Source organism: Melospiza melodia, chromosome 22 (assembly GCF_035770615.1).
Source record: "Melospiza melodia melodia isolate bMelMel2 chromosome 22, bMelMel2.pri, whole genome shotgun sequence".
Lineage (NCBI taxonomy): Eukaryota > Metazoa > Chordata > Aves > Passeriformes > Passerellidae > Melospiza > Melospiza melodia.
Window position 1 is genome coordinate 1,982,159 of NC_086215.1, and position 142,305 is coordinate 2,124,463.

Consider the following 142,305-nt stretch of genomic DNA (forward strand, 5'->3'; position numbering starts at 1 on the left):
GTTTACATTTTCCATTTCAGGGGAGACTCCTGCCTTCCTTAGCAGATACCTGTCTTTCCAAACCAAGACAGATTTTGGTGCCCAGTGTGCGGCTCAAGGGCATTGAGAGAAAAAGGGAATAACAGTTCTTGAGTAATTCTGATTTTTGTGTGCTGATATAGAAACTTCATTAAGTGTCACCATGTGGTCTAGCTTACCCTGGTTTGGGTGGCACGTGTTAATGGCTGTATTTCTCCCATTTGCAGGCCCTTACCTAAACATGGGTCCTATAACTAAGGTTACCATGGCTCTTATCCAGTTTCTTTCATGGCTTAATAAGGTGAGGAATGAATGGATCTTTAACTTCCTCTGGAAGGCAGGCACGTGAATTCAGAGCTATCACACACTGACTGTATGTTTTTGGGGTTACTTTAATAATGGTACTTACTGTGAGTCTTGCGCTGCTTCTAGCCATTTTGGGGCCGGGAAGTGTTTTGAGGGAGGTTGCAGGGAAATTGGGAAGGATAAGGTAAAGGCGCCAAGGTGTGGAGGGCTGAGGTGAAGTGGCAGGGATTTCGGGTGAGACATAAACTTTAAGGAATTTTAAGATTTTAGAGAAGCTAAGATTTTAGTTAGAGGTAAGCTTTATTGGAGTTAATTAAAATAAATGGGTAGGCCTTGATGAAGTTAAGAGTTAGTAGTTTAATAATTTATTGCTTGTTAACACTGTGTTTGGTTAACTTTTTTTATAAACTTTTGTTTATAATGAAGAATATAGAAACTGATAAATAGCTTTTAGGAACATAAGACAATTGTAGGCCTCCTCTGTTCTGAAACCAATTCTGAAGACAGGGTGTAGAAGTCCTATCAAGGGTTCATTTGTCATATTTGCATTGAAAAGGTAGAAAGGTCAGAATGAGGAAGACTTCATTTACTTCCTCATTTTGGGACCCCTCCCCGTGAAAGGGACCACCGACCCATTTCAAGGAACAAACTATGCATGCTTAATAGGTTTTGAACTAATTACCATACGAAGTGGGGAATGGGATGTACCAAAATTATTAATATATATTTCTATTTTGGGTATTCAATACTTGTATAGATAAAATGACTCTGTAATCACCTGTAAATCACAGTGTGTATTTGGGAGCTATCCTGCATGCTGCCCAGGGTCGCAATAAACACACACTTTCTAACTTTAAACTGTTAGAGAGTTTTTGTCTGTCACAGTTGGATATTGGTACTAGATCAATATCCATATTTTTTTAATAAATCATGGGAGGGTGAGGGCACCTCATGGAGGGAGGGAGGGAGGGAGGGAGGGAGTGATCTGGTAATTCCCAGCATCTGAAGCCTGAAATCTGATGTTTGTTGGCATCGCCAGTGACCATATCTGGCAATTTCCTGGTCCTGACACAGTCCAGGTGCAGCAATTTGCCAGCACAGAAAGCCAAAATCTGACAATTTCCCGGTGCCAGCACAGGCACCACCTAGTTCTGGTAATCTGCCAGTGCCTGTGAAATAAACAGGGCAGGAGACTTTTTCTCCTTTCAATGCCTTTATTAAAAGTGATCAGCTCGAGATGGGGCAGCTCGACAGATCTGCAATCTCCGTCGTCTCTCCCAGGGTGACGAGGAGGAGGAGGAGGAGGAGGAGGATATGCGCAGCTTTGTCCACTAGGGTCAGAGCTAGAGGTCCAGTCTTTGTGGGAGCCTTTTCGGTGGTGACCCACATGTTGATTTTCACAACTTCGCCCCCTCCGGGTCCCGGATTTTCTCGCTCAAGGTGAGGGGCTACGAAGGTCTCCAGCATCTCTGCACGGCCAGCACTCCGCTCCTCAATCTAGACATCACTCCAATTTCCTAATTCTATATCGGCTCGTTGTTTTGGGGGTCTTTTAGGTGTGTTTGGAAAAGTAGCTTCTCATGGCATGCTGGTCCTAGAGTTATTCTGCATGCCCTCCTCCCACGTCTCATCTTTTCACTGTCTGGGGAGAAGTACAACTTAGCCCCAGGCAGGGCTCTACCAATACAAAAGGAGCAATTAGTTACAACGACCTGTGATTACGATAATACAAACAGGCAGAATTCTACCTTCTCAGCAACTACTCCGACTGGTTTTGTAACCTTTTTTTCTAAAAAAAAAATTGACAGATTTTGTGTTTATAACAGTAGGATTCCAGATTTGTGCCAGGACTCCAGATCTGGCAAATTGCCAGTACCTGTACTGCCCAGACCTGGCATTTGCCAGTGCCAGTATGGCCCAGATGTGGCAATTTCCTGCCCCTGGAGCACTTGAGGGCTCTGGCTGAGCACCAAAGGTGCTCCTGTCTCAGACCCTGAGGCAGGAGCTTTCCTTCGCTGCAGCCAAGCCTCAGCATGCAAAGACCTTCCCTGTGCTGTGCCCTATGTCAGGAGGGATTGGGGCACAGGACCTGACTCTCAGTGTCTTCTCTCAGGCAGCTTTAGGAGACGGAACATGGAGAAGCCAGAGCTGACTCTCAGCTTTGCACAGTCCCCCGGAAGAATCCTGTGTGGGAAGCAGTCTGGGAGAAGGGTTTATGTGCCAGGGGCAGGCAGTTCAGAGCCCTTTTCTCCCCTGGGGGTTGAGGCTCTGGCCCTTGCCCTTTCCAAGGCCCCTCGAGCTGCCTGCCAAGGGGCCTTTTTCACTGGGATGAGAAGAGTTCTGCTGCAAGGCTGTCCTCAAGTGGCTTCTGCTGCAGATGTGCCGGAGGAATGCTCATAGCTTGCCGTCTCAGGTCCTGTGTGTGTGCAGGTGGAAGTAGGGAAGGACGGAGCAGCTCTGCTGGGCGCAGTTATCTTTTTCGTGGTGGTTTTTTTTTTTCTTTTTAATGAACTTTCCCTGTCAGCTCTGAGCAGAGCTCTGTAACTGTGTCTGACACTTGTCTGTGGCACTGTGCAGGTGGCCAGGGGGACCTTCCCTGAGCTGTGTGCAGAGGAATCCACATCACCCCACGCCAGGGTGGGCAGTGGCCACTCAGTTCCATTGACTGGCCGTGGCTCTGGATGCTTCTCTTGGAGCACCTCCAGGGACAGAAGGTTGGGGCTGCGATGGCGGTGTCACGGTGAGGGGAACATTGGGGCTGCCACAGCTGCGGTGTCACAGAGAGGGGAATCTTGTTGCTGCAACCTCTGTGTTGTCACAGAGAGGGGGACATTGGGGCTGCCACTTCTGGCGTGTCACAGATAGGGAAGGTTTGGACTGCCACAACTATGGTGTTGTAGGAATGTGCCCCCTGTTGATGGAGTGACCTGTCTCCTTAAAAAGGAAAAAAGCCCAGAAGTCTCTCCTCAACTGGGTAAAAAGACACCTCACAGGACCTTGGGGACTTCACCTCAGACTTAAGGATAGCCAAATGGACAGAAGCCAAAAGGTCCTGCCTAAGCAATCCACTAGAAATAGAAGAGAACAAAGGAACTAATCACTTTTGTGGGGTGTTGTATTTTTACCAGGAGCAAGAGCCTCTTGCACCTGGCTCGGGTTTTCTCTGCAAAGAGCTTTGTTTTTTGCCTTTTAATAAAACTTCTGTTTCCAACACTACCACAGAAGCCATCCTGCTGATTTTATGCCATCTAAGGTGGCTGAGCTATCTCAGATGTGATATAGGTCTCCAAGAGCTCAAAGGACTTGGCTCAAGGAGGCCGCAATATCATCCATCATAGACAGTGGAAGGCTGGGGCTGCCACAGCTGTGGTGTCACACTAGGACATTGGGGTTGCCACCTTTTATAAATGATCAATCAAAAGCAAAATTATCAAAAACACGAAAAGATTTATTTATTTTTTTCCGTGACCAAACTACGGTCCTCAAAACCACCACAGCCAAAGAGACAGCATCGAGCCCGGGATCGGCGCTGGGTGAACCTGGATCCGATCTCTGTTGCATTGAATTCCCCCGCCCCGTTCACAAGAGCCGCTTCTAGCGGAGATGTTTTATACAGTTTATTGTGCCCGAGGCAAAGGAGTTCAAGTTTCTTTTGTAACTGCATATTCATAATTGGTTCTTTCACTGTGCAGAGCTGGACAATCCCGTTTCCTGGTTTATAGCCAGCGTTGATCGAATCCTGGGAAGTCGTGTATTCACATATGTCTTTCTGGCAACTTCTGCTATCTTGATTGATGTTATCTGCAGGCCCATGATCGCTCTTTGGCGTTTTCCGATGACTCGGGATAACAGTGATCATCGCGCTGTGTGCGTCTATTCATGAGCTAAATGCCGATAGTTAACTGGCTGCCTTCAGGAATTTCGGACATCCATCTCTCCTCTCCGTCTGCCTGTGGTCAGAGACTCATATGGATTTCACAATCTTTATAAAATACATTCCTTTATAGCATGAATTATTTCTAACATATATTACACCACCGCTGTTGTGTCATAGACAGTGGGACATTGGGGTTGCCACAGCTGTGGTGTCACAGAGAGGGAAATACTGGGGCTGCCCCGCTCCTGCCCTGCGCCCATGAGCTTTAGCAGTGCCTCGTGGGGACACAAAGGCTGAGCCAAAGCGTGAGAATTGAAGAAGCGGCTGAGCTGGGAGGGAGAGCCACAGGAATCACCGAGTTATTCCAGGCCCTGCACAGACAGAGCCCCTGGCCCTACACAGACAGCCCACCATGGCAGTCTGGGCATCTATGGGATGCCTCCCCGGAGGAGGAGGAGGGAAGGAAGGATGGAAGCACCATCCCGTTCCCGGTACACTCCGCACTCTCGCCGTGCCTGCGCACACGCGCACGCTCGTGGGAGTGGCAGGGGCTGTGTGCACGGTGGGGCAGGAGCGCCCGAGCAGCCGGGGTGAGACAGGTGGGAGAGATGCAGGGCTGCGGCGTGTCCCGCAGCCTCCCTGAGGCTCCCCCAGCTCCTCTTCAGTTAGCCAGGAGCTTTGCCATAACACTGGAATAAAAGCTCACATTCCTGGGAGAGATAAAAATAGATGGAAAAAATGCAACGCGTGGTCCTGAAAAGAGAATGGAATGATTAAAACCATTTTAAATGGGTAAGTGGAAATGGCCTCACGTGATCCCATGGGATGTTTAACCTGAATACCGGGAAATCTTTTAGGAGAATGTTGTCCATCCCTGGCATGGGCTTCCCAAGGCAGTGGCGGAGTCCCTATGCCTGGAGGGATTTAAAGCTGTGTGGATGTGGCATTTGGGGACATGGGACAGTGCTGGCCTCAGCAGCGCTGGGAGGATGGCTGGGCACTGTGATCCCAGAGAGCTTCACTAACCTGAACGATTCCACAAGTCCAAAAATACTCTGTATGTCGTCAGCACAGACACACCTGTGCCTGTTGCAAACATAATTTCACTTCCTCTCCTTTGGTTGCTTGCCAAATATTGTCTGGTGACAGGAAATATGGCAGCACTCCTTGCTGCAGGAAAAGCCAGCAGGATTAGATCAGATTCCCTTCAGAAAGGGCTAATAGGATTGTTATGCTAAGGCCTGAGCAGCAGGCCTAAGCCAGAGTTGACTTACAAGATCCTGGGCACTATTGAAACATGGGGTCAGAAATTAGAGGATGTATATTAATCACAGGAATTAGAAGGTATTGATTGAGAATAGGCACATAAATGATGGGCATTGCTTAACATTTGCTGCATCCTTAGTTGCATGAGAAAGGAAAGGGATACAGGAAAGGAATACATGCAAAACAGCAAGAAAGAATGCAAGCATGCCTAATGCCTAATAAGAGGAAGGCTGTTTATCAAAAAGGATGCAGTATGCAAGTGTGAAAAATGCCAATGCACTTGTTTTTAGAATTTTAAAAGTTTAATAGTAATAAAATGGTCATAAAAATAGTGATATAATTAGAGTAATAAAAATTCGGACAATTAGGATTTAGGACAATACAAGACAATAAAAACAAAGAGTTACAGACAGTCCAGGCACCTCTTTCTGGGCAAAATAAGCCCAAAAAAGGAAACATGTTAACAGAGGATTAATCGATAAAAGCAAAAGCCTGTTGTATATTCATACACTTCATACATGATGCATAAATTCTATTCAAACAAAGGATTCTATCTGGTCAATGTCAGCTTTTTCCTCTGAATCCTAACGGCATCGTCAGGGCTAAGTGAGGCAGGAAGACGTTAGTTAGAGAGCAATAAAGTCTTTTTCTCTGAAAGATTTAGGTGTCCTGGGCTGTTATCTCAGGGCAAGTCCTCTGTTTAAAAAAGTGTCTTACATAGCATAGTTTCTATTTTAACATTATGTTACAACCTAAAACTATATTTAACACACTACTTAAGGAAATTAATACAGCATAACTTTCTAACATAACACATGTAATATTCATTTTAATATTTGTGAAAAGCCAATCACAAAATACACATTTTTCACACAAGAATACTGAGATAACGAGTCTCCTTGGGCCTCTGAAACCAGATGAATCTAGACTCCTGGCTTGGACAGTGGCCAAAAGATCAGTAAGCATGCACAAGGCAGTAGGGTCAAAAAGTCAACCCTGAGGAAGACAACTTTACTTCATCCCCTATGACCCCTGAGACAACCACCAGAGACAACTGTGCAGGCGCAAAGGACTGATAAGGTGATTAGCATACAAAGCAGAGAGGGAGGGGAGCAAGAAATTATCTATTCTGAAACTTGATGTATATGTAACATTATAGGGGATATAAGGAAACATGAGTGTATGGGGGGGGGTACGCATATCTTTGTGGCGATATCCCTGTGCATCTGGCCAAATACAAGCATACCTACTTTAAAACTCATTTTGTCTTTGAGTTTCAGAGTCTCTCTCCACATGTCACTATGTATACCAGCAGTATTATTTAGCTAAAAATAAATGACCAAGACACTTGTGCCAGCTGTTTAACACCAAACTGGCTCCTTTATAAACTTTCACATAACCACGTGTAGTTATCTGCAAGAAATAAAGAAATGTATCATTTTAAGAAACTTTCCCAATTTACATGAGTAGAGGCTTGTTTGAATGATATTTTAGGGGAAAACTTTCTAGCCCAAAGCATGGGCCCTGGCCAAGTGCTGGCCCTAGCTGGTCGGGAAGTGTGCCATCAGACCCAGGCATTCCTGAGCTAAAAATACAATCAGGTCACTTTGACTTGCTAATTTGGACCTATAAAAACTGGACTCCCTTTAGGGGCAAATTCGGAGATCTCAGCTATGGGTGGACACACCACATAGGATTTTCCCAATTGCCAGGAAGGGTTTTCCAGGTCCTCTCTGTGAAACTCAGCTAGGCTCCCCAGTGATTGCAGACTCTGGGTGATGTAAAGTATTTAGGCAATTGGGGATGTATCTTTGTAAATCACTATTCTCTCTCTTTCTTGTATAGTAAGGATTAGGTGTGTCACCTTGCTAATTTTTGTTTGTCATTAAACCCAAGTGCATAGTAAGCTGATTGTTTGATTAAATGTATCATTTTACTGTTGTGGTGCCTTATTATTCCTAATAAAATAAGACCATTCTTTCTGTTGGTATCTGTGTCCTTTAAGTCACCCCTGTCAGTTGGCAGAATGCAGGATCCAGCTAGTACTGTCCCCAGCTGCCTGGGAAACTCCCATTACCTCTGAGTAGCAAAAAGAGAGGAGAATCACCTTGTGCCAAGGGACAATGACACGAGAGCTGTGGGGAGAGAGTGGCAGAGATGGGAAAGGAACAGCAACATCAGAGGTTTCCAAAAGGAATACCTGCCAAATCAATCTCCAGGACCTCCAGAAAACATCTTCCAACTGATCTGTGAGTTAATATATTCCTTCCACTCACAGACCTTTCAGCAACAGCAAGGAGCTGCTCCGTATGGAAGGTCCCCTCTCTGTGGATGTACACAGCTTTACGCTCACCACCATTGCAGTCAAAGGGGAACAAAGGAAAGGAATGAAAATGTACCACAGTATCCATAATATAACAGGTATTCCCACATGCCCTCACTGAATTCATACAGTAAATAGCATCCCAGGTTATTGAGACAAAAAGTCCCATTTAGCTGGGCAAATAAAGAGGAAAGACTCCTGGTCCCAATCTCTGACACGTTTTTGTAGTACCTGTCACCCTGGAGTGTCAGGAAAAGGGGGAATGGCTTCCTGCTGACAGAGGGCAGGGATAGATAGGATATTGGGAAGAAATTCTTCCCTGTGAGGGTGCTGCGGCTGTTGCACAGGTTGCCCAGAGAAGCTGTGGCTGCCCCATTCCTGGAAACATTCAAGGCCAGGCTGGATGGGGCTTGGAGCAACCTAGGATAGCGGAAGGTGTCCCTGCCCATGGAACTGGATGGCCTTAAAGCTCCCTTCCCACCCAAACCATTCCAGGATTCCATGATTCTACACAAGATGACAAGTGCTCAAATTTGAGCTGGTAATTTTAGGTAGTCAACTAAATGATCAAATGAAGTCCAGTCTAATATTTTATGGAACAGCAACGTCTAGAAAGTAACAAGCACTTAGAAAGTCAAGGAAAGTGCCCAAATTAGCAAATATCCCAAGGCTGTGGTGTCTGAATATTGGATTTCAATGAGGTGAACCAGTCACCTGACAGATGACTGCCATGCTGTGGCACAGCTGTATCTTCCCTGGATGGAATTCCCCAAATAACCTTGTTATGGATCCTACTTCTATTCTTTCTGAAGGGAAAATGACAGTAACAATCAATAATAAAAATTAAAAGGTCACATGTTATGAACAGACCACATATAAAATACTACATTTATAGAGACTCAGTTAAACAACTTGGGTAAAATATTAGAAACTAATTAGGAAAACTGATTGTCATTCTGAGGTTTTTCATGTTGTGGATAATAAGTTCAGGTGTGTTTTTAAAGATGCTGAAGAGCTGGATATTACTTGTTTTCATATTTGGATTACCAGAGGACTAGGGAGATCATGACACCTGGTTGTTTTCCCTAAACACATCACAGACTTAAATAAACCAGAAACATCCATAAATGGACAGCTCTGGTTCTTGCATCATGACCATAAAAACTATTTATGCAGCTTTAAAAATAAAAGTAATTCTGTAAGAACAGTCCTAGAGATCTTTTATTCAACCAGAACTTGTCTTATGTGGTTTTGTGCAAGGATCGCATTCATGGGAAAACCCCACCCCAATAACTGAGGTTAAGCAGGTACAAAAAATAATAAAATGATGACCCTCAAGCAGTTTATATGACTCTTTGGAGCCAGCAGTGATCTGGATGACCTCCAACCTTCACTGCAGCAATGCTGTAGCTGTGGTGAAATCCATGGGAACCAGTTTGGATCCCTCAGCCTAAGGGACAGCCCAACTGAGCAGTGCCAGAAGAGTTCATGCTGCTTGTTAACCTCCCAGTAATTAATATTTCCTGCCTTGTGGAGAAGCATCTGTATCATTCCATGCACATTTTACTTTATAGACCTTACACTAGTTGGTACCCCAGAAAAAAACTTACATTCTGATCCAAGAAAAAGCTCCAACACCCCTTTTGTGTGTTTTATGGAAACACTCTGACCTTGTTCCCCACCTTTTCAGTTCTGTCCTCTCCTGGTGCATTTTGCCCCTTTCCTGTCACAAGTCATGTCACACCTTTAATCACCTTCACTGTACTTTGGAAATCTTCCCAATTCACTAACATTCTTTAACCCAGTGGAAATAAACTTGTGGAATATTTCGGGTTAAAATTTCAGAACAGAATCCTTTTCAGGATTTTGTCAGCTTTGGTTTCACTTATGTCTTTAATATTCAGCAGCTCCTTCTCTGGTGCATAAGCTACCATCACCACCACGTGAAATCCAGCTTTTTACAGCTTTGTCACATCATTGGCATTTATTATACATTGCTGGGAAGGAGGGGGGAAAAAAGACATGTGTTGATGGTTTTGTATTGTTTTGGGTTTTTTTTTTTTTTTTTGACAGAACACAAGAATGTAGCAACAGTTTTCAAATACACCTTGTTTGAAACGAAAAAGGTTGGATATTAGAAGGGAATGCTTTCCCTTGAGCATGGAGGGGCCCTGGCACAGGGTGCCCAGAGAAGCTGTGGCTGCTCCATCCCTTGGCAGTGTAAAAGGCCAGGTTGGAGGGGGCTTGGAGCAACCCGGTCTAGTGAAATATGTCTCTGGCCATGGCAGCTGGGTGGAAGAGGATGAGCTTTGAAGGTTCTTTCCAAGCCAAACCATTCAGGGACTCCATGGTTCCAACCAGAGGAGCCAGCAGCACCTCTACACACGCAGCGGTCTGGAATCGCCCTACATTCTTCGCACAGAGTCCCCTCACTTTGCCCAATTCCAGCCCTTTGTTTAATGCCCGTCGCTGCCCTGCCCTCCCCGCTCCTCGGGCTCCTGCAGCCGCTCCGCAGGCGGGGGCGCGGGGCGGAGCAGCCCCATTCGCCCACACCCAGCACTAAGGACGAGCCGGGGGAGCCTCGAGGAGGGACACCCCGCGGCCCTGGGCCTGTCCAGCCCATCTCAGCCCGGCCCCGCTCGGGCCGCTCGGACGGTCCGGCTGCCGCCTCTCGTGACCCCACCAGGGGGCGCTCCGCTCCCGCCTTCGCTCGGGAGCGCGCACGTGTGCGCGGGCAGGGCGGGAGTGCGGGGAGCGCCGGGAATAGGATGGGAACGGCCTCCGGGGGCTCGGCCCTCAAGCTGCCCGGGCCTTGGTTTTAATTCTCTTCTCCTTCTCCTCTCCTTCTCGTCTCCTCCTCTTTTCCTTCTGCTCTCCTCCTCTCCTCTGCTCTCCCCTCCTCTTCCCCTCCCCCTCCCCCCTCCCCTCCTCTAACCCTCCCCTCTCGCTTTCCCCAGTGCAGCGCTGCAGCTGGGATTCCAGCTACCGTACCAACTGTGAGAAGCAGTGAGGAAACTCGGACCTTACAGATAAATCAGCGACACTCACTCGGCCCTCGCGGCGCCGGGACGGAGCTGACCCCGCCGCCCGTACCCCCAGGTCGGCTCCTCTTTTCCTCTCTGCTGGGATGAACTCCCTAGGGAATGCCATTTCCAGCAGCCTGGTCTGCTGGAAAAAGGAGGAGAGGAGGAGGAAATGTGCTGCCAGAGCTTTGTCCCATCAGGTTGTGTTTCCCCCTGGAGACAGAGATCTGAGTCTCTGGGCCGAGGTGAAATTGCTGAGTGCTTGGATGAGTGTGAAATACAAAGCTGTGTTTCCTATCAGGTACATACAGGCAACGTGTGTATTTGTGATTGTGACATGTGTGGAAACCGACCATGGGACAGTCATAAAGACAAATTCTAATAAACAACTGAGGAATTAAAGCATGGAAGAAGACCTTTGAACCTATCCTTTGTGTGCAATTGACCTTTATAAGTCTTAAGTTGATTTATGAGCATTTGAATTAAAGCGTTAAGGATGTTGCTTTTTGACAGGAACTTTCTGCTTGTAGTTAAGCCTTAAAGAGTTTTGCAATATTAACCTTTTGAAGTATAATTTTAGAATATTGCTTTTTGCAAAAGGATCTTTGAAACTATAGCTTTAGAATATATAAAAAGGAAACATGCTTATCTCACACCTTAAAGAAACAGTGAAAAGCAGCTTGAGAAAGGAAGATGAACATCAACTCAAGGATTAATAGTTTCGACCAAGAGAAGCTGGACATCACTGTTATAAGATTTATAATCCTTGCAATCAAAAGGTGGACCCACATCTGGAGAGCTGGATACTTCTTCCTTCTTTTGGAAACCAGACCACCACCATCTGGGGATACTCCTTTCTGGGAAACATCCTGAGAAAAACTAAATCACAATAGTATATAGAATTGTGATGTAAAAATTGGGAATAGAAACTGCTGATGAGTAAAAATTGGGAATAGAAACTGCTGAGAAAGCTTATGAGTGTCCCTATAAATACCTGTAAGCCTCAACTATCGGTGTGCAGTTGGAGGGAAAACTTCCCCCACTGGACCCAGCGCTGTGTTGCTCATACTTTACCATATTAATTAATAAATTGATTGCTACTTGTATATTGGCCTAGTCAAGCTTCTCATTTATAACATAAGCAAACCAGGGAACAGGGAACTCCAAATCGCAGGTGCTGGTGGAACCATTGCCTTAGCTTTGCTTAGTTTGTGTATGTGAGAAGTGGGATTTGGGCTGGAGAGGTGCTGTTGTGAACAAAGAATAGAGTAAATCCACTTCGGGGATACACAGTGAAGGACTGGGTTGCAGGGAAGGAGAGTGTTTATAAACTTTAGCAATATTCCCCTGAAACTGGGGCTGCAGCAGGGTTTGGTCTGGGCCTTTGAGGATGAGCCATAAACCACCAAGCCCCGGAACTCTGTGGATGCTTGAAACACTTCCACAGAAAGGCAAAGCAGTAATGATGCCAGAGGAAATTATCAATCAGAGAGTGTATTGAAGCAGAGCACATCTTTTGGCTCTTTTTCTGGTCTGTAATCTCCCCTCTAACTTAAGAGTTTTGTGTGCTCCTGTGGGTGATTGGTTTGCATGCATAAAGCCAATTTATTAATTCCAAAAGCTCAGTATATATACTTTTGCAGCTATAGCTAAAAATAGCAGTAATCACAACATTTATGTTTCTTAGTAACATTACTTAATCATAGCTTTGCACAGACTCATACAGGGACGTACAGTCTTTCATGATTTCTCTCAAACAAAACATACCAAGCACACCATTATCTTCTGCTTTCCCCTTCGGGGTTCTGTTGCAGACATCTTTTTATGAAAAATCCTTTCCTTACGATTTTTCCTCCTGAGAAGCTGAAAGGCCTCAGGAACAAAATGTAAACAATGGTTATTTGCTGCTGTGGAATGCAACAGGTGGATCTTTGATTGGCCCATCTTGGATGATTCTAATTAATGGCAAATCACAGCCCAGTCAGCTTGGACTGAGAGTCTGAGACAGCTGCCTTTGTTATCATTCTTTTCTATTCTTAGCTAGCCTTCTGATGAAACCTTTTCTTCTATTCTTTTAGTATAGTTTTAATGTCATATATATCATAAAATAATAAATCAAGCCTTCTGTAAGAGATCTCAGTCTCTTCCCTCATCTGAAAACCCCTGTGAACACCGTCAGGAGTTCTGCTTTGCGTTGCCAAGACTTGTGGCCTACCAGAGTGTCTTGGTTTGGAGTGAATTTGGGAGGAAACTTCCAAAGGGCTTCTTCTAGAAAATAGATTTAAGCGGCCCCTTTCTTAATTGGTTTTGTAAAATACTTTTTGAAGAAAAGTGGAAAAAATTGTTTAAACAGGCAAAGCATTCACTAGCACAAAAAATTAACAACTTTATTAAACAATAAAACCTCTTGCTGTTCTAAAAGAGATGACAAACTCAGAAAGTCTCTTTTATGGGCTGTAGTTTGGCTTATTCAGTCTCTTATTAGTCTTTTTGGTGCTGGAAATGTTGCATTCACATTGCTGTACAATTATATTTCCTGAGTCCCATACCTTCTCTCGATGGTCTTCTCACAGCAGATCTCCACAGCAGTGGTGTTGTTGCTTCTCGGTCAGGGCTCCTCTCCCCGGCTCTCCCTGACCACCCCGCCCCCTTTTATCTCAGCTACCTCCATGGGCTACAGCTGCTGCCCAATCAAGGACATCACAGCTGCAGCCCATTTACAATAACCAGAATCAGGGCAGGGTCACTAATACAGTAGAGAGATCTTTAACTGCCATACATATATTTACAATACATAAGTTAACTCAGGCCCCCACAGGAAATGCCGTGGCTCAGACCTGGCCCAGTGGGCCACAGGTGTGAGCTGCCAGTGCTCTTCTGGTTGTTTAGTCCAGAGCAGGTTTAAACAGTTCTAAGACAAAGAGAAACCACAGTCCTGGTGTCCTGGGTTGACTATATGATGTTTTGATCCCTAATTGCCTTGTTCTGTTTATGATGAATAATAACTTTTGCACCTTTAAGACTTGTTGCAGAGAGTGAATGAGGGAGAGAAGAAGTATGCAGATTGTTTTCAGACACTGAACTCACTCCTCCACATTCCTACTCCTGAACTGTTGTCTGCAGATGGACAGACAGCAGGACAGAGCTCTCCTTTGCTTTTAGTTAGTTTAGCTAGCTGAGGCAAAGTTCCCTGGACTGTGTTTTTTTTTCTTTTTTCCCTTTTTTTTTGGACTTCCTGAAACCTGCTCTGGACTGAACACCCAGGGGAGCACCAGCAGCTGCAGCTGTGGCCACTGGGCTGGGCCTGGCCTGCGACAATTCCAGCACCGGAGGGACTGATCAGAGACAGAGTGAGCTCAGCTGCAACCCGGGGAGGGACTTTTCTCAGTTTGTCATCTCTTTTGGAGCAGCAAGGGGTTTCATTGTTTAATATTGTTCAGTTTTTATTGTTTAATAATCAGGTTTTTTCCACTTTTCTCCAAGGACATTGTGGGAATCCATAAAAATCAGAAGGTTTTAGGAAGGTGGTAAAAAAGACAGGCCTCAGACAGCAGATTTGTGAACAGCGCTAAGGCAGCAGAAAAGTTTTCTAAGCTGTAGCGAAGACATGGGAAATAGAACAATAAGAGCTATGTAGATGGGCCTTCTAAGTTTGCCTCTGCCAAAAATTTGGAGTCTTCTCCCGCCCATACTGACAGAGCTCCTGGGAAAGTTCATTGCTACAGCAACACCTCTGCCAAGAATTTGAGGTTTGGCAGCACTCCCGGAAGAGCTTCTGTCACTGAAAATTTTAACCCTTCTTCACCAAAGACAATAGCTATGACAAGAAATATTAAAATGCAGCATGAATCAGAAAAAGTGTTGATGAAAGACAGAAATCAAACGCAATCTAAATCAGATATGGAACCTCCTTTCTTACTGCCTAACTGGTCTAATATTAAATTGGTCTACATAAACTGGTCTAATATTAATCAAAAATTAGAAAAATATATGGATTCAAAGAAGCAACTCCTTGCACTACCTGTATGTATGGTCGTAATGATGCCAATCCAAGATATGAGAGTCTCTCTTACCATGATATCAAAGAACTACGTCATGCTTTAAAAGAAAGTGGGTTCTCTTCTCTCTATTTTAATACTGTATTGAAAAGTGTTTTTAATTCTTATGACTTAGTCCCTGCTGATTGTCGAAATGTGGCTTCCTTGATTTTAACCAATTCACAATATCTTTTATGGGAATCACAATGGAAAAAACCGTGTTGCTTTGCTTGTTGTAAACTAGGTCACATTGAAAAAGGGATTGCCATGTGAAAACATTCCAACCAAAACAGCCAAAGTTGTCATGATGTATATGATTTGCTAATGTGTTTTTGTACAAGCTTTGTCCTCAGTTCACAGAAGTTTCCAAGATCCAAGATTCTACACTACATGGATGATTTGCTTATTGCAGCTTCATTGCAGACAGAGAAGGAGCGAACCCATGCTAGTGCTGTGACTGAAATCCAAAATGCAGGACTTGACATTTCTACAACAAAAATCCAAGGCTGCAACATCTACTCTCCAAAGAAGACAAGCTCACTGCTGTGTTCTGAAAAAGCCTTTCTTTTTTGCAATTTTAGGAGAAAAGATGCAACTTTGTGGTCTCATTTTTCAGTGGGACCCTTCTGAGCCAGACCCTTTGCTGATAATAGAATGGATTTTTCTTCCATACAGGTTTCCAAAGACTATTTTCACAGTTTTAGAAATGATTGCACAAATTGTAATTAAGGCCAGAACCAGATTGTTAACTTTAACAGGCCAAGAATTTGCAGTTATCTATTTACCATTGAAAAAATATTATCTTAATTGGGCAATGCAAAAATCTGATGATTTACAATATGAATTATTTGGCTTCCCAGGTGTTTGCTCTCTTCAGTACCCAGCTCATTGGGTAATGAATCACCCAGTTCATTATCCACCTCACAAAACACCCAGGCGTTTGCTCTGTTCCTTACCCAGCTGTTCATTACCCAGCTCTCAAATTATTGCAGGCAAAATTGAGTTTTAGAGAGAAACCTAAATTAAGTGAAGAACCTTTAAATGCAGTAACTCTCTTCACTGATGGCTCTGGAAAAAGTCACAAATCAGTCGTAACTTGGTTGAACCAAAAAACTAATTCTTGGGAATCAGACATTCAAATGGTAGAAGGGTCTCCTCAAATTGTTGAGCTTGCTGCTGTGGTTTGGGCTTTTCAGCTTTTTCCTCAACCTTTTAATTTAATCACAGATTCTGCTTATGTTGCTAATGTGGTTAAGAGATTGGAAGGGTCAATTTTAATAGATGTTAATAATGATACTTTATATAGTTGGCTTTCATGTCTTTTTACAACTTTGCAATATAGAACTAATCCATATTTTGTTTCTCATATCAGGGCTCATTCTTCCCTTCCTGGATTTTTAGTGGAAGGAAACGCGAGAGCGGACAAACTGACAATGGTTATTTCAAACACTTTGCCAAACATTTTGGAACAAGCAAAACTGAGTCACGCCTTTTTCACCAAAACGCACAAGCACTTGTGCAAATGTTTCAGATTTCCAAAAGTCAAGCTAAAGCTATCATCAGTACTTGCCCTGACTGTCAGCTTGTGGAGCCTCCTGTTTGTACAGGAGCGGTCAACCCACGAGGTTTGCAAAGCCTGCAGTTATGGCAAACAGACATCATTAAATACCCTTCCTTTGGTAAATTCAAAAATACTTATCTTTCAGTGGGCACGTTCTCTGGTGCAATTTTTGCTTCTCTTCACACAGGTGAAACCAGCAATCACGCCTGTTATCATTTCCTGCAAGCTTTTGCTTCATTGGGTGTACCCCAAGAAGTAAAAACCGACAATGGTCCTGCATACATATCTCAAAAATTGGCCACATTTCTAAAAGAATGAGGTGTTTGTCACATCTTTGGTATTCCCCACTCTCCCACAAGCCAAGCAATTATTGAAAGGGCACATCAAATATTAAAATGCATTTTAGATCAACAGAGAGGGGGAGAGGAGGTCACACCACAGATGAGGCTGAACAAAGCTTTGTATGTTTTTAATTTTTTAAACAGTTCGGGAGCAGAACCTGATCCACCAATCTTTAGGCATTTTCCAAATAACACACAGACAAAACCGAGAGAAAATCCTCCTGTCTTAATTGGAAACCCTGAATCTGGACAAATTGAAGGTCCTTTCCAATTAATAACCTGGGGCAAAGGGTATGCTTCTGTCTCTACAGGTGCTGGAATTAAGTGAGTCCCTGCCAAAAACGTCAAACCATATCGCACCCCAGAACGTGTTGACGAGCCCAGAACTGAGGAAGCAAGTACGCAGACGTGAGCCAAGCAGAAGGATCCCGGGTCACGCCTGACGTTCCTTGTGCATTGGTGGAACCTGCAAACTTTGATTTTGTGTTAATGTTATTTATAAGTGTGTCAATTGTATGTCAAAAGTTTGTTTTGTAGAGCTGACTTTCGGCAAAAGTTTAAGTTTTTGATTTTGTTAAAAGCAAAGTTTTAAAATTTATATGTACGTAAGGATCATGCCAAAATTTAGCTCATGAAAAAGATGGAGCAAATGCAAGCTGTATGTTGGTGTTGGTGGATTTTAATTGTTTTTTGTCGTGCAGATTTGCCTGTGGAACAACCAAAAACAAATGTTTGGGTGACCTTAGCCAAGGCAGCCGGCTCGGATACTATATGTTTGTCTAATTCGGAACCAGAAAAACCTTTCTCAACCTGTCTGGTTGGTGTGCCAGTAAAAGATTTGCCTTTGGTCAAAAAACCACCCAATGCTAAACCAGGTGAAATCGACAATGGAAACAACCCCACATTGAATTGGAACAATTAGTCAAAAAACCTTCCCAGGGCAGCATCTGAACCCCAAGAATTGGAAATCCTTGGTTCTTTAACAATGGATTTTTGCTTTACCTTCATAGCTAGTGCTTGGCGAAAAGGTGATCCTCCAAAGTACAATGTTACTCCCCATTATTTTGCATACAGAAATTTAAGTTTTTGGTGTAATTTTTCAGACAGTTGGGATGTGCTTTCTGAGGCTGACCAATATCCACAGCAATTGCCTAAGGGATATTGGTTCATTTGTCAAGACAGGGCTTGGCAAGGAATTCCGGCACACCTTGAAGGTGGCCCTTGTAGCATTGGGATGCTCACTGTAATCGCTCCCTCAGCTAAAGCGGTCATAAAAAAGAAATAAAGGAGAACAAAAGCTGTTCCTCATTATGAGGAGAACTGTCAGAGTGATTTTATGCCTTGGAATGCTGCCAGAAGGGTTTCAGCAGGTATATTTTTACCCCAATTGGCTTCAGCAGTGGCATTGAAACAATTAGTTTGGGTTGGATGTTGGCTGAGCAAACTAATGCCACATCCTCTGCAATTAGTGATATGTTAACCGATGTTGATAGTGTTAGACATGCTACCCTTCAAAATAAAGCAGCAATTGATTTTCTTTTACTGGCACAAGGACATGGTTGTGAGGAATTTGAAGGATTGTGTTGTATGAACCTGTCCAATCATTCTGAATCCATTCACAAAAGCATACAAAACCTGAAAGATTTGACAGCCCAAATTAAAGAGGATGGTGGATCCTGGTTGGATGATCTGTTCCAAGAATGGAGCTTTGCACCTTGGCTAATGCAACTTTGCAAGATAGGTCTCTGTGTATTGGGTATTTTGGTAATGATATTGATAGTAATTCCCTGCATACTTCAGTGTGTGCGGCGAATGATGAACAAAACGGTCAGAGAAGTTTTTGTCATACAAGAGAGAGAATTAGGAAGTAGAAGCACAGAGAGTGTTCTAAATCTCACGGAAATGACGGATGAAGGTATAGAAAGGGAGGAAGGTTTTGAGTTAAGACCCTGGAATCAGCAAGAGTTTTTTGAACAATCACTTGTAACTATTGTCAGACGTGATTCTTATCTTTTTCACTGACTGGGCCTTCACAGCATTAAGTTGCTGTGCTGTAACATAGTTATGCTTAGTATTAGCAAGAACAGGCCTCAAGCAGATAGTAATCGACAATACTACAATAGGGCTATGAAACACAAGCAATAAACGACACGGTTATGAAGGTTTCTTTTGGGGTCAACAGAGAGGGGGAATTGTGGGGAAAAAAAAATCAGAAAATTTTAGGAAGGTGGTAAAAAAGACAGGCCTCAGACAGCAGATTTGTGAACAGTGCTAAGGCAGCAGAAAAGTTTTCTAAGCTGTAGCGAAGACATGGGAAATAGAACAATAAGAGCTGTGTAGATGGGCCTTCTAAGTTGCAACAAGTTTATTTAGTGTATATTTTAGAAGGTTAATTATGAATAGAGCTCTGTGCTTTGTCTTTTATAAACGAGCTTTGTCTTTTATAAACGTGTTGGAGAATAGGCCGCTATTGTTCTAACCAGAATTACGTGTGCTTTAGATTATTGCATAGAAATGCTGTCAATATGCTTTTGTTTTATGTGATTGGCTGAGACTGAGATTGAGACTGTCGTATGGTATGTTGAAACACTTAAGTTTCTTTGGCTTTCTGCTGAACCAGCGAGCTGGTCGCGTCTTTCTCTCCATTGTCATAACAATGTAATGGGACTGATGCTGGAAAAATAAAAGCTCAAGACCCTGATTCCAGTTGCCCCGTCCTGTTCATGTCTGTATAAACCGCCAGCGAACAGAGGCATTTTCTCCCGGACTGGTTGGGGGGAGGGGCCGATTGAATCTGCTCTCCTAGAGGAGCCCCTTTGGGGATTCTTTCCCAAATTTGCTCTGAACCAGGACACCTGGGTACTTTTCTCCCTTAGCTAGCTAGGAACTAACTAAAAGCAACAAAGGAGAGCTCTGTCCTGCTGTCTGTCTGTCTGCAGACAATGCAGTCCAGGACCCAGAATGTGGATGAATGAGTGCAGTTTCTGAAAACAAACTGTGTGCTTCTTCTCTCCCCGTCCCTTTGCTCTCAGAACCAGTGGTTCTTAAAGATGCAAAACTTATTTTTGGGCTAAAGAGACGAATGGGGATACAAGCATTATAAAGTCACCCTAGGACACAGGGTTAACACGTCTGTGTCAGTTACAAGCTTAGCAGTACTTTCAGTCCTGCTTTCTAGCTGTATTGCCATATGCCTCCATTAAGGCAGCAGTGTGTTTCAGTTTGAAATTTGGGGTGGTTTTGCTTCTTTAGGGTTTGGGATTTTTTCCCAAGTGAATCAGGCCTCCCCTAAATACTCTGTGTTGTTCTACATGGCTGCTTTGTTTATGGGTCAGAGAGAAAGAAGGGAAATGACTTTTTATTATCATCATCAAATTTTTCCAGACTGTAGTGGGATGTTGTCTTGCCTCTCCCCAGAGCACTGCAGGCACATGGGAATAGCTCAGTTCTGGCCCAATTCTCTGAGAAATAACACCATTTAGGAGGTTTAAGTGCTGACAATAACTCTCTCGTCTCCTGGTTTCAAAAGTTCAGTCCTACAGTCCCAGACTGATGAGGGAGAAAAGGAACTTGTGCTGTTAATGGAAAAGCTTCTGTCATTCCTTGTGCAGTCTTTTGGTCCTGTGGTCTGTGTGACTGTCTGGCATCTTTCTAACAAGACTTGTTAGAGATTTAGATTTAGGAATTTAATTTGGGTCTGTTCACTACAAAATCTTGCCAAGCCTGAAGGCCGGGGTGATGACTGCTCTCAACAAAGGTACTTTATTAATCATCTGTCAGATTTCCCTCAGCACTGTGCAGGGAAAGGTAAGGGTTTGGATAAGGAATTCTGCAAGCAGGGCCTGTGTGACCCTTGGCTTCCTCTGTGTGTGTGTCAGTAAGCCAGGGCTGGGACAAGGAAGGACTCGTGCTGGAGCTGTTGCCCTTTGGAGTAATTTTGAAGGTCTGATCCTGGAATGTTGTGGAGGCTGTTTCCAGAGACACATTTGTAGCTAGAGCTCACTCCAAGTGCAGCAGTCCAGGGGAGGGTTCTGACCTCTCCAGACTTCTGCTCAGCCAGGCTGTGACTATTGCTGGCTCATATTGGGACTGAGGCAGGTTTTCCAGGGAACTGGAAATCAATAAGGACTGGTGCTCTGGAAAGCAGGGGCCTGCAGGGATTGTTTCTTGTGAAGCTGAGATTAAATTTCTAAAAGTAACACAAAATTCAAATTCCTGTAGTTTTTGTGGAGGACAGGAGAACCAGATCAGAACTACCTTTTGTGGTAAGATGGTCTGTGGAGCTGCATCCCTACATTTGGAGCAATCTGCGTGATTAAAATGAAGTCACAGCTCCAGAGGCTAGTTGTTTCTGTTCACTCCGGTCCCCAGTTGTCCCCAGCATGCTGGCAATCCAGACTAGTTTCAGACTGTCTGTGCCCTGGTCAATGCAGTCCCCAGTGCCTGAGACACAGAGAGATCTGGCCAAGTGGCCAATGCCACCTAAAGAGAAATGAGGTTTGCCAGACTTGCTGTGGACAGGAACTACTATGTGCTTGCTCAAGTTTTAAAATTTTGAGTAAATTTTGGATGCATAATCACTTAATTCTGCCTCCAGGGAGAGGGATTTTCCTCACCTCCGTTTACAGATTGTTCTATAGAAAAGCATGAAGGAAAACAGGAAGAGCAACACCCTGTGCTAAATGAGATTACTTTTTTCTTGCGGCCATTTATTTTGTGTTAAACCTGCCTTTCCCAGTGTGCTTTGGTGTTTTAGCTATTTGGGAATCATTTCAGATGACTCTTTGCATGAAAACAAGAAGGTGGAGATGAGTGACCAACACCCTGGGAAGGGCTGTGTGAGTGTGCCTGGATCAGGAGTAAATGGTTAGGGCCTATCCTCTCCTGTTTGGATCCAGATGTGGCAACACCACAACATTGCAGTGCAGGATTAGTGCCATGGGGAAGGGCTGCACAGCTGCCCTGAGCCCCAGCCTCTGCGTCAGCAGAGGTGGGTGGGTAAAACTGCAGCCTCCTTTGCTTCCTTCTGTCTGAACAGACAGGTTTTGTTTGCAGGGTAAGGTGTCCATCCTTCCTCTTCTCCCCAGTATTTTCTTAATAAGGTGGTACCTGGCTGGCAAGATCTCACATTCTCCCCTCCCTATGCCATCTGTATGAAGTTTCCCATCTTTGGTCTGCCATGCCATATATCACAGCCTCTCCTCCCTCTTGAGCAAGCAGAGGGAAGCAAAAGAAATTTTATAGCTTTCCATCTTCCTCACCTGTCATCAACACTGGTAACCCTCACTGTGGGGAAGTTTCTAGCAGAAAACATTTCTCCATGTTCTCTTCTGAAGGAGAAAGACCAAAAACAAGATGGTGTTTGATGTGATGCTTGTCAGGTCCCCCAGGTCAGAGGCAGTTCATTAGTATTTGAATGGTTACTCTTAACGAAATTGAGTAACCTTCCTGGCAGTCTTGGAAGAACAGATTCAATAGCAAGGTATGAATTAAGAGCAGATGGTGACTCAGTACTGGGAAAAAAAGGAAACATTTAAAAGCTGCTGAAGGAAATATTATTGCTTCAATAAAATGTGTAGCATGCCAGGCTGCAATACCTCGAACAGGTTTGCCAAGGCTGTATGTGTGGGACAGGTTTGCCCAGGGAGATCAAATGCTGCATCCCAGCAGCAGATGATGCTAACACCAGTTCAACAGGAGGGACTGCACACACTGTGACTGACTCTCTCAATTTGAAAGAGATCACATACAGAGGTCTTTTTCTTGCTAGAAGAGTCTAATTATAAAAATGTACTGACTCTTGGCTTTGTAGCAGATATGATGAATAATTTTGTTCATCAGATTTTTAAAATTTGTGTTGTTAACTCACTCCTACCCTCCAGAGAGAAAGGATTTTAAAAGCTCATTTTTTCAGGGAATTGACAACAGTACATTTTTTTCTTGTGAGTTTTTAAATGACACCTGGATTTAAGCAATTACTCAGAATTAAACTTCAAAAAATAGATCTATCTGAAAGTTCAGATAAGGCAGCAGAAAAAGAGGCAGGATGGAGATTAATAGAGATTTCTTTCAAGTCTATCCATTACAATTTTCTTTTTGTTCCACCAGGAAAAATAACATTCAGTTATTTCCCTGCTGTAGTGTTCTCTTACCTACCCAGATTTCCTACATTGGCTTATTAGTGGATGTACCTCATTATGTAGATGACCTTCCTGACACCCTGAGAAGGGATCTGTGGAACCCATGCCTACTAAGAGCTGTATGCAGACAAAGGCTGCATATAAAATATCCTCATTTGCTGAAGCCAAATCAAGTAATTCCAACTGAGGCATTCAGAACCAGTATCTCTGACTGGTACTCACTGAGTCTCCCTGAGCCTCAGATTGAAATATAGCCTACTGGTCTCACAGAGTTCTCATGAAGGTTAATTATTTAATCTGTCTGAAGCTCGCGGTTTGTAATTAAGTCTTCAATTGAAAAGAAAGAAATCAATAATGCTGGATGCAGGGACTAATTTGCAGCAGGAATGTTCTAGTACTCCACACTAAACATAGGAGGTAAGACCAAATACTAAGGTCTGAGAGCTCTTTGTTTCGCACCCTCAGAGAGGCAAGGAAAAATATCAGATGAAATTAGAAGTAATACACTGTATAACCACCTGAGGGTCAAAGTAAGGCACTCCTGGAGCAGCTACTTACACGTAATATACACTTTTATCAGACTATCCTATGTGACTGATTCTAAGATCTTCCTTTTTTATTTTCACAAAAATATTTTAACCTTTCAGTCACAAAATTAAGGCAGATAGCTTGCAAACAATATCAGTTTGGATAATTATTTGAAATGGCACTGGTACAGCCCTAGTCCTGCAAATGCCTGTTGAAATACCAACAGAGGATTTGCTCTCTTTTTCTTTCTCTCCAACAGCATTTTCCATGCAAAGTGAATGCTATGGTCGTATTTCTGTGTTGTTCAAGAGTTGCTATTTTAGTCTTTTAAAGGAAACAAAGCTGGGCACCAGCCTGCTTTCAGTGTTTCTGCTCTAGCCCTTGTCATTTTTCCTGTTTCCCCAGCCCTCAAGAATTAAAACTGGTTTGTGCAAATAGGAGATAGCCCCGAACAGCTTGCAGGGAAATCTTGTACCCTTGTGTGTTCCAAGGGCCAATGCTCTATCACCACATGCTCCAAATAATGAACTACCTTATCAAGCGCTCTAAGCCAAATAAGTAGTAACCAGGAAAACAGGTAGAGGGCTTGAGAAGGTTGCTGTAGGAATGATGGAGGAGTTTGGGTATAAGGAGAATTAGAAACATTGCAAGGAATGTTGGAAACAGAATGCAAGGAAATGGGAATGGCGGTAGGAAATTTTAGGGGCTTTAAGAAGAAGATTTTGGTAGCTGGGGAAAATATTCTGAGGAGAAATGGGAGAGATGCCAGTAAAAACTAAAAGCTGCTGCTTGCAAGTTTCCATTCAGGTACTGCAGGGAGGTTCTAGATGTTCTCATTTCATAGCATTAGGAAACTATACAAAGCCAAGACAAGCAAGAACATAGTTCCTGTATTGCTGCACTGCCCGGCAGCCTAATGTGGACACACATGTATCCGATGGTCTCTATGAGACAAGCTGAGTAAGGAATTTAAATCCTGTAAAATAGAGAGAGCTGGTATCTCCAAAAGCCATATTTACTCAGATAGTTACAATTACCATTTCTACAGAATGCTGAGTTACTACTTTGGGCTGCATTTGAACTGGGATAAGGCAGATAGCCTTCCTTTGGACCCGTTAGAGTGCACATGGCTTGTGGGGTTAATTTTTGTAGCAGACAATCGCTATTTTGGTTTTAGGTCCCTGGCAATCTTTCAGAAAATACCCATGGACAAAGTTTTCTCCAGCAAGAGAAGTAACTTAATTTTTTGTCCTACTTTTAAAAGAAAAAGCCAGGTGCTCCAAATGGAAAGCATATGGCCCCTAGCTAGGTAGCAGTATGTAGTTTGTTGCACAGGAGCATAGTCTGGACTTTTGAGCCTGGAGCAAATAAAAGTTACATCTTACTGAAGCTCCCAAACTCTGACAACAGATGTTTCACTGGTGTTCCTCTGCCTAGCTGCAGCTTCCAGACAACCGTTCTGTGGTGAGTCTTCTGTGGTGAGTCGTGTTGTACCATATTACTAAGGGATGCTGCCATACTCTTGTTTAGACTGTCTAGGTAGGATTAATTTCTCTCGTCGTTGTTGTTGTTGTTATTCTCGTTGCTGTAGACTACGTCCTTTGGCCATTTCTGAGTTCTATAGTAGAACCAGAGAGCTGGAGACTGTCTGTTTAGCTTTGTGTTTCCATCACCAGTCCCCAGAGTGAGGACTTCAGCAGGGTGGTTGCTAAACAACAGCTTCCATAACAGAAAGTAGAGGAAAACCAAAACCTTACTCCAAAACATTACTGCATTCAGCAAACTTTGTCTTCAGTGTACTTCTCTCCAAAATCTAGAAGAGGTATGTCTTGCAGTTATCCTGGAACGGAATGATTGTGGAAGTTACACTAATGTAAACCAATTAAATTAATTATAGTGAGCAGGTCTAGAAAAAGATTAATTTTCTATTTCCTGGCAAGTCACTCATTCCTGAAAGGATAAGTATGCATTTCTCCAGAGCAGCAGTGAGCCATGCTGTAATATAAAGTAGCCTTTACTTTTCTAGAGCATGAAGGAGACATTTGAACACTATGTAACATTTTCTACAGTCTCTTGTATTTAATTTTGGAATAATTTTGGATTTTGTCTTAGAATTACTGTAACTGAAATGCATAGAAAGCCTCACCAATGAGCTCAGAACATTCTTGTAGTGGATGAGGCCTGGGTAGGAAGAACAGAAGTAGACTTGCTTTGTTGGTCCTGTTAGAGGCTAGCCCAAGCATGCAGCATGGTATTAAGGATATTATTTGAACCTGTTTTATTTTAAGAAATGTTCACAGCTATTACTAACAAATACTGAGATGAGGTGTTCCCTGCTGAATGAAACTGTCTTCGTATTGGCCACTTTTTCCATGAATATGACAACAGCGCATACACAAACAAAGGTGGCTGCTGTCCTCACTTTTGCAAACAGCCAAGGTGTGTAAATGGCATTCTTCTGGGAACCTTCAGACAGGAGCAGTTTGTTCCAGAGTAACAGCTCCTGGCCATCACACAGGCATGAATTTTACAAAGCTGAAAATGCTGTGTTTAGCAGGATGGCCTCCTGAGGTTTCAAGAGAAGCAAACTCTCAGTTTAAGGCTTCCCATGCTCATCTGTGGTGGCAAATTGAATCCTTTCATTTCAGAAATTACCACTTCAGTGGATGATTTTGTTATAGCACTTTTACTGTTAGGATTGCAAGGCCCTGAAACCCCAACAACATAACCACCAGCTTCCCAGAAAGAAGGCAGGATTTTTATTTTTTTTTTCAGTAACAGCTTTTTTTCAATGCTTTTTTATGTCTGTAAAATATGTTTGAAATATTTTTCCTTGAACTGTACTTATACTGTGCCACATAATATTACTTCTTTATACACAATCTGTCTTCTCAAATAAGCAGAAATCTAACAGCATCTAGGTTGGCAGTGATGATGTGAAGCTTATGGGTAGAACTGGGCACTGAGAAAGGTATTAAAGCTGAAACAGAAATGTTCATTATGCATTTATGTAACTACTAGGTCTGTGCAGGTTTTGTTGCTCTTTCAGAGACATTGCAATCAATTGAATGGTCTGTCTTTGTGCTTTCTGTCAAGAAATCAAGGTGGACTTGTAATTGAGAATACAGACTGTTAAAACAATGAAGGTAGGAGATTATGGTTTTTTTGCAGTTGTTTTTGATAGGCTTTCTCTGTACAAAAAATAAATAAGAAGGTGCTCTCCTCCTTCTAGAAGAAATTCAGAAAGTGTCTCTGGAGATCTGAAGTCCATATCTTAGCTGACAAAGTAGGTATCATTGTCTCTGAGCTGCCTGAGCTAAATCAAGAGTGAGGCATGATAGCAGTGGGATAGCAAGGGATCAGGCAAGGATCATCAAAAAAGGGACTTGGGAGTAGATTAAAACCCCACATCCTAAGATTAAAGCAGAGGCTGAATGGACCCAGTTTGTTGCCCTGCAAGGCCTTTGGGTGAATTGGGGTTACACTGAAGTTGAGGGAAATGCTGGTTTAGAAAAGACATGATTACGTGCACATGGCTTGCTATTAAAGTTGCATGTTAGAGCTCTGGAACCTTATGCATGAGAGGGAGAAACCCAGCATATGGGAATCATAGGTGAGTGAGTTTGTGGTTTTGAAAAGGTGTGTATGTCTTGGTTCATAGCATGCCAGTGCTAAAGAGCTATCATAAGGCCACATATTACATATCACAATGCAGCTGGAAGTTGCTTTTCTGATGGGTGGGTAGGTTTAGAAAAGAAGCTGAGAGTTACCTTATTTTGAGCTATCTTCTCTACCTTGAAGCATCTGGAAAACTAAATTTCAATAATTTGTATTTTGAAATTTATGTGTTCAGGAGTTTCCTACAAAATAGCAGCACTGAGGGGAAAAAATTAAAATGTTTTGGAAATAGAACATCATATTTTCAAAATCACGTTTCTTCTTTGGTAGTGTTGTAAAATGTGGAATATATCAAGATTATCTGAAGTCAGGATGTTCTTTGATCTAAGATCTTTGTATGCTTTCAAGCCTAATCAGCCCTCTGCAACCTTCATTGGGTACTGGCATGAGGAAAGGCAATTAAGGACATATTGATCTCTGCGCCAATTTCAAAATCTACCCCCAGGAGTCTGACCTACTTTGGACTAAGCTTGTTCATTGGCAGTCTCCTCCCTGCTCCCAAAAGTAGCCGCGTCAACAAGGACACTGCTGCTTTCCCAGATGAAAGTGGGGAGATATTGATGTCCCCCAGGTTGGATGGAGCTCACAGCTGGTTACACTTAGGGGGATGCATCAGTGCTGGGCAGATACATCACAGCTGTTTTCATAACATACGTTCTCAGCCCAACCCAGACCTGCAACCTGCTAATAGAGTACCTGGAAAAAGCAGGGCAAACATTTTTAATCTATTTTTAGATCTGTCAAGACAGATCTAGCCTGGAGTCCTAGAGAGACTGTAATTATGGGGTAATATGTAAGGTCTTTGCTTTTTGGAGTAATTTACAAAAGGGAAACAGATGAAGGCAGCAGCTTTTGCCTCCAAGTTGAAACAAGGTATTGCAGATGTTTCCACAAAGAGAGGAGAGGCACTGGGCAGGAGAAGGCTTCTCAGTGCAGGGGGCTGGCTCTACATCACTTCCACCTGCCCCGTACTCCAGACACCAATCCACTGCAGATGGACAGCACAGGCTGTACAGATGAGAAAAGAGAGGTGTACAGCTCCCATTCACCCTAGACTGTCCTGCATGGATCTCTCTCTCCCTAGCACCTGCCAATCCTTTTTCTATTTCCTTCTGGGAGGCTTTCTCCTGAAGGAAGAAAGGATCTGATCTCATTTTGCCCCAAGAACTGCAACACACCAGCTGCCACAATTGAGATGCTCTTTCTCAGGTAAAGCAAAACCCAAACTTGAATGCAGACCATTTTGCCCCAATTCCTCTGATTTTCTTGCAGTTTTTCCAGATGGGAGAACGACTGTCAGAATTGTTTCTTAGGAATTAAAATGACTGCAACATCTACTGGATTATTATTTTATATTATTACATATATGAATAAGAATATGCATATGAGTGTATATCTGGGCTATATGGGGGATGCTGAATTTAAATGGCAATCAAATACTTACTTCTCCCTCACCTTCTTCCATTTGCCTAGCATCAAACTGTCATGTATCATTGGAAGTTGGGCTGTTAGAAGCACCTTATGACAGAAGTGCTTGAGGGGGAGCTGTGTTCTGCCTCTGATATCCTGGGAAAAATCTCCAATAAATCAGTCTCCTCTGAACTGGGATGTAACAATAAGGAGGAAAAACTTAAGTTCTGCCCTCTACTAAAATTCATAAACTTTACAGGCTCTGGGTCTGAAAATAATATGATGAAGCAGACTGGATCTAGTAACACTGCCAGAAATGAGCAAAGCACAGGGTGAAAGAAACCAGAAATCCTGCTCACTAATACAATGGACAGGTGGGGGGGGGGGGGGGGGGCGGGGGGGAATCAAACATGCTCTGTCTACCTACCCTTGCCTGAGTTTGAACTCTGTCATTCATGAATCATGTACAAATGGAAGCTTGAAGGGCAAGAAGTGGTGCTGGGCTGACAGACAGGAAGAGTACTGGAATGTGATCCAGGCTGTGTAGCCTCTCTCTGCCACTGGCCTCAGCTGACTTTGGGCTTTTGATTCCCAGTGCCTCAGTTTTCCCATCTACACAGTAAATTCTGCTCTTCATAGAGGGCTACTAGCAGGGAGGATGAGGGGAGCTGTCTACACTTAGGTAAATATGGTTTTGCTGGTTCATTTTATCTAAAATAGAAATACAATATGATAAGGGAAAGGCATCCGAAATTTACTGAGGACGGAGGTGAGGCAGGCCGGGGCAGTGAGGCAAGAACTTTTCCATCCCAACCCCAGACTTTTGGAAAGTAGCTTATCTGCGAAATAACTTGAGACTCAGCCAGGCCCCAGACCTGAGAGCAGCCAGTGGGCAAGTACAGAGGTGGAGCCTGCACTGAGGCTGTTTGTTAGATATAAAATGCTTGGATGGGTCAGTGCTGACCACAGCACCCGGGAAGTGGCTGAGGGGAGCTGTGCAGAGCAGCACTGGCCATGGGGACAGTGGCCCCAGTCCTTTTGGTACTGCTCAGCCTAAGAGTGACTATTTGTGATGCTGAGGACACCTGCTCAGGTGAGTAAACCACAAACCTTACTGCTGTCTCACTGAGACAGCCTGTTTCATCTCTCCTGATAAGAGAAAGAGGTTGGGAAGGGAGAGGGGAGGGGGGAGAAGTAGCATATGTTTTTTTTCCTTCTATGCTTTTTTAAATTCGGCTGCCAGTGGGAGGAGAGTAAGGGGAGACTGAAGTCTCAGCAGCAGCTGTTTAAGAAAGCTACTGGCTCCAATTAGTGATGTAACATCGTTCCCTGACCAGTGGGGTGTCTAGGAACAGACAGTCTTCAGTGAAGTTTTCCTCCCCAGTTTGGATTTTTTTCAGTAGGTCCTCCGTGCAGTTACCAAAGGATACAGAACAAGACAAAGGATCCATCTGGGGATGCTGCGCAGCACAGCGTTCTCACTGTATTCCCCAAGAAGGCCTGGGGCAATTTCAAACAGGCCTGCCATCAGGAAATTCAGAAGAACTCTTACCCTTACTGCCCACAGATCCACCAGTGACACTTAGTCTGCTATGAATACCCCATTGGGGCACCTCTCAGTTTATGTTTTATTAACTACAGTATATTTGTCATGCATGCAATGTCATATTTATCAGCCTCCTCTCCTACTGAACTCCCCTGAAGCCAGAGAGATGCAGAGTCTGGCTCCTCTAATATGTGAGATCCTCACTGCCATCTGTCAATCCATTCAACACCCTGATACTTCCATACTCAGTGCTTTTGATTATACTGTTCCTCAACTTCAATTGATTTGGATTCCTCTCCAAGACATTTCAGAGCCTTAATAATCTTCACAAAGACTGTCTTCATTTCTCAGAGGTGAGAATAGTGGGACTGCGTGACGCTGACCGACTTGCCATTCTTCAAGGATGTCCAGGGATCCCAGGTGTCTCTGGCCCAAAAGGAGAAGCAGGTCTCCCAGGAACAAAAGGTGAGGCCCCCAAAACCAGTGATGAGCACTGTGAGATGAGATGGTTTTGTTCCTTTGCATAGGAGAAGCAAGCTGAGGCTGGAGCAGTAGCTGGCCTGGCACTGGCTGCTGTGAGGAACTGGAGAACTGGAGACAAAAACACCCCAATTAAACACATGCTGGTACACATGGAGTGACCTGTTTCTTCCTTAAGTCCTGTCACAAATCTGATGTGATCTTGGGGTGTGAAGCGTCTTATTAGTTTCTTCTACAGAAAATCATCCATTTATTTTTTGGGTCTGTATTCAAGAGTCTGGGTGGGAGGGAGGCTGAAATCTCCTGCCTGTTTTTTTGGGGAACAGTGTGGGAAATGTACTGGCAACCTCTATTCCAGGGAGCAAGGGAGATGGGGCTCCTTCAGAGCTTTCATAGCCAACTCACAGAGAAGGTCAATCATGTCAGCTGAGTGAGATGACCTACCATAGCAAAATCCATAGACTGGCTCCACGATGTATCAAAGCTCATAAGAATTCATATGTGAATTGCAAATTTAGACTTTGAATGGCAGTACCAGTATAGTAAGGCTTCAATAGAAAAACAGGAGTAAGGTAAAAGAGTAAAACCAGGTTACAAGACTGAATCTGATTACCTCAGCTCCCCCATTTCTGTGAAAGGCAAGGCCCAGTTGCCCAGGCTTCTGTGACTCCCCGCTCTGGTCAGTTTGTAACATGCACATAAAAAATGAGTCTCTTTGCAGGAGAAACGGGAGACCAGGGATTCCCTGGGAAAGCAGGACCACCTGGTGCAAAAGGTAATGTACAACATATGCAGCTCTAATCTGTAAATGCCCCCAAGCTCAGGACATATATTAGGAGATTGGGTCTACAGAGATGAACTGCAGGACTGGCCATAGGCTAAGAAACGGTGCTGAAGTAGCTTAGGAAAAGCCTGATTTGGGGTATGGCTCTTGCATGGAGTGAACACCAGAAACAGTGTCCTTGAGTGTCCCGGACCACAACACAGAAGACACCACTCTTCTCAGAATTTCTCATTGACCCTAAAATCAGACCTCTCCCCATTCCCCATTCCTACCCTAACCTGCCCCCAGCACAGCAAGCCTGCCCAAATGCCTCCCAGCCCTGAGGAGCTTTGGAGCTCTCCATGGAGCTTCAGCCCAGAGGCCTGATGCAGAGGCACTATGCCGAGTGCTTGTTCTGCCAATTGACATGGGCAATTTAAAGAACATACCAGTGGAAAGAATGGTCTTATTTTACTATGAATATAGAGGTAACACAAAAGTTAAATAATACATTCAATAAAACTATATGCTTGGCTTTGGCAACAAGCAAAAAATTAGCAAGGTAATGCACCTAATCATTACTATACAAGAGGCAGGATAGTGATTTAGAAGGATACATCACTAATTGCCTAAATACTTTAACATCATCCAGTCGCTGGGGAGCCCTGTTTCACAGGAAGGGCAACCCTTCCTGGCAACTGGGGAAATCCTACATGCTGTAGGAGATCCCATAGGTGAGGTCTCTGGATTTCCCCTGAAAGGGAGTCCAGTGTTTACAGGCCTAAATGAGCAAGCCAAAGTGACTTGATTTTATTTTTAGCTCAGGAATGCCCGAATCTGATGGCATGCTTTCCACTTAGCCAGGGCCCGTGCTCAGCCAGAGCCCAGGTCTTGGCTGGGAGGGTTTTCCCCTAAAATACCTTACAAACAAGCCTCTCAGTTGGAAAATTTTCTTAAAATGATACATTTCTTGCAGATAGCTACAGAAGGTTATAAACAGTTAGCATAAGCATCTTTGTCATCTATTTTTAGGTAAATAATACTGATGGTGTTAGTCACACAATATTCACGATTCATCTTGTAAGTCTACTCTGGCTCAGCCCTGCTCAGGCCTAGGCATATCATTGCTTTCAGCAGCCTTCAGCCTTCCACTCGGTGTGCAGTGCCCACTTGACCACAAGAACGAGATCAAACAATGGCACAGGATGAGGTTTCCTTTGTAATGGGATGAACCCCTGAAGAGGACAATTATTGAGAAACTGGCTTTCACTGCCCAGGCCTGCTTAGGACCTTCAGCAGGAATGTGCTGCAAATACTGGAAAAGTGTCTCTACTAAAGGATCTAGCACAAGGGAACTTGTGTAGGGACTGAGCAGCACTGACTAACTAAAGGGAAGACGTCCCTTTTTACATGCTGAATATGAAGCTATTTCCTGGCCAAAAGCACCCAAGACTTGAACTGAAATGCCAGCAGGAGATGGACAAAACCACTGAAAACCCTGACAAACCCTATTGATCAAAATCTTTTAAGTGCCTGACTGTAAAGAGAAAGCCCCCACAAAAAAATCACTGAAATGGAACTGTGAAGCCCCATACATTCCAAGAGATGGAGAAGCAGCTCTCTCTCCTCTATATCCTGCTCTTCTTGCTGTTCCTGGGAGATACTGCTGATCAAGAGAACAGCCAGGCTGAGGCAGCAGCACCACCTGGGACACTCCTCCAAGCACTGTAGCTTTGCACCTCTTGACAGCCTCTCTCGTACATTTGAGACATATTGAGGGGCTGGAGCAGCCATTTGTAGAGGCACAGTAATTCATTAGCATTGGATAGTCTGTGATGAGCATTTTCCTCTCATATTTTGTAGGAGCAGCTGGAGAGCCTGGCTTCCCAGGACTGAAAGGTAAATCACGCTGTGCTGAATTTATCATGTGAGCTACTTTGTAAACTTCTACCCTGTGCTGTTCTCCTACATCAGATGAGAGCAGTTACAGAGACTGGATGGGGCTGTTTGCTGACAGTTATACCTCATCGTAGGCTCTGCCCTGGTGCAGGTGCTGTGGGTAGTCCTGCTCCCAAACCAGATGTTCAGTAACAGGTGCTGTTCTTAACTCAGGCAGCTGGTGCTGCCACCTGGCACCATCAGCTGCAGAAGCCACAGGGCTGAGGGACCAGCCAGATTTGCGCAGAGCTCTTAATATTCTCATGCTATGGCAAAATGCAGAGGCTCAAAAGAAATTCAGTTGCTGCTAGTGCCAGAGGAACATGTCTCTACCAGCACTAGCAATAAGGTATTAGGGAAACATGGGTTTTTTCCCTTATGCCATCATCCTGCATGTGATGGCCACAGGCACCCACCACTGAGCACAAATCTGCACTGTGGCCTCCCCCTCTGGAATTTGGCTGGCAATCACGGGGTCCAACACCACTGGTCTGGCAGATGGTTCTAGTGCTCCAGTTGTCACTGCTGCTCCCAAACCACTGGCTGAAGCCCTGTACCAGCAGCAGCCATTCCCCTGATGGGACTTACAACTTGCCTTTCCAAGGTGCATTGCTTCCTCCTTCCCACATTCACCCACTCCTATCCCACATGTCCTAGCCCAGTGGGATTCACTGGCACAAACTGCTGGTAGACAGCTCCATGGGCTGCACAGCAGCAAGCAGAGCAGAGCAGCTGGGTCCAACAGGGACACGTCCTGTGTCAGTCTCACCATTTGGACCTCTAAGCCCTAAAACAGATGCCAGCAGGAACTACATCATGCCGGGTCCAACAGGCCAAGAGAGGCAAGGCTGCCACTCCTTGTGCATAAATTGATATTGGCTTCCCACGTGCCTCTCTGTGCTTTACTAGGTCTGTGCAGATAGGCTGGTGGGTCTCCTCTGGTGGGCCTGGCAGCAGCCAGGACAGCTTATACTGAGCAACCCTTCCTGCCTGCTTTCTCTATGCCTTTCATTTGCTTGGTGCAGATGAGCCAATCACTTCCTGTAACATAACAGCTTTCCAGTGCAGCAGGATTTGTCTTGGCAAATCTCAAGTACTGGGGAAGGGGAATGCTGGGTGTGGAAGGTGGAGAGCAATTGATGGTGTTGTTTATCCAACAGGAACAAAAGGAGAGCCTGGATTTCCAGAAATATGGGGTAAGTTTCATCCTAGGTCTTCACGACACCGGTCAGCTCTGCAGAGTGGATGGTGGTGGACTACCTGCACCAGAAGTCAGGACAGGATAGGAATAGAAATGAGTTCAGAGTGACATTGAAGAATGGAATAAGGAAATATCACTGTTATCTTTGCGTCTCACAGACACATGCAGCTTCTGTGGGTCTACTCTGTACTCCAGCCATGCTGGGAAAGTCAGGTCCTCTGAGCACTACTTAAATGTCCTGTCCTCCATGTGTCCTGGAGGAGGTCGATTTTTTAGAGACTTGGTGTCCTGATTTCTAAGATGAAACCACTGCAAACACCTGTATGGACATGTGGCTACTTCAAAGGCAATTATACTCCTGCACTTGCAGTGACACCTTTGGTACTTGCGGAGTTCATACGTGTGATAGTGCTCAGACTAACTTATTCACTGGAAGAAAAAAAGAAAAATAAAAGAAACAATTTTCAGTTGCCCCATCTGGCTCTGTCTCCATGAACTAAAGTTCAAGGACAGCTACAACCCGCTCTGGCTACAGCTGGGTGCTCTAGGGCCACAATAAAGGCTCAGACAGATCAGAGCTGCTGTAACACCTGACAGATTGGGATGCCACTGAACTGGTTCCTTGCTGCCCCAGACATTTCTCTGGGCATGTAAAAGATTTGACTAATAGGAAGGAAAAGGCCAAGTCCAGGACCATCTCCCTCCTAAGAGAGCAGGGTACCCTGCCTGGTACAGCTGTGTACACATGTATCACACACAGCACACTGGGACACATGCACCACCAGCACCACCATCTCTGGTCATCCTCCCAGGCTTTCCCTAAAACAACTACTCACGCAGCTGTAGGTTGGGATGTCTGACAGGGACAATTCAGTCTCCTGTGAATCTGAACTTCTGTCAGCAGGTATGGTTTTGGGGAGGGAAAAAAGTATACATAAGATGCATATACATGCGCACACACACACACACACACATATATATAAAGGTACATATTCAAAAGCACTTTGTTTCTTGGGGAGACCTCAGTGTGGCCTTCTAATACTTAGGGGGTGCTTATAAAAAAGCTGGAGAGTGATTTTTTTGCAAGGACAGTGATAGGACACTGTCACTGTGTGATTTACAGAACGATTTAGAGCCAAAAGAGGAGAGATTTAGATTAGATATTAGGAGATGATTCTTTACTCAGAAGGTGGTAAGACCTTAGCACAGGTTGGCCAGAGAAGCTGCAGCTGCCCATCCCTGGAAGTGTCCAAGGCCAGGTTTGGATGAGATTTGGAGCAACCTAGTGGAAGATGTCCCCGCCCATGGTAGGGGGGGGCAATGAGATGAGCTTTAATGTTCCTTCCAACCCATTCTGGAAGTGATTCTATGATTCAATCCATAAAGGATGAGCTGAACACTGTTCACTGCCTCACAGGTAACACTGTCCTGTGTGACTAATTTATTTGCTGTCCACTGCCCACCCACTCTCTGTGCCCTGCATACATTCTGGAGCTGGGACAAATTTCTGGATCATGAGTTTGTCATCTTTTTCAGTGCAGCTCCATCATACAGATCATTGCAGATGAGAGGAGTCTCAGCACCTTAGACCATCTTTTTTTGAAGGTGCCCATCTCCCTGGCAACATATGGGCCCAGAAGCCATGGCAGAGTTTGGCTCCCAGCAGCTCTGCATTAAGGTCCTGCAGAGAGCCAGATAGGTGGTGAAGGGCTCAAAGGCTCAAGGCTGGTGTGCTCCTGTGAACCGTAAATACATTATAACTCTTTGGACTTGATCTGTTTGATTTGCACAGAACCGGAGAACTGCCAAGAACTGTTGGCCAAAGGGAAGATTTTCAGTGGCTGGTACACAATCTACCCCCAAGACTGCAATGCCACCACCGTCTTCTGTGACATGGACACGGATGGTGGGGGATGGATTGTGAGTAGGATGAGGAGAGGGAGGTTTACATGTTCCTATATTGATTCTTGTTAAGGCTGCAAAGGATGGCTCAAAAATAGAAACACAGCTGAAGTTCACACCTGCAAGCCAGAGTGAATCCCTCTGGACACAGGGGATTCCCCCAAGACTTGTCTCTGGAAGCAGGCTGAGTGCCACTAACCCACTCTCTGATTAAATCAGCAAATCATTTCCTTTTCATTTCCAAGGGCATATGGAAGAGACCATTGAGCAAGGGATTCTTGTGGGGTTTGCTCCCCAGACACCTACAAGAGTGTCCTGATGCAGGGGAAGCATTCACCATGGTGGGTGTGTCCCCCAGGCACTGTGGATGCTTTTGAGTGAGGGATGGGCTGGTGGGGCTGAGGGTCTCTTTCAGGTTTTTCAGAGGCGCTGGGATGGATCAGTGAACTTCTTGCGAGATTGGGATTCATACAAACGAGGCTTTGGCAACCAGCTGACGGAGTTCTGGATGGGGAATGACAACATCCACTTCCTCACCTCTCTGGGTAAGGTCTGCCTCTGTCCCAGGCTGGGGCCATGAGAGTCCAACCCCTATACCAAACTGGGTCATTGCCGACCTCTGAGTTTCTCATATTCATCTGAGGTCCCCATTGTTAATCCCAAGCAGGATGCAGGCTCTTGCAGCCTACTGCACACTGGAAACTGCACTCTAAAAAAAAAGCAAAACTAGAAATCAGGGAAGAGAATGAACTAGCTGCATGATCTACCCTGGAGACAGGCCAACACATCTTCCTACTAGGACTGTTTGTGATGGCATCATCTGGTCCATACACAACCTCGGAGTTACAGCTGTGTGCAGGACCCCTGCCCATGACCACCCAATATCATATCTGAAAAGGTGCTTCCCTAGAAAACCATCAAAGGTATAGGAGGCTCTGCAGGAATTTTAAGGAAATCAAAATGTCTCAGGTAGTGGCAGCTCCTCTCAAGTTAGCTCATAGCACCTTAAACCCTCCACTCTGAAATCCAGTTGTATACTCACCATCTGCCCTGCACCACTGCTGTCCATCTTCTCTTCTAGGACCCTGTGAACTCCGTGTTGACCTCAGAGACTTTGAGAACAACTACTATTTTGTCAAGTATGCTTCATTCAGAGTTTTAGGAGAGTCAGAGAAATACAGACTGATTCTAGGAGACTTCCTTGGTGGAAACGCTGGTAAGTTTGAGGCAGCTCACTGGGAAAGTCTGTTTCCTAGAGCATTTCAGAAGTGTTCAGCTTCTATGCAGAGATGTATTATGCACACTCCTTGTATCAGCTACATTTTGGGTCAGTTTTTTAAAACTGGCCATGGTACCTCAGGTACTGAGTGACCTCTAGGTACAGGGATGGAGGGGGACATGCATCACCCGAAGAAATGAGACTCAGAGCATTACCTTCAAGCCCAGCCCTATGGTTTAACTGCAAATGAGCCTGGTCCTGGGCAGCACCCCATCCAATTGACCTTTCCAAGAGCTCTGCATCAGCCAGGTCAAGGTCTGCTTTTGGTTACATTGGCAGGAGACATTTGCCCAGGTGGTCTAACATTTCCAGGGCTGGGGTGCTGTTCAATACCTGCAGCATCAGCACTCCATCCTCTTAATACCCGATTTTTATTATTTTTTTTTAAGTAAACAAATCTTCAAAATTCAATATCCATCATTCAGGAGTGAGTGAAACCAACACCTGAGAGAGCGGTGCTCTAGGTTTATGTGGCTGTGCACACTGCAACCCTGTCTGGTAATTCAGACCTGTGTATCTGCAGAGAACCTGAGCATTCCAAGAGAAGTGACATCTGTGTACCTGTGAAAAGAATCTGGCCCACTTGATTCACAGGCATAGATAAATTCTACCTTCATAGATGTGTTTTAGCAGAGCTAAGGATACTTTTGTCCAAGAAAAGGAGGAAAGAGAGCAAGAGAGCAGCAAGATTTATACAACCTGCCTTGCACCTGGCAAGGGCCACTGGTGCCCAGCAGGGGTGCACAGACACATCAGTGTCCTGTTTGTGATCCCTACTGCAGTAACCATGAACGTGTGTTCTCTGCAGGGGACTCCTTATCGTACCACAAGGACATGCCATTTTCAACAACAGATCACGACAATGACATGAGTTCCTTTAACTGTGCCACAGAATATAAGGGAGCGTGGTGGTACAATGACTGCCATTACTCCAACCTGAACGGGATGTACTGGATGGGTGCACATGGGAGCTATGCTGATGGCATCAACTGGAAGACAGGCAAAGAATACCACTACTCCTATAAGCAAACAGAAATGAAGTTCAGGCCAGTTTAACATGGTAACAGGGTGCCTGACTAGGTCCAAGAGGTGCCACTCACCCACCAACAGAAGACACAAAACAATGTTGCTTGGGGACAAAAATGGACCAGAAAGAGTATTACAGGTTGTCCCTTCTGCCTAGAGCAGGATTTTTGAAGCCAGAAGCGGTACTGGTTTGAGCTTCTGTAAGCACCAGATCCTGACCCTCTCTCATCCTGAGTACCTTCAGCAGCCCCACTGATGCAGACTGAGCCCAAGTACCTTCTTCTGAAAAGTGTGTTATCTTGATTTAAAGACCAGGTGATGAGTGGAGCCAGTGCACCTCAGTAAAGCTCTCTGATATTACTACCCTAAATGGTAATTACTGCTAATCTCCAGTATAATCCATGTATATGAAGACTCCAATTTGCATGCAGCCTCTTTCTATTGGACCCAAGAGCCATCCAAAAGGCACTGAATTCCTGACCTGTCCCACTCTCCCCGCAGGCTGTGATGGAGCCACAACATAGAACAGCATGGAAAAGACTGAGCTTCCAGCACAGTGTGTAGGAATCCACGAAATCAGAGGGTTTTGGGAAAGCTGCAAAAGGCAGGCCTCAGAGACAGCAGAACTGTGATTAGAGCTAAGCAGTAGCCATGAGATAGGTCAGCAGAAAAATTATTTAAAAAGTAGAAAAGCAAGGACAAATAGAACAATGGTCTGTGTATTAACGCTTGTCTAGAATAACTCCCTAAGCTACAGAAAAGTTTATCTAGCAAGATATTAGGAAGTTTGAAGCTTAATAATGGAGCTCTGTGCATTGTGTTTTAATGCTTACAAGTAGGTATTGTATTCAAAATAAGCAAGCATTGTTTTAACCAAAGGTACGTGTACTTATAGGTTGGATAGAACTACTGTCAATGAGCTTTTGCTTTGTGTGATTGGTCAAAAAACTTCTAAAGTTGTAACACTAAGTTCTTGGTCTGCTGCTTGGGATGTGAGCTGCTGGCATCTTCCTACTGTCATAACCATGTAATGAGATTGATGCTGAAAAATAAAACAGCTCAAGGCATGGTCCACAGCAGTCCCGTCCCGTTTGTGATTTGTACACATACCCCTGGCCAGCGATACAGTGCTGTCAGCACTACCAGTTTCCCATTTCTTTCCCAACATGTTCCGGGACCTCAGGTGGGACCCCAGCTCCTGGAACCAGAGCAGAGTTGCTCAGCACTTCCCACCAGGACACAGCTGCAGCTGGGCCCAGAGCAAGCTTTAGCCATTCTTCCAGGGCATGTTTCTAGATCTCATTAGTTGCTGTGGACCAAGAGCTGTATGCAAAACAGTCTGTTCAACATCATGTGTCGTACCAAGACACTATAGCAGTGTCAAGCCTTGCACGTGTTCATCATGTACAGTGCCAGTACCTTCCACTTCATCTTGTTTCCAGCAGCGTTTGAGAGTGGCCTGTCTGCTGGTGGGTGGACACAGTTCACCTGGTTCATGTATTATATTTGACTATCAGCAGAACTGGGTCTCTTCTTCTTGCACTTATGCTGCTGGACTCCTCGCCACAGCTGACAGAGGAGAGCCAAGCGCTAACTCTTCACTGCAGGGATAAACAGAGACAGCAGAAATAGAATATTTCTTTGTGTTATGTTTCTAATGATCCCAGGTTTATTTCACTGTATATTGCACAGATATGTAGGAAGGGCAGCTCCAGCCCTACAAGACAGAATCCAAACCTTGTGGGTGAGAAAAGTGAGAAGGTCACTCAGCCTGCCACAGCAGGTCAACAGTGCGCTAAGAAATAAACCTGAGGGTTTGCATCTCCCCATGCACTCCTGTCTCAGTTTACTTCTTTTCAGTCGCACAAGAAAGAGTGTGTCTGAGCAGAGAAGTGCACACTGAAAGCCCCATAGTTACCTCTCCCTCTCCAGGAGCTCTGTCTTGTTTTTCTGCTACTCCCAATAAGATTCACATGCCCTCACCAGTACCAAGGTCCAAGAATATTCCGCTGTATCTCGCCCATCTGCTGCTGATGCTGTCTTCCAGGAGTAGCTTCTCAGAGGTGCAAGGTACTACCAGAGACTACTCTGCAGAGATGTATAAGCAGGTGCTGATATACTCCGCTATACACTAGCTAAAAGTGCTAAATACCCTTTCTCTGCTCGCCTCTAGCTTCTCCTCTTACTACACAGAAACCTTCAATGTTTAAATATTGCTTGTAAAGGACACTGATGAGACTTTAAACAGACTACTTACTACACAGAAATAAAAGAACTACTAGTAGATAAAATAGAGTGCACGATAAAGGTAACTGTATTACATCTAGTGAAGAAATAGTACACATTAAGATTCAGTGTCATTTACCACTAAATGGATGGAGTGTTGAGGGTTTCTTGCAGGACAAAGGATATATATGCACAATCCAGTCTTCGTAGAAACTGAGTAAGGTCACAATGCCCTTGAAGAACACAAAAGAAGAACGCACTCAGCGGCAGACAGTTCAGGATGTAAAGGCAGACAAGAAAATCGCAGCGAGACTCATGAAGATGAAACACTAACTGAAATTAACTGAAAGCTTAAAACACATGCACAGAAGGATTTAACCAATCATGTATTAGCTTGAGGCGTGAAAAATAGAACACAGTATAAATATAGCTTGCTTTTTGCAATAAATCGGCTTCACATGATCACATTGATCACGGTGTGATGTCCCTTTCCTGATCCTCCGCAATCATGGAGTACACATCAAATTCTTCCTCTCAATTCCCAGGAAAGTAACCATGGAATTTGTGTCCAAACTCCAGAGAAGTTCCTGCATATTTCCAGAAACTTCCAAGAAGTTTCTACCTCCACGAAAATTTGTGTAGCTTTTATAGTTGTAAAAGTAGTGTCTTCAGTCAAGAATTTCTAGCTTATCTCCCCACGTTTGTTCTCACATCCAGTTGTTTATTGGGAGTTTTGCTTCTGGTGCCAGAGAGAGAAATAACACTTCTCGGTGCAGTGTAGCCCTAGCTTCCTGCTGAGCAGTGCAGTCACATCACTCCTCAGTGAACTGCCACATCACTGTTACAGAGCCTTCAAACCTGACTTCCTGAAGAATCTTTTTGGGAGGCTGGTGCTGTAACACCACTTTGTGCAGTTTTTGACAAGCCTGCACATGGATTTATGTTACCGCTTGGTCACGTGGCTGGCACAAACCTGCATGATGCCTCCCAAACACAAGGCTCAGCGCTGTGCCACTACCAGCTCCCCGCACTCCACAGGAACATGGTTTCTCTGTCCCTCCAGTGCCATCATGCTGAGCTCTGGCTCAAGGCAGCAGCTAGCATGGCCCCAGAAACATCCACCCAGCACTTTACAGGAACAGCAACACCAAAAGACAAGGTCAAACTTTTCTCCTGATGTCCACCATGCCAAACCAAAGTTTCTCTCAGTCAGACATTGCAGCCTTTCTCATCATAATCTCACTGAAAGTGAAAGAAGTTGATAATAGGTAACTCATGTAAGCATGAGTTAACTATTAAGAGTTAGCAAATATTAAGCACAAGCCTAAGAAGCAGGACACACCTTAGCCTTGTCAAGATAAGACACAGAATGCACCTTGTCAAGGTAAGAGGAACAAAACCTATTAACAGCAGAAAACACTGAACCAGCCAGCAAAGGACGTGCATGCTTCAGAAAGAAAGCTTAAAAGTGCAAAGTGAGGAAGACTACCAGCCTTCATCAGAACAACCACTGAGGAAGACTCGGAGCCTTCTTCAGCGTGACCAACAGAGTACACTGTGCTTGCACGTCACATATGCTAATGATATTAATGATTTCCGAGAATAATTTGTATCACCACTCCAATCCCAAGGAATGTAATGAATATGCATGAAATTTAGCCATATATTGTGCTGTGTGAAAGTGCTGGGTGTGTTAGGAGGAGCACTCCCCCACGTACCCAGTGCCAAATAAAGCAAATACCCACCTCACTGAGTCAGTGTCTGAGGGGACTCAGCTCAGCATTGGAGTGAATCAAAACAAGAGAACTGTCCCATAGTGTTCTCCTGGGCTACACGAATTCTGCAACCCTGAAGAAATCCAGCTGTTGCTTGAAGGCATGGCCTCACCTTCCTCTGCTTCATCGGCCCCTGCCTTCTCTCCTGGGCTGGCACAGGCCTCTGCACGGACTCCCTTGTGAGCCAGACCCGAAGACCAATCCCTCATTAAATTAATTCAACGGAAGAAATGCATAGCTCCTTCTCAGCTGGCTCAGCTTCCTGGGCCTGCTTTTTACGCAACGGCACGAACCTGTGCCTGGGAGGGACTACAACAAACACCTGATGGGGGAGGAGAGGCCCCCTTCTCCTAGTTCTGACCTGAGCGTACACGGGATGGAGTGGCCAGGTAACCTTTACCAGAAGTACAAATTACAGAACTAACTTTCCATATCTGCCGCCTTTTTAGTCTCTGCAGTACACAGTGGCGCGGGCTCCTCCACCCCCAGGAGAGTAAGGAGGAGGAGGCGGCCCAGCCCGGCCCGGCCCGGCCCGCTGAGTAGTGAAGCCGCCGAGTCGAGCCGCCATAACAGGCCCGTGGCGCTCGCGTGGTCACGTGAAGGGACGCTGAGTCACCGCATGATCCCGAAGCGGTGGGTCACGTGACCGGTGCCTGAGCGGCTGCCATGGAATCGGTGCTGCTGCTCTCGGTCCTGCTGCTCTCGGTCCTGCTGCTGCTGCTCCCGCCGCTGCCGTCCGCCCGCGCCGCTCCCGGTGGGTGTTTCGAGCCGGACCCTTCTGCCTGTCACCCCTGCTCCTCGGGCCGGACCCGGCTGCCGGACTTCCACCTTCCCCAGCCAGAGCCCCGGCCCTCCCGTGAACAGGACCCTCTACTAGCTTTCCCAGGCCCTGGGCAGGACTCCGAACTAGTCTCGCTGGGCCGGAGCCCTCAGGCAGCCTGGAGAGCACCGAGAGGGTGCTCCGAGCTCCCCGGGTCCCAGTTCCCAGGCTGGGTTGTGCCGTACCGGGTGACCTCGCCTGTTGTCGGTTTCCCCTGTGCTCATGATGCCCCCTCCAGCTGCCCGGGTCGTGCGGCCCGGCCTGGAGGAGCGGCTCTTTCCGCAGGTGCGGGACCACTTCAGCTTCGAGACCTGCGGCAACGAGACCTTTCCGCAGCGGTACCTGGTGTCGGGTAGGTCCCGTGTGTGCTGTGGCTTCGGGGTGGATTCCTTTCTGCTAAAGTTTTGACTGCCTCTGTTCCGATGCAAAGCAGGAGCTAGAACACTGGGCAGCCAAGAGTCAGTGTTAACCACGGGCCAACCCTGTACGAGCCAGGCATTCCCCAGCATTGTCTATATCCTCCTTTTCTTTTTAATTCACTTTTTACAAAGGCATGTACCTATAGAACAAGGGGGCCTGGCTTTAAATTGAGAGTAGGCCTAGACTGCACATTCGAAAGGAATTCTTCCCTGTGAGGGTGGGGGAGGCCCTGGCACAGATTATGTAGAGGAGCTGTGGCTACCCCATCCCTAGAAGTGTCCAAGGCCAGGTTGGACAGGGTGTGGAGCACCCTGGGGTAGTGGAAGATGTCCCTGCCCCTGGCAGTGGGGTGGAACTGGATGAGCTTTAAGGTCCTTTCCAGCACAAACTGGTCTGGAATTTACTCCTTGCCTTCTGTTCTGGCTGCGTGGTGCAAAAGGGATTGTGGGGACTGACATCTCTGGAGCAAGAGTAGACTAGAAGCAGGAACTGTGTTAAGCTTGCACCAGAGCTGGCTCTGTGTGTGTGTCTTCAGTTGACGCCAGCATCTCTTACAAGTGCATGTAATCGAGTGTTCTGAATGTGTCAGGAAAAACAAATAGTGACTGAAATGTTGCACTCTGTACTGATCATTTTTAGGAGTAAAGGAGTAAAATGCAAATCACTAACCGAACTCTCTTGGGTTAGTGGTTTGCACTATTTAAACTTGTGCAACTGTAGATAGCTTAATCCATGTGAAACAATGAGCACTGCCAACAAGGAGCCAGCCGTGTCTCATTTTTGGGTCGCTGATAGTAAAAGAGAAAAGGCCTTTTTAAACAGCATGTGACTAAAAATACAGCAATTTTCATAACCAGTGTCCCATGTTTTTCAACCCTGCCTGTGCAGAGGAATTGGGGAGCAAATTGCAGGGAGAGAAGAAGGGCGGACTTGGGAATAGCAGCAGACGTGAGCACTGTCCAGCTTAGTGCCCACTTGCTGCTGTCTCCCAGCTGCATTGGGTCTTCAGATGCTCCAGCTTGCCTTCACATTGCCTGCTGCTCTGCAGCTTGTCCAGCACCTGTGCCAAGTTGTGTGTTTCACCAGGCATGAATTCATGGATCAGTTCAACCCAAAGATATGGATACACCACTGCATTTTGAGAGCATACCCAAGGCTGCGATATCACTAATTGGGTGGCCCTTTTTGAACAGAATGTTGGAATTACATGGTTTAAAGCATTGTGCAACTTCTATTTGTTTTCTTTTAAAGTGTTATGTTTTATCTATGAGTCCTGGCAGAGCTGAATAGGATTTGTGAGGAGTAAAATATTATCAGTGCAGTTCTGCTGGTTTATAGAGAGTTTATTACTCAAAATTCCCATGATTCCATTTCCCTGTACTGTTTTTTTGTACAATATGAGACTTTTCAGATTATCAGCAAGAAAACAAAAACTAATTTCACAACAGGGAATCTGATACTCTTGAGTTTAGCTAGCAATTCCCCAGGATTTCAGTCAAAAAATAGGTACCTTTCTAAGAAGCCCATCTGGTTTGGTTTAGGCTCCTGTGATGGTTGTTTACTCCAGGAGCCATGAAGCACATGAGAAGAGCCAGAGGAAAGAGAACACAGAGCACTCCAGTTACCTACCCAGCATCCAAAGCAAATGCATCACAGTCAGTTGGCCTCTTTGTTAATGAAGAGGAGCAGTTTCACTAATGAGAGGTTTCAAATCCCGTTTCAAGCCAAATGTGGCTTTGTCAGTTCTGTGCTGAGAATGCCAAGAATTAAATTTGGGCCTCTCTGTTCATGAAAACAGCCTCATGTGACAGCAACATCCATGGGACAACTGTTGTGCAGGGTCTCTTTCAATGATGTGTTGAAATCAACACTTAACTGATGGTCTGAGGTTTGTCATTGAAGAATACTATTTATTATCCCTCCTAATTCCTGTGCAGTTTATCACTAAGCTAAAATCAAATGTTTGTTAAAGTCAGCAAGCATTAGAGCAACTGTTTGTTAGATAAGCCAGTGTTAGCATCACAGCTCAGCTTGTCCTGCCAGACTCAATTTGCATTCAGTTATAAAGTGATCTGAGGATGAAGCACATTATTTTCATATATCATCATATATATACGCACACACATATGCATGTGTGTTACATATATAACATATATCAGCATATCCTGGGCTCCTCTCCACAGTGTGGGCAGCAGGTGTGTGGGGGGATTCTGTCCCTCTGCTCAGGTAGAGGGAGGCAATTCTACCGGGACCCCGCTAGTAGAACTGCCTCCAGGCCCAGGGACCTCAGCACAAGAAGGATGTGGAGCTGCTGGGGTGAGTCCAGAGGAAGCCCCAGTGATGATCAGAGAGCTTATGTAGCAGAGCATCTCACCCTCTCCCAAGAGCTTATCTGTCATTTGTTAGCCAGTCAGATAATTCAAACAGGACAAGCTGTGTTATTGTGTTTTGGGCCCATAGGTTCGCACTGGTCTGGTATTTCCCAACTGCCAATAGATACCTTACTGTTGACATGGGATCTGACAAGATAAGCTGGATTTTGACTGACGGATAGCTGTTCACTTTATAACTATAGAAGTCACCCCAAACTTTCACAAAACAGAAATCTGCTAAAATATATATATTTTCTGGAAATGTGTGGAGTTTCCCTGTCGCAGAATGAGGCCTTTGTCGGGGATGAGCCATTTGTCGGTGAGGGGAGACTCGGACACTCAATATGAGTGATAGCAGGTTCCATTTATTTAAGAGAGCATCAGACACTTATACAGCAAGTAATAAGCTTATGAATATTCTGTAAGCCAAGCGATCTATTGGTTAAACTATACCATCAACTTCTTCCTCATTCCTTTGGGCCTACATTCCCTATTTCCCATGTCTGCCTGTCCGCTTGTTATCATACCCAACTAGGCCCAAGGACACACTATCTTGCATTATCTTGCAGGTGCAGGACTTGGAATTAGCCACGGCCTTGTACTTTTCCAGTCTCTAGTCAGCTAAATTCCCAACATTTCCCCTGTTTTCTTTTGGAAGAAGCAAAGTTCTATGGGCTAACTGTGTCACACTCTTTGCAACACAAGAATAGGCAATTCTAACAACTATTACATTACAAGCAGTATTCTCAACTAGCAAGGTTTCTCTCTTACAAGGGATCTAAGCCAGGGAGATAAACTGAAAAGGCTATCGCTATTTATAGGATATGCTATACGACAGATACAAAAAGGATTCTGTGTGCTACAAGGCTCAAACAAAACTCAGGTGTGCCAGTACAACCTACAAAAATAAGCTAAAGGAGCAACATGTGCGCAGGTTTCATCTGTGTTGATTGTCTGGTAAGTTTGCTTTCCATCTTCAAACAGCAGATATACTTCAAACAGGAATGGCTCTACTCACAAATGCTTCTGATTGTCTCTTTTAACTAAAGTTTCTGTGATGTTCACGACAACACCTTGCACACAAGTCATAAAATAAACGCCTATCATAAAAGCATAAATCTATCTAACTTCACTTAAACTTAATAGCACTTAAACTTAACAGAAATTAAACTGAACAGCACTTAAACCTGTCGCAGACATTTTTTCATAGAAATCCTTTCTTTGGGATTTGTTCATCTTCTGAGAAGCTGAGGCCCCAGAAGAAGAATGTAAACAATTGTTATCGGCTGGTGTGGAATGTAACAGGTGCAGTGGTGATTGGGCTTCTGTGAGTGTTTGGATTTGCTGACCACTTAACAGGATAGTTTGTCCTTGCTTTCTGCTGGACACAGAACTTTGTTATTCATTCTTTTCTATGCTATTCTTAGCTTAGCAGCCTCTGCAACTTCTCTCCTTATTCTTTTTTGTATAGTTATAATGTATTATATATCATATATCAATAAATCCAGCCTTCTGATCATCAACTAAGATTCTTGTTCAAGATCAGCATTCTCGGCGGGTTGGGGGGTTGTTTTTTGGGGATTGTCCCATGGAGGCTGCCATCTCTGCCACCTCTCTTGCACCCTAGTGGCGGGGGGCAGGTGTGTCCCAAGAGCTCTGCGTTTGGTCCCCAGCCCAGTGGGAGCGATGCCATGGGGCGGATGGAAGATACACCTGATGCATTTGCATTGCAGGGGAAGAGGGCACAGATGGAGGAGACCATAGCTGGTTTGCTGTGGGAAACAAACATCTCCAGACCCCAGATGGAATTTCTGGGGAAGGCTTCTGTTCCCTCACTGCTGCTGGCATGCCTCAGTGGTTTTGGGAAAAGGAAGCATGTCACCACCCGTGCTGCCATTGTACTGGCAGCAGGGTGCAGGCCTGTGGGAATGCAGAGCCTGTTTCATGGGTTTGGCCTGGCCTGTTGGGCTCAGGAAGTTTCTGGGCTAGGGCCATCACTTGGCCTCCTGATGTTTCCGAGGGTTGTGATTTCTCCTACCGGTCCTGGCCCCCCTTTGTGGGCCAGTTTTGGGGTTCCTGGTCTGTTGAAGTGAAGGGGAGACGACCATCCTTTAATGCATCAAACTCCGATTTATTGATCGATCAGTCACTTTAAATAATAGTGTTAATGAACTTCATGCATATTCCAAAATCCAAGTTCACAATAGGCTAACAGAGAAAACTCTAACCACTCCTTTTGTTTTACAATACCTATAATTGTTTATTAAAAACAGAACCAGTGTTCCCACTGTGATATGAAAGGTTCCCAAAACTTCCATATCTGTTCCCAGGGTGCCATCTTTTCCCAGAGAGTGTGTTTTGCTTGTTATGGGAAGACTGTCTGAGAACCTTATTGTTTATAAAGTGATGCATGAGAGAGCCTAATTGTTTATAGAAATCAAGCCTGGAAACTGCTTTTGGAACTGCTTCGCAACTACCTTTTACTGTTCTCTCAACTGTATGCCTTCATGGCCTTTTTCTTTAAGCCACGCTTGAACTAAACTCTCCACATCTCCCCCGTCTTTTTCTTTTTGAGAAAGGAGGTTAGTTTGCCAGGTTTTCTCTATCATCCTACTAACCATTTTTTGGATACAACTACAGAAACAAGGTAAAATAAGTAAAAGCAATAAGAGTACACCTAATATCCCTATAGCATATATTACAAGGTTTCTTAGCCATGGTCCCAATCCTAAACTTTTAAGCCACTCATCAATTCCCAATCCTTCTTCTTCCTTAAGGCTGTTAAGCCCTAGCCGTAGCTCTTTTATCTTAGCATGAATAGATACAGAATGATCAGATAAATTCATGCAACACATCCCTTCAAACTCTTCACACCCATGGCCTTGTGCTAGCAGTAAGAAATCTATGGCAGCTCTATTTTGTAAAACAGCGTGATTAACACTCTGTACATCTGCAGTTAACATATCTAATATCTGTGATATCTTATTCAATTCACCCTTAGCCCAACACCCTATTTGCTTTGCTAAAGTCATTGCTTTGCTTGCAGCACCCCATGGTAGGAGAGCTGAAACCATCACTTGTTTAAATTTACTCCAGAACCATGGATCTCCTATTTGACTACAGTCTAAGTTATGTAAGCTGTGCCTTTACCTGCTTGTCTTATGACTTAGTTGCATTAATACAGATATATTAGGGTGGAATAATGATAACTTGCCTAAATAACAAGGTCCACCCTGCGGCTGGGCTGGTATTCCATTCCAGGCTCTATCTCCACAAATTAGAAATATCCCTGTGGGTAATTTCTTAGGTGTCATGATACTAGAGCCTTTACATTGGTTATAAAGCTGTTTGGACACTATGTCTGGGCTTAGAGATGAATCCAGAGTAGCCCATGTCTGTTTATGTTGATTCATCTTTTGAGAATTAGAGTAATCAAAGCTGAACCACCCACCATTGGAAGTGCTGGTCATGCTAGCGTTTGCACTTCCGAAAAGCTCCAACTCCTCAGGTGGGGAATGCAAAGGAGTATTAAGTGATTGAATTAGCAGGCATTGGCGGTAGCCGTCACTCTGACTGGCAGTATACCCTTTTTGTGCGGGCAATTTAATATTTACCATACTGCGCATACATAAGGCACGGTTATTAATAAGACTGCAGAATTCTTGAGGAGACCATACTGGAAGCCCTACCAAACACGTTCAAAATGGATTAGTAACTCCTCCAAGGCTGAGACAAAGCGATGACTGATTAATCTGTCTAGCAAGTGTTATCCATACATTATCTCTAGGTTGACTAAAATGTGTTACCTTTAATTCTTCAGCTACCAATACACCAAGCAATATAACAAAAGTAAACCTCATTTTTCTGTTTTTACTTTGACCTTCTTTTTCTTATCAGGTTTTAACCTTGCTGTTCCCGATACCTGAAGACCACACCTTTGTAACCTTCTAATGCAGTTATCTAATGCCTGATTGGGATCTCCTCTTATAGGCCCTACAACAGAATGTTGTGTTAAAGGTACCAGTTTTCTACACCTTACAGAGGCTATATATGATGCACTTTGAGCTTTAACTCTTTTCAAAATACACTGTACCTCCCACCGATAATAGGCCAAGATTTTCTGCTCATGAGATTCATAAAGGTCTAAAGCTGAGGCAGTGTTTAGCCCTGTCTCATTCCGTAGTGCCCACTCCCAATTATGTTCCCAGGTATGTCTATAATTACAGGTGTTACACCATAAACGAAAAAGTGACAACTGATCCACCCAAAAGGTCTTATCACAACCCCCACAACACAGTGCAACCCAAGCAGCACAATTTGGGCTGTGACATTCAAGGCAGTTCTCTTTTGCCAGTCCTTTTATATGGAAAGATGATAATGATTCAATAATGTCAATCAGTTCCCTGGTCGTCCGGCAATGGCGTGTTATGGCCCTGTCGATCGCCTTCGAGTGTCCCTTCAGTTGAAGCAGTAGTGGTTTCAGGATCAGGAGCAGCTTCTTCTCCAGACGGTCCTTGTCCTCTTCCGTGAGTTGGTTCACCAATCGCTGCATCAAGAACAGGTTTAGTCCACTTGGCAGGTACCCACAATGCTCCTGTAGGGGTGGAAATACAAAGATATCCCCTTCCCCAGAACAGGACCTTAGCAGGATCCTTCCATAGCCCTGTCCTGGGATCTCGGTATTTTACCCATACTTCTTTTTTCTGTTCACCAATCTCTTGTGGCTTATAGTGTAGTTCTGCTGGGGGTTGCCCTACATCTCCAAACACACACAAATGATTAATCACAAATAAACTTTTCAATAATCTTGCCTGGGGGTCAGTTACTTCCTCATGCTTGGCTAAATACTTCTTTAAGGTACCATGTGCCCTTTCGATGATGGCTTGCCCTGTTGGGGAATTTGGGATACCTGTAACATGTTCAATTCCCCAATTCCTTAAGAATTTCTCTATCCTTTGACTGATATAGGCAGAACCATTATCTGTTTTAATTCTTTTTGGTGTACCCATCACTGCAAAGCAACTGTACAAATGTCTTTCCACATGTGTAGCTCTTTCTCCTGTCTGAGCTGTTGCCCATATATATTTGCTATAAGTATCAACGGACACATGTACATACTTTCGTCTGCCAAAGCTAGGGACGTGTGTAACATCCATTTGCCATAATTCGTTTGTTTGCAGGCCTCGTGGGTTTACTTCTAGGCCTAAACCACTTCCCCCATTATGGTGACTACAAATCGGGCAAGCCCTCACAATAGCTTTTGCTTCTGAGAGTGTTACCTTAAATTCTCTGCTTAAGCCATTTGCATTTTGGTGAAACATTGAGTGGGCTTCTCGAGCCAATTGGTGACTTGACAGAGGTGTGCTTTGGGTAATGGTGACCAATCTATCTGCCCTATCATTTCCTTCACCTAAACCAACATCCCATTTGTGACTTCTGATATGAATTACAGCGTAAGCATGTTCCTTGGATCTTGTAGCTCTCTTTAACTGCAATAATAGTTCATATAGTCTGATTTTGCACCTCTTTTATGGAAGCGTCTTCAATTCTTGCTACAACTCCTGCTACATACAGAGAGTCTGTAACAACATTCAAAGGTTCCTTAGATTGTGCCATTGCCCATACCACTGCTAACAGTTCCATGGTTTGTAGGCTGTCCACTGCTTCTGCTTGCAGAATATGATGCTTCCATACTCCCTTTTCTTGCCAGGTTATTGCAGCAGTTCTTGATTTCCTGCCAGTGTCTGTAAATGCAGTAATGGCACCTGAGATAGGAGAATTCTCTCGTTTTGGACGAGTTATCCAGTCCCGGTCCCCTATCCATTGAATCAAAGCTGGTCGAAGCTGGTGTGTTTCAATAGGGCAACATGCACCCAAGAGAGCTTCCTGCATTTCCTCTGAATTAGTCAAATACCAGTCCAAGGTATCCTTTTTCATTGGTATCTTGATGGCAGCTGGTTCTGCCCCAGCCACCTGCAACATCCTTTCTCTGCCCTTTTTTATCAGATCCGCTAACATTTCAATTTTTTGAAGAAGAGTCTTTGCTGCAGTGGGGGGGAGATCCATTCTAATATCCGTGTTTCCCCCGTTTCTTGTTTGCTTTGCGTAAGCGCTCCCAAAAGATACTGTGGGCCCTTCCAAATGGTCAGATCTATGGGTAAGTCTGGATCCCTTCGATGAACATGTCCATGCATAACACAGTCCATAATTTGCTGAATGACCCGCTGTTGTTTGTCAGTAATACACACCGGATGAGTTGGGTCAGTCCCTTTCAACAGTGGACGCAACTCATCAAGCAGTTCATTGGGTATTCCCACCATTGGTTTTAACCACTGTAAATCACCCAAGAATTTTTGAGCGTCATTTAAGGTGGTTATTTTTGTTTTTAATTGCAGCTTTTGAGGTTTGACAATTTGTTCTGTCATAGACCATCCCAGGTATTTCCAGGGAGCAGTTGTTTGGATCTTCTCAGGAGCTACTACTAGAGAATATTGCGCTAGTGTGGTTCTTATTTCCTGGATTTATTGTTGTGTGAAAGGTATCGGCTGAGCAAACAATACATCATCCATGTAATGATATATCACTGTATTAGGCCATTGCTTCCTAAGAGGTTGCAAAGCTGCACTGACATAAAGCTGACACAAGGTGGGGCTGTTGCGCACGCCCTGCGGAAGACCCGTCCATTCAAACCTCTGATTGGGTGCTTCTTTATTAATCGCAGGTAATGTGAAGGCAAACCGTCGCATATACTGCGGGTGGAGGGTGATAGTAAAAAAGCAATCCTTTAGGTCAATAATCAGCAAAGGCCAATCCATCGGGATCATGGCTGGGTTAGGTAATCCAGGTTGTAATGAGCCCATAGGTTCCATTTGTTCGTTAACAGTGCGCAAATCATGGAGCAGCCTGTATTTCCCTGACTTCTTTTTAATTACAAAAATTGGAGTATTCCAGGGGCTGGTAGATAAACGCAAGTGTCCCTGTTGAAGCTGTTCTGAGACGAGCTGATGTGCGTGTTGAAGACTTTCCCCTTTCAAAGGCCATTGCTTAACCCATACCGGGGTGTCAGCAATCCAGGTGATGGGAATTGGGAAAGCCCAAGCAATGGCTTTTACTCCAAAGGGTGTTCATTTGTCAAAACCACCCCTAGCTGAGCCATAATGTCCCGACCTATAAGGCATTGAACAGTAGATGGTAACTGTACCACTGAAAAGATTGCTGTTTCCCGTCGATGTAAACTTGGAGGGGGGGCGAGCGGCTAGCCAGGGTAAATCCTCCAACCCCGGATACTGCAGTGGCTGCCGGCTGTAAGGGCCAATTATGAGGCCAGCAATTAGGACTAATAATGCTGGAATCTGCTCCAGTATCCAGCAGACCTGAAAATTACCTTTTTTGTCCTTTGAATTCTACTTCTACCTTTTTCTTGGGTCTCTCAGCAAGATTTAAAGTTAACAAAATAAGTCCTCCTGTGGAACCAAAAGCACTTTCTTTCCTCTCTTGACTTTTTATGGGTTGTATCCATTTAGTCATTTGCTCAAGCGGTACCAGCTGAGCAATCCTTTGTCCCTTATTTATTTGAAGAGGAGGAAAAGGGGTGTAAGCCATTACCATAATCTCTCCCATGTAATCCGCGTCAATAACGCCAGGTAAAACAAACAGTCCCAACATAGATGCAGAAGATCTTCCAAATAGCAGAGCACCCACTGCTTTGTTCTGTATAATAATAGGTCCTTGAACCCCCGTTGGGATTTTTTGCGGGTGCGGAGTCATCAATGTCACATCTACTGCTGCTGCCAGGTCCATGCCGAGGCATGCTGCTGTGGCGGGTTGGAGGCTCCCTGCTGCGGCGGGTTGGAGGCTCCCTGCTGCAGAGGGTTGAAGGCACAGGGGGGTGTTGTTGTTGTTGCAGCGGCGACTTGTGTCTGGGCGCGGCCGCTGCGGGAATACGTGCTCCTGGGGAAGTTTCCTGACCGCCGTTTACAAGCGCCCGTGTTATGATTGTCCATACGGCATTTCTGGCACCAGACTCCGACAGCCTGGCATTCCCGGCGTACGTGGCCCGTGCGTCCCCATCGGTGGCATTTCATGCGACCCCCTTTATTTGATGCTGCGAATGCGGCTGACGCTTGAAGAGGTGCAAGAGCGGCTAACACCTGACTCTGAGAGGACTTTGCCTGTTCTTGCAAGCCTATTCCTAACTGTTTGATCGCGTCTACGACCAAAGCCTGCTGCCCAGTCGGTACGAGAGCCATCCTTTCTAATGCCTCCTCTATAGTCCAATTCGCGCCTAAGGTATTAAGTATGTTCCTAGTAGCAGAATTACAATTTTGAAGTGCACACTGTTTGAGGAGGGCCCCGCGCATATATTCTGCTACGCCAGCTCTCTCAATTGCAGCAGCAGCTCTATCAATAAAAGCGCCAAATGATTCCTCTCTGCCTTGCTTAATTCCCATATATACTGGTATCCCTCCTGGTTCCTTTACCCTTTCTATTGCGAGTCTGACTAACCTCATTGCCTCCCGGCACTTATCCTGACCTGTTAAGGCTTGTGCCTCAGTACGAAGGAAAGGTCCCAGACCCATAAGCTCATTAACAGTGACGCCATGAAGGGGGTCACCCTGCTGCCTTTGTACTGCCACGCACTCGTTAACGAGCGCTTGCCAATGAGCATTAAACAGCAATTGTTGACGTTGGGTAAAGATTAATTTAACTATGCCGCGACAATCATTAACGAGAAGGATGCTGGTGTCAAAAATATAGTCAAGCATTTGTTTGGCTGGTTCGCTTTTAAAGCCAAACTGACTAACAGTAGCTCGCAATTGAGATAACATCTTCCAGTCAAGAGCAGTGATTGTCGCTTGTATGCCCCCCCTGGCCTGAGGAGTGAAAACAACCGGACAAGCCAGCTCGCTAGCCGTGCTTATCAGTTCTTGATCTCCCTTTCCAATGGCATCTTTGGCCGGGGCAGACCACGCATCTCATCTATCCCTTGCAATCGTCGCTGCTAGGTCATCCGCCCCAGGGATCAACTGATTGCTTTTCGGGAACGGAGTATGCATTTGTGGCTCCAGCTGCTGCGATACAGCAGATACGGGAGACTCAGAGGTGCTCTGTGTAGCCTGCGGCAAAGCGGGCAATAAAGCACCCTGCGGAGCTTGGCTCATTAGGGGGGGCTGACTCGTTAAAGGAGGCGGCGAAGCGGGTAATACAGCGCTCTGTGGAGCCTGGCTTATAGCCTGGCTCGCAGCCTGGCTCGCAGCCTGGCTCGCCGAGGGAGGTGGTGAGGCTGGTAATAAAACCATCCTCGTAGCGGGGCCGAGAGGAGTTCCCAACTCCTTATCAAACTACCTGTCTTGATCGTATTCTTTGTTACGATCGTGAGCGGCAGTAGCCTGGTGGGCAGCCCTTTTTTCAGCCTGAAACTGCAACAGTTCGGTATTAACAACCCGCCATAATTTACCCCACTTCCTAGCAGTTTTATCATCGTCTAACGTAGCCTGCCATAATATATCACCAAATTTACGCCATTCCGACAATTCGTGAACCGTGTGGGGATTTACAAAGATTCCCCTTTCCAAACCATAAGCCAAAAGACCCGGTAATTCTTTCAATAAATCTAGTCCCTTAATCTGCCTTTTTTGCAAGAAAGTAATAAAAAGTTCATATGCGGCTTGCCTTTCCATACCTATATCGTAAGTGCGCACTTTGCAGCTCCTCAAGGTTACGGCCGCACATATCGGCCAGGTCCGTCTATACGGTCGCCTAGGGCACGGCACGTCTCGGCGGGTTTTCCTCCGCTTTTTTCTTCACGCTTATTTGCCGTTCCAGCTGCTTCGGAACCCGAACCAGTCCTCACTTCCCGTGGTGTTCGCAATCCCCGTGGTGTTCGCTATCACGTCCGGGTGTCACCATTTATTGAAGTGAAGGGGAGACGACCATCCTTTAATGCATCGAACTCCGATTTATTGATCGATCAGTCACTTTAAATAATAGTGTTAATGAACTTCATGCATATTCCAAAATCCAAGTTCATGATAGGCTAACAGAGAAAACTCTAACCACTCCTTTTGTTTTACAATACCTATAATTGTTTATTAAAAACAGAACCAGTGTTCCCACTGTGATATGAAAGGTTCCCAAAACTTCCATATCTGTTCCCAGGGTGCCATCTTTTCCCAGAGAGGGTGTTTTGCTTGTTATGGGAAGACTGTCTGAGAACCTTATTGTTTATAAAGTGATGCATGAGAGAGCCTAATTGTTTATAGAAATCAAGCCTGGGAACTGCTTTTGGAGCTGCTTCGCAACTACCTTTTACTGTTCTCTCAACTGTATGCCTTCATGGCCTTTTTCTTTAAGCCATGCTTGAACTAAACTCTCCACACTGGTCCGTCATGGGCCAGGGCCCCCAGGGCTCTTTCCTTCTCTGGCACTGCTCTGCTCTGCTGCTGCTCTTTTTCGATTAAAAAAAAAATTAAAATTAAATAAAAAAGATTGAAAATAGCGGGCAGCAGCTCTGAAGCACTGAAGCATTGAAGGGCCAGAAAAGGACATTCCAAAATTGTTCAAATTGTTTGAAATTGTTGTAAGACTGTCAATGGTTTGTAATAACTATTGATGGGACTTTTGCAGAAGTCTGTTTCAGGACCAAAAAGGACTCTCAGATATTCCAAGAGAAACAACTTCAGCTCATGGACCATTCCTGAAACTCAGCTGCTTGGACTTGAATTTTCTTTGCATTGTTTTTTGCATTTTCTTAGATTGTAGGATTGTTTTAGTGATTTGTTAATATTGTATATTTTACAGGTGAAGAAATTTCCTGTTCATTTCACATCAGCATTTTTCTTTTTAATTTATACAATTTAGAAAGGTGAGATGTCGCAGACATTTTTTCATAGAAATCCTTTCTTTGGGATTTGTTCATCTTCTGAGAAGCTGAGGCCCCAGAAGAAGAATGTAAACAATTGTTATCAGCTAGTGTGGAGTGTAACAGGTGCAGTGGTGATTGGGCTTCTGTGAGTGTTTGGATTTGCTGACCACTTACAGGAGAGTTTGTCCTTGCTTTCTGCTGGACACAGAACTTTGTTATTCATTCTTTTCTATGCTATTCTTAGCTTAGCAGCCTCTGCAACTTCTCTCCTTATTCTTTTTAGTATAGTTATAATGTATTATATATCATATATCAATAAATCCAGCCTTCTGATCATCAGCTAAGATTCTTGTCCACTTCTCTCACCCATGAAGACCTCATCAGGTCACTGTAATATAAACCTAACAGGACATAAACTTAACAAAACTTAACTTTAACAGTATTTAACATTTAATGGCACGTAATAGACAATTTAACTTAAACTACTTAGCAACGGATAGAACTTACTATAGAAATAGAATAGAATATGGAATTTACTATAACTTACTTACAGGCCTAACTCTAAAATACTAAGCTAAAACAACTTTCTTCATGTGTTTGCTACAGCATTTTTACAGTTGAATGCACTTAAACATAAGGAGTTTGTTCAAGGTATAACTGTGGAAAAATTCTTTTGAATTCAGTGCTTGCTTTTACCTCTACCACGTCCAAGCAAAGCTCAAAGAATACAAAAAGCACACTCATTACATCTTACTTATACAATCGCTTTAACATATCTTTAACATTTTTAAATTTTTCAAAATACAATTTCAGAGTTTGATGTTCCACCGACTGAGTTATCTGTGCTTCTGATGTTTAAAGTCTATGTTAATGCAGGCAATTTTGACAGCATAATGGATGCTAAGCCAAATCAGCCGAAATTTGGCCCATGCATTCACTACGCTGATTTCTCTTTCTGCCAGGAAGAACAAAAAGTCTTTTTAACTTGGGTGAGGAACGTCTTGATAGTAATGCTCCTTGGTGTCACTTGCGGCTGCGGGGCAGAGGGAGAAGCGCTCGCGCTGGAAAAGCGCTCTGGTCCTGCGCCACTTGTGTCAGAGCGGGGCGACCCCCCCACGCTGGGCTTCTTGTTTCGTGAGACTCGCCGGCAGCGTGCGCCGCACCCAGCGCTGCACCCGTGCCGGCGCGGGTCACTCCCCCCGCAGCGACTCCGCTCCCCCCGCGGCTGCCTCCGCTACCGCCGCTGCAGCACAGCATCTCAGGCAAGGTGCCCACTGCGGCTGCTCCCATGGCACAGCGCCCATGCCAAGTTCGGAGTGGCACAGCCCCACAGGCGCCCCAAGCCGCGGCTGCTGCCACCATCACAGCAGGGTCGCTGATTTGTTGTGCATATACTTGCAGCGCCAGCACCACAACACACGTTTTTGCAAGTCTGTATGCAGCAATCTCAGGAATTCTCTTCCCAAGTCAACAGTCTATAGTCCCCGCTTTTCTAAAACACATTTAAAAGGATTATATGCCACTTGTCCCTGTATTACCTTTTAACCTGTCATTCGTTCAGCGCGTTGCAGCCTTTCCAGGATTTCGACGGCATTCAGTCAGCTGGACTCTCCTGTGAGGTTGCCAGGGCACCGAAGCCCGCACTTTCGCCTTTCTCCAGGTCTCCCATATGGGGTCGCCTGAGGCAGGGCCCGCTTTTTGTGCCTTCCGGGCTGTGTCGGGACAGACACCCAAATACTGCACCGACTGTGGCTCGCTGGGGTCCATAGGGTCCCTGTTCGGGTGCCATTTGTCGCAGAATGAGGCCTTTGTCAGGGATGAGCCGTTTGTCAGTGAGGGGAGACTCGGACACTCAACAATATGAGTGATAGCAGGTTCCATTTATTGAAGAGAGCATCAGACACTTATACAGCAAGTAATAAGCTTATGAATATTCTGTAAGCCAAGCAATCTATTGATTAAACTATACCATCAACTCTTCCTCATTCCTTTGGGCCTACATTCCCTATTTCCCACATCTCTCTGTCCGCTTGTTATCATACCCAACTAGGCCCAAGGACATGCTATCTTGCAGGTGCAGGACTTGGAATTAGCCACGGCCTTGTACTTTTCCAGTCTCTAGTTAGCTAAATTCCCAACATTTTCCCTGTGAGCAGGGACATCTGCTTCATGGTTACTCCCCAGGGGTTGAGTGAAGGAATCTCTACATTATCACCATTTCCGTGGTAAATTACATTTGACTCCTAATCAATGCTATTTCTTTTGCCTGTTTTCATAAAGATACCTTGATATAGTGCACTGTTCTATGGTTTACTGTTATAGACTAGTAGTTCTTTAGTTTTATACTGTGTAGTGAGTAGTTAAGATCTTCTGGTTAAGATCTTTTGTCTGTTATCTCTTGTCTGCTTAATAAATAATCCATTTTTATAAGTAGATCTTATTTGCTGTGATTAGAACTGTGAGCCAGAGTGATTCCTTAAATTTAAAATGTTACCAAAATTTGAGGCTAAGGCAGGGCTTGTCTCGTGACTGGAGCCCCTCTACTCTGGAGACAGGTTGGGAGAGTGGGTTTGTTCAGCCTAGAGAAGAAAAGGCTCTGGGCAAACCTTATTGCAGCCTTCCAGTACTTTCAGAACGTTTGTGAAAAAACGGGGTGTGGGGGGGTAGCTTTTTGCCAAAGCCAGTAGTGATAGGACAAGGGGCATTGGTTTGCAGTTGACAGATGGTGAATTTGGATTGGACATAAGAAAGACATTCTTCCCTGTGGGAGTGGGGAGGCCCTGGCACAGGCTGCCCAGAGAAGCTGTGGCTTCCCCATCCCTGGAAATGTTCAAGGCCAGATTGCACAGGACTTGGAGCAGCTTGATCTAGTGGGAGGTGTCTTTGCCTGTGGCAGGGGGCTTCAACTGGATGGTCTTTGATGGTCCCCCCCAGCTCAAACCATCCTATGATATGTAATTTACAACTTTATACCTCACAGCAGGAGTATCAGAAGGACACAGGCAATTCCCTAATGTCAGTTTTGTGTGAAGATTTAGCAATGTCTTGTGCAAATGTTTTGGAGCGAGTTGGGCTAAAAAGGGTATATAAATGGGAAATCACTCTTTTGGGGGGCAGCTGTCTGCAAAGGACTTGCAGAACTTGAGATTTTAGGTATTTTTCAGGCAGAAGTGAAATTTTCAGGCCATGTAGTGATCTTATGGAAGCTCTTATTTACCCCCACCCAAATGAGAGATTTCTGGAGCCTGGCCTTCCTAACACTTTGTGTCCCAGATCAGGTCTCAGGAATCAGCCTGTTCACGTAGTTAATCTCCTGCCCGAAATCAAAAATTGACTCATTTCATGCACATATTCTTTGTTGTGTTTGGGGGGGTATTATGTGTTTTTTGTGGGTTTTGGTTTTGTTTTTATTTCAATTTTTAATTTCTTTCTTTCAATTGCCTCAGCAAAGTTCTGGAAGAAAGGATTTGGACCCATCTTTTTCTATACTGGCAATGAAGGTGACATCTGGACTTTTGCTCAGAACTCTGACTTCATATTTGAATTAGCAGAGGAACAGCAAGCACTTGTCATTTTTGCTGAACATGTGAGTATTTTAGTCATGCATTCTTTAGAGTCCTGTTCTGTTCAGTGTTACCAAATTCAGCTTTCTGCAGGTCTGGAATAGTGGTACCATTTCTTCCTGTGGAGCTGAGTCAGACCTGCTATAATCTTTCTCCCCGTAACAGCAGATCTTCTTTTTGTAATCATGGCTTTTGAGTAATTTTTTACTATACCTCCCAGCACTCCAGGATACAGAGTGTGTTGCCAGGCTTGCAAGGGTTCCTCAGGGGTGAAGAGATAGACGAGAATCTTGACTCCATGATCAGAAGGATGGATTTATTAATTTATTATATATATTACATTAAGACTATACTAAAAGGAATAGAGAGAAAAGTTCAGAAGCTGCTAAGCTAAGAATAGAATAGGAATGAATCAACAACAGAGTTCTCTCTGATTCTGTCCCAGAGAGAGCTTGTCTTTGATTGGCCCTTAATTGTAAACATGGAACATGGGCCGATCACAGGTGCACCTGTTGCATTCCAGAGCAGCAGATAACCATTGTTTACATTCTCTTTCTGGGGCCTCAGCTTCCCAGAAGAGGGAAAAATCCTAAAGAAAGGATTTTTCACAGAAGATGTCTGTGACATGACACCCTTGAAATTCTAAAGAATTAAAAAGAAAAAATGCTGGTGTGGAATGAACAGGAAATTTCTTCACCTGTAGAACATACAATTCTATCAAATCACTAAAACACTCTTACAATATAAGAAAATGCAAAAAACAACACAAAGAAAATTCAAGTCCAAGCAGCTGAGTTTCAGGAACAGTCCATGGGCTGAAGATCTTCCTCCTGGACATATCTGAAAGTCCTTTTTGGTCCTGAAACAGGCTTGCTGCAGAAAAAGTCCATCAATAGTTATCAAAAACCATTGACAGTCATAAAACAATTTCAAACAATTTTGAACAATTTGTGGAATGTCCTTTTGTCCTTTTCTGGCCCTTCAATGCTTCAGAGCTGCTGCCAGCTATTTCAATCTTTTTTAATTTAATTTTTTAAATTATTTTTTGTTTGTGTTTTTTTTTTTTTTTAATTTTGTTTTTTTTTTTGGTTTTTTTGGTTTTTTGTTTTCGAAAAGAGCAGCAGCAGCAGAGCAGCCAGAGAAAGGCCCTGGGGGGCCCTGGCCCATGAATGGACCAGGAACCCTAAAGCTGGCCCACAATAGGCGGGCCAGGACCGGTAGGGGAAACCAACACCCCCACAGCCATCAACAGGCCAGGCGGTGGGCATGGCCCAGGGACTTCCTGAGCCCAACAGGCCAGGCCAAACCCATGACACAGGCTCTGCATTCCCACAGGCCTGCACCCTGCTGCCAGTACAGTGGCAGCACGGTTGGTGAGACACTTCCTTTCCCCAAAACCACTGAGGCATGCCAGCAGCAGGGAAATAGAAGCCTTCCCCAGAAATCCCATCTGGGGTCTGGAGATGTTTGTTCCCCAGAGCAAACAAGCCATGATCTCTTCCAGCTCTGCCGTCTTCCCCTGCAATGCAAATGTAACAGGTGTGTCTCCCATCTGCCTCATGGCACCACCCCCTCCAGGCTGGGGACCAAAGGCAGAACTCTGGGAATCCACCTGCCCCTCGCCGCTAGGGCACAAGAGGGGCGGCAGAGATGGCAACCTCCAAGGGGCAGCAACTGACCAACCACCCCCCAACCCGCCAAGAATGCTGATCTTGAAAGCAGGCAGGCGGGCTGCCCCACACATAGCTGGCGAGCAACCCCCCCTCCACGGAAGGGCAGGGCAGCCGCCGAGGCCGCTGCTGCAAAGGCAACCAGCCTGGGACGGTCCGAGCTTGAACAAGCCGCCGGTTCCAGGGCAGCCTCTGACGCAGACACGGAGGACAAAGTCCCTGACGGCAGCAGAACTGCTGGGACGGCCGGTGGAAGCGGCGGGGGGGCCAAGGGGGCTGGTGGAGTGGCAGAGGCCGGAGAGAATGCCTCCCCCGCTGACCCAGAAGCAGCAGCTGCATCGTCGTCGCCTAGCAACTGCAGGTCAGCTGTGGGAAACGGTGTTTCTGAGCTCGCAGCCGGAGAAGCTGCAAGCACCCGCACCCGTGGGGCGGGCTGAGGCGGCAGGACAGCCGGGGGAGCGGCGCTGAGTCGCTGTTGTCGCCGAGGGCGTCTCCTAGCAATACAGGCGCGGGAAGCGGCGGGGGCAGGATCGCCCAGGGAGGCAGCCATACCCGCCCGGCAGGCAGAGCCTCGGGGACCGGTACCACCCCCCATCTCTGAGCGGGGCGGGGTCCGAGAGGCCGGCTGTGGCGGGGCCGCCCACTCCCATCCCCCTGGAGAGAGAGAAGCAGGGGGAAAGGACCGCTCCATCTAAGCATGCTCTGGAGACAGAGTAAAACAAACTTCTGCTCACGGCAAAGTTTCACCCCCCACGCTGGGAAGCAGGGGGGGCTTGGAAGCAGCAACTCATCCCCTAAAGAGTCTTCTCCCGCTGGGGACGGAGGGAAAGGAGCCTGTCCCTTGCAGTTAGCAATCCAGGGAAAAACAGCTGCTCTCCGTTTCAGGATAGAAAAGAGTACACAGAAAAAGACTGGGTAAACGCGGGGGAATCCCACACCATGGTCCCAAACAAATTGGAAAATGGATTCCATGCACTCCCATACGAAAACATCAAAGGCATATAGCACATCAGTAAAGAACCCAAAAAGCTTTGCCCATCGAAAAAACTCATAGAAATCTGTTTCTGACAAGAAAAGTCCATCCTCTTCACCCCATTTTTGCCAGAGGGCAATAAGTTTCTCCTCTGAAGGAGAAAAATGAACCTCATCCTCCAAGGGGGGGCGTTCCCCATATGAACAGCCACAAACTATGAATGGCTGCATCTTCAGGAAGGGAAAAGCCAACGGTACCTTTTGAAAGAGTCCAGCATGCTCTGGCCAGCTCCAGGGTGCTGCTGCTCTTTCCAAACATCTTCCTGGAGGTTTTTCAGAAGGTTCACTTTGTGGTCAGCCTTGGCTGTGAACTTTGTCCAAGTCAGGATCTTCAGTTCTTCCACTCCTGGCTAGATTCCACTTCTGTGGTCACTTGTAAAGCAACCATCAATGCTGCCTTTGGGGTTTACCCTGGGTGCAGCTCTTGCTCCTCTGGGGTCTTATGAAACTATTTTGCTCTTACAACGAGGGGTCACCAGATGTTGCCAGGCTTGCAAGGGGTGAAGAGATAGACGAGAATCTTGACTCCATGATCAGAAGGATGGATTTATTAATTTATTATATATATTACATTAAGACTATACTAAAAGGAATAGAGAGAAAAGTTCAGAAGCTGCTAAGCTAAGAATAGAATAGGAATGAATCAACAACAGAGCTCTCTCTGATTCTGTCCCAGAGAGAGCTTGTCTTTGATTGGCCCTTAATTGTAAACATGGAACATGGGCCGATCACAGGTGCACCTGTTGCATTCCAGAGCAGCAAATAACCATTGTTTACATTCTCTTTCTGGGGCCTCAGCTTCCCAGAAGAGGGAAAAATCCTAAAGAAAGGATTTTTCACAAAAGATGTCTGTGACAGAGTGCTGTTTCAGTACAGCCTATGCCCTGAATGATTTGTTTTTGTAAGTAGTTTCTGTTACAGGGCTTGCAAGGGTCTTATGGGTGAAGAGAGAGGCGAGAATCTTGACCTCATGTTCAGAAGGCTTGATTTATTATTTTATGATATATATTACATTATGTCTATACTACAAAGAATAGAAGAAAAGTTCTCAGAAAGCTAGCTAAGCTAAGAATAGAAAAGGAATGAATAACAAAGTTCTGTGTCCAGGCAAAAAGCAAGACCAGCTCTGCTGTGAATGGTCAGTAAATCCAAACATCCACCTGAGAACAATCACGAATCCACTTGTTGCATTCCACAGCAGCAGATAACCATTGTTTACATTTTGTTGCTGAGGCCACAGCTTCTCAGAAGGGGGAAAAATCCTAAAGAAAGGATTTTTCACAAAAGGTGTCTGTGACAGTTTCTACAGGCCTTAAACTCCATGTTGGAGTAGAGAGATACTTTGTTTGGATAATATTTAATCTCTCTACCCTGCAAAGTCCCAAGCCAACCTTTTCCACACTATTAAATCTACTATCTGTCATCTTAGGCATGAAGAGATTATCCTGTTCCCTTTTGTAGCTGGGAATGTCAGGAGAGATACACGTGCTGAGAACCCGCTTGGCACCCACTGAAGCAGCTGTAATGTCCTGGCCATATCCACTCCATGATCTGTCCTGAAAGTGTCAGTGTATTAGGTGCAGGAGACAAGGCACTTCCTCAGTTATGGACAAGTTAGAGGATGTCTCATACTCTGTTATCTCTTTGTATTAGTGCACACTTAGCCCAGCTCTATGGTGAAAGTAGAGAAGACCCATAGGAGTATTGCCATAGTGTATCTCTTTCATTTCAGAGGTACTATGGGAAGTCCCTTCCCTTTGGAATTGAGTCAACACAGTTGAAGAAGACTGCTCTGCTCACCGTGGAACAAGCCCTTGCTGACTATGCAGTGCTCATTACTGAGCTTAAGCAGCAGTTTGGTGCTGCAGACTGCCCTGTCATCGCTTTCGGAGGCAGGTAAGTATTGTGTGGACTCCTTCCCTTCTCTGCATCCTTTTCCAGCCAAAGTTAGGCTGCTGTAGATCTCCTTTGCTGTCAAGAAAGTTCTCAAGGCAAAGCTTTAAGCTATCCTTTTGAGAGCAGATGTGCCTGTGCCTCAGCTGCCATGAGCTTATAACCAGGTCCCACCCTTCTTTCCCATCAGGAATTAGTCTCCATTTGTGGTTGCTTCGGAGAAGCAGCCCTGACTGGATGTTTCTAAGCTTCTTCGATGTCTGAATCATCCAAAGCTGCAGAAAAAAAAATAGCTTGGAAAGAGTAAAGGGAAAATAGCAGCCTTGCTAGCGATAAGCAATGTGTAGGTGTGCCAAAACCTGAGAAAACAAGCACTAATTGGGGTCCCTCAATCTGCTTTCATGAGGTGTTGTCTAGAATGAACCTCACCTGAAATGTTTCTACACTAATGCATACAGCATAAGGAACAAACAAGAGGAGCTCAAAGCTTAGGCCCAAGCCCAGAAATTTGGCACCAATAGCAAAAGTGAAGTCTGGTAGGACAAGTCCTGTGACTGGAGTGCCCTGCTGCATGGTTACAGGCTTTTCAGGAGGGATAGGGCAGAAGAGGTGAGGCAGTGTCATTGTAGTGGATGGGATAGAATGTCTGAAGCTCATAGTTGGCAATGGCACAGTTGAAAGCCCAGGTAAGAATCAAAGGACGAATAAATAATGCAGATGTCACTGCGGGAGTCTACTTTGGATCTCCCAGACAGGATGATGAGGCAAACAAATGATTCTTCTAGAAACTAAGGATGGTTTCAAGTCAACTTCCCTTGTCCTTATGGGGGACTTCAGCTTGCCAGAAATCAGCTGGGAGAATCACACAGTACAATCTAGACCAGGAGATACCCTGAAAAACCCAGCTGACAACTTTATGGCACAGTTCTTAAAGGAGCAGAATTGGAAAGATACCCTTCTTGATCTACTGCTTGTCAACAGAGAGGATTTTGTGAGCAAAGTGGGGGTTGGCAGCTGTTCTGGCCACTGCAACCATGAAGCAATCGAGTTTAAAATCTCTTTTGATGGGAGGAAAAGTGCCAGCAAAACCTCAACTCTAGCCATGAGGAGAGACTTCAGCACACTTCAGGCTGCTCAGGGAATTACTGAGTAAAATCCCGTAGGAAAATGTTTTTGTAGGTGATGGGGTCCATCTGTGTTGGTTACTTATTAAATATCACCTGTTAAGGGCAAAGGAATAGCAATTCCCAAATGTTGAAAGTCAGGCAGGTGAGGCAGAAGACCAGCTTGGCTAAACAGGCATCTTCTCTTGGAAATAAGGTGAAAAAGGAGGTTGTATGCCCAGTGGAGGCAAGGTCAGGTCACATGAGAAGAGTATAGAAACACTGCTCTTCCTCTATAGGGAGAAAATTCATGTGATTAAAGGTTAATTTGAGTTGAAATTGCCAAAACTGGAGAATGATAAAAAGAGGTTTTTAAGTACATTAATTGTGAAAGGCAATGTAGAAATAACATTGGCCTGTTCCAGGATGAGGATGGTCACCTCACAAACAGGGACAGAAACAAGGCAGAGGTGTTCATTGCATTCTTTGCCTGTCTTCACCATGGTTGACAGACCAAAAGGGCCCCAGTGTCTTGAGCTGGAGGACCATGAATGTGAGAATAATGAGCTCCCTGTTGACCCTGAACATGTGCAGGATCTGCTGCTCCATCTGGATCTCTACAAATCTGTGAGGTCAGTTGGGATTCATCCAAGAATCCTCAAAGACCTACTGATGTCATTGCAAAACCTGTCTTGATGATTTTTGAGCAAGCTTGGGAATCCAGAGAGGTTCCAGCTGGCTGGAAGCTGGCAAACATTGTCCCAATTTTCAAGAAGGGCAGGAAGGAGGACCCTACAAACTACAGGCCTGCCAGTTTCACTGTAGTGCTGGTAGAATCTGAGAAGATCATGGTAAATATTATTCTGGGAGATATTGAAAAACCACCTGGACAGCAATGCAGTCATTGGTCGCAGCTAGCTTCAGGAGGGGAAAGTCCTGCATGTTGAACCTGATTTCTTTCTATGATGGGGTAACCCATCTGGTTAATCTAGGAGAGCCAGTAAATGTCATTATTTTGGACTTCAGCAAACCTTTTGGTGCTATCTCTTCCAAAGATTTTTCTGAGTAAAAGGTCCAGCATATGATGGGTGAGCAACTGGCTCACTGGTTGGCACAAAGAGTTGCAGTGTCTGGGTAACACCAGGCTGGTGTTCCGTCACTAGTGGGATTCTGCAGGGCTCCGTCCTCAGCCCTCTTCTCTTCTACATCTTTATTAATGACCTGGATGCAGGACTTGAAGGAATACTAAGTCAGTTTGCCAACAGCACTAAACTGGGAAGAGCCGTTGACTACTCCCTTGAAGGCAGGGAGTCCCTGAAGAGAGACCTCAGTAAGTCAGAGATGGACAATCAGCAACTGTATGAAGTTTCCCAATGGCAAGTGCTTGGTTTTTCACCTAGGATGGGGCAACACTGGCTGTGTGTATGGAGTGGGGAATGAGAGGCTGGAGAGCAGCTGTGGGAAGGGACCTGGGGGTCCAATGGCATATTGGATGTGAGTCAATAGTGCCCTGGCAGCCAGGAGGGCTGTGTCCTAGGGGGCATCATTGCTGGCTGAGTCAGGGTGGTAGTTATCCCACTGTGCTCTGCACTGAGGTGGTGTCACCTTGTTTAGGGTACCACAATGTAAATACGTAAATACATTAAGCTATTAGAGAGTGTCCAAAGGAGGGCCATGAAGATAGGGAAGGGTCTGAAGGCGAGGCCTTATGAGGAGTGACTAAGATCGCTTGGTTTGTTCAGTCTGGAGGAAACTGAGGGAAAACCTCACTGCCCTCTTCAGTATCCTGTGGAGGGATAGCACTGATCTCTTCACTCATGACCAGTGACAGGACTCAAGGAAACAGCATGAATCTGTGTCAAGGGAGGTTTAGATTGGATATCAAGAAAATGTTTTTCACCCAGAGAGTGTTTGAACACTGGAACAGGATCCCCAGAGAAGTGGTTATACACCAAGCCTGTTTGAGTTCGAGAAGAGTGTGAACAACACTTCCAGGCACAGGGTGGGATACATGGAGTATCCTGCATAGGGCCAGGAGTTAGGCTTAGTGATCATGATTGGTCTCTTTTCAGCTCAGCATATTCTATAACTATGAAAATGAGAAATTCCTCCTGCAGGATCAGAACATTTTACATTGGAAACACAGGAAGCTATTAATTGATAAAATATTCTTTCAAGGTGCCACACAGCTTTTTATTAAACACAACCTCTAACAGCACCCAGCCATTTTCATTGTCTGCCTTTTCATAATTCTGCTTCTCTTTGGTTCTTTCCCAGAGTGCTCATTGTGCTGCAGCTGGGTGGATGTGATGTCCTTGTTTCTTGATGGATCCCCTCTCTTGTAGTAGAGGGGTGCTTCCTTCCAAAAATCTTCCAGAAGTGCAGGGCTTTGAATTCAATTGCAGTGAGCTAAAAAGCATTTGGCACAATAGTTATCATTAAGCCTTCAGCTCGTTGCGGTGTGGTGACGGAACTGTTGATCTCACGGAGGTTTTTACTGTGATTATCAGGACAGTAGCTAGAGTAGGGAGGCCCAGAAGCTGTCCTGGGATAGGAAGATGGGAGAGGGATATATCAAAACCTCCTAGCTGGCTGCATGTTAGACTGCAGCTCTCTGTGTGTAATTGAGGGCTCAGTGTGCAGCAGCCCTGAACACACTAAAACCAAATGAAGAACACTGAAATATGGCAGTGCTGGAGAAGCACAGCATTTCCTGGGAGATAAAAACCAGACCACTTCTGGTGCTTATAACTGTGCCAAATTAACCTGAAATTACTTGCAGGAGGTTTCAGGTAATGCCAGTCTCCAGGGCTAGAGAAATGCAAATTGCTTTACACATGGGTGTTGTGGGAACGGTATTTACTGAATCACTTGAGGTGGTACAGAGGGAGATTGAGTGCTTTTAAATTTGGAGTTAGACCAGGTTTAATCTGTGTTTTGGGGATGTCGTTTGCCACCCCCAATGGCCTCAGAGGAACTCTGCAACCATTAGCAAATTAATGACTTCTGTCATCCTGGGTCTGTCTAGTAGCTTTTGATCCATGTGTAGATTCTTGCCCTGGCACTGAAGCTACCAAGGTAGCTTTGACTTTTCTTGTTGCATTTGTTAACTTTTCCCTTTCCCTGTATCTGTGCTGATCAGCTACACAGTTGTTATTTGGAGAGGAGGGAGAATAGCCTTCACTTTCCAGGACACCTTTTCCCAAAACCCTGGCAAAGATCTGACTAGTTCTAACTACTTCTTGTCATCCTGTATGCAAAATGTACAGTGTGTCTTCTCTCTCTGAACAGTGAGTGCTTCACTCAAACCCTGCTTTGCTCTGCTGTGAAGCTATTGGTACATGCTCAGGATGGTGCAAATTTAAATACTGAAGCAGGATTTACATTTGTCTACAGAAGCAAACTGAGCTGCTGTGTTTCCACCAGAACTGGTGTGAGCATTTGGGGAAAGGCCAGTAAGAGCACTGTGTGCTGGTCATTGGCCATAACTGGATCAACATGAGGATGAGGCACAAAGCATCACATGTATCCATTAACATCATCCATATCACTGAGCATGTGTGAAAACATGAGGCATCACAGATATTCATGAGCTTATTGTTACCTTGGTTTAGGTGAGCCTGTGAATGTTGGCCTGAACTTCTGAGTTATTGCAAGCTGTCTTTTAAAGGAAATAACTGTTGTCTCTCTTTGGTAGCTATGGAGGAATGCTGAGTGCTTACCTGAGGATGAAATACCCAAATGTCGTGGCTGGAGCATTAGCTGCCAGTGCTCCTCTGCTGTCTGTGGCTGGGCTTGGAGACCCCACCCAATTCTTCAGGGATGTCACAGCAGTAAGTAGCATCTCTTTTCAGAAGCAATATTTTCTTCCTTTAGGAATGCTGTTTCTTTTCTAGAATGGTGTTTAAATAGATGTCTGTCCTCACGGCATCACTGCTAAGCAGGGAGTGCAATGAAATGGTAACCTGAAAGGAAAAGCAGTAGCTCCAGCATGGCTGAGCACTGCCTCCGCTTGGGCAGCTCAGGGTTCAGAGGTGCTGCTCCAAGAAGCACAACTCCATGCCAGTACCACTAAGAATTGACTTTCCCTTTTCTAGTGGCTTGACTGTATTACAGCCTGAAATTTTTCCCTTGTGCCTGGCTGAACACCTTTTGGATAATTTATTTTTCAAATCCTCTCCCAAAATGCTGTATTGGTACCAATGATTCACAGCATCTCCTTAGTCCAAGGTGATTCCATTTCAGTGAAGAACTTGGAAATCTTAATTTCATAACTAAAAATGTGCAGGGTGTCTCAGGATCACTGAAACTAAAATTTAAATGTGGCTTTTGCAGTTTAAGGCCATGAAAAGTTAGTGTTAGAACTGACTTTGATTTATCTTATAAGGAAAGAAATGTACTAGCTAGTTGTACTGAAATCTTGTGATGGTGTCTGTTCTGCCTCTTTTTTGATATAAATTTCTAGATCTGGGTGACACAGATGGCTAGTCTGAACTGTCTTTGTTGTCCCGCAGTTGGAACTGAGGTCTGTGCCTGGTGCAGGAGCCAATGAGCACACAGAGCTGAGACCTTTCATGCTTTTCTGCCCAGAATTATTTGGGGCCTTTGAAGTCTTTTATACAAGTTACAACAAAGAAGTCGCACAGAACTTGTTCACTAGTCACCTTAACTTTTCTGCATGTTCTCCAGTCAGTGTCAGTTCACTATACCAGAGTGGTCTGACATTAGCATGGGAGATGTCTCAGGGGTGATTTTTACCTTGCAGCTTAGTCTTAGTTACCTTTGGGCCACCTTAGCATTCTTCTCCCCATCCCTCTGGTCTGGAGGTGATGCATCTTTGTTGACACATTCTTGTCATTCTTGTGTTACTTTGCTATTGTTCTCCACTTTAAGGACCACACCTGTGTATGTAACTTGTGGTCTCTTTGTTCTTATTTATATACACTAACAACTTGTTTCAATGCAGTGACTTACAAAAGAGATAGCTTTACCAGTAAGTGTAAAGAAGAGACTATTATATTAAAATAAACACATTTGGAACTCCTAAGTGCATAAAAGAATAACAGACATCTTGTCTTAGAGTTACACATTTTCAAACAAAAAATGTAATACCATTTTGTATGGAAAAATTCACAGCACCAGGGGTTTATGTCCAAAAAGGAGACAGAGGAGTCCTGTAATTTTATTAGAATAAAGGAAGAGGCCATGAGGCATTTCCCATGGGGTCTTTCACATGGTTTGGGAATGCAACCCCCTTTCCATCCTAATTTCCTGGGTGCATCACCCTCTTCCTTTCCCCATTGGCTGAGGTACTTGGAAGGTACAGAGTTCCTGAATCAGCTACTCTATGTCTCCCTTTTCTGTGCGCCTCTCCTTTTTTTTTCTTTTATATAGCAAAACACTGTTCATAATTCTATTAAGCCTTTGTTCTTTTTATCAAAGTTCAGGAATTTAACATGGCCTTGGCTGAGCAGTGGCCCATGTCAGTTAGTAACATTTTCTAGAACTGGTAATTTCTTCTGTTACTTCACTATCTATAAGTCCCTGGCCCTATCTACAAGCAGATTAACAGTCTGTTTGTAAAGACACATTCATCTTATTCCTTTCAATTTAGTCAGCTAACAGGCCCCAGTGGGAATTTCCTTTCAGCATCCTTGTCTTGCTTCAACTGTAAATATGCTGGGAGTCATAACACACCCTCAAACTTAGGGTGTGAAAAAATCTTTCCAACTAATTTAAAAATCTTTTCATGTGAAAAGACTTTCCGACTAATTTAAAAATCTGTTCTCTCTGCAGTAGTAAATCAAGCTCTGGGCTGAGCTCTTAAGCAAGCACTATGTGGTTTCAAAGTACTCCCTTCCATCTTCAGTGTGGATGTTGCTCTGATTTGCAATTTATGCATCTGAAATCTGATTGTTCTTCTTGCTGAGAACACCCATGAGAGCTGTTAATCCCAATGAAGGCACAGGGAATGACTGCAATTCCTCCTGCCTCTGCTAAGCTGAACTGTTTCTGGTCTGTAGGGGTCCTCGTGCCAGGCAGTGCTTGGCAGCAGCCCAGCAGTGCCTAGAGGAGAGCTCAGCCATCACAGCAGCCAGAGCAGACCTGCTCCTCTGTCCCAGGCTAAACTATTCCCACACTCCAGTTAGAGCCATTAGCAGGTGAAGATCAATAAGCGCATCCAGAAGGATTTTTGCAACTCCTAAAGGGATGCCCAGGTAAACAGTGAAAAACTCTAAAATTATTTATTTAAACATAATTATCTGACAAAGGCAGAATTAGGAAGAAAAGAAAGGTGCCAAATCTATTTTTTAATTGAGGGTGGGTCTTTATAAGAAAAATGCCTAGCTAGTGATTTGTGGTTACTTACCTTGCTCTAGCCAGGTAAAGAGACCTCAGAAGAACCCTAATAATTCTTCTTGTTACAAAACACTGGTTGCCAGCAGACCTAATCTGCCTTACAGCTTGAGAGAGGAGAAAGAGCTTGAGTTCTTTGGGCCTTCAATCACAGAAACAACTTCATCCACCATAACCAGTCACAGCTCTTCAAACCTAACTTAAAGTGCTTTTTCAGGATCAGTAATAGTTTTCCTAAGAAAAAGAACATGGTAATTTGGCAGGCCACTAGCAGGCTTAAGAAGAAAAGCAGATCTTGGTCTTGTACTTCCAATGCATAACTGACTTCTCCTATGGTTCCTTCTCACAGGCAAAGTGCAGTTTCAAGGACTCAGCTCTGTGTTTAAAACCAGCAAAACCCTTACGACCCTTGCAGCCTGCCTCTCTCTCTGAGGCATGCTGCATATTCTCTTGCTGCTTCATGCTCAGTCTGATGCTCCATGAAGGGCAGAGTGTTGTGTCTGACAGGTCATCCCAGCCAGACCTGGTGACACAGCTGCTGCTTGGCCTGAGCTGTCCAGAGTGTGGCTTCTGCAGAGACATGCTGACTCTCTGAAAGACAAGGCAGAAGCACTGGTGTCACTGCTAATGGAAATGCAAATGAGGTGCTGAGCAGCGGGCCAATAACCCCTGTCATCTTCTGGTCTTTCTGGCAATTCTTTGTGTTGCAGCCTCCTAAGTATCTCCTGTGGGAAACTGTCATCTCATATCTTTTCTGTCCCTTCAGGATTTTCAGAAGTCCAGCCTAGGCTGTGTCACAGCTGTCCGTAAAGCCTTCCAGCAGATCAAGGACCTGTGCCTGAGTGGAGGTAAGAAGGGAGCCCTGCATATGGCTCCCAAGGGCAGCCAGCATTCCCAGACATGGGGGGAAAATGTTGATACTGCTTTACCTCAGCTAGTTGTTCAGATAAGTCAATGCAGATGCCCATATGGCTTCCTCTTTCTGCTTGTACTGTGACCATGTTCACAGGTGTTTTCAGGTGAAGGGAAGAAGTGAGAATGTTGACTCCATGTTCAGAAGGCTTGATTTATTATTTTATGACATATATATTACATTATAACTATACTAAAAAGAATTGAAGGAAAGGTTTCCTCAGAAGCTAGCTAAGCTAAGAATAGAAAAGAAAAGAATGATAACAAAGGCAGCTCTCTCGGTCTCTGTCCAAGATAGCTCCATCTTGATTGGCCATTAATTACAAACATTCAAGATGGCCCAATCAAAAATCCGCCTGTTGCATTCTACAACAGCAGATAACCATTGCTTACATTCTTTTTCTGGGGCCTCAGCTTCCCAGAAGGGAAAAACCTAAAGAAAGGATTTTTAGTGAAAAAGATGTCTGCGACACTTGTACAATTTATATTTTTCTTTTATTAACAGTTTCAGTTAGCATTAAATTGGTAACTGATACTGAAACATAAGTGTGATGTTACATTTTATTTAAATGATACGCTCTGTCTCACTCCTCAAAAATGTACTATTTATTCCAAGCCTGTCATCCTCCCCTGAAGTATCATGAATCTGTAATCCCATTGGCCACAGTCTTATTCCGCACCCACCTTGAATCTCCCTGTTAAGCTGTGTGAGGGAGACCAGGCTCTCTTTTGGCCCTTTTCTCCCTAGGCCCTTCCCTTCCTGAACCTTCCTTCTCCGTCCTGAGCCTTCCCTTCCTGGAACCTTCCCTTCCCTATGCGTGTGGTGCCCGTACCCTGAGCACCCACTGGTCCTTCTTCCCCTGCCCCCTCCCCTCCCACCACCCCACTGCCCTGTCCCTCCTTGCAGTAGACCAGCTATCACTTCTGCTGTTGTCCTTGTCCCTAGAGTGGATGTAGGTTGCTAAGCACCACCCAGTGCAGCAGCAGCAGGGACAAGAGACCTTAAATCACTTAAAAAATAGATACTTGAAGTGTTTAGTTTTTTAAAAATCTTTCCCTATAGTCCTGCCTTGATGTGTGTTGGAGTCATCATAGGAGGTTCCTGCATGCTGTTGGGACTCCTCTTTCCTAAAGACTGTCCTCAGAGTGTGAAATACCCCTTTCCCTGGCCCTGGTGTGGGGTTTTGGGGAAGGGGAGAGGCAATGTGTGATCAGCACTTCTGCTGGACTCCTCCTTGCTCGAGGCAAGCTGCTACTCCCCCCCTCCTGTAATAGCTGCACGCCTGTCCAGACCCAATCCAAGGCAGATCCAGCCTTTCTCAGCTGGCTGTTTCGGGAGTGGGGGCAGGGGAAGGGTGTGGGCTCCATGCACAGAGCTTCCCATGCTTCCCTTGCTGTGTTGTCTCCTGTGTTAGTCATGTCCCCCTACCACCCCAGAGCCCCACCTCACCCAGCACTCTGATGGGCCCTGGGGTGGGAGAGCACAACTGTCCATCAATAAAGGGAAGCTGAAGCATTTGAAGGGGAAAAAAACAAAACAAACAAACAAACAAACAAACAAAAAACCCACAAAACTAGGGAGAAAAGTGCCAAAAGAGAGCCTGGTCTCCCTCACACAGCTTAACAGGGAGATTCAAGGTGGGTGTGGAATAAGACTTTGGCCAATGGGATTACAGATACATTATACTTGGGAGGATGACAGGCTTGGAATAAAGGGTACATTTTTGAGGGGTGAGACAGAGCATACCATTTGAATAAAATGTAACACCACAGTTCACCCTTTTTTTTTTTAGAAAGAAAAGATTAAGAGAAATATGACAATTAACGATTTTAAAATGCAGCAGTAATTACACCATTTTGCAGCATAAAAATAAATACAATTGCAGTGAGGATTATGTTTTAAACAGTCCATTTGACTTGATGTTTGCCTTTGGTGGTAGGTAGTGTTCAGTTCTGAAAGGGTGCTAAATAGTTTGGTGGGGAGTAACCTTTTTTATTTTTCTGGAATAGTAAGGAGATTGGTAAAAGGCAAGGTAGAGTTATTTTAACACGGCACAAAGATAAAATGAGCATTTAGTTGTAATAAACAGGTTATGTGGGTCCATATGGGTGATTGCTTAAATAGCTTCTGCCTTTGGCACTAAGCTCATATGAGAGTTTTGGGATTGGCCTTTTCAGCGTGACTGGCCTAATAGTGTCACTTTTTCTAATTGGCTTTTCGGACCACCACAGCCGCCCATTTTAGGCTGAGGCGCCAACTTCTGCTCCCCCTCTCAGGGACAGGGAATCACCTGGAGCCTCCCTGGACTCCAGGCAGGTTTGCGGCCTCAGATTCTCACCCTTTGATCTGAGCTTTAGTGATTCTTTCACCTTCCAACTGGTTTAACCCAGAAGACTCCCCGGATTTAGGTCTTTAAAAGAAAAACAAAAAGAAAAAAAAGAGATTTGGCAATCAGCTAATACCTATACTCAGGGAGCATTCACCATAAAAACCATCAAAATACTTTCCCAGACACCATTTTAGGTTTTTCATTTAGGTTCTGAGATTCAGCCTCAGAACCTACTGAGGACAACATAAACCCAACAACAATTTTGATTCAGCAGTCTAATACTATCTGAACACTCGCTATTAAAGAAGCAGTCGAAAATTGCTTCTCATTGGATCTACCCTTGTGACCTGACAGGCCTCTGCTTTCTAAAACTGAAAACAGGACAATCTGCAGTATGAATACACATTTAAACTAGAAAAGCATAATTGTTAAAACTACTTCATGGGAACAGGAGGGAAATGGAGAGAAGACAGGTATTGGATAATAATAATAAAAAGGTTACAGGGTTTTAGGATAAAAAGTTCTAGCTGACGAGCTCTTTTCAGCTCAAGTGGATAGGGATTGAGAACTGGGGAGGTTACGGGGAGCCTGGGACTCCGCAAAAGAAAAACCTTTTCAGGGTACCCTGCGTCTTCAAGCGGTTTGCTCCCAGTAAACTACCCAAAATAAGGAAAAAGGGGTATGGATTGCAGAGAAGGATATTATCCTGCTCTTGGGGTAATAGGAGAAGGAGATCATAAAGTAGAATTTTCAATTCAATGATATATACTAGGTTGTTAAAACTGGTATTACAAAATAACTTAAGCTTTGGGTTTTGGTTTCTTAGCTTCGTCTCCTTCCAGCTCCTACCCTGTGGGATTTGGAAGGTGGAATGTGGGAACTAGGAGTTGGAGGGGGGGTTGGTTCATGAGAGACAGGGAAGGGGCGGAGTATGGGGGAGAAAAAGCGGGAAGAAAGGGATTTTGGGGAGGAGAATTAGAAAATGGTGCCGTGCCATGTGGCTGAAGCAATCTTGGCTGACACATGGTCATGGCTGTGTTGGAACTCTAGGCCATGCAGCCACAGCATACAGGGTCGTAGCCATGTTGAGGCTTAGCCGTGTGGTTGCTGTGCCGGGCTTAGCAGGATGGAGTGTATTCCCGGGGATTTGTTTAGGGGAAGGTGTGTTAGGGATAGAATTAGGAAGAAGGAGCAGTGACGGGGGAAGAGAGTAAGACTGAGGAAGGAGGTCACGGAACTGACAAAAGCAGTTTTGGGGAATATGGGGCTCGGGCAAAGCTGAAATCTGCTTCCTCGTCTGGTGGCTCCCCTGCAGAAACTGGTGGGCTTTGGTGCCTTCTTTCACCACTGCTGTGGTTCAGGGCTCAGGTTTGGTGGTCTGCACAGCCCGTCCACTCCAGGCAGGGGGCAGCAGGCTCAGCCCTGCCACCACAATGACCATGCTGTGAGAGGCAGGCAGGATGCACTCCATGTGGCTTCTCTGGGTGCCTGGGCTGCACTGGCTGGTGGTGGTGGGATGGTGGCATGGTATCTCACGGGGCCTCTGCGTAGTGGTGGTGGGGCCGCAACTGCAGCCCAGCGTAGCCACCCCACAGTGCCAAAGGCGGTGCTGAAGTGGTGTTCTGCAGGGTTCTGCGCTGTGCCTGTGGGGTGATGGAGGTCCATTTTCATCTTAGGGTTGTCGGTGCTCGAGCCTCATGTTGGGTGCCATTGTTGCTGTTCATTTGTGGTCCCTGGGAAGTCCCTGGGGGACCCCTAAGCCGTATGTTCACTGGTAACAGCAGGCAGGCAAGGAGACTACACGCAGCTTCTGAGGGTGCTAATTTGATGAGGTTTTATTGGGGGTCCTACCCCCGGGAGCAGCATGGTTTCTGAAGGAGAAGGGGGAAAGGGGGAGAGAGGGGGAGCCTAGGGAGAAAAGGGCCAAAAGAGAGCCTGGTCTCCCTCACACAGCTTAACAGGGAGATTCAAGGTGGGTGTGGAATAAGACTTTGGCCAATGAGATTACAGATACATGATACTTCAGGGGAGGATGACAGGCTTGGAATAAAGGGTACATTTTTGAGGGGTGAGAAAGAGCATATCATTTAAATAAAATGTAACACCACATATAAGTAGCTCTGTGGGGCTGTGGTGGTTTGACAGGAAATAGGTTTTCTGAGATGCTGTGGTCAGGCCAGTGGGTGCTCAGATTTTAATCCTGGCACCTGGTTTGGCCACTGGGGCATTGGATCCGCCTCTGAGAACACGGGGGGTTAAAAGCACAGCTCTCCCGTGGGAGGCTCTCTTTGGATTTCCAGCAGGAAGGGTTCGGATCTCTCTCCCGCTCTCTCCCGGCCCAGCTGCTGGCTGTGGAGAGGTGGGCCTGCCCCCCCCTGCGGGTGGAAGGGTGGAAGAGAGAAGTACCAGGAGGCACTGGGCAGCCCCCGCCACCTCTTCCCCGGAGACAGAGAGAGAGAGAGAGGGAGGGAGCCGTGCCTGGGACTGTTATCTTGGAATTTGATATCATGTGCTGCGGGCACAGCGGTGAAGGGGCAGTGGGGGAGAAGAGGAGTCTGGCTGGCCGCTTGTAGGAGCTTTTAACCCTTTGTGGGCAATGAAAACTTTACAGAACATTAACTGTTCCTAGAAGAGAGATAAGAGTGGAAGATGAAGAAGGAATGGGCAAGTGTTGAAGGTCTGGGCAAGGGCGAGATGTCAATAGAGAAGAACCTTGGGTGGAAGAGATGATGGAGTGGCATTTTTGCTGGACTCTTTTTGTATAGCCATGGACAGAACCACGTTTCTTTGTGATACAGAGACTGTATTCCAGGGAGGGCAATGCCCCAGAAGCAAGAGGGTTCAGTGTTGGTGCCCCTCGGCTCCAGGGGGTGAAAAAATTGGGGGGGGGGACAGATGTCCCAAAGGAGAGACTGTGCCCTTTTTGGAATGGGACAAGGCATCCTTAAAAGACAACCCTAAAAGCAACTCTGGTCCGTGTTCAATGGTGAGAGCACTGGACATGAAAGGAAAAGGTCACCATGGCACAAGAAGGACTCCTCTCCTCTTGATGAACTGAAGATTGATTGTCTGAAGGGTGGTGCCAGATCAAGAGTTGGTGATTTGGGGAATGTATTATATTGGAAATTTGGTGGGGGAGAAGGGGAGATGGATTTGTAAGGTTTTCATTTTCCTTGTGTGTTTCCTTTTTTTTTTCTTGTAGTTTAGTTAATAAAATCTTTATTTCTAAGTGGGAGCCTGCTTTGCTTATTCCTGGTCACATCTCACAGCAGATACCAGGGGAAGTGTATTTTCATGGGGGCACTGGCATTGTGCCAGTGTCAAACCATGACAGGAGCTTTGCACAGTGTTAATGAAATCATTTTTTTTGCACCAAAGTGCAAAACCACTTGCAGGTATAAACCACTTGCATAGTATTTATACTTAGTAAAGCCATGTTTCACCAGATACTTGTCCTTAATATCCACACCATGAAAAGCTGTTCTGGTGGGTATGACAGCTGCATGACTCAGCTCACTGGACACATCTGAGAAATATGTGGAGGGCAGTCTAGGTCCTGAAGCAATCATTCAAGTCCCTTCCATCTCTGGTCTTGGACAGTTAGGATAGACTGGTGAAGACCTCTGCAATGGCTCCTAAGTAGGCTGGACCAGATGCCATGGGCTGATGCAGCATCTCCTGGAAGCCGTATGTGGTGTTGGGACAGATGTAGTGGCTTCTGGGTCTGTCTTGAGCCCTGGTCTGTCATGCTGTGTGTCAGGAGCTGTGTGCCTCCCAGCTGCTGCTGGTCCTGGAACTGCCAGAGGAGCCCAAGGGATCCTTTTAGCTTTGGGTAACAGCAAGAAGAATGCTACTGCTAACCAGTCAAGCTCTTTGAGCTCTGCCTGGAGCAATGCTTCCTGCAGCTGGGTGTAAGGTGGTCATATTTAAGGCTTCAGCCCTCAAGTGTGTATCCAGAGTCAGGTCCCAGGTCGTGGGTTTCCAAGCAAAAGCAGCCATGCTCTAGTGGTCAGCTGTAGAACAGGATGGGGACAGGATCTGTGACTCCAAAATGTGGAGGATGAAAATGAAGGGAGCAGCTTTCTGCAGCAGAAAAGCAAAGGTGTATGGGTACATCTTGAAGGAATGTCTTTAAAGATGTATTTCCTGACTCCAGCTGACCTCTGCATCCCACTGATGTTTGAAGGCGTGTCTTGAGATCTTGAGAATCTTGAGAATCCTTTGTGAGGACTGTTCTCATCTGGCAGTTCTTACTGTAGATACACCCTCCTCCCAGGAAGCTGCACTTAATTTTTTTTTTTTTCCCCTGGGGGTGGTGGTGGTGTTTGTTTTTTTGGGACTGGGATTTTCGTTTTGTTTAAAAAAAAAAATTTAGTTGTTTTTTTTCTTCTCTCTGTCAGTTTTTCCAGCTTTTGAATCTCATTGGTTCCTAAATGTACCAAGCTGCTCTGCTCACTGTTTCAGCTGGGACCAATTCTGTCCTGGCAGGTGCTGATTCCTCCAGGCTCCCCAGGGAGCTCCATGAGGGGCAGAGCTTGGGCTTAGGGCCACACAAGGTTGTGACACTGCTCAGGGAAGCTATGCCTGAATGTTCTGTTAATGGGTGTAAATTTAGATGCAATGTGTCCTTTCCCCTAAAAACCTCCTCTTACGTTACAGCATCTTCTTACTCCTGAGTGAAACGAGATGCTGAAGCTTGGTATTACTTTCCTCTGTTGAAGTTTGCATCTTTTATTTTCCTTTCTTTTGCAGCCTATGATGAGATCAGCAGCAAAATGGCCACATGCAATAAGATCTCTAACAAGGAGGATGTTTACCAGCTGTTTGGTTTTGCTAGAAATGCCTTCACCATGATGGCCATGATGGACTATCCATACAAAACTGACTTCATGGGTGACCTCCCTGCCAATCCAGTGAAGGTGAGGACATTGGTGTGAGTGGGTGAGTGGAGCTTAGGACACTGTCAGGCAGACACCATTGGTGTTGGTCACAGGGTGACCAGTAGTGGTGGATGTTGCAGCCCTTCCAGTCTGACAGTAAATCTACATAATTGAAACTTCTCTGTGATGGTGACTGCTGAGAGGTTTGCTGGAGTCACTCCTATTCTGCTCTGCCTTTACCTTGGACACAAACACCTGTGCAAGCTTGTTGACTTCAGCTTTTAAATACTAAAAGCTTACAGCTTTAAAAAAAGAAAAAAAAGTAGTTCTGTTGTAGCCCATCTCAACATGCTTTCAGAGATGTATTTTTCTTGGTGGGTAAGGATGAAGATGTGAAAATCAGGCTCTTTTGAAAGTATTATCCAGGAAGCTGACATACCTCAGGTATAATGCAGAAAAATACCTGCTGCTATGGGGGCTGGGAAATGGGTGAACTTTCAAGAGAATCATAGATGGCAAAGTGTGGGAAAAGGGCCAAGTTCTCAAGGGTTTACAAAGACCTCTAAGACACCAGCTGCTTTTGAAAGGTACCAGCTTTGATCCCAGATCACCAGAGGCTGTTGCAATTCTCATTGTCTTCTGGTGTCTTGTCAAGCCCATGGGACTTCCTTTGCCTCTGGCTTTGTGGCATTTAGGGTTCTTGTCCTACCTGGAGCACACTGTGCAAGAGGTCTCACAGGCTCTTCTGCTCTGGAACTCTGGACATGCTGCCTCTGGCTCCACCAGGCATACAGTTTCTTCTAGGGTCTGTTTAATGACCTCTAGAATGGAAATAATTAGTCTGCACATTCTCCTCAATCCCTGAAAAGGACATTAAAATATTCTGATTGTAGAAGGAACTTTTGTGTACCACTGTGGCTCCTCCACAGCTCCCTAACTTGGTGAAGGAACTGTCTGCCTTTGTCCTGCCTCATTGCTTCTATGTATTTTGTTGCTACAGGGGAAGAAGCTAAAAACTTCCAGACCTGTTGCATTAGGCCTTTGGAAAACTACTGAACCATAAAATATGTAAATAATAATTTTAATGAATCTTCCAGCTTAGCCCTTCCACAAAGCAACTGGTAACTGTTCTGTCTGCCGTTTGCCTGTAATGTGTCTTACCCAGGTTGGCTGTGAACAAATTATTGCCCATAAAGACCCTATTGAAGGCTTGTCTGCTCTTGTTGGTGAGTTAATATTATCAGTTTAATCTTTTATGTACCACCACGTGTTCTAGAAGCACCTATCAGTAGACCTGTCACATTGCTGTGTCAGGGGAGCTAGGATGACTCTGATCTCTCTCTGGGACATTTTGCCTCCTGTTGATTTTGTCTGTTGGGATGTCCCACAGTGGCCCATAGGCTCATTCTCTCACCTTTCCCAACTTATTCTTGTCATGTTTCTCAGGCATTGAAGCCCCATAGCCTGTTGTCTGTCCATGTGATGTGGACTTCTGAGAATCTTAGTTCTTTTGTAGAAGTTTACCCATACTCTGGCTCCAGCAGTCATGGGCTCCGTGCACATTCACTGAAGGAAGTTTTCTGGTCTCCTTGTTGAGAAAAAGTCCTGTGGTCTTAATCCAGGGGCAAGGCAATCTTAAATACATCTTGTATACACACATACACATTTATCTGTGTGAGCACTTATTTTGTCAGCCAGCAGCGTTTGTAAGGAAATTATTAATAGAGATAAAATTCAAAGAACTTTTCAAAAGTTCCTCATAAAATCTCTCAAGTTGCTTATTAAAAACGAGTTCTACCTTGGTCATTATTCAGAAAAACAGGTTCTGAGTGGCACCAAAAAAAAAAAAAAAATTAAGGAATTCTACCAAACTTGAAGCAATTTAGTATGACTGGGAGCCAATTTTTTTTTTTCCAAATGATGTACATGCTCCAAGTCAGAAATATACCAATCCTTAATCACTGCTAAAGATATTTGGCTGGCAGCTAGAAGCTTTCTTAAAACACATCTTGACAAACCTGTCAGATCTACTGAATGTATTCACATGCTACTCCTTCTGTGAGGAAGAGTGGTAGTCTTGTTTCTTTGAGATGAATAAGCCAAGGGTGGATTTCTTCCTCCCAGTTCTAGGGGTGCATCTCATGCCTCTCCCTGTCTCCTCAGGTGCATTCACTTGGTGGAGTTTAATCATACAAGAGGAATGATCCACCATAACTTTAGGTGACTGGCTTTCTTCCATACTTGACCCTCTGTGTCATACAGAAAAAGACTTTTTTCTACATGTGCTTCATCAGCCCACCTCCTGCCAGGTAGAGTGTAGTGCCATGGGCTGTGATGCAGAATTGGCAACAGGTAAATAGGGACAATGTGAATGGAGATACTGATTGCTTCCAGGGCAATAATACTCCATCTCCTTAATGTGAATCCATTCCTCTACCTGCAGAGAACCAGACTAGCACTTATCCATCATATCAGGTCTCAAATGGTACTGCTGTCACATCAGGTTTGCTTGGTTCATGATAAGGGAAACTAGTGTCCCAACATCTCTTTGAAAATCACAGGGCTCAGGGTGCCAGAATTTTGATCCACATTTAGCAATCAGAGCCTCAAAAGAAATTGAATAAAATGCCAGAATTACATGGCTTGGAAGGAGTTTTCTTCTTGAGAAATCAGAGGAGTAAGCTGAGCAAGATGCCACAGGGACCTGCTCTACTGGGCATAGCTGAAGCCCTGCTTGCCTGCTAGGCTTTTAACCCATTACAAAGGAAATTGTCTAAACAGGACAATATTGCATTGAACTGGGGACAATAACCAAGTTTGTGTCATCTGAAGGAATTTGTCAGCCCCATATGAAAGCTTTGCCATAAAGTTGGATTTTAACCTTGCACAGTTCCGGGCTCTGTGAGTTCTGTCCCATCCTTGCACACTCACGCAGCCATTGGCTTGGTTTTGGCCATGTAGTTTCATGTGGGAGATGATGGGTGAGACAGCAGTTACTGACTGGTTTTGTGCTGTGTTCCCACCTGGCAGGGGTGTTCTACAACTCCTCTGGCTTGGCACAGTGTTATAACATATATCAGCTGTACCAGTCCTGTGCTGATCCCACGGGCTGTGGCATCGGTTCAGATGCAGAGGCTTGGGACTACCAGGTAAGAGGTTAGAGACCCCAGCAGGTTTCAGCTGCTATCCTGTCTATGCCCCTGCCCCATGGCAGCTCTTGTACTTCTCTTAGGTTTGTACCGAGATCAACTTAACGTTTAACAGTAACAATGTGACGGACATGTTCCCTGAGATGCCCTTCACTGAAGCTATGCGTGAGCATTACTGTTGGAACAAGTGGCGTGTGAGGCCGCGAGCACATTGGCTGCGGACAAACTTTTGGGGGGAAGGTGAGTTGTAGTGATTACTTGTCCCTCTGTGTTACCCTGTAGCGGTCTCCCTGTTTCCCTCTGTCCAGCTGAGCCCCATGAAGACAGGCACAGCACACTAATGAGTCCTGGCAGAAAGTCACAGCCTTGTGCTGACTTGAGCCAAACAGACCTTTCTGTATCTCTTTGGTAGAGAAGAAGATAACATAAAAACTACCAGTAAATTGTTCAGTTATTTGATGTTTTCTGTTATTGGCATGTTTGCTGCCATAGCCAAACACATTTGGATAACTGGGCAGGAAGGAGACCTCTCAATTATGAACTCTCTGAATTTCAGACCTGAAAAGTGCGAGCAACATCATTTTTTCAAACGGAGACTTGGACCCATGGGCTGGAGGTGGGGTAAGCTTGTGCATTCCTGTACCCTGAACACAGAGCAGCCTTTGCAGGTGACATACTGTCCTCCCTCCCTTTCAGAGCAGCACTGGTAATTCAGTTTTAACCTGAGTTTCTGTAAGCAGCTGTTTCATGATGAACCACTGAACCACTGAGGGCTCTTGGGACACTACACTGAGTAGTGCCCATCAGCCAGGAATACTGATGGAACAAATGTGGCTTCACTGGTGCAGGCACGGCAGGACCTTCCTTACCCCACACCCAGGGTCTGAATCACAACCTGGTGTGTTTCTGTGTTCACACGCAGTTTCAGTGATGCCAGCCACGTGCTCCTGGCTCTCTCTAGTCTTAGCACACTTGGTGAGACCAGATGGACACTATGAGCAGCGATGCAAACTACATGTTTTGTCTTAGATTCAACAAAACCTCAGAGTGCTGTCAGTGTCCAGTCTAAAATTTAAAAACCCAGGACTGGATTTTGTGCTAGTGGAGCTCCTGATTGAATACAGAAGGTCAGTGTTTTAGGCTGGCTTGGGATCCCACGAAAAACAGGCTGCTTACGGTGCATGGATCCAAAGGAGACCTAACTTCCTGTACTGTACAGTACAGTACCTGTACTGGAATCAGCTGAAAGTTCCCAAGTTGCAGAAAACATTCCTTTCATTTTGGACAGGTGATCTGCTTCATTCAGAGTGTTAGCTGTGGATACCAGCTGTACCAAGGATGTCTTCCCATGCTTTTCCTCAGTCTTGCCCAGATCATGTTCCAATTTTCAGAACTCGTGTCCAGTTCTGCCCAGTAACTTGGTGAGAACTGATCTTTGCTCCTTCTCCTCCCAGATAAACAGCAGTCTCAGCCCTTCACTGATTGCACTTACCATTAAAGGAGGTGCCCATCACCTTGATCTCCGGTAAGTACCAAACTTTCCTTTGCCTAGCAAAATCCTGATTCCCTGGGTATTTGATCTCAGCAAGCCACAGCCCAAACAACCAGGAGATATTTTAGAATCACAGAATCATAAGAGTTGTTGAGGTTGGAAAAGATCTCTAAGATGCACCCAACATCACCACCATGTTCATGACTAAACCATGTCCTCGAGTGTCACATCTTCAAGTTTTTGAATGCTTCCAGGGATGGTGAATTCAACACTTCCCTGAGCAGTCTGTTCTATTACTTTGCAACCCTTTCCAATAAAAAAAATTTCCCTACTTTTCAGTCTAAACATCTCCTGGTTCAACTTGAGGCTGTTTCCTCTTGTCCTGTCCCTTGTTACCTGAGAGCAGAGCCTGACCCCCACTGGGCTACAATCTCCTGTCAGGGAGTTGTAAAGAGTGAGATGGTCCCCCCTGAGCCTCCTTTTCTCCAGGCTGAGACCCCCAGCTCCCTCAGCCATTCCCAGTGCTCCAGACCCTTCCCCAGCTCCATTCCCTTCCCTGGATATTCTCCATCCCTTCCATGTCCTGTTTGTCAAGGGGGACCTAAAACTGACCTCAGGATTTGAAGTGTGGCCTTACCAGCGCCTAGCACAGGGCAAGTACCTAAAGAGGATGGGTACAAGGCTATTGCAGCCCAATGTAGAGGAGTGATCTTCTTACCCAGCCCAGGCCTCTTTCAGCCTCCAGGGATGCTGAGCTGTGCAGAACTTGGCACTCAGCTCACCTACTGTCATTAGATCATGTTCTTGCGCACGGGGTGGCACAAGTGTGAGACAGCCTGCAGCAATCAGTCACATGAAGTAGTCCAGTGCCATCTGGCATTAGCTATCTGCCTTTAGGCCTGGAGCAGAGGGAGCAGCAGCCAGCAAGGGCCAGCTTGGGCCTGCTGCCCAGCTGTACTGGAGATCAGACACTACAACTTGGTTTCCAGGGCACACATACGAAGCACAAACCAGTCAATCTCTCTCTGTCCTTAAAATCACAGACTCGGCCTGTAAAGGAGGCAAGTACCAACTGTCCAGTAACTGACACTGGTCTACTTTCCTCTGCTTTTTAGGGGACACAACCCAGCTGACCCCCCATCCGTCACAGAGGTGCGCAAGCTTGAAGCCAAGATCATCAGCAGCTGGGTGAAATCTGCAGGCATGGAGCAGGTGCAGGAGCAGCGCGCAGGAGCTGCAGAAGGCAGCCAGCCCTGAGCCCTTCCATCCCCGCAGCCCCTACGTGCAGCTACCACAGGAGACAGGAGCCTGCTGCACTGGTTCTACTGTACTGGCTGGGACACTGTTCTCTCCTCTGCCATGATGGTGGGAACTCCCTTTTCCAAAGTGTCCCACTTACACCTCATTGAGCGTGAAAAGAAATACAAAAGGCCAAATCACTGACGGAAGCCAAAACCACATTTTCTGGTCTCCATACTTGCCTGCTCAGAATGAGCGCTGTTACAAAGGGCAGCAGAAAGCATGCCTGGAAGGTCCAAGAACCATCACAGCCCTGAACAGGATGGTTGCATGAAGCACCTTAAGGTTGAAAATAAACTATTATTAGAGAAAAAGGAAATACTAGAGGGTTAGTAGAAAAGCAGAGGTATAATTATGACTGACACAGGGTCACGGTGAGCTCCACTAGTGACCAGTTATCTAAACCAGACTATCAGTCTTAGCCAGAGCTGTGGAGTGGGGCTGTTTTAGTTTTAGCTTGTCAAAGCGATTCCAGTTGCTGAGATGTAGATTTACGCTGTTGTCACTCAAGGGCTGTGTGTTGGTGACCAGTAAAGCACTCTTCCACTGAGACATCTTCAGAGCTTTTTAAAATCAATTACAAGTATATTAAAGTCTGTGATATAAAAGTTTATTAAAGGGTGTGATATAATTTCATGGCTTGGAAGTATAACCAAAGAAGATAAAAAAGGTTCCTTCTCACCTTCCCACACAGATGAATCTTTGCCCACGAACAGGTGCTACTAGACTGACTAAGCACCAATAATTACTAGCATAACTACATGCCAAAATACTAATTCCTAGTAACTGGCTGCCTCAGTTGGTTTTACTTTACAGTGATTTTATGAGTTAGTGGAGAGGTTTCCTGAGTTCCCAGAAGTTTTCACTGTTTGTGCAGCACAGTCACAGTAGTGCTTGGTATCATTTTCTGCACTGCTGGGCCCTCCAATGTCACAGTCGAGGCGGTCACGACATTAAAGCAGGGACCACAAGCAGTCTCAGTCTCAGTTGTCAACCGTTAGCAACAGTTGGCAACACTTTATTAGTGAAAATGGCTGATCTTTTATACACTTTCCAGTTGTTTTCCATCCAGCTGCAGAATGCTCTTATCTTTCTTCTCTCGATCTCCTTGGTTATGGCCTTGGAGAAAGCTCCTTATCAGCTTCTCGCTCCTTTAGCTAACAGGCCCGCTGCTAGCCCCTGGCCACACTCCCTGGTCACAGCAGGACTGGCTCCCAGAGCCAATGCTAGTGTTTCACAATATTTGGGTGCTGAGATCTGTTTCAACCACCTCTGCCCTGTTCTTAACAAAAGACGAAAGCTTCTGGTCCTTCCAGCCAGGGATGCTGAGGAGAGCAGGAACAGATGGATCCGCTCATCAGCTTTCTCAGATACGTGTAAATGAAGGACAACTTGGAAGATTTGATCAGTCAAACTCCAGTCCCTGCAAAAGTCGCTCTAAGACTACCAGTGGCACTACATCCTCAGCTTGACCTGAATCCTCTCTGTTCATGCTGATGAAAACCTCCATGGGTCCTGCTTAGAGCTACCCCTGTTCTTTTTGCTCCTGCTCAAGTCAGGCTTTGGCTTTGTTGCTGCTATATAAAGTATGCCTTACTGAAGTGGTCATCCTCACTTGGGCTCAGAGCCTGCAACTTTTCTGAATTCAGATTTGCTATGCCCCAGCCATTATTCAGGATTAACACAATAGGGGGGAAAAAATGAGAGAGCAAGGATTGCATCCTGCTTTTATTTCCCTTCAAATAGCACCTTTCAAACCCTTAAGCAGGTACTACCAGTGATCATCAGCCCAGCAATGTATGAACACAGCCAAGTTCAGGGTCAAGTGTTTCAGGAAGTCACTGCAAGTTATCCTTTCAGGAAGTCACTGCAAGTTATCCCAGTCACCAGGGCTGGGTCTGTGCTTTGAAGAGAACTGCTGACCTTCTAGGACAGGTTTTTTAATCCTCTTCTCTTGGACTATACTGAGGTCTTATTTTCCTCTTACAGACAGTTCTTATTCCAAAGGAATACACATAGTTTGATTGATATGGAAGGATAAACTAAAGGCTTTCAGATACCATGGCAAAGAGGTAATAGAAATGGACATCTAAGGATAGATGAGCAGCACCATAAAAGAAATCATGGCAGAAGTCTGAAGCCAGTGCCACCAACATCCATAATGTTTTGAATCCTTTGGCAAGCAAGCATGGGAGGTAAAAAGAAAACCCTGCTGGGTGGTACTGTCTGAGCTGAAGAGAAGAGCCCCAAAGCACCTCTCTTGAGCATCATGGGAATGCTGCTCCTGGTTGAACTTCAGGGCCACACAAGGATAAATGGCATAAAAGCAGTGAGTGACCCAGACCAGACCACAGGTGCAGACCCTGTGCTTAAGGCCTGCACCAATGAGGTTGTTGAACAAAGGCCCAATTTGTTCTATCATCATTTACTGACACAAAGAGTGCAGCCAAGGTGGGAACATCATACAGAACAGGAACTCAGGGTTGGGCTCCAGTAGACACAGAGGCTTCCTGCTTTGGACAGCAATCTCCAGCAGTATTTCAGAGAACAAAAGAATCCAAGTCTTCCTTCCCAAATACAAAATCAGAAAAATCTTAACCCTTTCTCTTGAAGCAACAAGCTTCATGGAGCTACCCCATCATGTCAGTTTTACTGTTCCTGTTAAATATACTGAGTGTGACACTGGCACTCAGGGGCTGAATTCCCTTGCAGGGCTATTTCTAAGAGGAAAGTCTTGAGGTGCAGGAAGAATTCACAAAACTGTAAATGCGTTATTACAAAAACCTTTCTTATCTTCATCCATCATCACTGCCAACATCACACTGGCATGGTACAGGAAACAAGGTGTATTTGTCAGAGTAAACAGAGCTGTACCTGAGCTTGGTATGGAATGCTGAAAATCCTGTTAAATGAAGTCCTGCAAAACTGCCAGCTTCTACAGACCGGTAATGAGAATTCAGCTTTCAAAAGTTCAGGGATTAGATGGTAACTGTGCTCCATCCATCTGCTGATTTTTTTTTTGAGCATACAGGTCAGTATTTCCTGAATTGTGCCTCAAAGCCCCAAGTGTGAGACTCCCAAGTCCACAGCCCTCCAGTTCTCTGTGGGTCTGCCCATGCCCGGCTCTGTTTCTCAGTGAAAGCCCAAGGACAGAATCCCTATCTCAGTGGTAGCCTTCCCACAACACTCCACTTAAGCCAAAAGTGTCCCAGTATGTAGAAACACCAAAGTGGATTACAGACACAGCAGTTCAAGCTTTGGAACAAGAAACCACAAATTGAGTTTGAGTTGCCCTGGAGGAGCACACTATGGAACAGAAATAGGCTGTGGAACTCAGAGACTGATCGGACCCAACAGTTTGCTAAAGAAGTAAAAATAAACAAGCAATTAAAATGACCTCTGCAGAAGAACAGGAAGAATAGATGAGCTTGATTGAGATTGTTTTGTTTGTGCCATTTCACAAGTGACGTAGGGGTGTGAAACAAGCATTTGTTCTCAAAGGGAGTGAGAGCTAACAACCTGAACCTCAGGTTTAAAGGCTGAGGACAGCAAAGCCACATTTTGAGGAGACTGCATGGTATAAGGGGAACTAGATAGAAATCAGCTGAACCAACAGGCTCAGCTAAAAGACAAGACATGTTTGAGGAAGTGTCAGTTTATTCTTCTCTCCTTCAACTCATTAAGAAATTAATTACTGCTCTCAAGCCAATCATAAAACAAAAAAAAGTATCACACAGACTCCCATAGTCACATTTGTAGACTCGACTGCATTAAGACTTGTGTACAACTTCCAAACCAGAAGATTTTTGGTAAGCATTTATGTATTCCATTTTCCAAGAAATCTCTCTTGCTTCAGTCAGGCAGCTCTCCGGTGAAACACCAAACCCTGGAAGTTTTACAATCCACAGCACAGTCAAAATTAAAGGATCAAAATTCACTTTGTTCAAAGGCACAAGGCCAAAGAAACACAGGAGAGCAGGACCTGGGTAGTGTCACTGAATTTATTTTTTTTTCCTTTAGTCTCCAATTTTAAGCCTTTAGCTTTTAGCCCAAACTCAGCTCCTCAGCAGCATAAACCTGCTTCATGAACAAAAAAAACTGAAGGTGCTTCCTTCCACATTTCCACTGCACTATCTTAATTTATTGTTGTGCCAAAGAAAACAGAAGCCTTGACAGCAAATCAGTTGTGTAGCCAAAGGCCATAGCAACTGGATTCCACTGCACTTGTAAATGAGAAGCTTGTTCTCAGAGTTACTGCTGGCATGTGAACGAGAGGAACATTAACATTCTGCACTGACTAGTTATGTCCTGTCAATCCCAGGACAGGGTCCCTCTGATGACAGAAGAATGTGCATTTAAATAATTCCTAAAATTTCTCCATTTCCATTAGTACATGGAATGATAAATACTATATAAAACACTTAAATAGTGGTCCCAAGAGTAACTTGTAACTCCAGCAAACAGAATGGATCAGCATAAAACAAAGATGCATCTTACTTTACAAATCAAAGATTACAATTACTAAAAAATACCTCCCTCAGCCACTGGAAAATGAAACATTAGAGTCAAAATCAGTCAGCTCCATTAACAGCTGGTGACCTCTGGATTTAGTGGGGATTGCAGCTCCTGGCCCTGCCCATGACACCCCTGCCATAGGGGAAAGAGACTTTTAGTGAGACCAACTGGAAATATGAACAATCACATTTCTGAGATCTTATCCATGAATACAGGACTGTACAAGTCCAAATCCAAAAGGAAAAGCACTCTAGAAAGCTCATTTTCAAATTCATGGCTTAAAATCTGTTCATGTGCACATTTAAAAATGAAAGATCCCAGGGGTCCTGTAAGATTCTTTAAAAACCTGGGTTGACTTTGTCTTCAACTAACTGAAATTAATTTCTCCAATTCTACTGGGGTCTATAACTGCTGTAGACTGTCTGCTTTTAACACTACTGCTGAAAATACCCACTGTACTCCTAAGAAAAAAAATAACTGACAATTTCTCGATGGTCCAAGAAATTATGAATAAGAAGAACTTTGCTGTACAGCTGTCGGTTTGTTTTGAGTCAACAAAAACCATTATGTGATATCTGAACAGGAAGGGACACAAGGAAGCTGATACTTAATATGCTCACAAGCTTTCCCAGTGCCCAACCTCTGAAAAGCTGAAAGCAGCTTTCAGTCAGAATACCTGAGTCTAACTGATGCAAATAAGATATAAAATGCACATGTAGTTTTACTTGCATTTCACATTATCTCCTGCTTTCCTGCAGGGAAGTTAAAAAACTCAATATTTCTACAAAATTATATACCACTTTGAGCTAAACCAGCAGCAAATTCTCTTTCACCATTCATTTCAGCCACAACTTGAGTACTGTTCCAAGTACTCTACAAAACTAAAACACTATACAACAGATGCTCTGCTGCCTCTTTCTTCTCTTAACACGATGCAGCATATCTCGGGAGTTTGGAATGAGATCAGAGTACCAGCAGCAATACTGACAGCTTTTCCCTGGGACAGCACTACAGCTCTTTGTTTATTCCACTTTGCACCTGAACCACTGTCACGGTCTGACAAAGGAATGGCTCTGTAATCCAGTGTTTCAGTGAATCCAGAATAAACCAGAAAACTGGAGGCTTATTCCTGCTCTCCAGGAACAACAGGGTGCCCTAAGCCAATTCGCTGCATTCTCAGCATTTAATGAGCATTTAGTAACACTGACATAAATGAGTCATCAGTTAAGTGGGCCATCAGAGCCCCAAGAATGTCATGGTCCACGCTACAATTACCTTCTGAACCTCAGCACCAGGGAAATCAGCTTCATATGGCACAGCTTTGCCCATCCCAGAACCAGAGATCAGATTTAAGACTGATGTGATTTCTTCAAACCAGAAATGCTTTTCCCAAGCTTCTGTCTGTTGTTTGAAGTCAAAAAGGTGCATTTTATAGCATCTCTCCTCAAACCCTGAAAAGTAAAGTGACTTGAAGATAATGCCACCACTGGAAGATCCACTGATGTAGAGTCTATGCTGGTACCCAGATAGGGAGTGGATGAGCCTCTGTGTTAAAGACATATTTGTCAAGGTTGATTAAGTCTATGTCATCTGAGAATAGCAGAAACATGTATTTGAGTGTTTCCCCAAGAAAGAAGCTCTCCATTTTATCCCGTGGTTCTGGATTCCTGGGATTCTGAACATTGTTAATAGAAGTATAACCACCGGTAGGAACCTGTGCAAAAAAAAAAAAGAAATAAAAAATCGTATCTTTGCATAACCTAAAACAATTTTTTACTTCCTAACATCCAGATGCACTTGGAGAAGATAAGTGCTATGACCAGATCATGTTTTCATGCTTTTCATTTCATACTTGGTTTTCATTTACGTATAAAGCTTCAGTAATGAAAAAAAACTCTCATTGCATTTTAAAAGAAACCACAACAATAAATGAAGCAAAATATCCATTTGTGCTCAGGGTAGAGGGGTATCACAAAGAACATCCCTTTGAAGTTTCTGGACAAATATACAGAAAGGAACCAGAGATTTCTACATTAGAGCTGACCCAAGAACAGACCATTGATATTTGGTGCCACACTTTCAGAGCATATCAGTGACATCTCCATGAGCACTGTAGTCAGAATGAACACAAATACTGTTAATGCCATCAATGCCATTTTATGCTATTTCTTTTTTCTTTGGCAACTTTAATTGAAGAGTTCTTTCAATCCAGCCATGCCCTTCTCAGCTTCCAAAGTCTAGAAACTACAGATTCTAACACTTTGGTAGTCTTGCCTATAGCTTCTGTATTTCACTTTTTCATCAATGTAATATGACTTCTTTCATTATATAGACTAAGGAGGGTATCTCCATCTGTAAGAAAACAATTTTTCTGTATATACCTACAAATTCCCCCACATTTATCTGATGAATCCTGAAACATAGTATGGTTTTCAAGTTGTTGTTAGAAAGCAAGTGAAAAAATACAGTCCTGACAGAACAAGGTTATAATAAACTGGCCTTACCCTGGTGTATCTGTTGAAATTCTGCAAGATTTCCCAGCCCCAGTCTTGATATTTCTTATCACCAGTGAATCTGTACATATAAAAAAGGCTTTCCACAGTTTCTGGTCGCAATAAATTGTGTCTGTCTGCAGGCTGCAAGAGAAAAAAAGGCAAGAGTATTAGACAGGGAATTTCCTCAAGGATGCATGCAGGGAGAAAAATAATTATTCACATCTCCATCTGCTCCCAAGAGTTTGCTATGCATAAATCAGCTTCTAAATATACTGCTGGGGTAACTAAAAACAAAGTCTAGGGTACAGCTAGAAGGCAAGGCAGAGAAAGATTTAGCTGCTTCACAACAGACCCCATTGCTAGTATCTGGCCAGGAGTTCAACAGCAGAATAGAGCTACAGAGAAACCTGAAATTCAGGCCAGCTATGTGCTCACCTTGATTTCTACATCCTTGTGGCCCTTCTGCGCATGGAGGTTGAAGTGCACAATCTCTGGGCTCAGGCCTGTCTCTACTTGAGCATACATCTGGTAGCAGGTTTCTATAAGAGTTTCAGCCAACTTCATATGATCAGCAGCCAGTCCATTGTGAGCTCCCAGTGCTAAAGTACCCGGCAAGAAGCAAACCAAGTGATCCTGCAAGACAAGACAACTCTTACTGAGAAGTTACACATCAAACAGCAGGGGAAGTAAGGAGGCACTGTCTTTTTAATTTTTTTGATTTTTTGTTCTTCTTCAAAACACATTTCTGGTGCCAACAACTTGAGGATAACTTTTTAACAATCTCATGTAATGTAACATGAGGCAGGCAGCATTATTACAGAAATCGTTAATTTCAAAAATGTAGAAGAATGTGTTTTTATGACAAGTTTCTGGAAAAAAGGTCTCAGGTCATGTTGAGGGGAAGGAGAGTGTCTTTTGGTTTACCAGAAGCATACATTTCATATCAGCTCATGCAGGGCATCAACAGAACCACCTAAAGGCTTCACATCCTCATTCTAACCTAATGGTAGCTTAGGAGCTAAACCTACCATTGATGTAAGAAAATAAGCACCGCAGATTAATGTCACATATGGAATCTCAAATGATTTTCAACATTCAGAATCAAAGCTCAAGTCTCATCACTCAAAAACACAATAAAACCACTCTGATGTCCCTGTATGGACCTTTAAAAGCTTTGTCCAGTCCTTAAAGAAAGTGGAGGGTTGTAAAGGTCAGCATAGACATAGGAGCCAAACATCCCCCACTGTTCCAGCTGGACGGGGTAGGAGACCTGTCCAGCCTTCCACCCAATAATAATGGATTAAAACAAAAATTCTGACTCCCTGAAACAGAAGGAAGTGTTCTGACATATACAGACACCAAAGCCAAATCTATCTGTCTCAATTCAACTCTGTCCTGTCCTGGAATGGGGCAGCCCCCTCCACCCAAAACCCAGACTCTGGTCTTACTCACAGCAGGTTTTTTGGAGAGCTTTTGGGAAATTCAGATCCAAGAAGCACATGCTGAAAACCAGTACTAAAGATCTTAAAAACACTACATCAGGAAAGGCTATACATACATTAATAATACATCACTCATCTTTCAGACAAGCTATGCACATATACAATACCTGCACAGCATGGGATTTTTAACTGGAAGATCTTAAAATACACAAATTGGGAACACAGGGTAAAGATCAATCAATTTTCCCTACAGCAAACAGCATACTGTTATACCCAAGAATCTTCCAGGCAGGAAAATAAAGATGTCATGAATGGACAGAAACCTCCAAAATTATTAATTTCTTTTTAAACCCCATAATACAGTATTAGATGACATGCTTCTTTTGAAGGCAAATCTGAAAACACAGGTGTGCAAGTGCCTACATTTATTTTTGAATAATTGAAAACTAGTAATACGTAAAATAGGTATTATTGCAACAATTTAGGACCCTGGAATTTTTTCCCCCTGACTAAAACAGGGGGAAAAAAGAAAGAAATTTTAATTCCAGCACCAAAATGTTCAGTCTTGAAGGAACAAAATGGGTTTCCTAGAGTGACTCAGAGAAGGCCCTCGGTTTGCACTTGTAGTTAGTATCTACAAGGCTACTCATTAATGTCATCACACTGGACAGATGTGTATGCATATATCATCTTGTGTTTTGGGTTTTTTTTCATTTGTTTGTTTTTGTTGGGGTTCGGTTTTGTTTTTTGAGAGGGAAAAGCTTTGCATTTGCCTCTGTGTTGGGTTTCATTTAAATTTTGTAATGGTTTTTCTGTTTTCTTTTGCAGTTATATTTCTTACCATCTTGGCACTGAAATGGCCGTGAGCAAGCTCTCCTACAAAAGTAAGCTTCTTGGGCTCTGATCTCTGAAGAAGATGCTTTTTCACTCCTTCTATGGCTCTCATATAGTCTTCCAACAGCCTGTGAAAAAAATCATCCCCAGTTGGCTCACATGCACACAATTAGAACATTAGAATATTTGGTCATAGCTGATGTTCAGCACAATCTTTTAGACAACTGTTACTTCAGTCTACAGAGTAATATTTAACTAAACGTGAAAACTCAAAAAACTCCCTCAGTAACCATCAACACAACATTAATCAGTTGTCACTACCATGTAGCAATTTACTTGAAAAGTAAATTTATTTACTTGAAAAGTAAATAATACTTTAATACTTATTCAAATATTAAAGAAAACACCTGCAACTGTTTCTAGGCAATAACCAGATTTTTTTTCAAAAATCCTTGGAAGCAGAGTTATTGAAATCACAGAAAATCGAGGCTGGGAAGGACCTCTTGGAGGTCTCTATTTCAACCCTCTGCTCTGAGGCAGATTCAATTTCACCAGGTTATCCAAGCAATTTTTCAGTACCCCCATCCAAAGATGGAGATTTAAAGAGTTTAAGCAATCTTTTCCAATTGACCTGTCTCACTGTGAAACACTGTTTCGCAGTATTTAATTTCATTTTTCCTTGCTTTCATGTACTTTCAATATGGAAAACAACCTGTTGATTGTGCGGCTCACAAAATGCCATTGTGGTCCCAAAGAAAGCGGTTCTCCATTTACAGTAAAATAAGCCTCAGAAAGAGCAGTGATGAAAGCTTAGTTTGCAGAAGGGCATCTGCTCTGACACACAAAAATGCCTCCAAGAAGCACATTTTTGCTCTGTCTGCATTAAACTCCTTGAAATTAACAAGGAGTCTAACAGTCTAACAGAATTAACTTATATGCAGACTTGTCTTGAAGGAAAGTTTCTTTTCCAAGCTCTTTAACTCCTCCTTGTAAACACTCTTCCACTAATGCAGTACAGATAAAAGAAACATATGAGACTTGAAGAGGGACTTTTTACAAAAGCATGAAGTGATAGAGCAAGGGTCTTTAAACTGAAAGTAAGTAGACTGACACAATATTAGGAAGAAATTCTTCCCTATGAGGGTGGGGAGGCCCTGGCACAGTTTGCCCAGAGGAACTGTGGCTGCCCTATCCCTGGAAGTGTCCCAGGCCAGGCCGCATGGGGCTTGGAGCAACCTGGTCTAGTGGAAGGTGTCCCAGCCCATAGCAGGGGTGGCACAGAAGGAGCTTTAAGATCCCTTCCAACCCCAACCAGTCTGGCATTCTGGAATTAAAGAGAAGATAACACAAACATCAAACTCTCCTTTCACTAGCACACCCAGAGGAAACACAGACATCACTGTCAAAAGGAGAGGCCCACAGTATTTCAGAAGTGTCATTATTATTCTCATCTCCTTTCTGTGACACTCCTCACATCTGAGGAAGAAAAAGCTTTTGTGGAGAGGGGAGTTTTAAGACTAAGGCTAACTCTCCTTGTGTTCTTTCATCATGTTACCACAGGTCTCTCTTTCTTCATAGCTTGCTTTTAAAAACAGTACTAAGTCCAGCTGACTCTTGAGCACATGCATTGTTTTTCTTTAAGCAGCAAACTACAACAGCGGGTTTTACAGCTCACCTGATTATAACACCAATATCAGAAGTGTAAAGAACTTACTCATTTTCTTTCTTTCCACCCTGAATCCACTGCTTAAGTAGATACTCATAGTAACTGTCAGCTCTGGCTCCCAGAGTGTAGACCCCCAGGTGGGTGAACTGTCCACTGTTGGTGTTGATGAACATAGGCACCAGGCCATCGTTTTTCCCTGAGAGGATGTGAACATGCTTCATCACCTCATCTACAGCTTTCTACAAGAAAATGGAAAACATAAATTACAGGTATAAATGAGGTACAGAACTGTGTCACGTCACTATAGTCCAGTAACAAACCTGTAACTTTGCTCCCCCAAATTAGCATCAGGGACATCAAGTTCAGCTAGAGCAATATATTAAATTCAAGATTTCAGACTTTTGGACTCTCAAAATACAATGTTCTGGTTATGTTCAAGTACTCTGAAGCAATTATAACTGTTTCCTTTCCTTGAAGGCAAGCCCACTCAAAAGCCAGTACTACAGCACTCAGATTTACTCAGACTTGCAAAGGAGAAGTTCGGCAAAAAAATCAACTACATGAATCTATTTAGCAATAGTAAGGTTCTTTAAATAACTGCGTTCTTCAACACTGAGCTGTGGATACAAAATATCAAAATAATAACATCAGCAAACAAAAAGAAAAATGGAAAATATTATTTTCTCTGAAATTCTTTTTATTTCAACTAACTTTTCCCTATATGGTGACCTGCTCTCAGACTCTTAACTATTGAATGACATTTTAGTTCCTTGGATGGTAACATTTCAGTTTTCTTCTCTGCACACAGAAAACAGTATCAAGAAACTACACTCAGAAATTTTTATTTTTCTACTTAAAAGCTGTTTCTGAGGATGAAAAACAATTACTCATCTCCACTACTATTTCTGGCATTCAATAAAATAACGGAATATTTTGTTTCTTTTTCTTCCCTTGTCTAGAGTTCCACAACTTATTTATCATAACTTATAGACTCCTGAGACCATGAGTACTGATGGAGAGTCAGTGGTAGAGCTGCAGAGAAATGGACAAAGCAAGCAATATCAACTGATTCTTCCATACCCGGAATTTCTCATCTCCAGTCAGACGAGAGAGCTCCCTGAACTCCAACTGAATGCTGGTCACCTCTGCCACAGTGCTGTCAGATGTCCAGCGAGGGGGATGTGCAGTGCCCCGACCAATGTTGACATCAGAATAAGGGATCTTGGACGGCGTCTTGAATGCTGGCATAAGCCTGTTTCCAATGTCTTTCTAAAGAAAGCACAGGGTCAAAACAAGTCAAACCAAAAATACATATATATATATAAATAGACATCCGATTAGATTTTCTTCACAAAGCAGATGGAAGAACAGCAGCTTAGTTTTAGATGATGCAAGCAATTAAAGAAATTTAAAAAGACATTAACTTATTCATTGTAATGAGCAGAGTTTCCACCTTGTCCTTAGCACTGCAGGCCTCATCTGAGGCTGCAATCCCTAGCATGCAGTCACAGGCTGATCTAGCTAATCTGCTGAAGCAGCTGATGCTGTTAAGACACACAGAAAGGGCAATAAAAAACAACTATTACCCTTTGCCAATCATTTATTTCTTCTTTTGTTTCATGAACTTCATGATGGTCAACCATTCATCAGCAGAAGACCAGACATACAAGAAAAGGTGACAAACACAGCAAGGCTTTGAGGTTGTACAGAGAGCAGAAGTGCAGGCTTCAAAGCTTAATGGTAAATGCCTTCCCCACCACTTTATGAAACTGTTAAAAACCAGTAACATTTAACTTTCTGAGGAACCTTCCCTCAACTTTGTCCAATATGGAATACATAACCCAATTTCATTTGTAAGGCCAGACACTCACAGCTTTTTCCAGGAAAAGGCTATCTCCAGATAGGTGGTAGGTGCTCAGCAAGCCACCCAGGATACGGATAGTGCTCTCAAACAGGTTCACATCCACATTTTTATCAAAGACTAAATCATTTGCTACCCATTTTCTTGCTTCTTCAAACTCTGCAAAGTGTAAAAGGTAGTTCAGTTCAGAACTTCTGGCATGTTCCAATAACTAAAGACATGAGTACTCCATATATTCATGACAGTTACTTGTATTTGTCTATAGAGATGAATATTTTAGGTGGAAAATTAAAATGAAGAGCATGAAGAGAACATGCTGGAGGAAGTTTCATTACCATTGGCTTAATTCTTATTCAGCACACACCATAGAAGCACACAGACAGAAATATCCACCAAAACAGAAAATCCTTAATAGTTTAAAAAAGAATAGAAGAATTTTTTAGTAAAATAGTCCCAAAATTAGAATCGTTCAAATCCATCCATTTGACTTGTCAAATAATTAGTTACACTTCCACAAAGCCTGCTACTTTTAATTTAATCTTTTTCAACCAGACCCATTATCCAGCGCAGTAACAGGTAACATTTTCAGTTAATAGCTTTAGCCTAGCAATGTCCTCAGGAGCCTGCTTCCTGCAAGATGGTGCAATCTTTTTCTCGAGAAACAAAAATGGTTGTTTATCACATTACTAATTCAAAAGAAAGGTTAAAAGAAAAGGCATATTATGTTCATCAATCAGCTTAGCAGCAGCAGCACTCAGTAACTGCTTGGGCACAGGGTCTCCACAGTGCATGTGAGTCAATTTAGCCCTCACGACTGGAGGCTGAGCTATTTCAGTGATCTCACAGCTTCTGGAAACTCCTGCTTGTGAGAAGCAGAACAAACAGTTTACCAGAATGGAATGCATTCCTTACAAGATAAACTCTGGAGCAAATGGATGCCTCTTCGCCCTCCAGTCCTGGATGCTGGGCAAATACAGGATGTTGGGCACGTTGAGAAGAATTACTAAAATTCTTCAGTCAGTGTTGTCAGAAGTACAACAGCAAAGGCAGAGTTCTCTGCCACAGAAGCTTTTGCATTCATCAGGTGATAAGAAAGACTAGCAGCCTCAAACAGAACTTGCATTTACATAGCACTTGTTATTCAGAAGAAACCCCAGGAGCTCTCTAAGGCAGTCAGCAGAACTGATAAAAAACAGAAAGAAGTCCTCACCAAGAACCCATTTTCAACATATCTCTAATACTAATAATTTATTTTAAAAACTCTACTCAGTTCAAAATTAAATAGGAAAAAAAAGAGCAACATACTGTCAACTTGATGAAACTTCAAGACAGCCTGCGCAGGCTTAGAGCTGCACACACACAACGTATTATTTTACAAAAACTTCAAAGGTAGAAGAGACAGAACCATGAAATACTTTGAGTATTTATTGCACCCTCACTGGCAGCTCTGTTCTTCATATCATGACTGAAAAATCTGTAAGTTTAATAAAAGTTTACAAAGGTGGCTATTGACCATGGTTAAAAAGATACAGTTCCAGAAATTTTTAAATACCATTAAAAAAACCTCTGCATTGCGGAAGATAAAATCCCAACCAACCGACAACAAAAAAAATGGTCATAAATACTAATTAAGCATTAAAGTGTTTTGCAACAGAACTGCAAAATTTTTGGCTTAGTTTTTTAAATCTGTTTGAAAGTTTTCTAGCATGGTCATTTCCAGAATAACTCTCAAAAATACAGACAACAAAACAATTCAGGAAAGAAGTACTGAGCAGTCCCTTTCTCCACCCATGGATTCCTTACAGAAAAAGCCTTCTTAAATCCATATATGAAATACTGGTATTAGGTGTGGTAAAACACAAGCAAGGAACATTGAGACACTACTCAAGAGTGATGGGCAGAAAGCCCCCAGTGGCTATGTAATGGCACAGAGGTTTTAGTACAGAAACAAAGACCAGGAAGTTTATTAAAACATCCCTCAAATTCTACCAGATACATACACTGTGTACACATACATATGTATGTATGTATTTACCCTCACAAGGAAGCTAAATTTATAGGCCACATGTAATAAATATTCCCCTCAAAGAACTCTGAACAGGCAGTACCTGAAAAGAAATTAAAGAATTATTTTAGGGGAAAAAAACTGGAAGAGGGAAAAAAATTACCTTCTTTTAAGCCTAAAATCCACATGGTATCCAAGGCATCAATTAAGGTAAGCCCAAGTCCAAACCACTCGCTGTAGGACTTGGACAAAGGCTTCAGCTCATCATGGCCCCAGGCAAAATCCTTGTACCCTTTCCAGGCATGGCGGAAGGCTTCAATCACAGCCAGCTGGCGCTCATTGATGGGCACTGCAAAGGAGAAACAGCACCTTGCTCAGGACTTCTACAGGGCACTGATGCAACTCTACTACGCACCACTTTACTGCATTGCACCAAAAATAAAATTTCTTTCAAACTAACTGATGCAATGGAAAAACCACCCTCATATTATTCGTTTCAGAACAGCCTTTCCTCAGCAGAATAACCAGTCAGTGTTTCCAGTCAGCAATTCAGTCAAATTCTCTGGAAGAGAGAAATCTCTCTGGAAATAGAGATTTCTCCCTGGCAACAAAACTGTCACTTCTGCAAATAAACCATTAAAATAATCATGCACAGCTATAGATGAGTATCACTAAAGCTCAAAAAGACAGAAGCTAGGAAATACCAGATTAAGATCCATGGTAATCCAGGTGCTGAATACATATGCTTAAGAATAAAATCCTCAGCTAATTCAACACATAACATCTTTCCTTCATCTTCCCTCTCTTACCAACTGCTTTCTGTTAAATTTAAAATCACTTCTTCAAAATTATTTCTATTGAACTATTTAATATCAAAATAGAAAGAAAATTTACATTTTCCATCTTGGCTAAACCAAGTCTTTTTCCTTAGTTGTACTGATGTTTTTGCTTGCAATCTGCTGTGAAGTGGAGCTTACGTTACACATTGAACATGAAAAATTTCAAGCCATTCTGAAAAATTATGAACAAAGACTTCTAGAGTGGGAAACATCAAGCAGCACAGCTAACGCCATAAATATTAAGCTTGCAGAAGTGCAAATACATCACACTGAAATATGTCATGTTCATCACACCAGAACTTCCTGGTTTCTTTTCTGAACTCAGAAAAAGGAAGAACAGGTTCTTAGCTCCACAAGTGCAGCAACTTTAAAAACAAGTTCTGCAGCTTTCTGGTGAGCCTTAAAAATAGTTCCACTTAGTTCAGGGAGGAAGTCATTTCCCCTGTATTTGCAGAACAAATGGAAAGGCACAGCTGAAAAGGAAGCTGTCTCTTGCATGCCCTCCTTCTTTAGGTTATCCTGCCTCTTCCCAGAGGCTACATTTCAAAGATTTGTCTCTAAAATTTATTTTCAAATTCTGAAGGCTAACAAGCATGAAGGCTGGCATAGTGAAATAAGAACACTGAAAAACTAGGATGTTTTAGGTAAGCAATCTCTCCTATACTTTTTGTTTCCTTTAATCTAAATAAACAAATAAAATAATGTGTATGGGGAGAAACTGCACAACTGAAACCATAAAAGCAAACAAAACCATAAAAGCAAACAAACAAAAAAAAAAAAAAAGGTATCATTAGCTGCTCTATTTACTTGGTTCTTTCTGGTCTTCAGGTTCCACAGGTGAAGATTTTTCTAGTTCCATTATTTTACTGGATGGAGGTTCAGTGCTTTGGTCAGGTTCTATCACTGCTCCTCTCCAGCTGCAAATACAAGGGACTTATTTTGGTCACAGAAAATCATGCAAATGAATGGGACTTATCTCTGTATTTTCTTTATCACACAGTATTTTGATAAAACAGAAGTTAGATTTTATAGCAAGGCTCAAAATGATTATGTGGCCCACTAAGTAAGTTTTCTGTTCAAAGAAATTTTCTCTGCAGAAAAATTTTACTTGATTAAGAAATGTGTGTTACAAGCTCTTGGATTTTCATTAAATATCTTGGCAATGGAATTTAATAAAAAACTTCTTAAAATAAACACCTGAAAATGTTGTATTACAAGCAATTTGTTATCTACCAGCTCTGAAATTACCACACTAGCTACTAATACTAAACAGTACCATGTTGAATCCTCTCAATCCTTCCCCCTGAGAGAAATCCCCAGGGCCTTCTTTTGGAAGAATATATCAGAGTTTGCCCACCTAGGCTGATAGAGAGGACGCAGCCCATGGTGCTCTGCAGCACTACTGCCAATCTGCATTAGATTGCTTCCCCCATTGGCCAGTTCACATTGCCCACCCCAACTATTCATCCCTCATTGCCCCTACAGGTTGCTGCCCTTTGTCCTGTTCTTGTGGCCTTACTCTGAGCAGCTTCTGAAAGAGACACTTTGAAGAAGGTTGCAGCATTTCTACCATCCTGCCATGCTGCAAAAATGACACATAAACGATGATCACCAAAACTCACGATTAAGTACAAAGGATGAGATGCTCAAAGTACTAACTCTGCTATCAAGGGATTACAAGTCTTCTCTTCTACCACAGATGCGTAAAGCAGTTTTTACAGGTTTTCATGAAGAATCTCCTAAAGGAGAAGTCTTTGTCTTTCAGAGCAGACTTCAAGTCAGGCCAAATTCAAATCAAGATCAAACAATCTCAACCATACCATTTAACGTATAGGTATGGTGTCTTTGAGCCCATTATATGCTTTCTAAGGGAACCAGGCTTACAGGATCTTTAAAGTCTATATTGTTTACTTTAACAGTCCGACTCTTTCCAGTCAGCATACCTTCTGACTTAGATAAATGCCATATTTCATTTCTTACTTGCATTCTTTAAATTTGTAGCTAGTCTTCACTATGTTCTCATTGCTCTTGTAAGTTCGCTTATTACCACCTGTTTAAATCTGTGAGTTACAGCCCACGCCAAAGCAAAACAATAAAACATTTTCAGACAATACTGACAGCCAAAATGCTGAGCCAGGCACAGTTCCAATGCTATGATCTGCTCATCTGAGCCAGTGATAAAGAGAACATAAAACAAATAAAACTCTCAAGCCTCATGTTCCAAGTCTGAAGAACCTCTGCTGAACCTTTGGTAGTCTTTCCTATATCCACATTACTTTCCTTCACTTATTCCCAAATCAAAACACTTACATAACCATAGAAGCACAGACCTCCTGTTAAAGATACTACCAGATCTGTACAAGGAATGAAATGTCTTGTAAGAAAGAAGTAAGCACATCATGTTACACTCACACAGCTATGTACACATCCATTGGTTCTGCCTGGTTGGCCTGGGCCCAATTTCTTTAGTAGCACCAACCCACTGACAATGCTATCACTTTCCAAACCTGCCCCAGGACAAAAACACTTGCAGCAGCACTATTACATTGATACTGTTAGATTAACATTTATTACAACGAACAGCAGAAACCTCTGGACACTGAGAATCCTGCTGAACATTAAGAGTGTCTAAGTGCATTAGAAATACAGCCAGCCTTGCAGGGCTCCAAACCCTCTGCAGCTGTGTGATGCAAACAGTAAAATCAGAGAAACTGCACATTCATCAAAATTAAATCTATCAGCATAGTAATATCAGCAGCTATCAGGCCAGGCCTGAGAACAAACCTTTGTGTGGACAAAGAAAGAAAATAACCTCGGACACATACAACAAAAAGCCCTTGAAATTTTCACTCCAACACTCAATGGATCTTGGCACAGGCAAGGTGGAAGGAAGCACTGTACCTTGCCTGAAACATTTCTACCTGATAATGGATTTCTCCGTTTTCTCTACTTTATCCTTTTCGACCAGCTCTTCTACAGCCCTCATGGTATCATGTTGGGTCTTCAGTCTTGTGTCTCTCCGTGGCGCCTTTATCTGAAGATTGGAAGGACCACGACGAACATGAGGTGGTTTTGGTGGCTTCTGAGAATAGGAAAAAAAAATGTGCTTGGTAAGTTGCAGAGATGGTAAAATTTCAAGCCATAAATCAATATCATTCCAGTATTAAACATAAATTCATACAAATCTTATTTTGTTTGTTTTGCAGCAGGCAAATTCTGACCTGAATGGAACCTATGTAAAGATCTTGTGGATTTGTTTGCTTTAAACTTTTGGTAAAATCATCCCATTCTTAAGTTTACACTGATAAATTACTTCTAAACTACCTTTACTGCTCCCAAGTATTCATTTAACACAAGGTAGTGATGAAGGATTGTAAGGATATTTGATTCCATTCTACTAGGCACAGTAAATTTATGAGAATTAGCAAAAGAATGCAAAAACAAGTTTCCACAATGCCAGTGTAAAAACCAAGAATTACTATACAGTAATACATGTACATTTTTGCATGATAAAGAAAAGATTTCACACAAAATTTTGTATTCATTAACTGAACATCCCTGAATTCACGAGATAAATTCATGACAAACAACACAGTAACCAGTATTCCTTTGCTCCACTAATTCAGTGTCAGTTGATGTTCCTTTCCCACTGCATTCCCCACAAACATAACCCTTCAAAATCTATCATCTGCTCTTTCTGAAGCTATCTCTCAAGCTCCCAGATGAACCATGACTCCAGGCTTCTCACAAGAGTGGAGAGTGATTCACACAGAACAAGTGAAGCCTCAAGTAAGAGGTCAGTGTGACATAAAGTCCTGGCCCTTCTGGGAAGAGCAGTGAGTGAAAAACAGCATACAGAACATGTAAATAAATAAGGTAAAGCCAAGAAATACAATACCAAAACCCTCCCTGAGAGGACAGCATTCCACCAAGAGCACACGTTTACTGCAAGTTCCAACTCCTTCTTCCACAACAACTGTTGGAACCAAGCACTATTTGCCTTCACAATCTCTTAGTGACGTTAGAAAACTAATTTCTTCTCACATTACCTGCAGTGAAAGCTCAGGGTAGTCTCCATGGTTGGCATCTGCTTTCTGGGGTGCTGGTAGAACAGCTGGATTTGCCAGCTTCAATCTAGGAATTTCTTGTTCTGTTCTCTGATCATCGAATGATTTGTTTGTTATACCTAGACACACAAAACTACTCAGCACAAGGAATCAACAGTCAAGGCTGCAGTTAGAAATTTATAACAGTTTGCTGTATACAAGTAGTAGATGCACCTCCAAAAACTGTTTGCATTCACAAAGCATTGATAAAAACACACTAATTGTTAGATACAAAGTGTATTTTGGTATTAATCCTCTCCCTAATATAAAAGGAAGTTCCTAAAAGGCACATGGGGATTTTTAAAACTGATACTGTTTCAGTTTTTCAATAAATGAATAAGATAATATCAGAAGTAATGCACATTAGTATTATCCAAATGCTTAGAACTTCTAAACTAATTGGGTTTGAGCTACCCGTATCTACATACAAACACAATAAAGAAACCACACTCAAAACTTTCAGATTTTAATCAACTGTCATAGTTTTGGAAGGGTAGTTCCCAATTCAGTGCTCCCTGAAACCACAAAAACCATAACACTGCTATTCTCTCTCCCTTTTCTGTTCTGCCCTCCCCCTTCCCCTTCCCTCTGGTGTGGATGAGTTGAAAATTGGTGGCACAGAAGGCAAAGATCACAGGTTGAGATAAGAACAATTTTGGGGAAACAGCAATGAAATAAAAAAACAAACAGTAAGGACAACAATATTAATAACAAAAGGTATAGGAAAAAGAAACTATTTACATGAAGGCATGAATAAAGATGGCTGCCCCTGCTATGTTTTGTCTGCCAGGAAGAGCCCCTTCTGCCCAGCACAAATTGCCCCTTTCTCCCCTCTCCCACGCCCAGCAACAACTGAGGGGGTACAGAATAACATCCAGACCTTAGCCACACCCCCTCCCAGCTACTTCAACAAATTGACTATCCTGGCTGAAACCAGGACATCAACTAAAACGAAACGTTGCCCTAGTCAACACAAAGAAAGAAATGGAATACCAAAAATATTTTTTGAGTAAGCACTGCATCATTCAAACACCACATAAAATCATCTCAAAACTGCATTTTAATGAATACACCCAGTCATTAGCAATGGAAATTAAAACTGGTTATAAGACCCACAATCATCTCCTAATCTCTCATTGCCAGAACGAGGTGTTAACAGCTCAGTCTGGCAATTGTGAGCTGTACAGAACACATACTTTTCCATGTTTCCCCCATGCTTGTGTACGAAATTACTCCACACACTGCCAAGAACGCAAACAGGAAGAGAATGACACTCCGCTGGAGTCGGGACAGCTGCTTCCATTTCTTTAGGAGAGAAAAGAAGTAAAAGAAAGAATATTTAGCATAACATTAAGAACCTACTTGGTTAAAAATAAACTCTTATTAGTTCATTCAGATTAAAACCCACAAAACTGACTAGGTTTAATTTTACCCTGTTTCCAGCTGCATATATCCATTGCTAATTTTCTTTGATAAGAGAGAAAACAGAAATCCAACCAGCTGGCACAAGAAGCTCACAAAAAACAACATAAGAACCACCTGCTCAAAGAACCTCAGAAGCTGCCAAATGCCAAGATTCCCAGAAAGCTTCAACTACAGCTGACTTCAATCACAACCTCCATTGGTTGACCTGAGCACCTGCTAAGCTATCAACTGGGAAATCAGCCAAAAGCCTCTTTCCTCCTGGCTGGCAAGGGACTGCAGAATGCACATGCAAAATTAGAAACACGAGAAAATGGCAGGAAAACTAAAAATGTTACTGCAGCAAAGAAGAAAAGCTCAAAATAAGGTCAGCACCAATCACTGGCAGGTCACGGGTTTGATCCTTGTATGGGCTGTTTGCTTAAAGAGTGGGTCCCTTTCAACTCAGAATATTCTGTCAATCTGTAAAAGAGAAGTCAGGTATCCTGGCTCTGACAAGCATGGGAACTGTCACACAGAACAAATTCTGCACCACAACAAAAAGAGGCACCAACCTGCAGCAATGTGAAAATTAAGTAAAACACCACAACAGCAAACAAGACGAACCCACAATCTTTTCAAGTTTAGCCCTGGGCAAAAATGTATGGTTAGCACTAGATTATATGCAACAATCACTGAAAAACTGACAGCAAATTACGTTAACCTGAACGATGCCAAGGAACATTAGCCTCAATTTACAGAGAGAGAAGCTGGAGTTAAACATCAAGGGTTAAACTGCCACCATTACTTTTCCAACAGTCCTCCTGAAATTCACTAATTCCGGTTTGGATATACAGAGGGAACTTCACTGCCAATGCTACACTTGGGAAGGACCTTTGCCACAAACCCCACAGTACTTCCCACATCCTCATGCAGAGGCCGGGAATGTCTCAGTGGAGAACTGTCAATGGGCTCACACTGAGTCCCACAGCACAATTTCCTGCCTTACATCTGCACTGTTGACTGTACAGGAATACTGTTATACCCTTCTCTGGACACACTGCAAAATGCTGGTCCCACTGTGTCATCTTCAGTTCTACCTGCTTAGCAAACTCTATGATCCTTTTCCCACTGCAAAAAGACGCTTGAAATCCAGCAGCCCTGTGGTTCATCAGGGTAGGATGGGAAAAGAAGCTTTAATTGTGGTGTCTTGCAACAGGTAGGAGTAAGGCACAAGAACATGTGAGGGCATTCACCACCATCTTACTGTTTTTTTGCTCACAAAGAATAAGTGTAAAATGAAGGGTGATGACTCGGGCCCATATCTCTCTAGCTGGTAATAAAAAGAGAACTGTGGGACTGTGTGCCTAAACAAGCTCTTCATACACACTTCATCTGATGACCTGTAAAGCCTCTGTAGGTGACTATACATCATCTCCTATCTGTAACAAGGGTTATCTTGGCCCTCTGACTCACTCTTTCCCACAGAAGACTCTCCAGCCCAAGACTCCCATCCCACATGAAGCTGTCTGCCCATTTTACCCACAAGCAGACAAGGTCACTTCCCAGAGGTCTGCCAGAGGACCCCTCTTCTCACACTGTTCCCTTTAATCTCCATGGGCAGAAGACAGGACCCTCCCCTTAAGCCTCAACACAGGGAACAAAGGCACAGAGACCAAATCTTCATTTCTGTCCAAAGTGCTCGGCGTTGCCTCTCAAATGTGCACGAGCAGAGGGCAGGATTTTACCGTATGCCCCCGGTCCCAGCTTTATTCGTGAAAATTAAGACATGACGTGGAGACACCTCAGCCAGCCCGTGCCTTACACACCCCCATCCCGCGGAGAGCAGCCCTGAGCACTCCGAAAGCAGAGCCCAGAGCGAGGCAGCCCCAGCGCCCAGGGCCGACAGCCATGGCCTCTGCCCGACTCGGAACTGGGGGACGACGCTAGGCCCCCCGTGAAACTCCAGCTGCACCTAAGCCTAGGGACATTCCTGACCGCCCAACAGCCCTCCCCCATCACCAGGTGCCCCCGCACCCAGGCCAGGGATACCCCGGTACCGCACAGCTCCCCGCGTGGCCCTCACCCGCCAGCAGGAGCGCCGCCGCCAAGCCTTGCTGTTGTTATAGCCACCGACCCCGGCCGCCTCCTCTGGGCCGAGAGTGACGGAGATGAAGTCCCGGCGCGGCGATCCCGCGGCGGCGGCACCCGAATACATGGCGGCGCCTCAGGGGCCGCCTGCCGCCATGGCCCCGCGGGACGGAGCGGCCGCTTCCGGCAACCGCTTCCGGTACCGCTCTGGCGCCGGCGCGTCCGCGCTCGATGGCACCCGGCGAGGCGGGAGCCAGCGCGTCCGGCGGCGCCGCGGAGGCACCGGCCCTGAGGAAGCGCAGTCGGGACGGGCCCTCTCCGCGGGCGGGCAGGAGGAGGTGTCAGCCTGCGCTGCCCACTTCGCCGAGCCGCCCCGAGGCCGCAGCCTTCGGCGTAGGTACGGCCCGAGCCCCCCACTACTCCACGGGTTCGGGCTTCAAGCCTGGGCAGGGGTGCTCGAGGCTGCTTTGATTTTTGCCCTTGCCTCTCGCTGTCCCGGCGCATCTCGCCGAACCCCCGCCCTGCCCTGCGAGGACAGCAGGTGCTGGGGTGGGCAGTGAGGCGAAGGAGAGGCTGGGAATCCTCGCTGTTCTTCGGTGTCGTGAGACTACAACATAGAGACCCGTCACAGAATCATTGGCATGGAAGAACTGTAAATGAAGACATGCATGTGGTAGATAATAAGGAAAATAAACTCAGTAAATGGCTTGCAAGTCCCCATGGAACGGAGAGTGGGCCGCTGTGGTGAGGCGCAGCCCCGGCACAGAGCACTGTGCCCGGACCCGTGCGGGAAAGCCCCGAAGTGCTGCTGCCTCCGAGAGGACAGGAAATGCTGTCTGAGGGCATTGTCACCTGCCGCGGAAACACCGAGACACAACAGTTTTCCAGCAGGCAGTGCAGGAACACAGGCCTGAGAGCAGACAACTGGAATCTGTGAGAGGATGTGAGTGGGTGAAAAGCAACTTAACTAGTTGTGTAAATAGACCCTTCCATAAGACCTGGCACTGAATTTTGGTATGCAGTAGGAAGTACTCATCCCACACAATTCCTTCCTTCAGCTGCTCCTCCACAGCCCCCCAGCCCTGTGCCACTCCCTCTGCAATTAAAAATTTCCCTGCGGAGAAGGAGGGACATACTCAGCTGGAGTAGGGAAGAGCATCGTTTAGTGATGTACACCTTCAGAGCCATAGCATAGCAAATAATAACTTCAAGCGCAGGTTCATAATCCAAGAGGAAGACGACAGCATTGAAGCAGCTGCTTTAAGACTGCTGCTCTAAGTGCTGGCAGTGAATTCACCTCCAGCCGTGCCTAAGTGGCAGGTTAGTGTCCATCATTTGAGCCTTTATATTTGGAATCTACCTCACAGTAGATTTCAAGAAAATTCGGTGTTTTCTGATCATTTAAGGATTAAGAGAACTAATCAATCAAAAATCCTGGTAGATACAAAGAGCACATAAACAAGCAGAAGAACAATTTAAGATGCCTAAAGCATGCATTCATTTTTAGTATTAATTTTCCTATCACAGGAAACTACTGATTTGTGTAAACATATTTAAAAACATATTTAAATCCCCAGCAGCTTGCACATGGGTGTCAAGAGAGAAACAGGGGGAAAGAGGTAAGAAAGGAACATTTGCTTCTGACATTTGCTGGGTTCAGCCCTAAAGCCCCAAATGACAGCAGTCTACCATTTGTGAGGTATTTCTGTCTTTTCCTACTGATTGTGCTATAAATAGAGCCCTGTTTAAGAAGTGCCTCTCATTGGAAAGCAAAGTTAAAGTTGCATTGCAGCGAGTGCTCATTACCTACACACCAGCTGTGAGACTGACTCAGAACCATATTACTCAAATCTACTTGAAATAAGACAACCACCACCTGCAATTAAACTCCCCTCCCTCAATAAATTAAGATGAAAGGCTTGGAAAAAATATACAGCATTGGAGACAAGAACACAATATTCTATTTTCTGATGAAAAAATAGATCCCACAATGTCAACTCCCTTCAGGAATCACCCTCTGCTCAGTTCCATATGCCCCTGTAATCCGAAGAGTGGGCACTGCAGTCTCCAGATGCACCAGCAGTGACACCATCCTGCAGCTGTAGTGACAACATTTACAGGACAGAGACAAGAAGCATGTCTTTTCTCACATACAAGAAACACATATAAACACATATAAATCACAGTAACATCTTTATTGTTAAAAATGCTTAGATGTCCAGAAGTTTCTGAAGTAGTACAGGTGTTCCCTTTGTTTCAGGTACTTTCTTTCATTTTATAATGTGTACAAAGACTGTTACATAAGGACAGATTTTTTTTGTTAAAGTTCTCTGGAAATTGTTTCTATGTTCCAGTTTAAAATGTGAAGAGTCATAGAAAATAAAAAACCCAAGAGACAAGACATTTAGCATTCTAATTTAACTTCTTGAAAACCATAAGTAAGCAGCTCTGTTCTGTGTGCATGGAAACTGAAGCTTCAAAAGAGAAAGAACTTTAGAAAAAGCAAAAGAAATATTTTTTTATAGCACAGCACAGTATAAAAGATATACAAATATACAACAATATATATTCTGAGCAATACAAATATACAACACAATTTGTTCTCAGATATAAAACTTGACTGACAGGAATGGAATGTGTCACAGAAACACTGCAAAAAGACTACAGAATTGGGTGACCAGGACAAATGCTTCATTTATACTAAAAATGTGAATTACTGGCTGCACATGCCAACTGAGGTAATCAGAACCAGTCATTAGCTGGTCTGCATGTATGAAAGGATCATTACTCAAGGTCATGCAGAAACAGTTTACAACCAAAAACTCTGATAATGACATTTAGATGCTTTCTTTGGAAAACTTGAGCATACTTGCAAACTGTATTTACTCTCAAAGTCATTTTCATACTTCCCCATTCCCTTCTCTATTATTCTGAATAGAGCTTCACATCAGCAATTGCAGAAAGCCATGGAACTTAATTATGCTTAATGAAATAGCATAAGCAATTCCTCAGTAGAAGCTGATGCATGTAATAACATTTCAGATGAAATGTCTTTCTCGCTACCTTCCCTAACACCATGTTTAGGGGGAGAGTATGGAACACTTCTGATGCCAAGGCCAGCCACCAGAGCGTGCAGCTGACACATCCTACCAAGGCTGAAACAGACTGAGTCAGGTATGCTCGGCGCAGGTTCTGCATCAGATGGGCGTGAGCTTTCTGGGGCAGCGTCCAAAAACTGAACATGAAGAATCACGGGTGGGTCAAGGGTCAGAGCTACCCTGAGACTCCTTGACCAGGACTGAGTTCACATGCTACATGTGTTCTGACAATTAGTGTCCTTCATTAGCTGACACTTCACATTGTGGTTAGTAACATATCTAAAAGAAAGGCATCTATGGAATTAATTCCTAAGTGAAAGAGTGCTGGAAAATCACCTGGAGAAAAACTGTAGAAGCAGAGGCTGGTGTTTTACTGTGTACCCTGTTGATGCTGAGAGTCTTTTTTTTTTTGGTTAGGCATTAAATTCTACCACTGGGATTTGTTTCTTTTACTACTTTCAGGTACCCCAAGAGAACCTTGTCTGAGGGATATGGTATATATTAAACAGGAAATGGAAAGGAAAACTGTTATAGTCAGGAAGGGCAGAGGGTCATGAAAATATTCTTTTTTTTTTTAATTAAAAAAGTCACTACAACTGTAAGGAGCAATCAGTCTAAGGACGGCACCAGTGAGCCCAGATACAAAACTAGTCTGTTCTACTTTGGAATCCAAGCCTCAAGCAATGCTTAGGCACAGCAACATCCCTCCATACAGCAGACTCTATATGATCTGCTTAGAGGATGCAGTTGCTGAACTGGATCTTCTAATCAGCACATGATTAGGAAAAAACTGACCACTGGAGATAAAACCTCAGTATCCAAAGTCCTTCCTTATTTTTCAGGATGGGACCTTAGTCTGACTCCAACTGTGCACATGATTTAGAAACAAAACCAAAAAAAAAAAAAAAAAAAAAAAAAAAAAAACAACTACACCAACACAACCAAGACAACTAACAAGGCACTAAAGAAACTGAATCTTCTTGAAGGCAAAGCTGATTTACCAGGCCTTGACTGGCTCTTTTCTGTATTCATTTGCAACAGTAAATAAGAAATGTAGGATCTGTTTAGCACCCAGAAAGTGTTAATTCACAAAATCAATTTTTTATAATGCACTTCATAGTGCATTTTAGTACTGTCGGTTCTTAAAATGGATCTGACAAACATGGATCTGATTTGAGAAGGAAAGACTTCCCACTTCAAGAATTTTCCAGCATTTCCATTTTTTTTTCGTCGAGTACAAAGGGAGAAGGGAATTCTTTGTTCTTCATGTACACCTCCAGACCCTGAGAAGGTGTGAGAACAGTATTGTTAGGCTGTAAATGCACTATTTTAACTCCTCAAGTGGCAGACAAAGGTCAGGGACAAGGCAAGAGTTACAGTTTCCCGAGTGACAGAAAGTGTTTCTGGGGCTCAAGAAGCAGAGGTGCTGAGGAACCATAAAAGCTGATGTCAGAAACAAACTTCTTGGGAGAACAATGTGTGAAGGTGTGTCCTTAACTGACATTAGAATAATCCTGGCAAAGAAAAGTCTAATTTCCGTGTTTTCGTTTTGTTCTGACAGCCTGTTGATTGCAATGAGTTTGTCACCTGCACGTGTTGAGGAATACACCTACTGCAGGTAGCTGGCTTGCAAGTTAACACATGTGGAAACCAAGCAAACAGTGCCCACACATTCTCCTGCAATCTACTATTTCTCACCCTGTCCATCCAATAGGGAAGCTCCTATTCTCGTTATTAAATGGAGGGAAGTTTCTCAGGATCAATTATTTTCAGAGGGACAAACTTGAGAAATGGCTTCCCTAAAGCCAACATACATATCATATTTCTCAGTCAGGATTCACTTACTGTGGGATATGAGCACAAATAAGCATAGAACCCATGGTTTTCCAAATTTGAATATTCTGCACTTCTTATTAAGATCTCAAAGTGCTCGCAAACCTTAATGAAACTGCAGCCTTGTTGCAAATCTCATTTTACAGAGAGCTAAAACTGAGAGTGAACAAACTGCTGAAGAGTAAATCATAATGGAACTACATAATGATAACACAGAGCCCAAGTCCCTGTTTCCTTGATCTTACCATTTCTCGTCAAGCCCAGGCTAAAGAAACCACCTGTTTGGAAGGAAGTCAGATGCATACCTGCACACTCTTAAAAATGCCTCCATAGAAAGCTATTCTCACCTCTCCAAAGTAAGACACTAATGGAGAAATCTCACACACAGCCGGAGGATCTTCAGTTCCTGAGAGACTAAAGAAGAGAACACAGGATTAACTTCCTGCCATGGTTAAAAAACAGTGCTTCTTCTTCAAAGTTTATCCAGAATAGGATATTCAGAAGGGTAAGACATTTGTTAAAGTCACATGCACCAGACATTCTGTGAAATCAAAGTGTGAAAATAAAAAATGAATTAACAGGTCCCAAATGTTACTCAGCAAAACCAAAACGCCCCTTTTACAGAGATACTTTTCAAGTAAAATCAACAACTTGTGGGTCTATTGAACTATGAGTTGATGAAGTAATGGCTCCACAGAGTAAAAGCAGCTTTCCATTACACCTGATGCAGGAAGGTATCTGAACTGGTAATCACTCTGACAACCAATCCTTAAGACCACCTGAGAATCCTGTCGGGGACACAGTCAAAAAAGCTGTCAGGGCCTACAAATTAAAATTCCTTGCATTGCTAATTCCAGAGTGATGGAAAAGACTGCCATTGTCTAACAAGGTGCTATAGGAAGGGCCAACTCATAACCCCAAGAACAGGGATCTGCCAGAGAGAATGCCCAGAGCCCCAAGTGCTAACTACCTGGAGCACCCACAGGTGTGGTGCTCATAAGAGGAGCAGGAAGTGTAGATATCAACCTGCATATCCAGAGAGGACCTGCTGAACAAAAATCACACTAAATGACCCTGTGATTACACTAATGCTCGATTTTGGAGAGCCCAGCATGTGCCATTGGCCAGCTGGCACGGCTGAGCTCTTCCATGAGAGAAGAGGCAGAGAAGGTCACAGATTTATACCTGAGTTTTTCCGGTATCCTGCAACCATTTTCATCCACAAATCTGGCTCCAGCCTTGAGAGCCCAGCGGTAATGCTGGGCCAGGAGGGCTTGCCGAGCGGTGGTAGGAGTATCTTTGTCAGCTGTGTCTGCATTTTTTAGTGGTGAGAATTCCTCTTCTCTCAGAACTTCAAATGCCACAAAATTCCTACCAGCAAAGGGAAGAAAACAATGATCGTGAAAACCAGAGCTAGTCATCAGACCCTCTAATGCAACAATAACATTCATGGGGAAAGGCTCATATATATTTTTGGGAGAAGCACTGTACACAGCCTGAGGCAGTCAAGCCAAGGAAAGCCCACTACCATTCTGAAGACCCAAGGAGTACCAGGGCTGTAGAATGGAAAAAAACAAGAAGTTCTCTTTGGGAACAAGAAGTTCTCTTTGGGAACAAGAAGTTCTCTTTGGGAACAAGAAGTTCTCTTTGGGAACTTAACAGCAGCCTCCCAACCTACCAGAGCTGTGCTCAGGGGAGAGAAAAAGAAACAGTTCAGCAGAGATGCCACAGAAACTTTTTTAGGCAGTGGGGGGTTCTTGGACAAGACAGCTCAGAACACAGCAGGACAGAGAGCACAGCACCGTCCAGAGCTTGGGCAGAGCGTGAGCAGTGCACTCACTGCAGAGCACTCCACCATGCCCCAAGAAATACCCCCTGCTTGGGAGTCTGTAGGTAAGGACCAACTAAGGACACCAGCTCCTAGGGACAAACAAGCAACAAGGGAGGCCTCACAGGTGATTGTGAAGTACAGCTGTTTACCAGAAATGGGAGTGCAAATTAAAAAGCACCACCACAACATATGTGCATTTCTGCACTTCACGTGTGAAGCACAGCTGCAAAGGTGGTTTTTGAGCTGTTAAAAAACCACAAGGAACCACTGCTTGCAAATGAGTTCTGTCACGGCTCAGAACTCAGCAGCGTTCCCATCACCATGGGTTGTGGTTTTGTCTTTAGTTTGATACTACTTTATTTAACACATGTTAGGAAACCTTGAGCTCTCTATTCTAAAGGAAATAATATAAAAAGAGAAATAGTATCCCCAATCAAAGATAATTCAGTTTGCCTGAGGTCCCTCTTTGGCATTTATTAAAGCCTAAAACAGAATCTTCACTGCTGAATTTGAGACCTTGGAAAAATAGATTTTATAACAACACTTATGCTTAATTGCTAAAATCCTATATTCCCTAGACACAAGTATCCCTTACTAGGTATGTCACAGCACTCCCAGCTATGTTGCAGAATTTGGAAAGCGAACACTGACAGTTCCACTTGGCCCCACGGTGCTTAAGTAAACAGTTTTCCAAGCACAAAGGGTACAAGCTGAGCCCTGGCTTAACAGCATCCAAAAATGTAACCAGAGCTGCAGTTGTCCAGGAAGCCACAATGCTGAAAGACCCAATTTTTGCAAGTCTGAATACTCAATATGTGCTCCATTGGCTTTGCACTCAATTTCCTTTTGTTTTTCCCAGGCTGGCAGACGCCAGGGCAGCCAACACATCCTCAGGAGGATGACCAGTCTGGGAGCAGGGTTGGTGCAAGCATTGAGTGCCTTGTGAGCTCCCCTTAGAGCCCGCAGTGTTACTGTTGGATTGAAGCTGGGTGTAGATCCAACAACCTTCCTAACAAGACACCCACAAACCACGTGCTCCCTGTTTCAACCTACAGTCATTCAAACAAACACTGAGAAGGGGAGGAGAAAAGTAAAATTATGTCTGTCACTAACTTAGAGAACTGGAACACATCAAACACAAACTTCTCCAGCTTTATCCCGTTCGGTTTTAGTGGTTTTACCAGATTTCCCTCCTTGTCAATGTAGGGCACCTTCTTTATAGCTACATGATGCTTCAGCTGTGACTCCCATTTCCTGCAAAAGGAGAAGAAACCAACCATTTTATTTAGTTCAAGCCCACTTAGGAAAAAAAGCAATACACTTGAGGGAAGCAAATGGCTCATTACTGCTCTGGGTCAACTCTCAACTGTTTGTGGGTGTTGCTCCCTCCCAAGTGATGAAAGTCACATCCAGGAAACACTTCCCTAAGCAGAGCAGCCTGGCCATGGGCTCTCTCTGTACCACTGGGACATGACAGTCAGAGGAGAGGGAGAAGTATGCATCAAGCTGAAATTGCAGGCAGAGGTTACAAAAAAAAAAAAGAGGCAACCCAAATTGTTACCTGATTGGGCTGAAAATGGAGCAGGGCAGATCCCTCAAGCAAAGGTGGTTCAAGCTCTTCAGGAAGGTTGTACAGCTGCTCACTGAATGTCCAGCATCACATCCCCATTCCCCACACCAAGGTACAGAGTCCACCCGCAACCTCACCCTCTCCCACAAACTCTGTTGTCCCAAGCACTGGCATGGCTGACATTCCCTGTAGAAATCCATGGTATGAGGCTGCACCACTGACCACACTGCAGCCTGCACAGCTGCTCACCCTTGAAGGCCCAGGAAGATTGTGCACTGGTATATCTCAATTGATTTAGTTACAGTGAACCTGGGAACCTCTTCCTTGGGTAGGGCCTGGAGAGTATGCTGGGGCTGTCAGAAAGGGGATTCCGGTGTTTGGAACTGTTTGGAAGAGATAGGAGGTGAAAGGCAACACAGGTAATAACCGTAACTAAAATTCCAGAGTGCAAAACAGGAACACCCAGTCTTGGAGATATTTCTGGGCAGCACAGCTACCTAGAAGGTCTGCTGGGACTTACTGGGCCACTGTTTCCAGGAACTCAACAGTGAAGAAGTGGTTACAGATGTTGCCAGCACTGAACACCAGTCCCCCCTCAGGGCGCTGCTGCTGTGCAGTCTCCGGGCTGATCTCGCTGTACTCCACCACTTGGTACACGCCATCCACACAGCACACCACCCCAACAGGCTCTGTGGGGTAGGCCTTCTCCACCACCTGCAGCCACAGGACACAGATTTATAACAAACAGGGAGAAAATCCCAGGACTATTCCAACTCCCAAGTACAAACAATCCCATGGGACCGTTGCCTGCTGATGCTCCAGCACCTCAGGGCTGTGTAAGGGGCACAGAGTAGTCTGGAGGCACATTTTGCCCAACAATTCAACATAAACACCAGTACTCAACCACTCAATTCGACAGTTTCTCAGAAGACAGATAAAAGCAATCTGCATAGTGGGGGGCACTTTTCTTATCCAGGACCAGGATCTGGCATTAAAAGCAAGCTGTTTGCAGCTATAAGCCTTCAACTTCCCATTTGCCTGAACAGAGCTAATGACTCGGGTAACATAAATTTCTCTTCAGACACGTGTTGCTTTAGGTTAACAAAATCCAGGCTGTTAAGGCTTTCCCCATCTTCCACAGCAGAGCGCAAGAAATGCCTCCATTAGACTTAAAGGTGCATTTATAAAACACAACCCAGTCCAATATGGCTTCTAGACAGCCCAAGTGCCTTTGTAGCAAGGACTGGGCATAGGTGCAAAGCAATTCCAGTGTGCAGTTTCCTGTGCAGATATACTTCCTGCTCTACCTGAGGTTTATTTTCCACAGTACTCTGGGAAGAACAGAGGACACCCACGGGTAGGAATGTGAAATGCAGTGCAGGCAGCAAGGAACTCTAAACCTGCTCAGAGTGAGCTGCTGATGGGCAAAGGGTAAGCTCCCTGCAACCAGCAGCTTCCAAGTGTCATCAGACCCAAACTCCCTGTGGTAAACCAGCCGAGTGCTAGCACTGCTTCACCTTTGCACCGCAGTCTGCCCCTTTGGAAATACAGAAACCTATGAAGACTGGATCTGCCATTTTCACGAGGATGTTGTCCACACAATATACATGGACATACTGGATTCCACGCTGCTTCATATCATCCAAGATCTTATTATCCATCAAAGCACGATATAAGCCACCATTGCCATCTATAATGCAAGAGAAAAGAGAAAGTCTTGGCTCATTTGTAACTTTGGGGTGGGTTTTTTCCAGCTAACAGAGCAAAAGCAGAAAGTACAACACAAACTTTATTGAATGGAAGAGTATGGAATGCTTTCTAGCCAAGAGTCAATGGTAACAGGTTTTATTTCCAGTTCTGCCACACAGTTCAGGGGAGCATGTTCTTCTTTTCACCCCAGTTCTCTCACTTGAAGAGTGGGACCACAGGGACCAGCCTCACTGAGCAGCATTATGAAACTTTATGAAGGTTACTAAGATCCTCAGAGGGAGACTACTAAAGGGCAAATCTATGCAGAGGGTGGGAAAATTCTTTTACACTTCTCCTCCAGTACGGGGCAAAAGCATATTTATTCCCTTTCTTGGAGAAAGACTAAAATAAATCTTATTCTCTGTTTATCTTCCTCCCCCCAACTTCTCAATGCCTTTTCAAAGGCTTGAACTGCAGCTGTACAAAAGACATGTGCATGTTTATCACAGATCACCCATTTACAGTCCCAGGTGGGCTGCCCTCACCAAGTCTCTTACCATGTCTAGGTTAAAAGAACATTACACGGTGAGACATTGCTGTCATTTTGAAAAGAGTTCATCTTCTTGCTGCTTTTTTGCCCATTTCCAGCTATCAGCCTTGAGCTCCTGACCTTCACCACAGGACGCAGCGCTCCAGAGACTTCATAGAGAGCTCTGCTAATGCACCTTTCTCCTACCCCGCAGCCACAGCACTTTTAATCCTGCCAACACTCCCAGACTTGGATAAAAAACCATGTGCTGTGGTCAAATGTCCAGCCAGAACTAAACAGATGTATGGTCCTGATTACCAGCCTGAAACATTAGAGAACCTTTCCACATTAACTGGAAGCTTCTCTGTGTGCCCGGGCAGGCTGAGGGCCCATAGCAACTACCAACACATACGACAGTACCGCAGTATGGAAGAGCAAACAGCAGGTACCTGGAGCCATGGCAATTTTCCCCTTCTCCTCCAAGATAGCCTTCCCATCAAAGGTGACAGCAGGCAGCATCCTCTGTTCAAACATGACAACATTGCATCTGTCCAAGTTGAAGTAGTTGTGTTGTACAAAAAACTCTTCTGTTGGCCCCAGTGTGAACTCACTTGTCATGATGTACCTAGGCAGGAATGGGGACTTGGCAATGAGAAAGAACAATACAAGCAAAAGGCAAAACTACAAACTCAAGAAAAAAGAGAGGAATCCCAGGAGTGTAAAATGAGAGACACGGCAGCATCCTGTGGTGAGCAACTGCACACGAGAGCTCTCCTCCAGAACTCATCCTGCTGCATGGGGTCCTATGCTCTTATCAGGGCATGATCCTACCCTGGCCTAGCTCCAGCCAGGACAGAAGAGCCTTGCCCTAAATGTGAACAACATCTGGATACCTGGATGAGCTGGAAAACAAGACAAAGGGCAGAAAACACCCTCATTCACTCTAGATTCAAACTGATGTTAAATGTCTATAGAAACCCTGGCCAATTCATTCTGCCAGCACCTCTTCAGTGCCAAGGCAAACAGCAGTATTTCCATATGTTGGCTGCATGGTTTGTTTTTGTTGTAAGTATTTCTATTTCCTCCTTTCCTTTCAGCTCCACATTGCTTCTGTCTCTTCCTCCACTACTGTCTAAAAACCACCTTCATCATCTACCTGTCAAACTCTTCAACAACTATCGGCATAGGAATACAGGGTCCTCTGTGAGCAGGAGAAAACAACATAGAAGAGCCTGGACCTCAATTCCCCATCCCCAATTTACATCTCTGTAGCACACCATAGCCTGGGCCCAGGTATACTGGAGCAGCAAAATGCTCCAACTGCCTCCTCACCCCCAGGAGGGGAACTGGAAACAGATGTGGCATCTTGCAAATAATCCATCCTGGCTTCCAGCAGCACCAGGAATGATGCATTTGCAATTCAGGTCCTGTATACAAGGCTTCAGGAAGAAGCACAATATGGACTCACCTTCCACGAGGAAACAATGTATGAATCAAATTTGGCCTCCAATTTGTAAAACAATGTGGCACCCTGAAGCCCTCAGACACCTACTCTTTCACTGCCAAAACCCCGCCTCAGACCAGACACTGATTCCAAAAGGGTATTTCTACATAGTCCTCATGGTCTAACAGAGAGCATTTAGCAGAAATTTCCAGACACATCTGCAGTGCCTCTGCTTCCTCTCACTCACCACACCCTATAGGGAATTCACATTTTTACTCTGCCCAGAGCTCATTTCTTTTGAATGCCAGGAGCAGCCAGCAGAATGGGCAACTGTAAACAGCGACAGCAGGAGGTGGCCTGAACACAAAGCAAGAGGTTTTTGCATAATTATGGACAAGGGTAGGAAGAAGGGCTTGGAAGGCAAGCTCTAGGTTGTCCTCCATGCAAGAACCTGAGAAAGCACTGAAAAGTACTGTTTACAGTGCTGCCAGTAGCTGCTTGCAAAGCCAGCAAGGTACAGCAGTTAGTGTTGTGGTCAGTGATACAAAGGCAGTACTCAATCCCTCAGGTCTGCAGACATGGACCTGCCACCTCCCATCCTTCTGCACCCTCCTGCAGCCTCTGCCATCACAAATCCTGCCAACAAAAGGCTCCTCTCAACCTGTCTCTGTACAGCACTGTCCTGGGCTGACATTATGATGCTTGTATCCCCATTCATCTGTTCTGTGCCTTTAAGACCGGCTCTGAAGAGTGGAAGTTTTGTTTGGGTTTCTCTTATCAGGGACACAGAGACGAGCAGTACATAGGGCTGTTTTTCACTTCTTTCTTTCAGCTTGCTGCTTTGCTTGCTCTCTTTTCTGCTCTCGCTTCTGCTCTGCTTTGGCCTCTGCTTATTAGCTAGTTCTAGCTAAACAGTCCACATTCCTTCCTGGACTGTTTCTCCTCTCCTGTTTCTGTGACCATCTCGAACCTGCTCCGGACTGGGACCCGGGAACACCGAAGGTTTGGCTGCAGCAGCTGCCCCAGCGCCGGAGGGACTGAGAACAGAGCAACCACCCCCGAAAGAGACTTTCTGATTTTGTCACCTTTCTCAGAGCGGTGTCATCGGGTATTGTTCATTTTGTGTGCTGGGGGGTGCTGTGCCTGAAATAAACAGGTTCTTTCCACCTCTCTCCAAGGAATTTTTTCCCGAACCAGTTGGAGGGAGGGGCCGTGTGGGTTTTGCTTTCTGGAGGGGCCCTTCTTTGCAGATTCTTTAACAAATTTGCCCTAAACCAGGACAAGCACCCAGCTCAGGGCCTCTTGAAGACAACACGGGCAAGACTGGAATGCAAAGAGCCCTGCACAGCAGATCTGGCTTTAGGTCACCTACCAGGGAATGACACACTTGCAGTGGTGTCTCTTGCCAGCAAGCTGCTCCACTTTACGGATTCTTTCTGCTTGGATCTGATACAAGTTCTTGCCACTGGGCAACCCCACATTGTACATGCCCTTGGGATAGCTGACTCCCAGGCGGGTTCCTTGTCCTCCAGCCAGAAGTAGCACTGCTACCTTGTTCTGTGAAATCTGATGTAAACCTGTAGAAAAAGAAGCCCAAGGGAATATAAGAACCTCCAAAGCAATCAACATCCTACATTCTTCTCCTGAGCGTTTCTGCAGAGCTCAGGCAACAGCCAGAAGCTGCCAGTTCAGCGTTGGCAGCTCAGAGAGAAATATGCCACTGCACGCACAGGAGAAAATTCCTTTCAACTCCTGGATGCAGCAGTTTCTTTACCTAAAGCAGCAACTGGTGCAAAAACAGACAATAGCCATGAGCTGCAGCTTTGGAGATTCAAATTAGGATACAAAATCTTTACTAGGGAGGTAGTGCAGCACTAGAAGACATTCAGAGAGGAAGGAATGTCCCCTAAGGTTTTCAAGGCTTACTTCAGTAAAGCTGTAGCTGACCTGCCCTGAGGCTGTTTACAGTTTTGTTTCAAACGGGGGTTGGACTACAGACCTCCAGAGGTCCCTTATCATTCCTATATCCCAAAGAAGCAGAGTCTCATCATCTTAAAGCAGGAGGATTTCTGGAATCTGCCTTAATCAATTATCTGTACCTGTGCTCCAGCTTCAATAGAAGCTGAACACAGCTGCAGTCAGGGCTGGTAATACAGCCAAGCCTGCACGAGCTACAAAATCCACAATCTAATTGAAACCAGTGTCAGTGCTCCTGACAAATCAGGGAAGTCCAAAACCTGGGAAAGAACCAGAGCACATAATAAACACTCAGATCACTCTCCAACTCTGGTCCCTGCCTTCTCCAAAGTCAACATCACAATAACGACTGACAACTGTGAGAAAGATTTTTCATTAGGGAACACTTTTGAGTTTCTCTGGGAATGCAAGGAACATTAGGCTTGCCATGTCAGAAGCCACAGTTCTGCTGCAGGTAGCTATCAGGGCCTTCCGCTATCACACAGCACTGAACTGCCACTGCTCCTGCAGCCAAGGACAGCCTGTGGGGCACCCCAGCCTTCAGGAAACACCTCACATTAACCACAGCTGAGGCTAAAATATTCCTGATTTGGACTGAAATATATGGGGACCAAAAAAATTAAATTAGAAAAGAACAGGATTGTGTTTATGCTAATCTTTAAATAATTGGCTGTTTAAATGCACAACAGAGCAAAAATGGTGCTTCTTGAAGACCACATGCTGTTTTAATAACCTGGCTCAATTTTAATTCTGTTCAAAACTGCAGCTTCCAGCAATTTTCTCAGCAAAGACTTAAGTTGTCCATGACATTACAGTAACATCATTCCCCTTCCCATGCTTACAAGTTTCAGTCTTACCACAGCAGTAACACAAGACTTTCTCCCTAAACACACCCCTTCCAAAAAGACTGATGGTGTCCTGGCACACAGGGGGCCACTTCCACAGCCAAGGTTCTGCTGTAGAGTAACCTCTGGGGCCACAGGAGTGAGAGCTGGAAGCCACCTCTGGAGATCTTCAATCCTCCAAGTGGGATTAGGAGAGCTCCCTAAGAAGAAACCTGGGTGTGGAAATCTTGGGATTTCTCAGTTTCAGGAGGTCCTTGGACAGCAGAGGAAGCTTGAATAGGTTTCAACTGGTAATGTAAAAGACATGGGAGGATCTGGGTGAGCTGCAGGGTGATGCAAATAAGAAATCCAGCATTTCACAAGAAACCACAAGCAATAAATGACTCCTTTGTGCTTCCACTGAGCTGCCCATGACACTCAAAGTACAGAGCAGAGGGTCTCAGCTATTACTTACAAGTACTTGCCCCAGTGCCATCACATAGTTTTCCTGAACACTCAGCTGTTTGCCAGTGCAGGCCATCACTGCAGGAGAAGGGAAAGAGCTGAATGGAGAGGCACCAAAGCATGACTCCAAATCAGCTTATGGCCTGGCTTGGGTGGTGGCTGTTTCCCTACTGGGATCCTGCACAGAAAATAATTTATGGAGGGGAAAAAAATCCTAAAAAAGTTGCCCTGTGGGACACTTCCAAACTGTTCTGTCTTATCCCTGGAAATACTCAATGCCTGGTTGGACAAGGCCCTGAGCAATCTCATAGAGTGGGTGGCATCCACACCCATGGCTGGAGAGCTAGAACAAGATCATCTTATCCTTAACATCCCTTCCAACCCAAACCATTCCATGATTCTGTGAAATGGGCAATTAAAACATTTTTTTAAGAATTCCTTTTCTTTAAAATAATCTAGAACTGAAACTTGAGCTAAAGTATTTCACAGCAATTTAAACCAAAGCTGCTGGGGGTCTGAGCTCAGCATTTGCTGCTCTCAGTTGCTGCAGCATGAGGGATGCTGCTTTGGAATGCAATTGAAATTCATCCACCAGTGGAACAAGTCAGGCACTTGCCCTGCTGCATCTTCACCCTGCACTGCCAGCCTCACACCAACACACACACTCACATTCTGATGCAACAGACCACATCCCACAGATCCCAAATTAGACATTTCTGCAGAGCAACAGATTGTGACCAAGAGCACCATTTACATGAATGACGCTCTGAAGTCAACACTGTATTGGGAAAGCCAAGGAGGTCTCCACTCTGCTCCACAGTATCAAGGAGCTACAATTCTCAGCCACAGCTCACAGGTGCCACAGCTGGCGTCACCCCAATGAAATGAAGATACCCCACAGGAGACAGCAAGTTCTCTGAAGTTTGACAAGGGGATGGGATCTGCTCGAGGAGGAGTTGCCATCTCAAACCCATCTCCTGGAGGGGCCTCTCACTGCAGGGACTGAAACCTCAACCTCAGGGGGATAAACTCAAGCCCAAAGTAGTATCACTGATAACATCAATGATGTCACTTTTTTTACAGTCCCACAGACTGACAGGGCCATATTCCAGGAGGGTTCACCAGGGTGCACAAGAATAACCCAGACAGAAGAGTGCATCCCATAATTTATGGCATTCTCAGTATTTATGATACAACCCTTCAACTCAGACAGTTTTTCCAAGTTCTGATCTTAGGTCGCCACAAAAACAAATAACACTGAAAATTTGGGTAAGTAGCTCTGCTCTGACTTCCCAACTGTAAAATTACCAACATTCACAACTAAAGTTCCTAAGAACTTACTCATCTGGCTGTAATGGAAAGATCTATCCCCTTTAAAAAAATCCACCTTATTTTCTGCAGCATATGAAACACACACAGCTCAGCTAAAGAGAAAATGCTGAGATACCCACCAATGCTGCAGTTAGTCCTACTCTGCAGAAAAAGTAAAAAAACAAAAATAGATTTCGTAGGAGGAACAGATTGGTCTTGCAAGAACAGACTGAATTTTCTTACTGAACAGGCACATCAGTCCCATTACAACAGCAGTAAGAGAAAAAGACTCCCAACTTTTCAATTCTGCAAAGCAGTCAGATAACCAGAATGGCTCATCAAACTCTCTGATGAGATGGGGTACACCTCAGCCCATGGCCATGACTTAGATTTCATTAATAAAACACTGACTGAATGAAAAAGTGTTGTGTTTATGTTTGATTTATACCATAATTCCTAGGGCTGCCCAGAAAATGTGATTGTTAAATGTCAGTGTTTAAGATCTGAACGCAAATCTGACCAGGCAGTTTTTTTGTCTGAGACAAAAAGCAACAGTATTAGTTTTTTAACTATTAAAAATATCTCAGGTGTTCCCAAAGCAAGTTTTCAGTTGTCTGGTTCTTATCCATGATTTTTTATCATAGAAAAAGGGGGAGGGGGAAGGAGGAGATATCATTTCAGCTGTTCAGTCTTTGGAGATGCAATGCAGGTGGCAGCTGTAGGGAGCTCAGACACCCACAGACAGAGCACAGAGCATCTCAGCTCAGTGTGGGGATGACCCCACAGCCACAGGCTGTACCAGCCATGCAGTCTCAGGGACACTGGACAGCAGGTTGGGATGGCTCATCTGCTCCCAGCCTGCTCAACATACCACAAACAAAGGCCTTTCAGAGCTGCATCCCCTCAGAGATCCAAGATCCTGCAAAGCCTGAGCCCATGGTGCTGGTTCCACTGGGAAATGCCATGCAGGAATGCTGCCACATCTGCAGGGACACACAGCAATGCCCGGGTTCAGTGGAACAAAGTCTTTTGTCCTGATTGCCCAGTTCCAGGAAATAAAATCCCTCTTCAGCCTTAAACCAGATCATGAAAACAAACTAAATGAAACAGAACATCTGTGTGTAGGCCTTCTGGTAAAAATTCAGGCTGCCTGCAGGGCTGAGGTGGCCTGGAGCCATCAGACTTTAGGGCCAGATGATTTGGGCACAGCAGCAGGATCTCAAACATATTTGACCTGGGCTGCTGCAGACAGTACTGGCAACCAGCAAGGCCAGTCCACACAGGTAGCCTGGCCTTCCTTTCCTTTCCATGCTGCAGTCAATGATACAAGGCAGACACACCAGCTCCTCACTTGCCTAGCTGGCTGGGGGACAAGTGACAAGTTTGATAAAGCTGTTAGTTTAACTATGGAGCCCTGACCCAGCCCCATCTGCCTCTAGGGCTCAAAGGGTCCCCTCCTCCTCACTGTGACACGCTCAAATAGCCGTGCCAAGATGGACTTGGGGGTGTGGGTGGATGAGAAGCTCAACATGCCCTGACCAAGTGCACTAACATCCAGAAAGTCCCTGTGCCCTGGGCTGATACCACAAGGGGCAGCAAGTGAGAAAGGGGAATTTTCTGCCCTGCTCAGGTGAGACCACACCTGCAGTGCAGCCTTCAGCTCTGAGGCTGTCAGCATGAGAAAGACATAGAGTTGCTGGTGCGAGTCCAGAGGAGGCCATGGAGCTGGGGGCATTTACCTGGAGACAAGAAAGATTCTGGGAGACCTCAGATCCCCTTCCAGGGCCTAAAGGAGCTCCAGGAGAGCAGGAGAGGAACTGGGGACAAGGGATGGAGGGACAGGACACAGGGAATGGCTCCCACTGCCAGAGGGCAGGGATAGATGCAATATGGGGAAGAAATTGTTCCCTGTGGGCGTGGGCAGGCCCTGGCACGGGTTATCCAGAGAAGCTGTGGCTGACCCAGGATCTCAGGAAGTTTCCAAGGCCAGGCTGGACAGGGCGTGGAGCAACTTGGAACAGTGGAAGGGGACCCTGTCCATGGCAAGGGGTGGAATGAGATGGTCCTTAAGGTGCCTTCCAACCTAAACCATTCTGGGATTCTATGATTCACTGTACCAGCTTATGTTCCCTCCATCACCACTCAGCCCCATGAGTGGAGTCTGACACAGCAGAAAAGCTTCTCTGCCCTGTGACCCTGATGCTTCTATTTCTGTTTCTGCTTGGAAAATTTGACTCCCCTGCCCACACATCCTCACCTCTTTACTGGCAACGCTGGGCCAAGGCTGTGCAACCACTTGTCAAAAATCAGGCAAGTATCTCTACAACCCAGGTGGGTCTTCCTGGCTTTCTTTTTATTATTAAAATTGTTTTTTAATGGTGCTGTTATGTTTTATAAAGAAAGATCCAAGACACATATGAGCCCTTATAAATAAGTAAGAGTGTGCACTTAGAAAAAAGCACAGGACAGCCATGTAAGACTTACATGCTGTGGGAAGGGCACATCCAGCCACCATCTCCCCCATTACCCCTAGCTTTCACATACCTGCATCTACCAGGCTCCAAAAATCATGGATTATGGACTTTCCTGGGCTTCTCCCAGATCCCATCAGCCTCCTGCTGCACATGACACAGCAAGGATGGGGATCAGCACCTGAGACCGGCCTTTGCACCTTTTGGTGGGCTGGGAGCTCATCCTCCAGGCAGCTACCCAGCTAAGCAGCAATGAAACCTCCCAGGCTCCCACCCTCCCCAGGGACTCAGTCATAGAATGGTTTGGGTTGCAGGGGACCTTAAAGATCATCTCATTCCACCCCCTGCCACAGGCAGAAACAACTTCCACTACCCCAAGTTGCTCCAAGCCCCATCCAACCTGGCCTGAACACTTTCAGGGATCCAGAGGCAGCCACAGCTTCTCTGGGCAACCTGTGACAAGGCCTCACCACTCACAGGAAACAATTTCTTCCTAATATCTAATCTAACCCTCTGTCAAGTGTGAAGCCATTACCCCTTGCTCTGTCACTCCAAGTCCTTGTCCAAAGTTCCTCTCAAGCTCTCTTGGAGCCCCTTTAAATCTTCTAGTATTACATTTTTTCATGACAGATACTGTAAAACAACCCCATGTCCTCTAAAGAGTATTGTGTCATGTCCACTTGCTTTTTGAACAGTTCCAGGGATGGTGACTCCGCAACTGCCCTGGGCAGCCTATGCCAATGCCCGATCACCCTTTCAGTGAAGAAATTTTCCTCAATATTCAACCTGAATCTCCTCTGACACAACTTGAGGCTCTTTCCTTTTATTCCGTTGCTTGTTCTGTGGGAGGAAAGACTCAGCCCCAGCTAGCTATCACTGCTTGTCACAGAGTTGTAGCGATCTTCTGATCCGGCCCGGCACGGCCGCGGGGCCTCGGCCGCTGCATTTCATAACGCAGAGAGAAAACTCGGTGTCTCAACCAAAGTTCCCCGGGCCGAGGACACCGGCTGCCGGGGCTAAGGGCCGGGGTGTAGCCGTGAACCTGCTCTCTTCCTCCTTGCCCGACCCGCCGTGCCTGCGGCTCCCACCCGCGGTGCCGGGGATGGACTGCCCAGCGCCCCGCGGTGCCGCCGCAAGGGGCGGCTGCTGCCCCGGGGCCCCGCCGGGGGCCGCCCCTGTCCCGCACCGCTGGGGCTCGGCGGGACGCGGCTGGTCCCGAGCCTCCGCGCCGGACCCCGGCAGCCCCAGAACGGGAGGGACAGGCGGCCTCGCGCCCCTCTCACCTTCCGCCTCCCAGCGCTGCAGCGCGGCGGGGCCGCTGCGGCGGGCGCTGCCCAGCAGCTCGGGGGGGAGCGGCTCCATCCGGCCGTCCAGGCGCTCGTGCGGGCCGCGCTGGCGGGCCCCGGCCGCCGCCGCTTGCCGGCAGTGCTCGCCCAGCCCCGGCGGCAGCGCCGCCAGCAGCGCTCCGCGCTGCGCCGCGTCCAGCTCGGCCCAGAACCGCAGCAGATGGGCCTGTCCGCACCGCTCCAGCTGCGTCCGCACCTCCTCGGGAGGGTCCATGGCGGGGGGAGCCCACGACGAGCGGCGCGGGACGCGGCAGCACCGGGCCGGGGCGGAGCCAGAGGTGCCGTCCCGCCCCCGGAGCCCCGCCCCGCCGCTCGCGGGTCACGCGGTCCCGGAGTGGCGGCGCCTTCTCGCTCTGAGGGGGCGGGAGGCGCCTGTGGGCTCGCGGCACTCCCGGGCCCGCGGGAGCTGCGTCCAGTGCAGCGCTTCCCCCATGGAATCACAGAAGAGTCTGAGTTGGAAGGGACTCTCAGGGATCATCGAGTCCAACTCCTGGCCCTGCCCAGCACCATCCCCAAGGTCACACCATGTGCCTGGGAGTGTTGTCCAGACACTCCTTGAGCTCTGTTCCCTGGGGAGCCTGTTCTGGTGCACAAACACCGTCTGGGAAAGAACCTTTTTCCAATATCCAAACTGAACCTCCCCTGACACAACTTAAGGCCATTCCCTCAGATCCTGTCCCTGGTCACTACATAGAAGCGATCAATGTCTGTCCCTTCTCTTCTCCTCAGGAGGAGGCTGTAGACTGACAGTGTGACCATCAGTCTCTTTTCTCCAGGCTGAACAGACCAGGTCTCAGCCACTTCTCCTACAGCTTCTCCTCAAGGCCCTTCACCATCTTCACTGCCCTCCTTTGGAAACTCTCTAATGGCCTAATGTCTTTCTTACTTTGTGGTGCCCAAAACTGCCATCAGGGCCCGAGGTGAGGCCACCCCAGCCCAGAGCAGAATGGGACAATCCCCTCCCTTGACCACCACATGATGCCCCCAGGACACAAATGTCCCTCCTGACTCCAGGGCTCTGCTGACTCACATTCAACTTTCCGTCAACCAGGACCCCCAGGTTCCTTCCTGTGACGCTCTTCTCCAGCATCTCATTCCCCAGTCTGTTTGTATATCCAGGGTTGCTCCATCCCAAGTGCAGAATGTGGTATTTTCCCTTGCTGAAATTCGTATGGTAGGTAATTGCCAAATCTCTAGGTCCAGGTCTCCCTGCAGAGCCTCCCTCCCTTCGAGGGAGTCAACAGCTCCTCCCACTTTTGTATCACCTGCAAAATTGCTCAGTTTCTCTTCCAGTCCTGCGTCCAAGTCACGAACGTTAAAGAGCACAGGGGCAATGGTGGAGCCTTGCAGAACCCCACTAGCGACTTGTGCCAGCCTAATGTCACCCCAGTCACTGTCACCCTTTGTGCCTAACCCATGAGCCAGTTGCTCACCCATCACATGATGTGTTTACCCAGCTGAATGCTGGACATTTTATCTGGAAGGATACTAGGAGAGACTGTACCGAAATCTTTACTGAAATCCAAAGAGATTACCTCAGCTGGCTTTCCTTGATCAACCAGGTGGGCCACCTTGCTGTAAAAGGAAATCAGGTTTGATAAGCAATTTCATGAAGCCATGCTGGCTGTGACCAGTGACTGTGTTGTCTTTCAGGTGTTTTTTAATAACTCCCCGAATAATCTTCTCCATAACTTTACCAGGCACTGAAGTGACACTGTCAGGCCTCTAGTTTCTGGGGTACTCCTTTGTCCATCTTGAAAATTGGGCCCTGTGGCCAAAACTCTGCTCTACAGTGGCCATTGAGAGGAACAGCCGATTTGTCTTTCCAAGCAAGCTGTGGGTCTGCTGGTAGATAAAACTGGCACTGGGAGATAAAAGAAACAATGGGAAGGATTCCACTGATTGATGGATGGAAAAAGATATTTGCTTTTACAAGTAAACTTTAGGTTTGCTGATAAATTAAATTAGACATTGAAAGATGAGAGAAACAATGGGGAAGAAAAGTCCCTAAATTCCATACGAATTAAAAATTGAGAGGGAGGATTATACATTAGAGGGAAATCTTCGGTGTCAGGTGTATCGGGAAGTCTGAACCTCTCAAGTACCTCAGCCGATGGGGAAAGAGAGAAGGGAAATGCGGCCAGGAAATTGGGATAAAAAGGAGGCTGTGTCCTCCAAAAATTTGAGAGATCCCAGGGGAATGCCCCATGGTCTCTCCCTTTATTCAAATAAAGTAAAAAGACTCCTCTGTCTCCTTTTTAGACATAAACCTCTGATAGTTGTGGATTAATTTTCCTAACACCATGGTCCTGTGGCTGGCATGAGGTGTGTGTGATGGGATCCCCGGGTCCTGGTGCAACCTGTGCCAGGAGGTCCCAATGTCCCCTCTTACACTGGGAAACACGGCAAGATCTCAGGGTTCCCTCAACTCAACAGGAGCTGGATAGGCCAGCTGTACCCCAGACATGGTGCAGATTCAGGCCACCTGCTCACAAATCCAGTTCCCCATTTTTTAAATAAGGAGAAGGATAGAGTTAAATGAGAAGGATAAGAGTTAAAAATGCACAGAATCACTGAAGTAGTTCAGGACAAATTCAAGGACAGATAAAAAAATATAAAAGATGAAGGAATGATTAAGAAATAACCAAATCTGCAGGAACCAAGAGCCATGAACTGGGAAGTAAAGAACAGGAGGACACTAAAAATCAATCTAAATTGCTAAAGCACAACTTTGTTAGAACTTTATTGTCATGAGCGTAGAAAAATCCTCACCCATAGGCTGTGATTGCCCCTTACTCACAGTAGTCATCTTGCCTGCAGTCAGAGCCCAGCTGGATAGGAGAACATGAGGAGACAGACAGCAGATCAGACACAGCCACCTCCCTGCATGTGATTGGAGTCAGGGAAGCTAGACCTCATCCGGATATGACCGTCAGGTCAGGAAGAATCTCTGAGAGTTGTCAAAGCTTCTGTTTCATATTCTGTTTCTTATTTTATGTGACTTGACACAGCTCCTGCTCAGAAGAGCCTTGGAGTTTTGAAACCTCCTTGCTCTGCTCCCCTTTACATGACATCTCTCCCCGATGTGGTTGCATGCCCTGCCTGCCCAGTGTGCAAACGAGTGCAGGTGCACCACACAGGTGGTGCCTACATAACCACCAACCCTTATCCATCAGAAAAGGCTCTGTCAGATCCAACTTGTAAATCAAGCCCTGCCTTTTCCTGCAGAACTTGCTGCCTTACCTTGAGGGAATCCCACCTCAGAGCTGTGGGATCCCATGCCCCTAGGATTCTAGAAGAACAAAAGCAAATCATGCTGCTGCTGGCAAATGTGCTCCCACTCCCCAGTCCAGCCATCCACCAGAACACGTTAGTCTGGCTGCACGGCATCCCCTAAGCTGGTTCTACTGCCCGTGGCACTCTGTGTGTAGGTGTTTCCTTCTGCAAAGCAGTAAAAGTGGTGACGGGTTGGATTAGTTACACCAGGCAGAACTACCCCAGTGAACAGGAGGGAGGCATGCTTGGGCCAAACAAAACACAAACATGCAGGTAGAATAGGAATTTCAGCAAGAAAAAAGCTCCAGCTCACTGACAATCAGGGTGAGGTATCCCTCGAGGAGAGAGGCAGAGGTTGTTGTGTTTATGACCTTGCTCCAGGTTTAAACATGTAAGTACGCACTGATAGGAAAGACATGTGCTAATGTCTTTACAAATGAGTTGATTGATGAGGGTCTTTAAGAGAAATGGATGTTAATATCTTTGAAATGGGTCTTAATCTACAAACATCAAACCGCACAAATTTGTTACAGCCCAAACAGTTTGACCAGACAGCCTGAGCTTCTGAATTTCAGGGTAATAGGAGAAATAGGTCCGCACAAAGTCTATTGCAGAACCCAGACAGTCTGAACTTCTGGTGGATCTGCAGAACAAAGCCTGAACATCTTAACTTTGAGAGGAAATGTCAAGACATGTTCAAGTGTGGAATATGTGGTAGCCTGTTCCAGAAGACTGTACTTTCCTAGTAACTCAGCCAATAGGGAAAGGAAGAGGGCAAAATGTGGCCAGGAGTTTAAAGAGAAAAGGAAGCTGTGTCCTGTGAAACTTTGAGAGAGATCCCACAGTGGTATGGCCCAGTGGACTCTCTCCCTTTATTTGAATAAAGTTGAAGGACTCCTCTGTCTACTTTGTGGACACTGGCTTTTCCACAGATCAGCAATATGTTCCCCAAAGAAATATGGTTTTACAGTCATTCCCTGAAAATGGTGACAGGCTGATGAATTTCTGGCTGTGGCATGACTGTGACTGCTGTTGCCCTTGGCCACTCCTGACCGTGTTGGCAGCTAAGACTGCAGAAGAGGTGGCATGGTGAGACAGGATTAGCCATTTCCTGCTAATACCAGTTCTTGCTCTGTGGACTGAGATGAACAAACAACCCACCAGCCTCTGGAGAGCTTGTTTCAACAGCTCACTAGCTTTCCTTCTCCCAGCCCTTGTGACAGCTTCTGAGCCACCAGGTATCTACCAAATTTTCTGCTTGCTGACCTTCCGGGGAAAAATTAGTCTGGAAGAGAGAAAAGACACTTTATGGCAAGTGTCTGGCCCTCACCAAGGCAAATAGAGCAGAAAGATGAAAAACACAATGGCATTGCAGAGCTGAGAAGATCAAACAAGATATCTCTTCCCAGAGGGAAAACTCTCCCACCATGCTCTCCTCACTATTTTTAGTCTCTGCTGAGAGGTCTCCTTGGAGACAGATGCATTTCTGGATTGACACTTTGGTACCCCAGTGGAAGTAATTCCCTGATAGCTTTGAGGCTGAAAGAAGATTTAACACCGGTTGTGCCTAATTGTTCAGTGACAGGAAGTACCAGGACTTGGCACAGCTCCTGGTCTAGTTTTAGCCAAACTGCAACCAACCGTGCCAGGTGGTGACCTGCACTGGCCAGGAACAAACCCATTCTGGATGCAGCCCTGCATGAGCCAGTGGCAGTGCCAGCTGTTCCATGTTCCAGGCAGCAGCATGCACACATTGAGTCTACAGACCTGTGGCTGCTTCCCCATCAGACCTTGCTCTCTCCTGGCAAGACATGGCAACAGAGGTTCATAGCATCTGTTTGGACATGGTCATCCGGAGACAACTTTGTGGCTGTAAGTCACCATGTGTCCTCTGCAGCATCAAGATTTACACGTGAACACCTACCTGCTGCTGAAGCCAGCACAGGGCTCTATCAACTGCTACAATCACCTATCAGCACCCTTCCATGGTCAGTGTCATGTAGGAAGGTGCCCCAGTGTCCAACACCAGGATTTTTTTACCCCAGTGCTCTGCTGAGGTTTGGTGCAGCTGCTCTGGCCTCTCCTCACAGAGGTGGCACTGCTGGTTGGTGGGACACACTGGTGCCGCCAGCCTCCAGCAGATGCCCTGTGCCCTCCCCAGAGAGTGGCAGTGATATGATCCCTGTCACCATACCAGAGCCATGTGTGTCATTGCCAGTACCCGTAGGCCAGCAGAGAGGGAGGGCTGGGCGGGCTCTGAATGGCAGCTGATGCTTCCCAGTAGCTTGAAGGAAGGAGAGCTGAATAACCACATTGTTTATATTTAAAAAACCAAAGACATCTCTGTTTATCAGAAGAGTCTGGGCTGGCCCCAAGACAAGCTAAATAGTGAGCAAAAATAAACCCTCCCCTAAAACAACAACAACAACAACAACACAAAAGCAAGCAAGCAAACAAACAAAAAAAAACCCACCAAAAACCTCCAAGAAGTCTTTTCCAAGAATATCCAAAATCTCCCTAACCTCATCCACCAGACCACCCTGAGGATGGAAATGTCAACCTGTCTCAAAGCAGCTTTGTCAAAGGCACTTTGGTACAGAAAACACAGCAGAGCTGCCTTTGGCAGTTGTATCCCAGCTCCCTGTGCTGGAGCAGGAAGCTCCACATGGACAGCAGTGAGAATATTTCAGCTGAGCGTGCAGACACAGTAAACACCAGGAATTGTATCTGGTATCTCTGGTTCACTTTCCTAGTGGGATATACTGGCTGGGCACAAGACATTCTCCCTGTTATTCCTGGTTGTTCCTGCAAAGTCAGAGATGGGGGAAGAACCTGGAGGAAAACCTCTTTTTTTGCAGATCAAGCCTTTGCTGAGCAAAACAGCCCATGTGCTGATGCTGCCAGAGCTGAGCAGCACCATAGTGACTACCTTGTTTTTGGAGTAGGAAGTGAAGGGAAGCTGTGGTTCCTTCTCCCCATATCCTGAGCAGGTGTGAACCTGTTCAGTCAAACACAGCTAAGCCAAGCAGACATCTCAAACAGGTAAGATGGGTCTGGGAAATTTATGAAAATAAATGAGTTAAAGAAAAGCAGGCTGTGAACAGCTCAGCTGCAGCATGGAGAGCAGCTGGAGCAGGACCTTGGTAGAGAAAAGCCCTCTGAGGGTCTCTAGAGATTGCTGTGATTTACCTGGCAGCCTGGGGCTGGCAAGGCTGAGTCTCCATGAAGAAGTGGCAAGAATGGAATGAGAAACCAGAAGTAGGACCAAGGTGCTAAAAACACTTGGATGAAGTCTGACCTGGGCAGGGAATCTGATGGCAAGGGGAGCACAGCAAGGGCAAGGTGAGTGGGAGGGCTTGAGCCCCAAGTAGCTTCCTCCCTCTTCCTTCGAAGCCAACTCAGAGCTAAAGGGAATCACCCCTGTCTCGCATATGGCACAAGGAGGTATCTGTGGCACAGGAAGATATCCATGACACAGGTAATCTCACAACCTGAGCCCTTGGACATTGGTCCATCACCTTTCTTGGCCATCACTCTTCTCCCGCAGGCTTGCTCCCTGATGCTTCTCTCAGCATCGTGAGCATCAGACCAGGGTGGGGGGGGGGGGGGTCTGGAAGTGCTGGCATGTGGCTGCCCAGAGCCCCTAGAGCAAACTGCAGTGTCTGTGATATGGGAATCATGACACCAGGGCTTTGCAGTCTGCTGTGTTTCAATGGACTCTCTGATAGAGGGGGTTTGTAGAGGAGGCATCATCTTGCACTAGGATTAACATGCTGTGTCTGATAGACACAGCAAATGTCTCTGTAAAGTAGAGAAACTCGTTCTCTTACCAATGCCAGTGCATACTAAGTTTGTAAAAGATAAGAGCCAAATCCTGTTTCTCTCACTTTTGTCAACACTGGTGGGTTTTTCCCTCCTTTTTTACATCTACCCTATTTTGGGCTGGCTGCTGGCCACTGGTGCCTTAACAGCCAAGGGTGGAATTATATTCCCTCTGTCAGCATTTATTCCCCCATGGCACAAGACAAATACACCACACAGGACTCCTCCGTGCTGGTGCACTACATCCTCCTCCTGTAGGGATGCTGCATTGACTGATGCTTCTTGGATATGTTTGCAAAGGTGGCAGTAAGAGTGAATATCATCGTCGGGATTTTTCTTGTCCCTATTCACTAATCACATTTTCTCTGAAGTGTTTAGAAATTGTGCTTTTTTTGGCTGGGTTAGTATTAATTATCTTCACAGTAGCTGGTATGGGGATAGATTTTGAATTTATGCTGAAAATATGCAGACCAAAATATAGTGTTGACAATATGGAGATATTTTTCTTATTGCTGAGTGGTGCTTGTACAGACCCACGGTCTTTTTTTGCTTCTCACCCTACCCTACCAGGGAGGGGAATAGGGGTGCGTTAGGTGTTGGGGGGATACACAGCCAGGGCAGCTGACCCCAACGGACCCAAGAGATATTCTGGACTATACGACATCATGCTCAGTAGATAAAGCGGGGGGAAGAAAGAGCAAGGATTTGGCGTTTGTCGCGGTCCCTCGTCCACAGGGGAGGGTCGGGATCCCCCCGCGAACGGAGCGGGACCCACGCGAGCCGCGGGCCCAGGGCGGGGCGGGCGCCGCGTGCAACTCAAATTGCCGTGCGACCTCTCAGCCAATGGCCGGAGCGCCTTCCTGCCGGCAGCCAATGGAAGCGCGGCACTCTCCGCCGACAGCCAATAGGCGCGGGGGGCGGGGGAGCATGGAGTAACGCTCGGAGCGGCGGCGATGGCCCCGGAGCGCGGTGACCGCTCGCTCTCCGCCGGTACCGAGGGTCTTCCCCGGGTTTTCCTGCAGAGCCTGCGGACTCTTTTCGATATCCTGGATGACCGGCGGCGGGGCTACGTGCACCTACGGGAGATCGAGTCGCGCTGGCGGGGAGCGGAAGCCCAGGAGCTGCCCGCCGGGGTGATGGAGGGGTTGCGGCAGGCGGCGCCGGCCAGTGGGTACCTCACCTTCGAGAGGTTCGTACTGGGGCTGCGGGCGGCCCTGCCTGGGACTGAGCCGTCAGTGGAGGGTGGCGGCGGCGGACGGCGGAGCGCGGAGAAGCCGCCAAGCCCTCGCTGTTCCGAGGAGCGGCGAGGGAAGAGCGCCGGACAGCGGGAACCGGGGCACGGCCAGCCCCGAGGCCGCGGTGAGTGGCGGCACTGGACCGGGGGCTTCGGGCTCGCGGCGATGATGGCAGCGCCAGGGTCGGGGACTGGCGCTCGGAGGTCGGGATGGGATCCCGCGGTTCACCCCGTTCCCCTGTGCCCTCCTCTGGGCTCAGAGCCAGCGCTTCTCGCAGGGCCGGTGTAAAACTCCCCAAAAGTTACTGTTGGTATTGACCGGTTTGGCTTCGCTGAACTCCGATTCCGGTGCGAATATCCCAGCGCCGCCGCCCACCCAGGACTGTGCTTCCCTCGCGATGCGCTGGGCTATTTATAGCGCTGACAGGAGGAATTAAGGGCTTTGCCGTAATATGTCCGTGGTTGTCCCTTGGCGTAGAGCCTGTCCTGACCTTCCCCGGGGATGGATGGCACAGCTGGGCGTCTCGGAGAATGGCTGGGTCCTGGAGACCCCCAAAGCCGAGCAGCTTCGCTGGGGTGAAGCTGTGGTCACGAAGCGGCCGTGTGCTTGGTGGGCTCTGCGCTGGGCTGCCTCTCAGGAATGATTCCTTCACGATGTCATGCATGGTTTAGACAAAAAAATGCAAAACCCGATCCAGCTTTTTGGTTTGGATTGTTCCACAGCAGTATTCCCAATAAAAAAATAATTAATCAATGAATAAATGGGAGAGAAGTTACCAGGGCAATGTGCTCTGCTGTCCTAGGCTCCATCCACAGGGCTCACTTGTGTATCTCTGTGGATTCTGCCCTTTCCACAGGATCTGCCAGAGCCCTCCAGGGTGGTACACTGACCCTAGCATAGGGGAGACTGTTTCACTGGCATCTTGATTTGTTACTAGTCAGTAGAAGATGTTACAAGGAAACCAGGCTTCTGGGCTTATCTGGGTAGGTAATAATTCTTTATCTAGGTTTGTGAAGTGCTTTGAGATCAGAGGAGACAAAGTCTATGTGCAGAGCTGGTACGTGTTATTGCACCACCTGAGTGCATTGACTTCCTCTACCTTGGGAAGGTCAGGCTGGTTTGCCTTTCCAACCCAGTCCCTTCTGCTGGGTAGAGAAGAAGCTTTTAACTGTGACTGAGGTTCTCTGCTTTCCATTTTTGCCTCCAGACTAAGCACTGGAGCTACATCTAAGGGAATATTATTAAGCAGACTAACTTTTCTATCATCAGGAGTGTAAATCTGGAAAAACCTGAAAAAAATCCTGCTTGGTGAATAGACAGCAGGTTGAAAGCTCTGCCCTGGGAAGGAGTGAGGAGATGACTGCAGCAGCTTTCTGCTTGCTGAGGATCTTTCCATTACAGGGTGATGTTCCATAACTGTCCAGAGCCTGTGGGCAGGGTTAGCACCTCAGCCCTTGCTGCCAGCATCCCACACTGCAGGGCTGTATTTTGGTAAGAGGCCTGAGTTTCAGGTTCATTCAGCAGCTTAGAAAATGGTACAACTCAGTTACGCCTCCTCTTTTAGCTCTAGATCCGGCACAACTGCCCAGTGCACCCCTTCATAGGGGGCTTCCCAGGGTGCAGTTGAACAGGTGGATGTTCTCAGCTGGCTGCAAGGCAGTTGGGCAGTGCTGTGGCAGGATATGGCTCCATCCCTGCTTCTGAGATGTGTGGTGGGTGCTGGGAACGGCCTGTGGCTCCAGGAGGACCTGTCTCCACTAAGCTGATGTCATTTGGGTGTGAGGCTACTCTGAGCCTCCAGCTGCATGTGGTGGCTTCTGTAAGACCCCAACCAAATGCGGTGAGATGATGTGTCAGTGCTCATAAGCTGCAGTGAGTGGGAGAAAATGCTCCCTGCCTGCGTTTTAGGGGAAGAGGGTGCTCACAGAGTGCCTCCCCAGCTCTGCTTTAGGTCTGAGGAGCATCTACACATGTCAGAGGTGATTTGGATGTGACTCATGGCAAAATGGCAGAGGCTGGGGTCAGGTGGTTCTCCTGGCATGTACAAGGGTGCAGTGAGCCAGTGGGACAACAATTCTGTTCCCTCTCCCACACTAACCTCTGTGGGCAGAAGTGCTTCTGAGGTCCCTGCTTAAGTCAGCTTCCAGCTTCTCCTCAGCCCAGCAGTGCTGGTGCAGTGTGCGAGCTCCCCATGGCTCCTGGGGAGCCAACAGCACCCACTGGATGCAAGGATGCTGAGGTGGATATTGAAGAAGTCACAGGGCAGGGAAGTCACCGTAACGATGTCCCTATGTTATGGTGCCTGGTCTTGTCACAGCAGTGTCTGAACACGTCGCTCTTGAGGGTCTTTACCCCACTAGTTCCCCTGTGAGCTGGGCCCTGGAGAAGTCAAGGCACAGAGCAGAAAGAGCCCAGGCCCTGGCACTGGCTCCTCCCCAGCACAGTGCTCTCCCTCGCTCCAGGGGTGGCTTGGCTCTAGCAGCTGGAGAGCTGCTGTTGGCACTAGCTCGAGGGAGGGGATGGTTTGTAGGGCCTTCTCTGGGCCATTGTCAAGGATAATTGTGGAGAAGTGTAAAACAGCCATGAAGTGTCTGCCCTGGGCAGAGCCTGTCCATTATCACATGGCAAGATCTCTTACACCTCTGGTGATCTGATCCTGTTCTTTCCCTAAGAACAACTATCCCAGCTCATTAGCAGGTCCTGTTTTAGCCACTGGCTTGTCAGCTCAGGTGTGCAGAGCTCAGTTGGTTGACCAGGAGCTCCTGCTTATTAAGGGGGCAGTTCAGCTCAACACAGCACTTCTAGGTGACTGTAGCAAAAACTGTTTCAACATGTGATTGTCCTCCAGCTCTTACCAGAAGTGCTCCTGGCTTTGCCTTGGGTTTCTGACTGTTGAGAGTATCCTTGGTTTTGGGGCTATTCCTCAGCTTTTTGAGAAGGACATACTACAGGTCTGCTAGGACAATGTTTGTGGTCACACCAGTCTTGCTGGGTTCCTCCCAATAGATGTGGGTGTATGAAACCAAAGGCAGCTGGCACAGCAGATGGATGGGTGATACCAAAGACTTTGTGTTCACTGATGTGCCAGAGTACTTGCTGGGAAGTGGAGTGAGATGCTGTGATGGACCAGAAGGAGGACTTTGTCCATGACATGGCAACCTCTTTCTCCAGTGACACAAAGTGACAAACTGAGGTGTCGCATTGCCTGCGCCCCTGAGCCTGTCTCCTATCCCTGAACCAGTGTGACTGTGGCAGCAGAGGCAGCCCTGGTACAGGGCTCCCACACCTCGTACCTTCAAGATGAAGGGTGGCTCCTGTGGCCATGGCTGCCCTCACCTGCCTCATATCCTTCCTCTCTCATGTCCATGTGCTCAGCTGAGGAAACCTGTGGAGCAGAGGGAAGAAATGTGCCGGCCCATGAGGTGCCACACACCCTGTCCTGACACAGCCCTGTATGTGCCTGCGCCAGGGAATGTGCCAAACCTGTGCCAGGCAGCTGTGGTAGAAGGATGTGCAAGGGGTGGGGAGC

General features: G+C 45.2%; 5 protein-coding genes and 2 long non-coding RNA genes across 9 annotated transcripts in view; 4 read left to right on the forward strand and 3 right to left on the reverse strand.

Moving 5' to 3' along the window:
• Nucleotides 1-3,751: 3,751 nt before the first annotated feature.
• Nucleotides 3,752-43,234, reverse strand: LOC134428250 (uncharacterized). Of its 3 annotated transcripts, none has more exons than XR_010030359.1 (3): nt 42,615-43,234; nt 41,009-41,102; nt 3,752-4,274 (listed from the first exon to the last, which is right to left on the reverse strand). It is a non-coding gene; the product is annotated as an uncharacterized LOC134428250 (long non-coding RNA). The 3 variants fall into 3 exon arrangements; XR_010030357.1 differs by lacking the exon at nt 3,752-4,274 and adding an exon at nt 30,097-30,645; XR_010030358.1 differs by lacking the exon at nt 3,752-4,274 and adding an exon at nt 39,638-40,731.
• Nucleotides 10,536-11,919, forward strand: LOC134428221 (uncharacterized). Its single transcript, XR_010030343.1, has 2 exons — nt 10,536-10,605; nt 10,748-11,919. It is a non-coding gene; the product is annotated as an uncharacterized LOC134428221 (long non-coding RNA).
• On the forward strand, nt 29,454-39,653 carry LOC134428249 (ficolin-1-like). Its single transcript, XM_063174793.1, has 9 exons — nt 29,454-29,601; nt 30,406-30,519; nt 31,256-31,309; nt 33,161-33,196; nt 34,396-34,431; nt 36,229-36,356; nt 36,742-36,883; nt 37,420-37,554; nt 38,426-39,653. Exons 1-9 carry the CDS (start codon nt 29,523-29,525, stop codon nt 38,671-38,673), a joined length of 972 nt encoding a protein of 323 aa, XP_063030863.1. The 5' UTR covers nt 29,454-29,522; the 3' UTR covers nt 38,674-39,653.
• A 61-nt stretch (nt 43,235-43,295) lies between the features above and the next one.
• Nucleotides 43,296-87,418, forward strand: DPP7 (dipeptidyl peptidase 7). Its single transcript, XM_063174789.1, has 13 exons — nt 43,296-43,398; nt 43,703-43,816; nt 60,567-60,706; nt 65,118-65,281; nt 70,079-70,214; nt 73,505-73,586; nt 80,733-80,899; nt 82,026-82,086; nt 83,891-84,009; nt 84,093-84,249; nt 84,566-84,630; nt 85,464-85,534; nt 86,617-87,418. Exons 1-13 carry the CDS (start codon nt 43,311-43,313, stop codon nt 86,756-86,758), a joined length of 1,506 nt encoding a protein of 501 aa, XP_063030859.1. The 5' UTR covers nt 43,296-43,310; the 3' UTR covers nt 86,759-87,418.
• Nucleotides 87,419-90,787: 3,369 nt separating this feature from the next.
• On the reverse strand, nt 90,788-110,217 carry MAN1B1 (mannosidase alpha class 1B member 1). The gene is made up of 13 exons (XM_063174787.1): nt 110,051-110,217; nt 107,760-107,868; nt 106,507-106,643; nt 105,379-105,539; nt 103,265-103,374; nt 101,782-101,967; nt 99,624-99,772; nt 98,833-99,021; nt 97,801-97,991; nt 96,094-96,214; nt 94,246-94,443; nt 93,820-93,951; nt 90,788-93,029 (listed from the first exon to the last, which is right to left on the reverse strand). The coding sequence occupies exons 1-13, from the start codon at nt 110,180-110,182 to the stop codon at nt 92,826-92,828; spliced, it is 2,019 nt and encodes a 672-aa protein (XP_063030857.1). The 5' UTR covers nt 110,183-110,217; the 3' UTR covers nt 90,788-92,825.
• Nucleotides 110,218-112,231: 2,014 nt separating this feature from the next.
• Nucleotides 112,232-130,657, reverse strand: UAP1L1 (UDP-N-acetylglucosamine pyrophosphorylase 1 like 1). Its single transcript, XM_063174790.1, has 9 exons — nt 130,381-130,657; nt 123,422-123,626; nt 121,055-121,230; nt 119,905-120,077; nt 118,908-119,101; nt 117,931-118,071; nt 116,172-116,357; nt 115,334-115,400; nt 112,232-114,436 (listed from the first exon to the last, which is right to left on the reverse strand). The coding sequence occupies exons 1-9, from the start codon at nt 130,655-130,657 to the stop codon at nt 114,350-114,352; spliced, it is 1,506 nt and encodes a 501-aa protein (XP_063030860.1). The 3' UTR covers nt 112,232-114,349.
• A 7,828-nt stretch (nt 130,658-138,485) lies between these two features.
• The window catches only part of SAPCD2 (suppressor APC domain containing 2), an 11,742-nt gene continuing 7,922 nt past the window's right edge, over nt 138,486-142,305 (forward strand). The window contains exon 1 of the mRNA XM_063174791.1: nt 138,486-138,900. Coding sequence (XP_063030861.1) covers nt 138,495-138,900 — 406 coding nt within the window. The 5' untranslated portion in view covers nt 138,486-138,494. The remainder of the gene's footprint in view (nt 138,901-142,305) is intronic.

Coding starts and splice junctions, on each gene's coding strand:
- LOC134428249 (XM_063174793.1), top strand. CDS start 29,523: ATGGGGACAGTGGCCCCAGTCCTTTTGGTACTGCTCAGCCTAAGAGTG. Junction 29,602..30,405: donor TGCTGAGGACACCTGCTCAG/GTGAGTAAACCA, acceptor TTCATTTCTCAG/AGGTGAGAATAGTGGGACTG. Junction 37,555..38,425: donor CTTCCTTGGTGGAAACGCTG/GTAAGTTTGAGG, acceptor TGTTCTCTGCAG/GGGACTCCTTATCGTACCAC.
- DPP7 (XM_063174789.1), top strand. CDS start 43,311: ATGGAATCGGTGCTGCTGCTCTCGGTCCTGCTGCTCTCGGTCCTGCTG. Junction 84,010..84,092: donor CAGAGGCTTGGGACTACCAG/GTAAGAGGTTAG, acceptor TACTTCTCTTAG/GTTTGTACCGAGATCAACTT. Junction 85,535..86,616: donor GCCCATCACCTTGATCTCCG/GTAAGTACCAAA, acceptor TCTGCTTTTTAG/GGGACACAACCCAGCTGACC.
- MAN1B1 (XM_063174787.1), bottom strand. CDS start 110,182: ATGTATTCGGGTGCCGCCGCCGCGGGATCGCCGCGCCGGGACTTCATC. Junction 105,540..106,506: donor ACCCTGAGCTTTCACTGCAG/GTAATGTGAGAA, acceptor TCCTATTCTCAG/AAGCCACCAAAACCACCTCA. Junction 96,215..97,800: donor GGTGGAAAGAAAGAAAATGA/GTAAGTTCTTTA, acceptor TTTTTTTCACAG/GCTGTTGGAAGACTATATGA.
- UAP1L1 (XM_063174790.1), bottom strand. CDS start 130,657: ATGGACCCTCCCGAGGAGGTGCGGACGCAGCTGGAGCGGTGCGGACAG. Junction 118,072..118,907: donor TTCCTGGAAACAGTGGCCCA/GTAAGTCCCAGC, acceptor CTCCTTTTGCAG/GAAATGGGAGTCACAGCTGA. Junction 116,358..117,930: donor GATGTGTTCCAGTTCTCTAA/GTTAGTGACAGA, acceptor CTTTGCTGGTAG/GAATTTTGTGGCATTTGAAG.